We start from the raw sequence: 140,228 nt of genomic DNA, 5'->3' as shown, positions 1-140,228 counted from the left end.
CCTGGACCTGCTTCGGATTCTGTGTCTCCCTCTTTCTCTGCCCTTCCCCTGCTCACACTCTCTCTCTCTCTGTGTCTCTCAAAAATAAATAAATATTTTTAAAAGTTAAATAAAAAAAAAAGGAGAAGCTTTTCTCCATCCTTGTTGGTGCAGGCTTGGGATGCAGCGAAGGGACCCCGTGTCCCGGAACCAGATCGTCAGTGGTCCAAATCCCCACTCTGCCACATACTTACTGTGTGATATTGGAAAGGATGTTTTCTCGTCTTAAAAATGTGGGTGTCTGTCCCACCAGGTTGCTTCGAGGGTTGACAGAGGCCAGGACACGAGGAGTCGACAAGGGGTTGGAACACACAACTTAGAAAGGTCAGACGAGGAATGTCAACTGGCGAGGCAGCTTGGCTGTGGGCGATAGGGGCTGGTAGGGAGTGGGGCAAAGTGAACATAAGTGCACCCGCCCTGTTTAAAGGCCAGTTCCCATGGGGCGCCTGGATGGCGCAGTCGGTTAAGCGTCCGACTTCAGCCAGGTCACGATCTCACGGTCCGTGAGTTCGAGCCCCGCGTCAGGCTCTGGGCTGATGGCTCGGAGCCTGGAGCCTGTTTCCGATTCTGTGTCTCCCTCTCTCTCTGCCCCTCCCCCCGTTCATGCTCTGTCTCTCTCTGTCCCCCCCAAAAAATAAATAAACGTTAAAGGCCAGTTCCCGCCAACTGTCCTCATGAAGGGACGTAGGCCCTAAGGTTACCAAATCTGTTCTTTTTCTTTTGTTTTAATGGAGGCCAAAAATCCAGATTTTCATGTGAAATCTAACTTTAGTTTTTTTTAATGTTTATATATTTTTGAGAGAGAGAAAGAGAGAAAGAGACAGAGCATGAGCAGGGAGGGGCAGAGAGAGAGGGAGACCCAGAATCCGAAGCAGGTTCCAGGCTCTGAGCCGTCAGCACAGAGCCTGGCGCGGGGCTCGAACCCACGAACCGCGAGGTCGTGACCTGAGCCGAAGTCAGAGGCTTAACCGACTGAGCCCCCCGCGTGCCCCCAAACCTCCTAACTTTAAAATGGTGCCAATCAATTTGTTAAAAGTGCTAAAACTCTGTGTAAGGGCAGCTGAACACGTTTGTGGAGCAGAGGGCAGCTCTGGGTGACAAACGTGGGCTTCCTCCTCCTCTGGTCAACCTCGCAGGCAGCCGGGCGGGGGGCCAGGAGGAGCTGGGTGTGACGAGATAATGTCGCAATTCGGAATTCCCGTCTGTGGTTGAGTCGACCAAAGGGAAGAACCCCGAGCCGGGAGAGCAGACTCCAGGGAGAAGGGGAGGTTCCCTGAGGAGGAAGAGAGTCGGCCCCTGGGCTCCTGGCACAAAGGGGGAGCGGGCAGGAGGCAGCGAAAGGGCGGGCCCAGCGGACAAAGGCTTGGCAGTGAGACTTTGCTCTGTCCATCTGGGGATCTGAAAGGCATCCGGAGCGGCACAGAGACTCTGCCCACACAGTTGTTACATCGCTCACCCAAGTGGAGGAAAGGGGCAGCCGCCCTTCTAGAAAAGTCCGCCAGGCACAGAAACCACCCACCAGAATGCCAGCGGGTGGAGGAATAGGGCGTGCTGGAGAACCCCCCCTCCCCACAGACTGGCTGGACACTGGACGTGGGGGGACCCTCCTATGGGGGCCGCTCCGTGCCTCCCAGGCCCAACCCGCTCTTGCCTGAAGGAGAGAACCCAGAAGCACGCTTCAGATTCCTCCCGGATTCCGTGCTATTTGGGTGAGGCCTGGCACATTCCAGAACAAATGGATTAGCAGGTGGGCGGGACAGCCTCAGCAGGGAGCGTGGGGAGGGGGTACAGATGGAACCCACCTGCCCGGCTGTCACTCCTCTCTGTGGGGCTGGGTCCGGCTTTGACCTTCCCCTCCCTTCCTCTCTTGCCCCCGACCTGCTTCAGTTTGCTACAAGGTCCTGGAGAGGTGTGATTTGTCCGCAGGAAATTCTTCAGGGTCAAGCTCAAGGTCGAACTGAGTTGCTCGTGAGCACTTACTTCGGTAGCCCTGGGGTTACAATTGGAGGTGGGGCCACAGGAGGCAAAGTTAAGGGGACCCTCAGGGTCCCTACATCCTTCACAGCAACTATTCCAGAGACGCCCAGAAGCTTTTCTTCTTTCAGCCCTCCACTGGGAACGTTAACATCTGGGGCTGTGCATACAGCCAGCGCTCCATAAATGCACACCCAAAGCAGGGTTATCTGCTAAGGGACAGGACGCGTCTGTCTGCCTTCTGAGAACACAGTCCACAGCACGTGGGAACGCGCACACTCTCAGCCGATCTCTCTCCAAAGACGACCGGGAAGGAAAAATATTAATATGTCCAACCCTAATCAAATCTGGATAATTTCACTAGAAACCTTTCCATAATTTCATCAGCGTTAAAGGATTACAATAGCAACAAATTAAACCAACAGGCATGAATTTAGTTGCTCAAGAGGAAAATGTAGCTTGATTTAGAAACGGATGTTACAGTTTATTAACCAATCTAAATTAATTTGATTTTGAGCCACTGTTAAATATACATTAGGATGTATCGCCCAATAGCATGGCTGGCAGGGGAAGAGAGGGAGAGGGGAGAGGAAGGGAAGCAAGGGAGGCTGACGTGAATTTGGCGCGTTCGTTCTGCAGTCTCGAGCTGGGTGTTCAAGATCGGAGAAGGGAGGACCGGTCAGGGCTCCCAGTCACGAGAACTAGAAACTCAGTGTGAGTTGGCTCAAGCCAGAAGGGGGATTTATGATCTCAGCGTCTGAAAACGTCAGGACCTATTCGCTAGCTTCAGGTACAGCTGGATCCAGGTCTCAAGGTCGATAGCGATCGGCCTTTCTCTGGTTCTTAGTCTGTTCTCTTCTGCGTGGACTTTACTCTCAAGCAAGGTCTTCGTCCTTGGCGGAAGGAGGCCCGCCAGCCGCTCCGGAGTTTCATTCCATTGGTGTCGCCACCTTGCAGGAAAAGAGCCCTCCCCAAATCCCAGGCCAAGCTCTTCTCGTTGGCCTGGCCAAGGTCACGAGCCACTCTGATGAGCCAGGCTTGAGCGCCTCCAACTCATCCTCGAGGGGGAGAGGACAGGAGACTGGTCAGATCCGCAAGAAGTGCGTGGACGAAGACAGGAGAGGGGCGGCTCCCCCCAAACACGGACGAGCCAGTCCTAAAGGCGGAGGAAGAGCAGTGGTCCAAGGAACGCAGGCCTCCTCTAGAAGCTAGAAGACACAAGGAACGGCGGCTTCCAGAAGGAGCCAGCCCTGTGGACCCCATGATGTTAGACCCGTAAGGCTCCCTTCGGACTTCTGACCTCCAGAAGTACACGGGGAGCCCCCGGGTGCTCCCGCCCACGACCCAGCATGGAAGCGAAACGACGCAGGCCCCTTCTGCTAGGATGAGGGTCACCCTTGATGGCGCCTCTCGGCTCCGGCTGAACATCCGCCTGAACAACACTCCCTCGTGGCCGTGCAGAGCCCCTGCTACCCAACCTTTCTTCCGCGTCTTGATCCTCCAACAGAGGTGAGGCCGGCATCTCAGCCTGAGGCCCTCCTGCCTCCTCCCCCCCCTTCTCCCCTCAGAGCTATTGCCCTCAAACTCTCACACATCTGATCTCCCCTTGGAGCACCCAACCTGGTCCGGCACCACCGCGAGAGTTAGAAAATGGAGCTCCTCTGGGTGGGTGCGTTACGACAGGTGGTGGGAACTCCTTGCAGGACCAGCAGCCGAGCAAGCCAAGCGTGGCCTGAAATCACCCCTGATGACCTCTTCCTGGGTGCCCTCGTGCAGTGCGCAACATATACACTGTGCATGGCCGGGCTGCTACAGACCCGTTGGCCGTAAGGAGATCTTAGAGGGAACACTAATGTAGGCAGTCCAGGAAGATCCCACCTCACTACTCAGGGGACGACGAGGAGAAGCCAGTGCCTACCCTGCTGGGCCCTACACTCGCTCCTCCGCATCCGGCCTCTGGGCCGTCCGCCCCGGGCGCTGCGATATCCGATATCCGACTGCAGACATAGTTCCCGGCAAGGACCTCTTTGTTTGGCCTATACTGGGCTCTCTAGAACTTGGACTTATTATGTGGCGTTCCTTACAAATGTGGATTTCAGCTTCTCTTGGAAACTCAGCTGACTTGGTCACACAGGCCCCCTGTCCCCCGTGTGGGTATGGTCCAGTGGGGCCTCACGGTGACCACACTCCCTGGCCAGGCCTTGGGTATCCCAGCATGCCACCATCCCCCACCTCGCTCATCCCCCCCCCCCCCCCGCCGGGGTCCTGGGGCCCTGGGGTGTGCCGGCTCTGGCGGTCCCACCAACTCGCTGTGTGACCTTGGCCCAGCCACTGGCCCTCTCTGAATCCTCTCCTCCTGTTCTTGAAACTGGGGCGGGGGAGGGGGGAGGCAGGCTCCTCTCTCTCTCTCTCTCTCTCTCTCTCTCTCTCTCTCTCTCGGAGGGCCCTCCAGGCTCAGGAAGATGGAAAGGGAGATCAAGAGAAAATAGTTCTGCTTAATTGCCTCATTAAGCCCTCCTTGTTGGAAAGCCAGAATGAGAGCAGCTTCCTCTGTTTTACGGCAGCCTGCGCCCTCCCCAGCTGAATTAAGCAGCTGAATGCTGGGAGGGGGTGCGGAGGGGGTTGGGGGGGGAGGGGGGCTGGAGATAGAGGACGATCCTTGGAAGGGGCAGGCTTCCGGCCGGCCTCAGGCACAAAGCCATGCATATCCTCGGGCCTCACAGAACAGACCCGCTCCCCAGAAGCGACTTGAGAGGAGGACTTCTGTTTCTCCCGTGGAATAACAACAGTGACAACTGGTGAGCGAGGTGTCCGCGGTGCGCAGGCGCACAGACCGACACCCGCGAACCCTATGACCCGGGGCGGAGAGTGCCCCCCCCCCCCCGAATTTATGTCTGCCTAGAACCTGCGGATATGACCTTACAGGAGCGTGACCCCTCGGGGAGCCCCGTGTCAGTGCGATCACACGGCACGTGTCCTGTTGTCACCCGCTTCTCTCACTCAGCGTCACGTCCCCCAGGCTCATCCGTGCTGGAGCAGGTGTCAGGCCCTCCTTCCTTTTCAGGGCTGAGTAATACTCCGCCGCACGGATGGACCACGTTTTACTTATCCATCTCTCCGTTGGCGGCCGGCTTCCTCGTTTCACTCTCGGGAGTAACGCTGTGATGAAAACATTCTAGCCGTGATGTCATTCATTAGCAGCCTCGGCGCTGGGTGTTCTCCGTTTGCCCCGGACACCCACACGCCCCTGGGCTCTAGGCACCGGGAGGCTGACCCGGGCTCCCTCTGGCTTCCAGCGGGGCTTCCCAGCGGGCGGAGGAGAGAGCGACTTGAGCCCAGGCGGTCTGCTTCTAGAGTCCACCCTCTACGACCAGGGGGTCCGCAAACTACAGCCCTCGGGCCAGATCTGGCCGGCTGCTTGTTTTTGTCAATAAAGGTTTATCGGCACACGGCCGGCCAGGCGCGATCGTTTACATATCGTCTGCAGCTCCTTTCATGCTAGGCGGGTAAAAGTTGAGAAGTTGCAACCCGAGCCAGTAGTGGCCCACAAATCCAAAAATATTTACATCTGTCCCTTTACAGGAAAAGTTTGTCAGCCTCTGCTCTTAACTCGCTAAGTTACGCTGCCTCCTGGCGGGAGGGGGGGGGGTTTGGAGCCTTCAAAGCCTCGCTCAGGAATCATTATTATTCTTTTCTGCTTTGACGACCCGAAGAGCTACGCTCTAATGTGGGGCTGCAAAATCACGTGCCTAACCTGGACCCAGCAGGTGCCAGATCGGTCACTCAACAAAGATTACTGAGCGCTCGACTCTGTGTCAGGCACGGATCCAGGCTCCCCTCCTGGAGCGGACAGTCTCACGAGAGACAGTGAGTGTCCAGGGGGCTCCGGAGCGCTGGAGGGCTCAGGCTCTGGCTCCAGACTCCCGGGCCACGGAAAGTTCTTGCCGTCCGAGGATGCCGGGAGGAGGGGGAAGGAGGGGGGCGGCTGCTGGAGAAGCAACCCCCAGCCGGCTTCTGCTTACCTCTCACGAGCCGGAAGTGAGCCCCACGGCCACGGTTGCTGCCCGGAGGTCTGGCAAGGGGAACTTTTAGCTTTCCAGCTCTTGATAACGGAAAGCAAGAGAGAGAGGATTGGAATAGGTTGTGCAAACGGGTAACAGCGGGCCAGTGTTGGAGATCTGCCCGGGATAATCTCCCGAGTCCCCAGTGCATCCTCCTGGCCACCCCCCGGGCACACCCCACTTTGGTAACCGGGGCTGTAAGGGCTCCCAAAGCTCCAGAAAGTGACTCGGAGGCTATCCCCGCCATATGCCTTCCCTGAGGCAAAAGGCTTAAATGAGAGTCTGATAGACTAAGGAAGGGGGAAAAAACCAAAGGACTGTCCCCGGGACCCCACCAAACCAAGAGACAGCCGCCAGCTGGGACAGACGGCAGTCATTTCAAACAGAGCTGCGGGGGGGGGGGGGGGGTGGCCTGGGTGGCTCAGTCAGTTGAGCGTCCGACCTGGGCTCGGGCCACGATCTCTCGGTTTGTGAATCCGGGCCCCGTATCGTGGGGCTCGCCGCTGAGCCGGCTTCCGATTCCCTGTCCCCCTCTCGCTGTCCCTCCCCGGCTCACGCGTGCACGCGCGCTCTCCGTCTCTCAAAAATACATATCGTTTTAAAAAGATAAATCAACAAATACACTTCATTAAATAAAAAACGAGGTTTCAAGGAGGCAGCAAAGCTCTTATGTGACACCGCTAAACGAAGAAACCAAATAAAACGCATAATACACCGTATGATCATAACCAGGCTAAAAAGAAACGTAGCAATTAGAGAGAGAGAGAAGTCTAGAAGGAAAAATCCCCACGGGTTACCACATGTTAAGGGTACTGATTGCCTTTGGATGGTGAAACTTGGGGTAAAGCTTTTACATTTCCACGTTTCAATTTTCTCCTTTCTGTTTAATACAATGAATACCTACTATTGTGACGCAGGTGTAAAAAAAAAAAAAATTTTCTTTTGTTTCTATTGGAAAATCCCTGGATCAGCTCCATCCGCCCGGGGTCACCGAGCAAAACCCAACCGAAGGACTCAGCAAAGAACCGTGTGGCGGGCAAGGCAGGGTCGCCACGATGGCACTCTGTGGCTACGGCCCCCAGGTCCTCACCTGAGCTCCAGGGGTGGGGGAAGCAGTGACACGGCCTCGGGCCCGGACCTTTCCTCCACCCCCCACAGCCCCGTGGCAAAGACTTCTTGAGTTGTTCCCCCGTACCTAATGGCCCCTCTTCCTCAGTAACAGAAACCCTGATTTTTAGCTGGGCACACAGCTGGCGAGAATGGGTGACATTTTCCAGGCTCCCTTGCAGACAGGTGTGACCAAACCACGCGGCACGGGCCACTGTAAATGGAAGTCGTTTATTCCTCCTTTCTGCTGGTTGGAATGCAGATGAGATGGCCGGAGCCCCGGCAGCCTCTTAGACCACAAGATGAAAGCCAGGAGTCCCTCCTCACTTTGTTTACCTCTGAGAAGTCAACCTTTGGTTTTTTTAAGCCCCATTACTGGGGTTCTCTGTCAAATATTTTCCTAACTCCTAACGGCAGTAAAGGGCCTGAGTAGTCACAGGTTTCCAAGGGAGGTTGGGAGAGCCTCCAGGTGGCCTTGTTTTGGTTGAGAGGAGGTGATCTTTTTTGAGGGTGCTCCCGAGGCCTTAGCGCTGATCACAGAGGTGACAGACAGAGCCCGCTACGCTTGTACGGTATATTTTGAACTCACGCGTACAGACGATGTGATTCAGACCCTTCTAACATGCCCAGCATGCCCCGCGTGGGGAAACATATTTCAAATAACAAACCAGACTCCCACAGTTATTACACCATCCCCGTTCCAAACTCACTTTCTCAATATCTTGAAAACCGCAAACTATTTCAAACAATCAAAGGGTAAAGTTAATAATGTAACAGACTGTGTATCCAACCGGCTCGGGTGACACACGTATTCACATTTTGCCAAATGTGCGTCAGATCTCTCTTTTTACAGAAATAAAAGGTTGCAGATCCAGCTAAAATCCTCCTTCTCCCACTGGTCCTCCCTCCCCTCTCAGCCTCTGAACCTTGGGGGAGGGGGGGGTCATGGTGAGTGTCTTAACACTTCTCTTACACAGAAGGTCTCCGTAAACAAGAGGCAGTCATAAAAACCACGTTGTATTCTAACTAAATTCATTCCTCTGAATATTTGCTCGCACGGAGCTGAAGCCATCACTTGACAAGAATTCATGGATGACTGCTGGACCCACGGGGAGTATGCAGGTCTCTGGGGACACTTTTTTCCCACCACGATTGCCCAAAGACATACGTGCTATTTTATTTTTCTCGAGTACACGTTACGATACACGTGTAACTATTCAAAAAAAAAAAAAAATCTTTTTTTTCAAAAAGCTGAACTGTGTCCCAGCCAAAATCGTGCTGTGTTTGCCTAAATGTGTGCTACCAGTTGGGAACCCGCTCTAACACAGTCCCACGAGGACCGGGCTCTGTGACCCCCGCTCTCCTCGAAGGCCCACCAAACCAGAGTGTTCCAGACACTTCTGATCATACCCCGTGACAACGAAAATAAGTTTTGAGCACCAGACCCCATGATATGAATAGTTCCTAGCTTGTAAATTCTGCACATGCCCTTCTGTATTACTCAGCTGTCTTCTCGCGGCTCCCCCACACTCATGTTACTAGAATTATCTTCCGCCTGCCACTTCTCTGCAGGAAGACTGTTAAGCCACTTGTCCGTTTCGTGAGGGTTCCTTCGGTTGGTACCAAATATCCTCATCCTTAAAACTGCAGGCCTGGGCTCATGCAGAATGCGCTCGTGAGACTGGGAGCACCAACCCCAGGTGCTCCTGAAAGAAATGCAAACAAGCATTTATTGAGCGTTTACTGAGCGCCCGGCAACGCCCGAGTCAGGGGCTCCGCGGGCGCCTGCTCCTTCCAGCCCTGGTGTGTAAACCGTATTCGCTGGGCTGTCCAATCAGCGGGCTTCCACCCAGGGCCAGCCAATGGGAGGTGCCGGTTGGAATCCGAGGGTGGGAGGAAGGGAGCGCCCGGGGTATTTCCCCAGCTCTTTCTCCTGAGGTCTTTTCTCTGTGTCTCTGACTCTCCTGCACCTGCGGCTTCCGCTGAAACACTCTGCTGAGGCTCGGGGACCCCTCACCTCTCGTTCTGGTACCACGGCCTCCTCCATTTGTCCCTCCAGCCTAGCGACGGCAGTGACTTCCTGCCTTTGCAGGTCACTGGGCTGACTCCTGGCTTCTCAGCTCCTCCGTCTCCTGTGCAACCAATTCCCTGCATTAAGTCCCTTTTGTTGGAACACCTACAGTGGCTTCTGTTTTCCTGATTGGAGCCGGATGGATACACATTTTAACCGTGTTTCGGTACCATGTTACATCAAAAATATGTAATGGGGCGCCTGGGTGGCTCAGTCGGTTAAGCATCTGACCCCCGATCTCAGCTCAGGTTTTGATCTCAGGCTCGTGAGTTCAAGCCCCGTATCAGGCTCTGCGCTGGGCATGAAGCCTACTTAAAAATAAATAAAATGAAGTATAAAATAAAATATAAAATAAAATAAAATAAAAATACATAGATGGGCACAAGGGAAATCAGCACCAACTACGGAAACCGCAGAAGTAGGTCTGCCCCTCAGCCCCGCTCGTTACGCGAGATGGCCTGGCCGTTGAAATTTCTCTCTCCAGCTGCACAGCGGAATTAGCAGGAACAAGCACGCGTTGACGAGTCCGCTCCATAACGTAAAGGGACCAAGTGTCTCAGCAAGCACTGGGGAGTGTGGCAGCCCTGGACTCATGTCCCCCCTCTGCCCCTTCATAAGCCCTGTGACCGTGGGGCATTCACTGCACATCCCCGGCCTCAGTGTGCCCTTCTGTGAAATAGGTATAATCGCCGAGCCGCCGTCGCAGACTTAGGGCAAGAATTCTGGGAGATCGCGTGCAGAACGTGCACACTCCTGGGCTCCTGACACTCACTTTCTAGGGGGAGAGCCAGACAACAAGGTAGTGAGTGCGTTACTGCCGATATCAGGGTGGTGAGTCCTCGAGAGGCCAAAGAGGCAGGTGAGGGGTGGGAGGTGCAGGGGACACCCTTGGCGCCCCATCCCCGGGTCCCTTTCCCGGCCGGGGCTCCCTTTCCCCGGCTGCCGTGAGCATTGTCTGTGAGGGGCTCAGCCGCGGCCTTTTCCGGGGACTGGCCTCCACCCTGGCTGCTCACTCGGGTGTCCCCCGCCCTTCAGGGGGCCCATAACTGACCGATGTGGTGGATGGGGGGGGGACAAAAGCCTGGGCCCCCTAACCCGGGACACGCACAGATACCTGCACGCCTCTGTTCATGGCACCACCATCCACAGCAGCCAAAAGGCTAGAGCAACCCGTGTCCATCAGGGGAACAACAGATGAACGAGACATGCCTTATATATACGGTAGACTACTGTTTGGCCATAAAAAGGAGTGAAGGTGCTGGGAACCTAAAACCAAAAATTCAAGTCTATTTAAAATATATAGGAAGGGGGGGCGCCTGGGAGGCTCAGTGGGTGAAGCACCCAACTCTCGGTTTCGGCTCAGGTCACGATCTCGCGGTCCGTGAGTTCGAGCCCCGCGTCGGGCTCTGTGCTGACCGCTCGGAGCCTGGAGCCTGCTTCGGATCCTGTGTCTCCCCTCTCTCTGCCCCTCCCCTGCTCATGCTCTGTCTCTCTCTCTCTCTCAAGAAAAAACATTTAAAAAATACTAAACAAAAGATTTAAAAAAAAATATGGCAGAGTAAGCCAGACGCAAAAGGACAAATACGGTGTAATTCCAACATATGGGTTTTGCAGGGGAAACAGTCTACGGCATGTATATTTTACTACAATAAAAAATAAAGCAAAAAGCCCACTATCGCACACACACACACACACACACACACACACACACACGCACACTGACCCATTGGTTGAAGACGGTGGGCCCCTGGTGTAGCCTCTCCCTCCCGAGTCCAGGGCCCGTGTGTCCCCGGGCTGAGGCTGATCATCAGCTGAGAGCACTTGCTTGACTTTTCCTGGGCTCAATCCTGCCTCTTCTTCCCCAACAAATCATCCCTCTCAGGATCCCTGTCTCAGCCGCTGCTTCTGGGAAAGTTGATCTAAGTCAGGAGGGCTGCAATTAAAAAAAAAAAAAAAAATGTTTTTTAACGCTTATTTATTTTTGAGAGAGAGAGAGAGAATGGGGGAGGGGGAGACACAGAGTCGGAGGCAGGTTCCAGGCTCCCAGCCGCCAGCACAGGGCCCCACGCGGGGCTCGAACCCGCGACCCGTGAGATCACGACCTGAGCCGAAGTCGGACGCCCAACCGACTGGGCCACCCAGGCATCACTGCGACTTGAAAATAAAGTGATCGGAAGGCCTCGCTGCGAGGTGAGCCCTGGACGGGAGCCCGTGGGCACCAGCAGCTTTGACGAGCAGTCGCCAGATCTCTTCTTTCAGAGGAGCGGGAACTCGGTGAGCAAGGGCCGAGGTTACCCCCGAGGGAGGAGGGCACAGGGGGCCCCCACGGGGGGCCCAGACCCACAGCCCGTGGCATCCTGCCTGGCCTAGCCCGCTAGGTGAGAGGTGAGGCTGCCAGCAGTGCTTCAGAAGCTTCTGGAAAATCTGGTTTGACAGCAACGGCCAGGGAACAGGAGGCGGCCCCTCACCTCCGGCCCAGCTCGCAGGAAGCCCGAGTCTCGAGTCTCGCTGAATCCATCGTTATGCGTGCCTGACCCAGACTCTGACCTGCGAGCCCTGGAAGCCAGCAGGCTCGGAGCGCTCGGCCTGAAGCGGGACAGGAGCAAAGGGCCCGGCTTCGTGGGACCACTTCTCCGTGGCAAAGGCTGAGCAGACGCGGCCCAGAGACACGCGCAGCCCAGGGTTCTTCTCCGCCCTCTGCTGAAACAGTCACTGTGCACAAACGTGAACTACTGGGTCCCCAGACAGCATTAATTGTGTCTTCAGGTGACAGGGAATTGCACGCAGATAATTATGGTTTTTGCACGTGAAAGGGAAGGGGGGAGGGGGCAGATCTCATTTGACTATTCACAGGAAATAGCAGGAGCCAAGTCAGACGGGGAGAACATTCCAGATTTTCACATATGGAGCCTCGTCGGGCTGTGGAGTGGCTTCTGCCGGAGCCACGCTTCTTCACCCCGGGGACAGGAGTCTCTGCCATAGCAGGTTGTGAGAAGCGACAGGCCCCGTTTGGCCAAAGGCAGCCGTGGGGTGGCTGCTGGGTCCGGGGTGACCCGTCGTGATAGTCCACCGTGGCCCGTGTGAAGGTTGCCGAGCCGTCCCGATATGGGCCTCCGTGACCCAACACTGTTGCGAGGAAGAAGCAGGGAGAAGGGAACAGCATGCATGGAACGCCCACGGGGAGGAGGGAACAGCATGCACGGAACGCCCATGGGGAGAAGGGAACAGCATGCACGGAACGCCCGCAGAGAGAAGGGAACGGCATGCATGGAACGCCCATGGGGAGAAGGGAACAGCATGCACGGAACGCCCGCAGAGAGAAGGGAACGGCATGACCGAACACCTGTGTGACGGACACGGCGCTGAGTGCTTTATTCCGATGCCTGTCATCGCTCTCTGACTGTGTGTTCAAACACTCAACCAATATTCATTCGTTGAGCACCTACTATAAGCTTCATAACAAACAGCCACAGCAGCCCCGGGCGTCAAGGACAAGCGCCGCGTTAGCCCGTGTGTCTGCAAGGTGGCGGGACCAGCTGCGCGGGCTGGCTCTGTGGACATCACCTGGCCGGGCCTGGGGAGCCGCAGCTTGGCTGGCGGTGGGGCTGGCGGTGGGGGTGGGGGGGCCGCGGCTCGGCCTCACGCCTCCGTCTTCCTCCCTCTGGGACCAGCCGCAGCTCGGCGGCCCTCCTCGTGGCCGCGGGCGAGCACCGAACCTCGAACCTCGAGCAGGGTCTCCGGGGACCCCGGCAGGCCTGGCACCGGGTCAAAGCCCAAGTCGGAGGGCGGGGAAGCAGCCCCGCCCCCGCGAGTGGGGGGAGCCGGGAAGGCGTGAAGACGGGGAGGGTGAAGGACGGAGCTGATCTGGCGCAGCCTGCGCCAGACGGTGCTAGTTGCTTCAAGAAGCCATTGTTTACTAGACAGCGAGTGTGGGCTGCTTGGTCGTACATTCCGCAAATATTTACTGAGTGCCTGCCAGCCGGCGCTGTGCAACCGCACAGGGCGCGCTGCAGAAACAATCGGGAACAAAGGCAGAGAAGTCGCCGCCCCCGTAGACGGCGCGGGGCGTGGAGGGGGAGGGCGCGAAACGAGGCACTGCGCGCGAACGTCAGCTGTGATTAGTGTTGCAAGGGAGAGGCGCTTTGCTGCGGGGGTTCCCCCCCCCCCCCCCCCGTCATAAGGGAGCTGATCTAGCCTGGGGGGGGGGGGGTGAGGAAGGCTCCCCGCGGGCAAAGAATGTTGGAGCTGAAATGTGACGGATGGCAGTAATCGCGTCCTGGCGAAGAGGGAAGGGAAAAGCATCTTGGGAGGAGGGCTCAGCAGGTGCAAAGCCCTTACAACGAAGGCGAAGGCGGGGACTGCTTGCCGAAGGGGAGAGGCCTGGGGAGGCTGGCGGGGGAGGCACGGGGTCGGGGAGAGGCAGGGGGAGACAGAGGGGGGCCGGGCAGGCGGCTCGCGGGACCCCAGCCTCGGGGTCCGGGCCGCCGCGGGCCCCGCGGGCCTGGCCTTCAGCGCCTGCCGGCTGCAGGGGCCGGTGACGACGTCTGAGGCCCTCAAAACGGCATGTGCTGCCTCTGAGGTAGAGAAGCCGGTGGTAAAAACCCGAAGCGAGTAGCTGTCGACTTGGATCCCGACAGCAGCCAAAAACGTACGGCCTGGTTAACCAGTCAACCGCCGCTCGGAGCGACTCTTAGGGGTTCCTGCTTTCACGCGGGACAACGGCGGGGACCGCTGCCTCCGGGAAGGTGGAGGGGACTCACCTTGCCTTCTTCCTCGCACCAGTTCAGCGGAAGAGGTGACGCTGAACGCCCACCTACCCTCGACCGGGAGCAGGTGCCGCGCCAAGGCCGTTGTGCTCATCGCAGAGCAAGGCGGTGGGCGGGGGACGATCCATGGGCGGCGCCGCTCCGCAGGTGAGGAAACAGAGGCCCTGGTCACGTGGGTTGGAACACTGGGGACCCATCTGCCCTTCCTGACTCCGTCACTGGCGGTGCGCACCAGGCTGCCTTTCTGCTGTGATCCCAGAGAGCCCACAGTAAATGCTGAACTGCCCTTTGGATGCACACACGCGGTAAAAGTTTAGTGAGCACCTACTATGTACCGGGAGCTCTTCTAGGTAGAAGGGATACAGCTGTGAGCAGGATGGAAGGAATCCCCTTCCTATAGATGCCCGCATTCGAGTAACAGGGGGAGACGGGCAATTTCAACAATACATCTATAAACCTATATATGATGGATGATCTATATCAGACACCGGTAAGTGCTGAGGACAGAAAATAAACCAGGGCAGGGACAGGGAATGCCAGGGGGTACAAGTTTCCAAAAGAGGCGAGAGTGGGGCACCTGGGTGGCCCCGTCGGTTGAGTGTCCGACTTCGGCTCAGGTCACGATCTCACGGTTGGTGAGTTCGAGCCCCGCGTCGGGCTCTGGGCTGACAGCTCAGAGCCCGGAGCCTGCTTCGGACTCTGTGACCCCCTCTCTCTGCCCCTCCCCCACTCGTGCTCTGTCTCTCAAAAATAAATAAATGTAAAAAAAAAATTTTTTTTTTTAATCAAGAGGTGAGAGAGTGAGCCACAAGAATCCGAGGGAGGAGGGCACAGCCCGTGCCAAGGCCAGGAGGCTGGCATATATCCGACACATGTCAGGAACAGTAAGGAGGCCGGTGTGTCTGATGCTGAGTGAGCAGACAGGGCGACACTGGGAGGTGAGGGCAGAAAGGGAAGGGGGGGTAGGGCACGCGGGCCTCTGGGGCCACAGTGAGGACTTTCGTTCTTATCCTGAGGGAGGTGGGAGCCATGAGAGGCTTTTGAGCACAGGAGTGGCCAGCCGTGACTAGGGTTTTCATAGGACCCCTCTGGCTGCCACGTGGGCATTAGACTCGGCGGGGCCAAGGTGTCCGCCCGGATTCTGGGAAGGAGACTACTGCACCAGTCCGAGCAAGAGATGACGGTGGGCAGGGGCGGGGGGGGGGGGGCGAGCGGTGGAGGCGATGAAAGTGATCAGACTCTGGATCTGTTTTGAAGGTAGAAACAACACGGTGTCCCAGTGAAATGGCCATAGCGGCCGTGAGTACAAGACGGGTCAGGGACGACTCCGAGGTTGCCGGGCTGGCGGCTAGCGTTCCCGGAGATGGGGAGATGGCTGGAGGGACAGGTCTGGGGTCCATTGTAAACGCAGTCGGCTCGGGATGTGCCCGTGAACCGTCTGCGGCCCCGCCGGGTTTTTCTCTAAGGACACAGCCGCAGGAAAATGTAACGCACTGTCTGGGTTGAGCTTCTGAAAATCTTCCCTTCTCAGGTTTGTTCCCCTCTGGGGATAAAACAAAGCGACCAGATCCTTCTCTGCCGCCTCCCCTGAGCGCGGCGAGCCTCCAACTGGGTCGGCCTCAACTGGCGGGGAAGCTGGTGCCATAAATCACCGAGCGATGATACCGGGGCCCTCAGAGGATGTCTCCCCATATGAGGCTCAGACAATAGACGGGGATTCAGATGAGCTCATACAGCGGCGGGCACATTAGATTTGCCATAAATTATTACAAAGTAACAGGAAATCGCAGTGATCTCAGCTGAGCTGCGGAGGGGAACAGGGGGACCCTGGAAGGGCCCTCACGCAGCCCAGCGTGCTCCAAACCACCGCCCACAGCGCAGCCTGTGTGTGTGTGTGTGTGTGTGTGTGTGTGTGTCCCCGAGTAGCCCCTGAGCAGACCTGGAATGAGTGAGAAACGTGGCAGTTTTTGTTTTTTTTTTTTTTCAACGTTTATTTATTTATTTTTGGGACAGAGAGAGACAGAGCATGAACGGGGGAGGGGCAGAGAGAGAGGGAGACACAGAATCGGAAACAGGCTCCAGGCTCTGAGCCATCAGCCCAGAGCCCGGCGCGGGGCTCGAACTCACGGACCGCGAGATCGTGACCTGGCTGAAGTCGGACGCTTAACCGACTGCGCCACCCAGGCGCCCCACGTGGCAGTTTTATCAAGGCCACGGGATGATGTCCTTGCTCAGCTGCTTAAAAGCTGTGTGTCCTTGAGCGAGTTGCCTCATGTCTCTGAGCCTCGATCTTCCCATCTGAGAAAGGTGGCTACAAATAACAGCTGTGGAGGGTGCAGGACAGTGATTAGCTGGCTCCCTAAGCCAGCGGCCAGCTTTCCGGTTCTGGCCCCGGGCGCACAGTGGGGTTGCAGGTCCCCACCCCCGTGGCACTCAGCGGAAGTGACGTGTGTCCCTTGAAGAGCCTGTGCCTCACGATTCACTACATTCGCTTCCCTTCAAATACTGACTGTCTCCCCAGGGTGTAGCTCTCTGCTCTGACCTACGGGGCGGGGTCATGGTGAAGCTGGGACTTAGGGGTCATTTGTTACTGCCAGGACTCAAGCAGTCGTCAGAACACTGCCTGGGACGCAGCGGGCAGCACAGAACGTTAACTGTTGTTATTACTTGAACAATCTCTAAGGGGAATAAGCAAATCTGGACAGCAAGGGTAGCTGGCCGCTCTCAGGTGGCCCCTGTGGCCCTCCCCTCCCCCCAACACAGACACCCCCCTCCCAGAGTGGGCACCGGGACCTGCGGCTTGTTGCTGGCCTTGACAAAGCACGTGACCCTGTGTGTCTGGGGGGGGCCCCCGATGGTAGAGCGAAGGGCAGACTCCAGCCAACGCCCGGCCAAGACCTCACAGCAGGCTCTGGAGGGCGGTCAGCAAGAGCCAGGAGCCCTCAGCCCAGCAGCTGGGGTGGCCAACTCTTTCCGATTTGCCCCACACCCTTGGAAACCCCTCGCTTGCCCAGGACTATCCTGGTTTTAAAACTGGAGGTCCTGGGGCGCCTGGGTGGCTCGGTCAGTTGAGCGTCCGACTTCGGCTCAGGTCACGATCTCGCGGTCCGTGGGTTCGAGCCCCACGTCGGGCTCTGGGCTGACAGCTCGGAGCCTGGAGGCTGCTTCAGATTCTGTGTCTCCCTCTCTCTCTGCCCCTCCCCCGTTCATGCTCTGTCTCTCTGTCTCAAAAATAAATAAATGTTAAAAAAAAAAATTTTTTTTAAATAAAATAAAATAAAATAAAACTGGAGGTCCGGTCTTCTTGCAAACTGGGACGGTCAGCACCAGTCAGCGCGGGCTATCGATGGTGACAAGTACCACAGACTAGAGAGGCTTAAGTAAACCAGTAAACATTATTTCTCCGTTCTGGAGGCTGAAGGTCCACGATCGAGGTGATGGCAGGGTTAGTTTCTCCCGGGGCCTCTCTCCTTGGTGTGGAGACGGCCGTCTTCTCCCTCTGTCCTCAGGGGCCTTTCCTCTGTGCGTGTCTGTGTCCTGATCTCCTCTTCTTGTAGGGACACCCGCCCTATGGGCTTAGCGCCCACCCTAGTGGCCTCATTTTAACCGAATCCCCTCTTCAAAGACCCCGTGTCCGATTCCAGTCCCCTTCCATGGTATCGAGGGTTACGACTCGAACGTATGAATTTGGGGGGGGACGCAATTCTGCCCGTAACTATTGGTTACGCTCTTCGGCAGTTTACAACGACCTGAATCGTGCCAAGGACCACGTGAGTGCGCAAGCAGACCCGTCCCCAGTCGGGCATCCAGATGAGCCAGCGCTTCACGGCAGCCTCGCCGAGGCACCAGCTGAGCCACATCCACACTCCTGAGCCGCTGAAACCTGGTGTGTCAGTGTAGGCTGCTCATTTGGTGGTACTTTGTTACACAATAACGACTAACAGATACATCGAGTCCTATCGGCAGGCTTGTCCGACTCTCCAGCACAGAACCCTCTGTTTCCAAATTCTCTGGATGTTCTTCTAGAAGAGCTTCAAGGACCCGTGTTACTCTCCAAGCTCCCCTTCTGCTTCACCTGATAACTCATTCTGCCCTAGGCGGTAGAGTCTCGTCTGGCAAAGTGTTTTCACATGCTCTGTTAGCCGAGCCACTCGCTTGCTTGCTGAGTTTTTACCTTCTTTCCAGCCACACCAGACGGCTGTTCTCTCCTCACTGCAGCTTGAGGGTGAGGGTCAGAGAGGTGACGTAATCAGTGCAGTAGACCCCACCCTGCAAATGCCTTCACGGCCCTCATCTTGAACCCAGAGGGAAGCAGACTCACTGAAGCACAGAGACGCCTCTGAGAAAGGGATTTCATGGAAAACTGCATGTTCTCATCCCTGCTTAGAGAAGCACACTGGGCATATTAAAAGCACTGATAAGTCCTGCATTGGGCGGGGGGGGGGGGGGATGCAGAAACCACCTTGATGTCTCTTGAGGAACATTGTTCTGATGCATACCCTAATGCTACAGGGTAACCAAAATTATCTCCATTTTCCAGATGAGGATGTCAAGGCTTGTTCTAACGCCTTGCCCAAGGACACCCACTCTGACCCAGCCAGCCTGGGATTCAGACCAGGCTGGGGGACACCAAGGCCTGGAATGTCACTGACCCATATGACCTCTCAAACCAAGCGAGGAAGTGAGTGAGATTTTGTTGGGTCTCAAGGGGCCGGTTAATGTCGAGAAGTCGCTAGAACGAGGGCAGGGGCCCACACGGGGGGGCCTCGTTGATGTCGTTCAGCACCTCCTTTCTCCTTTGAGAACCACAGGTACAGATACATTTTAAGGTGCCGTTTTCTTTAAAATTATGGCACGAGGTGAAGGAACCGGCTGCCTGGGCCCCGGTGCCTCCTGGAACAGCATGAGCCCCGGCGTTTCTTCCCCTGAGACCTCGCTGGGGTTGGTGACACTGTTATTGAAAATGGCTCACGCGCCTTGCGTCCCACGGATGCGTGGGGTGCGCGCTGTGCTGAGCACGGGAGAATCCTGGCGGGGGCCCTGCTCACGCTCCACTCTGCCAGTGAGGAACCCGGGACAGTCACAGCTTGACCAGGTAATGCTGGGCCAGAAGCAGGAGCCAAAGGGTCTTCAGATACGTCGGGAGGGATTTCGGGAGATGCTGTAGAGACTTGCCAAGCGTGTGACAGAGGGATCACCGACAGTGCCAGCAGGAACACGGTCCGCCAGGTTTTTGTGCGCCCGGCGCTCTCCGAACGGCTCCGCTAGTCCCCGTGACAACTCTGAGATGCTGTCACCATCCCCGTTTTCTAGGCGAGAAAACTGAGGCACGGGAAGGTGCAGTGACGTGCCCAGGGCCCCGCGGCCAAGCGGTGGCGGAGCCGGGACTCGAGCCCGGAGCCCCGTTCTCCTACCCCCTGCCCTCCGCGGCCTCTCCAGGCCTCGCCGAGAGCCGGGCCTGGCATCGGCCCCCCTCCTTCCCGCGTCAGCCCGTGGTGCCGAGGCAGCCACAGCCTCCGCGGGCCGCGCACAAGAGCCACACGGCTGACCCGCAGCCCGTGTTCTAACCACCAGGCTGCCCGCCCTGCCCCTGGGGCACCTGGCGCCAGGCGGCGGACGAACGGGTCTTGCCTTCCGAGGGCCGCGCCCAGCTCGGCAGGGCAGGCCCCGACGGACGCCAGCCGCCACCCCCCGGGCCCGTGGCCGCCCCTACGCCGACGTAACGTTGGCCCGAGAGGCCGGGGGCAGAAGACGGCTTGGTGCTCTCCTCGTCGGCCGCTCGCTCCGCATTCTTGCTGAACTTTAACAAAATAAATAAAAATCCCAGAGAATGCCAGAACCAGAGCTTAGCTTGCTTAAAACGAAGAGAAGGAGGAGGGGGAGGGAGGAGGGGAGGAGGGAGGAAGAGGGAGAGGGAGGAAGGGGGAGGAGGGAAGAGGAGGAGGGGGAGGAGGGAGGAGGAAAGAGGAGGAGGGAGGAGGAGGGAAGAGGGGGGAGGAGGAGGGAGGAAGAGGAGGAGGGAGGAGGAGGGAGGAGGGAAGAGGAGGAGAGAGGAGGGAGGAGGAGGGGGAAGAGGAGGAGGGAGGAAGAGGAGGAGGGGGAAGAGGAGGAGGGAGGAAGAGGGAGGAGGGAGGGAGGAGGGAGGAGGAGGAGGGAGGAGGAGGGAGGAGGAAAGAGGAGGAGGGAGGAGGGAGGAGGAGGGAAGAGGAGGAGGGAGGAGGAGGGAAGAGGAGGAGGAAGGAGGAGGGAAGAGGGGGGAGGAGGAGGGAGGAGGAGGGGGGAGGAAAGAGGAGGAGGGAGGAGGAAAGAGGAGGAGGGAGGAGGGAGGAGGAGGGAAGAGGAGGAGGGAGGAGGAGGGGGAGGAAGAAAGAGTGGGAGGAAGAGGGAGGAGGGAGGGAGGGAGAAGGGAGGAGGGAGGGGGAGGAGGGGGAGGAGGAGGGGAGGAGGAGGGAGGAGGGGGGAGGAGGGGGGAGGAGGGGGGAGGAGGGGGAGGAGGGGGGAGGAGGGGGGAGGAGGGGGGAGGAGGGGGGAGGGGGAGGAGGGGGGAGGAGGGGGGAGGGGGAGGAGGGGGGAGGAGGGGGGGGAGGAGGGGGAGGAGGGGGGAGGAGGGAGGGGGAGGAGGGGGAGGAGGGAGGGGGAGGAGGGGGAGGAGGGAGGGGGAGGAGGAGAAAAGAAAAAAGTGGGGAACAAAAGAAAAAAAAACTGATAACGTCAGGAATCTTTCTTGCAAGCCAGTGCGAATCAAACTGGCTTAAGCAAAAAGGGGATTTTTTTAGCTCAAGTAACTAACATTCTAATAATAGTTCAGCTTCAGGCAAAGCTGGATCCAGGGGCTTAGGTAATATCATCAGGCCTGAGTCTGTCCGTCCCCCTCTCTCTCCGGTCTGTTCTCTCCTCCACGTTGGATTTATTCACAGAGGCCGCACGTTGGCAAGATGGCTGCCAGGGGTTTTCTGCCACATCCCGTCATTGTCCCTGGAGGTGACGGTGTGGCTACACTACACCGAGAAATGGAACAGCCCTGTGTCCCAGCTCTTTCTGTCTGCCCACCTCTCTCCTTCCGCCCCGGCCCTCTGCCCTGAGGCTGACCCACGCCATCCGCAGCCTGCCACCGTCCACCTTCTGGATGGACTCCCCCCAAGGGGAGCCCCTGCAGGGCCCTGGAGGAGAGTGCGGTCCAGGGGTCCCTGGGGCTGACTGTTTCCCTCCACCCCGAGGGCACCCCTCCTCCTGCATCCTCTCTCCTGCTGGGTTTCTGGAACTCTCCCTCCTCTCCCCCTCTTCCAGCCCAGGGTGGGAACGTTTCCATTTCTAGCCCAGGATTTCCCCACACGCCTGCCCACATCTTTGCAAATAGCCTCTTTATAAGGCCTCCTGGAATTACCCTTACGTGACCGATGTGACATTTCCCGAGGTCTTGCCCCCAGAGAGATGCGGAGAGGAAATCCAGTCCGGGCTGAGACACTCGCCTTCTCCCATGACCCTCCGGCACCCGCCTTGCCCTTCCCCGAGTCTGAGAGCCCATGAGTGGGGGAAGGATGGTCGCACCGTAATGTGAATGTGCTTACTACCACTGGCCTGTGCATTTGAAAATGATGTAAAGGGGGAGCCTGGGGGGCTCAGTGGGCTAAGCGTCCGACTTCGGCTCAGCTCATGATCTCGCGGTGCGTGGGTTCGAGCCCCGCGTGGGGCTCCGTGCTGACAGTTCAGAGCCTGGAACCTGCTTCGGATTCTGTGTCTCCCTCTCTCTCTGCACCCCCCCCCACCCCCACCTTGTGCTCTGTCTCTCAAAAATAAATAAACATTAAAAAAGGTTTTTAAAAAATACAAATGATGAAAAGGGTAAATTTTACGTTACGGTTTCTTTCTCGCCATGATATTTTTTAATGTTGAAAAAAAAACCAAACCCGACAAGAGCCACTGTGCCCCAAACCTCCTCCAAGCAGCGGCCCATCTCTGACCCCGCTCCCCCCACCCCGGGGTCTGGACCCTGCGGCTCAGAGGCACTTGGTAAGGAAGGCGGGCTTCTCTGGATCAATGCCGTATTGATTCGTGTTTCGCGGGGAGAACAAGGCACAGGCTGATCTCCTTCCAGCACATCTGAACTTCAGATGCCCTCGGGCCTCGGATACATAATGATGCAAACCATTCCCAGGCCGGCCGGGGGGCGGGCGGGGGAGAAAGGCGCTTGGCACACTCATGACCTGGGCAAGAGCAGACGCCCAAGGTCCCCCTCCCGGGGCAGGAACTGAGTCATCCTGCCCGGGCCCTCCCGGCAACTGGCATACCTCCTGTGGGTGGGAATGCCCCGGTTCCGTGCACAGAAGCCCACGTTCAGCAGATCGAGGATGATCCCTTCGACCGGCGGGCCCGGCGGGCCAGCTTCTAGAAGCCGTCGATGAAGTGCGCCCGGAGCGGGGCTGTGTGCGGTCTACCCGGGCTTGGCCGAGCCGGCGGTCCCCATCAGCATTCCGGGTCAGCGCTGCTCCGGGGAGACACGAGTGAGCCGCGTGTGGAATTTGAAAATCTCCTCGGGACGCCCGGGGGGCTCGGTTGGGCGAACATTCAACTCTCATTTTCGGCTCAGGTCCTGATCTCACGGTTTTGTGAGTTCGAGCCCCGCTCTGTGCTGGCAGCACGGAGCCTGCTTGGGATTCTCCGTCTCTCTCTCTCTCTCTGCCCTCCCCCACTCGCACTGTCTCTGTTTCTCTCAAAATAAATACATAAGCTTATTTTTTTTTTTTAAGTAAGTAAATAGAATCTAGTAGCCACATTTAAAAAAAAAATGAAGGAAAAAGAAACAGATGAAATTAAGTGTCGTATTTTATTTAACCTACTCGGCCCAAAGCGTCATCGTTTCTAGCATCGTATCCACACGAAAAACCATCAGTGAGATATTTGCATTCTTTTTTTTTTTTTTTTTTTTTTTGCACACGCACACCTCGAAATCCACTATGTCTCTTACGCCTGCAACCCGTCCCACGGTGGCTGCTAAATTCCCATCGGAAACACTTGATCTGTGCTTAGATTTCATAAAGCCGACAGCTGGAAAGGTAGGCTGGCCTGCCTGAGTTAGTCCACAGAGACCCAGTCTTCCGGGCGCTGAACATCAAAAAAGCGTTTCCCTTTCATATTTGCATCCACACCTTCAAAGCCGCTTTGGTGTTTCGTTTTAAATTGAAATTAATTGAAATAAAGTAAAAATTGAAAATTCAGTTCCTCCGTCTCGCCGGCCACATTCCACACGTGGCTACTGGCTATCGTTCGGGACGATGCAGGTCGGAACGCAGGCGAGAGGTGATCAAAATCTGTACGAATGAAATCGTCTCACGTAAATGGGATCACGCGGGACGTCTCTTTCCTCTGACTTCTCTCATTTGAGCATAATTATTCTGAGAGCCATCCACGTTGCTGTTTGTGTGTGTGCGCGTGCCATTTCACCAGATGGAGGTAAGCGCCGACGAGGAAGTCAAGCATAAGGCAAGACTAACGAGGGGGTCTGAGCCATGTTTAGGTCTGGGGGACAGGGTCCCAGGCAGAGGGAGCAGCCAGGGCAAAGGCCTGCCTGGGAACCTGCCTGGTAGGTTTGGGAAGCAGGGCAGAGGCCGGGGGGGGGGGGGGGGGGGGGGGCGGCTGGAGTGGATGGGGGAGAGTCCTGTGGAGTGTGACGTGCTCCGGTTCCCGCAGGAGCCGGACATTTGTCAACTGCGAACTCCGGCGGCTTTACAGGCAAGGAGGCCGGATGGGAGTGTGAACCAGGAAAGTGGGATCTACTCTTGGTGGGCAGGAAATCAGGGCAGGCTCCTCTGAGGAAGCGGCATGTGAGCGAGGCTCTGCAGAATGACTGAGGACTACCTAGCTGAGTGGGGAGGACGCAGGGAAAAGAAGTCCACACACACATGCCGACGAATGAGTGAAGACTCTGTGGGCCGCAGGTAACAGCCGTGCGGAAATTTATCTCATAAAATAAGAAGCCAGGAGAGCACCGATCTCCAGATGATCCGGGCTCCACAAACCTCGGAGCTCATTGACTTCCCGCTCCACCATCCTCTATGGGTCAGCTGTGTTTTGCCTCATAGTCATAAAATGGTTGCTGTGGCTCCAGGCGACACTCCCTCACACAACAGTGAACCATGCAGAAAGGAAGGTGAGGCAGTAAGAGGGACTTTTCTTCTCACTCTCTCTTACTAAAAGGGGGAAATCGGCCCCCAGCACCTTCCCTGAGCATCTCATTGGCTAGAGCTGTATCTCAGGCAGGCTCACCTTGGGTCGACCCAAAATAGGATCTCCTTAGACCTATCTGATTAATCCCCCAGAACAAGGCAGCTCACCCTCCGAATAAAACCCAGGCTTTGCTGGAAAGAAAAGGGAGGGAACAGTGTCTGGCAAGGTGACCCCCAGGGCCTGCCCGGCGCACGGATTACTGTTTAACTGCATCGGCCACCATCTTGGGACTATCTAGCTGTGTCACCTGAGGTGACAGGGCAAAAGCCGAGCAGCAGTCTAGGGGGCCTCATCTCAAACTCCAAACCTTAGTTCTCAAATGTCCCTCTCCCTGCGAGAGGGCCCAGTGGAAGCCACAGCTGGGAACAAGGCACGAGCTTGGGGAGGCCCACCCCTGAGGTTTTCTGAGTGAGGGTCCCGGGCCCCCTCTCCCTACCCCTACTGAGACATCCGGACCAGAGCTGGGGGCTGGTGACAGCCCCGATCCTCCCTGGCACCAGCCCCAGCCCAGCCGGCTGGCGTTCAACCAGCACCCCGCCCCCCAACCCCTTCAAAGCCCTTTGTTTTTTCCCTCCCCTGTGGGAAACATCTCAGCAATCCCAGAAGCAGCCCTGAAGAGGAAAGCCAGCCTGGAACAGGATTAATCCAATGCCGGCTCCACCCTGCCCGAGGCGGGAGCGTGGGCACAGCTGGGTTGGGGGTGGGGTCAGTCTGCACCTGCAGCTACGCCATTTAAGGGGTGTGCGAGTGGGTCTGTGTCCGGGGGCACGGACACCTGTGACAGGTGTGTGCCGTGTGCCTGCCCCCATTCACTGGGCCGGGATCCGAGAAGGACCCACCCACGCCTGGTGCCCCCTGAGGTCCCCAGCAGCTCCCCCATCTCAGGGCCTGCGCTCTGCAAGGGAGAGAGACAAGAAACAGGAACAAACACAGGGGCCGATTTTAGATAACGCCCCAGGCTGGGACGAAAGCAAAGCCGGTGATGCGTGGATTCCTCTGCCCGAGCGAGCGGCGAGGGAAGGCCGTCCACACGGCCTCCATCGGAGCTGAAATCTGGGTAGGAAGGAGGCAGCTGGGCAGAGAGCTCGGGGAAGCTGGTTCCAGATAGAAAGCGTGCAAAAGCCCGGAAGTGCGAGCCCACCAACCAGCGCAAGGGAAAAAGGGGAGGCTGCAGCCGAGGCCAGCCGTACTCGGCTGTGTCTCAGTCTGGATATTAAGTCTAGGCCCGGAAGGTTCTGTGGGCTTTGGTAGGGAAGTTTCACTTTTTTTCTCCAAGTCGTGGAGCCAGATAGAGCAGTTAAGAATCCGTCTAAATGTCTAAACAGCAAAATGAATCTGAGATTCACCCACGTGGTCGTATGCAGCAGTAAGCTCGTTCTTATTTAATGCTGAATAATAGTTCACTGCATGGATATGGATATATTGTGGTGTATTTATCCAGTCACCCATGGAATCTGCCCTTGCCCCTTCCCCTTCCCCCCCACTTCCTGCCTACATGTGAACACGATGACTGGAGCTACAGCAGCCATGTTGTAACCAAGAGACAAAGTTAGAAGCCGCGGTAAAAATGGTATTGGAAAAGAAAAGGAATCGCCAGCACCCTCGGGACGTGGGGATCCGCAGGGATTCCTAGTGGCTGCGGCCTGTGAATAGAAAGCAAATCCAGCTGCCCGCAAAAGGGTACCTCCATTTTACAGATGAAGAAACTGGCATTCGGAGAGGTTAAGTGACTTGCCCAGGGTCACACAGCTAGTAAGAGGTGGGGCTGAGATTTGAACCCATTTGATTTGACTTTTGTCATTTGCCGCCAGTAAGGCCTGATTAAGATGCCATGGGACCGTGTGCACCCACTCTGAGTCATCCAGGGGATAAACCGGCCCCGTCCTTCTCAAAAAATGGGCTAAATCCCAGCCTTCCCCTGCCAGGAAGCCCTGCCCCTTGCTGTCACGGCTGCCACCGTGTCGGCAAGAGATACATGCACCCAGGTCGGGAGCCCCAAGACCACCACAGGAAGGAGCCACATTTCTTTCTCACACCCCACCCACAGAGCAGAGGGAGGATCTGCCCGGAAGTTCAATCTCCTTTGAAGTGTGAGTCACCAGCCGAAGATTCCATTTAATGTCCTAATAAAGCAAAACCAGTGGGAAAAACTCAAGGACCCCTCCACCCCCCACCCACCCTGGCGCGCGCACACACACACATACACACACGCCCACCATCCATGATCCCGGGGTTAGCTTGACCCTAACTCAGGAGTGACTCAAAGCTGGCCTGTCACTCAAGGAAGATCCCGGCCCCCCGGAAGTTGCAAGGCCATGGCCATTAGCCCCATTTTACAGGTGAGGAAACAGAGGGCCGGAGAGGTAGCACCACGTGCCTGAAGTTCATGAGGCAGGAAATTGGGAATAACACCCAATCTCCCGATGCCCTTCAGCGCTCTTCCCTCCTTCCTTGGAGCTGAGTGAGGCTCCTCCTTCCTCTGCGGTACAGAACCGTGGCTATTTTTAGCTACATTGCATTCATTCCCCTCTGTAACCAGCTTAATCCTGGGATTTCCTCCACCTACCAAGACTCTCCACTCAGGAAGGTCAGGTGGGGCTCCACCCCCTCGAGGGGCGGAGCCCAGGTCTGGCCAATCATAGTGTTATCAGGACTTACGTAAGAGTTACCAGGGAGAAAACAGCCCGTCTTTTCCACTAGTCTGAAACGGGCCTCTACTGCGCTAAAATCGGAGAGGTCAGCAGGGTCGTGTTCCTCCCAGCGGGTCAAGGGAGAATCCGCGCCTTGCCTTTCCCAGCCCCTTCTGGAGGCTGTCCCCATTCTGTGGCTCGTGTCCCCTTCCCCCTGTGGAGCCCTTCGGTCTCTACTTCTGTACTCACATCGCTCTCTGACCTGGATTCTCCTGCCTGTCTCACTGCTGGGGACCGCTGTGTTACATTACCCTTACAACGACCCAAGATACGCGCGCCATTTCAAGATCCTTAACTGAATCACAACTGCCAAGTCCCTTTGCCATGGAAGGTCACAGATTCACGGGTCTGCTGGGATTGGGACATAGGTATCTTTGGGACCATTATTCAGACATCCAGACCATGGAAAGCAGGTGCTGAGGCGGAGAAAAAGTAAATCCTGGTCAATGTTTTGAGCCCCTGAGTCAAACCGTACCTGAAGCGATCTACTTAGCTTTTCGATTGCGTGACGACAATTGCATTACCTTTTCTTGCCCCAGCTACTTTGAGGCTTTTGTTTTGTTTTATTTCTCGCAGAAAGAGGGCCTGATACAAGTCTCAACGAGTAAGGATGTCACAATGAATAATTACCAGCCTGCATGTCTCTGTCTCATGTGAAACCCTCTGAGAGCAGAGACAAGCCCTTATTTAACTCTGTGTCACCAGACCTAGCACAGCGCCTGGCCCATCAGAGGTGCCGAGCCAATGTGTGTTGATGGGATAACAATTGGCTGGGGGAACAATCCAGCAGACGCCCTCGCACACGCCCTCCCTCAGCGGCCATCGCTGGAACAAGAGGGCGGGGAGGAGCCTCAGCAGAATTTTCCAAGGGTGAAGTGCAGGCCAGTCGTTTCCTCTCCGGAGCTGGCCACTTCCTCAGAGAGAGGCCCCGAGAGTGACCCAGACAGGAGGCTCAGAGAAGGCCTGACCTCCATGGGCAGCCAGCAGCCCCGCCGTCCTGAGCCAGCACTCTCCCAAATTAACCCCAGGATGGCAACAGCAGGCTTCCGCCAACAAATCTCTCTGAGTCATTTCTGGTCAGGAAGCACCTCGCTCTTACATGAGAGTCACGGCAGGCCCCTCTGCACACCGGAAGAGACAGACTCCTCATTTTCTGCCGCTGCAAGGAGGGTTTCCGTGGAGGGAGGAGAGGCACTGAAGACAAATCTCCCAGGGACACCTGCGCCTCTTGGTCCCCAGAACTGAGCTACCATTTTAATCAACAGGCTCCCCCGTGACCGTTGTCCGCACGCACCCGAGAAACGAGGCCCGAGGGAGGCTTCCTTCCCTCCCCTCTGCACCCACCCCAGACACGGCTACCTGTTCCTTTCCCGCCTCCCACGAAAGGGCCTGATTTGCGGGCGCCTGGGGGGCTCCGTCGGTTAAGCGTCCTACTTACGGTCCGTGGGTTCGAGCCCCGCGTCGGGCTCTGTGCTGACAGCTCAGAGCCTGGAGCCTGCTTCTGATCTGTGTCCCTCTCTCTCTCTCTGCCCCGTATGTACCAGGTTCTGTTCCGTCTGCTCTAGATACGCATAAATTACTTAATCTTCACCCAAAGCCTAAAAAACTCGCACAACTGGCAAATGGCAGCCGGAGCTGTCCACAAGGGTGGTTGCTTAACCCCCGAGCGGTGCCGACTTGGGACTTAGGGTCCTCGGGGCAGGCTTCCTGGACCCCCGGATTTTAACCAAGTTCCTGCTGTGCCCCCCACCCCGGCCCCTGGAAGCCCCTGTGCTCTGTGAGGATAGGGGTCGGGTGGGGTGGGGGCACCTCATTCACCTCCGACCCCCAGCACCATCGTGGAATGGATGCGTCAACGCCGCTGGGGGGCTGGGGGCGGATCTTCCAGGCATAAACCAGGTGCCCAGGGTGAGGGAGTTACTAGAACTGCTTGCAGATCTTGGAAGGTGGCTGCCAAGCCCAGAGAATACAGAAGGGAGCACCCTTGACTTCCCCACTCGGGGGGGGGGGACATTCTGAGGCCTCATCTCTGCTGGGCTCTGGCTTCTCCCCGACCCGGACTCAGGCAGTGGCCCTGTGAGCGGCAAGGGGATGGCTCAGGATTTTAGAAGCCTGGCTGCTGGAATTTCCCGAGCCCAGGCTCCCTCCCCCAGAGATCTGGGCTCAGAGAGGACTTCCGAACCCACGCGTCTCTCCGGTTCTGCTTGACAAGCGTGAGATCCCGGGCTGACTCCTGGCCACCACGTCATCCTAAGAAACAAGTCTGGATCTCGGGAAATCAGAGCCAAGAGTTCTCCAGGAGGCCGAGGCGTCGTGGGCGTCTTCTGACAGAGGAGAGGCCTGCCTTTGGAGACAGGCATCCCATCTGCAAGCAGGCCCTGGCGGGCAGCTGGCTTCTTACCTCCAGGGACGGGGAGCTCACTCCTCCCCGAGTTCATGATACAGGATGCTGGATTGAGTGTGTGCAGAGAGGACCCTCCAGCAGCCACCTGCTTACTCAGCTCCACTCACACAGCAGAAAGCCAGCATCTCCGCTCTTGTCGGGTTCCCCACACCTTCTGGCCTGGCCCCGGTCACTGAAATCAGTCCCAAATTGCCAGGAACCCAGACCCTGAGCCTCCCAGGGCTTTCCTTCTTCGTGGAGCCTATGTTCCATCCAGAACAAGGAGGCGGGGACCCCAAAATAATCAAAGAAATAAACTGTATAGTTACAAATTGTGATAAGTGCCAGGGAGACAGGGGGCAGACCAAGGAGACAGGGGCTACTCGTAAATCTGAGTTTTTACACCAAAGTGTTAGAATTTCCAGAATATTTCCTGGGTTTGGGGGGAATGAGGTTTTGTTGGGAGAAAAGAGAAGAAAAGAAAAGAGAGAAAAGGAAAGGAAAGGAAAAGAGAAAAGGAAAGAAAAGAAAAGAAAAGAAAAGAAAAGAAAAGAAAAGAAAAAAAAAGAGAAAAGAAAAGAAGGTAGGTCTCCATAACTATAATCTAATCCAGGAGTCGGCAAACTATCACCATGGGCCATATCCACCCCGTGGCCTGTTTTTGTGCAGCCTACGTATGATTTCTTGCATTTTTTTTTTAAACTTCTTACATTTTTAAAGGGCTGTAAGAAAAGAAAACAAACAAACAGAACAAAGAAGAATGTGTAACAGGGACCTTTATGGCCCACGACGCCTGACGCATTCACTATCTGGCCCTTCACGGAAAAAGTCGACGGCCTCGGAATCTCACCAGGTTTCGCTCACCGACAGCTTGCCTGGCCTGGGCCGGCTGGGAAATGCAGCATGAAGGGACAGACCAGACAGCCGAGAATTTTCCATTTCTGCCCACGAGGCTGAGCGCCATCCATCACAAACCTTTCAAAGCCAAGGCCCAGGAGGTTAAGCGATTTCTGCTCTGGCTCAGCGAGGCGAGGTCGGGGGCCACGGGAGGATGGATGTCCTCACACACCAAAAAGAAAGGAGTGCTCGTGCGGCCTCTCTCGCTGTCCATTTCTCATCAACTTTTTAGGAAGCAAGGGAATTAATTTTCCCTGTTCCGGTATGCCAGGATTAGTGGGATTTCTGTGCTATGAAATAAGTGGGGGAGGAAAGGCCTACTTATGAGTCGGGGCTCTCGGTTTCGAGTGACAGAATCCCAATTCAAGGCGACTAAAGCAACAAAGAGTTTTGAGTGGCTCGTGTTACTGAAAAGTCCAGAATTTGCACAGCCTTCAGGCATAGCTGGATCCAGGGGCTCAAAACGGCACCATCAGGGCTCATTGCCTCTGTTTCTTCTGGGTTGGTTTCGTTCTCAGGGAGGCTGTCCCCTCATGAGGCAAGTGGCACCAGGGGCCCGCGTCTCCCCCGCGTGCCAGCCTCAGCGGAAAGATGTGGTGTCCTCGATAGTTCCCAAACTGAATCGCATTGCACCCTTCCTGGATCACTGACCGCCCCTCTACCCAGCGATTGGGGCCAGGGGATGAAAGGATCTCATTGGCCAGGCTTAGTCACGTGCTCTCCCAGGAGTGGGGTGGGAGGAGTCAGCCCCACCTGGTCTGCAGGTGCTGAGAGGAAGGAAGAGAACTTTTCTCCCCCAACGAGATCAGGAGGCCACTGCCAGAAGGAGGAACAGACACTGAGCCATCAAAGGCAGCCGCTGCCCCCACAGAAAACGGATGACATTTCTCAGGCCCCTTTGCTAAGTCTCCTTACCGCCCATTTCACGGGCGAGTAAACTGAGACCCTGGAGGTAAAATCAGTCTCTCAAAGTTACAAACTTAGTTCATGATGGAGGCAGGGATCCCGTCCTAAGTCGACTCATCCTCCTGCTACCCGTACTGACCGTCATGCATTTACTTCCGGTCCCGTCCTCCAAGAGCCTAGCAACACCGCATGCAGTCGGTGGGCAATAAACGCCCCTCGAGTCAAACTGTTGTTGAGTGTCCGCCCCCCAGCGGACTGTAAGATGCCCGAGACCACGTCTGTCTTGTTCACCGCGGCATCCCGAACGCCTGACACGTGGTAGGTGTTCCACAGACACTTGGCAGATGAATGCCCATGGCCTTAGCATTTAGCACATAGTAGGCGCTCCGCAAATAGTTGGTAAATGAGCATGGCCTTAGTGTCCACACATAGTAGGTGCTTAACAAATAGCTGGTGAAGAAATGAATGACTCTCAAGCGGGAGCCAAAGCTGCCTGATGGATGACATTTCCAGATCATTAACAAGATAGATGGAGAAGGGCGGGGGGGGGGTGGGGGGGAAGGGGAGGGGGGGCGATGAAGGAGCCTTGGTTCCTACGGAAGGTCCTAGAGAGGACCTACAGCGTCAGGGTTACTTGGAGGGGAGCACTCAGCTTTGGAAAGAGACGCTGGGTCTTTGTGAGCCAGGAGAGGGGGGAGGTGGGGCTGGCGGGAGGAAGCCAGGTCAGCCAGGGCGCAGCCAACTGGCTGTGCCAGGGACACTGAGCCCCGGGCAGGGCCCTGCCCCGCCCCGCCTGCCCCTGACCTTGCCTCATCCGACAATAGAGCATCCATTGTAAGGGGGTAATTGGGTTCCGGCACATCCCCTCCCTGGAAGCAAAGGGAAACACAATCTGCTTTCTATTTGTTACTGCGGCCAAGACTCCACTCCCTCCTCTGCCCAGCCCCCCTCCCCATCCTGGCCCTGCTGAGCCGCTGTGACCTTCCTTGGCCGGATTAGAGCTGCGGGCCCAGGCTGCATAACCTGGGAGAATCTGCATGACCGAAACCTAAAAACAGCGTAAAGGGCCTTGTGGCCCGGGGTTCACATCCTCTCCTATGGGAGCCATAAATATGGCCCTAACTGGAGTCTCTCCGCCCACATCCGGGCTCCTCTGCAGCTGTGTGGCCTTGGACCAGTCTGTCACCCTCTCTGGGCCTCAGTTTCCTCACCTTTAAAACAGGGATGACAACAGATGAGAAAGGCTGTAGGCGGCTCAGGATTGTTCATCCAGGCAGGGTTCTGGGCACGGACGCCATTCGAGTCATTGTTTGGGGAGTTGGAGCCTCCTGGTCTCAGCTGACTCTGCAGAGTTGGGTGTCTCGGCCCCAGACCACTTTGAAGTGGGGAAGAAAAGGGGCATATACTCAGGGGGGCCTTCTCATGAGCCCCAGGGCTGTGCCTACTCTGCCCACTCACATCCAGCGGACCCACTGAAGGTCTGGTGTGTGCCCATCTTGTGTTGATGGGGGAGAAGCAGGGAGGTAAGGGAAGAGACATACAAAGCAGTGGAAGGTTTGGGCTCTGCCTGTGAGGGGCTGACAACCACCTGAGTTGTGTTAGAAGACAAACGGGCTCTGGGGATGTGTCCCTGAGCCCCCAAGTGGTGGAGGAGTTGAGGCAATGCAGCAGGCATGGAGGGCTTCCTGGAGGAGGTGAGGTAGGTGTGCCTCCTTCCTCTGCTGGGGATCTTGGGTGAGGTATTCACCTCACCCTTGTGACCTCATCTTTTGTGACCTCATCTTTTGGAGACTTCAAGAAAACAACAGCCCCAGCCAGCCAGGCTTGTAATGGAGAGGATTAGGGCCATTCACAGAGAAACCAAAACATCTTGAACTTGGCTTTTGTTGGAGTGAGACCTTGGCCTGGGTGTTCAGAGTGACCCTGCCCAAGGCCCTGAAGATCCAGGGAAAAGACAGACCTGCACCGAGGCTCCAGTTCCAAAAGCCGTTGGACACCCAGGCAAGTCAATTAATCTCTGAGACTTGGTTTCCCCATCTATAAAACGGGACACCATGAACTCCAGCGTGACTGTGTGTGCTTAAGCCAACAGCGACGTGGCACGCAGTAGCTGCTCAATAAACCGTAGCAACTACTCCTGATTTCTAGAGCCGAGATGGTCTGAAAAGCTCACGGGGACCGGCCAGGCAGCAGAACCCAGGACTTACCCGTGGGGGCTGTTTGAGACCCCCAACCCCCCCTTTCAGCAAACGAACTTGGACGCAGCGGTAGGGCCCAGCATTGGTTCTTCCAGGGCGTCAGGGGCACACGATCAGGTCCATTCTAATCTCATGACTCACTCCCACCATGGATGGGTTCCTGGTCTTATTTCACAGCTTTGTGTCTGTCTTTCTCTTTGTACCTTTTTTTTTTTTTTTTTGGTACTTTTAAATTTCCTGTTCCATAATATAACGGACCCTCCTGACTCTCCTCCCCCCATTCCGGAACACGAATACGACTCATGGAGGTACACGTGCGTCCCCCCACCCCCCAGAAGGGAGAACGATTCCTTGATTTACTGCATATTTATACTGTCCTCACTCTGGGCCGGGAACACGAACCTGAATGGGTATTCATCATTCCCCTGCGTTTCTACATGCAGGTGTGTGTGTGTGTGTGTGTGCCTAACGTGGTTCTCACACGTGTGTGCTCAGAAACACTGGGAAGCCTGTGGGAACAGATTCCAGGCCCCACCCCCCGGAGGGCCCGGGAATCTGCATTTCTGACACGCTCCCCCAGAGGATGCTGCTGCTTTGGGACCACACTTTGCGAACCATTGCCCTAAATACCGCAGCACCCGAGCTGTGATTGTTTTCAAATTCCTACCAAGGGTGTGGTGTCCCTTGTAGCCTTCCGTGACCAGATCTTCTCATCCTGCCCCAGTGATTCTCAAGCAGGGGCGATTTCACCTCCCGGGGGGAACACTGGGCAATGTCTGGAGACGGTTTTGATGGTCACCAGTCGCGGGGGGGCGATGTGCTCCTGGCACCTGGTGGGTGAGAGCCTGGGGTGCTGATGAACATCCTGCAGGACAGCCCCCCCGCACCAGGGAACAAGTGTGAACCTGTCCCAGGAGAAACGGAAGCATATGTCCGCGCAAAACTCCGTACGCAAATATTCACAGTATAGCGCTATTCGCAAAAGCCAAAAAATGGAAACAACCCCAGGGGCGCCTGGGTGGCTCACTTGGTTGAGCATCCAGCTTTGGCTCAGGTCGCGATCTCGCGGTCCGTGGGTTCGAGCCCCGCGTCGGGCTCTGTGCTGACGGCTCGGAGCCTGGAGCCTGCTTCTGATTCTGTGTCTCCCTCTCTCTCTCTGCCCCTCCCCGACTCCCCTCCTCTGTCTCCCTCTCTCTCTTGAAAAACATGAAAAAAGAAAAAAAAAAAGCGGGAACAACCCAAACGCCCATCGACCGACGAGCACCTAAACAGACTGTGGTCTCTCCGTGCGGGTGGAAAACGGTGCGAGAGGGCTCGGCGCTCTGGGGGTTTCCTTTCAGGGTTTTGAAAATGTTCCACAAGTGATGGCAGGGCTCTGTGAAGAGAGTAAAACTCATCGAACTGTACGCTCTAGAAGGGTGAATTGTATCACATGCGAATTACGTCTCACTAAAGCTATTATTGGAAAAGGACAACGGGGAAAAAATAATAGCGTCAAAGTTTGGAAACTCTGCCCTACGCTCTGCCCTCGAGCGAGACGACGCGTGTTCATTTCCACTGCTGTGTAATATTCCTCTGTGTGAACGAGCCACGATTTGCTTACCCGTTTTCTTTCCAGTGAGCGGAACGGTTGGCTCCAGATGTTGCTACGGTGAACAGGGCTGCGACGCACCTCCCTGTACGCGTGGCCTGGGGCACGCGCGCGAGTGTCACTTTGGCGTGTCCCTGAGAGAAGAGCCGCTGAGTCGCGCGGAACAGGAAGATTCGCCGTTGCGAGAAGATGCCAGCGTTACATCGAGCTTTTTCTGTTTGCTCCAGGGCCCGGGGCTGAGTCCCCACCGGTCTTCTGGCCGAACTGTACCTGCAACCGTGTCGTGGGGTCCATTTCAGAGACGAGGACACTGAGGCTCAGAGAGGTGAATTAACCGGCCTGGCCTAAAAGCGTTGGGTAATTCACGGCCTCTTCCCGCCCAGCCTGGGGTGGGGAGATGACAGGGGATGACAACTTGTTCAGAAAACAGCCGTTGCTTGTGGAGCCTCCGAGAGGCTTCCCGGGGGGCAGCCTGCTGAACTTTCTAGAACTCCCGGCAAACCTACATCACACGTCACAGCCACCAGGCGCCCGGAATCCTCCCCCGCCCCGGTTTCTCCCTGCTGCCCTACACCCAAGCCCCAAGCGGTACTTGCACCCCGAGCGGGGCCGGAAGGTGCGCGAATGGTGTGCGGGGGAGGGGTGCAAACCTCAGGCTCCGTTCCAAATCCCACCGTTATCATGGACGTGCTGTGCGACCAGGGGCCGGTGACTTGGCATCTCGGAGCAGATCTCCTCACTCAGTGAAACAGGGACATCCGATTTTTATTTCCTTCCAATCAACATACAGCCCATTCCAAGCCCTCATTCTTCCAAGATGATAGAAAATTCCGTCTCCGCTGCAAGACTCGGGCTCCTCCACGCTGGGTGACATCAGACACCGAACGGCTGAGAGGTCCCTCTGGCCGCCGCACCCCACCGAGGACCCTGAGACGCTTGGGATCCAGGACCATGCGGCCCCATCCGGTGTGGAACTCTTCAGCATCCACGTTGCACGGGAGGAAGGGGCTTGTCTACACTGGGCCCGCTTTGCTTAGGGCACCCCCTCCCTGGTGCATGATGCAGCTTCTAGATCCTGTCGCCTTCCTGGGGCAGCCCCGCGGAATGAGGTCGCAAGGACTGCCTCCCTCCTGCCGACCCCAGCCCCCCGCGTGTGGAAATCTCTCTCCCGCTCTCGCTCCCCCCTCCAGAACCAGCTCAGGACGCCGCCTGTCCCGCTGTGAGAAAACTCGAGGCCACGTGACTGGCCCGGACCAAGGAGACAGGAGCGGAAGTGAGTTCAGTTGCTCCCGAGAAGACACTGTAAGAACCGGGGCACAGTTCGCCCCGTGCCCAGGAACAATGCACGTCGCAGACGGGATGCTTGCTCCGTCAGCCTGGGCCCCCCCGGGTGAGGAAACGCGGAGCCCAGAGCCGACCCCCGGAACACACGCAGCAGCAGGGGAGAACTGAGTTGTGGCTGTGTCAAAAGCCACGAGAGTTGAAGGGGTGGGGGTGGGGGGGGCGCTTGTTACTACAACCTAACTGAGCTGGTGCCGACCAGCACGTGCCCATTTCACAGATGTGGAAACCGAGAGCCTGCCCAGAGTCAAACGTGGAGGCACGGCCAGGACTCACAGCCTGGTCTGCCCATCGCTTGCGACCTTTCTGGAGACGAGGTGGCTCCAGCCTGAACAAAGCCAGCCACACCCCTCTCTGCTAACCCCTTCAATTAAAGCCAATTTCAAGGTCTCCCGGTTTCTAAATGAACAGCCCTGATCGTGTTCGTTAAAGGCCCTGCCTGCTCGGGCTGTGCATTTTATCAGAAGCCGCCAACAAGATAAATGGCCCTGTAACTTATTGTTCCACTGCAAAGCACCTCACAGCGAGTGGCGGTACAGATGCCAGGAATAAATCACATCTGATCTTCCGAGAGCCGGGCAGAGCTCCCGCGAGGACGTCAGAGGCAGGGGGAGGCCTGGAGCAGCTGTGGACCCGGGGGTGGAGGGGGCGGTCTTCACTGAGGACCACAGACCTGCTGGGGGGGGGGGGGTCTTGGTCGGGACCCCAGATGTCTGGGGTGAGCGTCGCTTTCTTCTCTGCCCAGCATCTCCTTCCTCTCCTTAAGGGTGAACAGCACCCATTTTTTCTTTGGGAAAAAAAAACCCCCTCCTGGGCTCTCAGGCCATATGGTTCAGGTCAGGCCATCCCTTCCCCCAGCAACAGAGGGTGAACACATGATCCGGCCTGGCCAGTTGGAGCCCCGCACCCCGGCCCAGCCATGAGCGGTTCCGGGTGGGTATACGTACCACGTGATGGGGCTTATCAAGTCTCTACTTCTGTTGAAACCCTAAGACAAGAGTAGTCGTTTTTTTCAAAATGTTTATCTATTTTGAGAGAGGGAGAGAGAGAGAGAGAAACAGCGCAAGCAGGGGAGGGGCAGAGAGCGAGAGGGAGAGAGAGAATCCCAAGCAGGCTCCACACTGTCAGCGCAGAGCCCAGTGCGGGGCTCGAACTCATGACCCGTGAGATCATGACCTGAGCCAAAATCAAGAGTCGGACGCTTACCCGACTGGCCACCCAGGCGCCCCAGGAGAAGTTCTTCTAAACCAATGTTGCTTGCAGAAGGGATGTCCTTTTCATTGTGGTATCTCCAGCTCCCAATAAAATTATACACTCATAGTAGGTGCTCAATAAAAACGTGCTGAAGGAATGAATAAGCCAGCTGGAGTCAAGGCAGCCGGGTTCTTGTCCGGGCTTAGACACGTGAACTGTAATGTTGAGAAGCTCTTCTCCCCACTCTGGGCCTCAGCGTCCTTGTCTACAGAATGAGGTTAATAACAGCACTTAGCAATAGCAGGTTTCGTCAGCCAGCCATCGTCACCAGTATGCTGCGTAACAAGCGGCCCCTCAACTCGGTGGCTTCAAACAACAATCACGCGGGGCACCTGGGTGGCTCAGTTGGTAGAGCGTGTGGCTCTTGTCTTGGGGTTCGAGCCCCACGTGGGGGGTAGAGATTACTTTAAAATACAATTGTAAAATAAACCATCACGCATTATCAGTTACACCCCTGCCCGGGGCTGATCCAGGCCCGGCTTGGCTGGCCCACCTGTCTCTCAACCCCCGTGGATCAGTGTTTGTCCCGCACGATGGCAAAGGTGCAGAAAAGGACAAGGTCCCTTGAGGACCAGGCACAGCATCAGGGACACTTCATTCGTTCGGCCAAAGCAGGTCAGAGCAGGGGACTTACGCTCTTGTGGGGAAGGGAGAAGAGCGGAGGCCAGCCGTGCACCCTCCACGCTGGCGCGACGTGTTTCCTTGCTGCGCACCTGCCTTTTCCCCTAGAACGGAACCTCCCGGGGTGCACGGCCCTTTATCTGCTCTGCTCACTGCGGAAGCTCCAGCACCTGGAACAGGCCTGGGACAGAGTAGATGCTCAGCAAATACTTGTGCAAAGACTGAGCTCCCCGCACCGTCGTGAGGACAAACCCAGGTCAGGGACGCGAACGACGTGTCGAGAATTACAAGATCCCTCCGAGAGTCCGTCCCGATCCTGTACCCCATACCCTGGCCCGGAATCCGCTCCCCCTACTCGGGGATTGTCCCAGCTCAGGCCCCTGATAAACAACAGAGCCAACTGCGGGTGGGGGTGTCACATCTGGGGACCTGCCTCCTGACCTCGGCCAGTCTGTGCTCAGTTGTGTCTCTCGTTCTCGTCCGGCCTGGGGATCCTGGGGAGGCCCCACCGTGGCGGCTCAAACCCATCCCCCTGGATCAGGAAGTTCAGGTTCGGCTGAGACCTGCTGAGGTCACAGGTCTCTCTGGGCTGAGGAGGAAGTGTCCCGAAGGGCCCCAGGACAGAGGGACAGCCTACCACGGCTGCGTGCCCGTCCGAGGGTCCCCGAGGCCACAGTGCTGCCCCGTGTGGTTTCCCCGGAGCGCTCTCTCCTATCTCTTGAAAACAGCAAAGTCGCAGAGCCCCCGGCCCCCTCCCTGTCTGCTCTTCCCCGAGGAAGCCTCCCCACACCCCCCCACGTCCATCTGGCCCTCAGCACAGCCCTCCCTCCTGGTGGCCCGGCCTCCCCCACGGCCGCCCAGCACGCAGGAAACCTCTCCCGTCTGCCCCCGCGCTCAGCACAAAAACCTTCCCCCTCTCCAGGACCAGCCGAAAGCACCAAATGTTCCTCTGTTATGCAAGCTCATTTCTCTCTTCCTGCCGGGCCGAAATTGCAATCTGCACAGGGGAGGAGGAGGCCTGGCTGGGGAGGCCTCTGAATCAGGAAGCTGAACATCTGTGAAGGCAGGAAACCTCCCTCCTGCCCTGCCCACGGCCACACTGTCACCGGCCCTCACCCTTCCCGCAGCCCGGCCGGGCTGGCCACCAAACTCCAACCCAGCCCGTCCCTCGGGCTTCCCCGGGGCAGAAAAACTCAGGGTGTGTTCCGATAGAGCTTAAAGGCAGGTCAGCTACAACACATCCCCCCTCCCCACCCCCCACCCCGCCCCGGGGTCAGGGGAGAGGGGGGAGAGGTGTCACAGGCATGATCATCAGACAAGAACTTGGCCTAAAACAACACGTGGGTTTTATCTGCTGAGCGCGGGCTCTGTGCCAGGCACTGCTCTCGTTCTCTCCCTTCTCCCTTCATGGATCCATACTATTCTTATCCCCATTTCACAGAGGAGAACCCTGAGGCTCAGCGCAGGCAACTCACGTGCAAAAACACAACTAGGAATCAGCAGAGCTGGGATCCAAACCAGGCCCCGGGACCCTGGAGCTTGCCCAGTTGACGCCTGTCAAGCGTGTGATCACGGTTCTTGCCTCAGAGGCTTTCCCCGCCAGGCGACAACATACTACCTCTTGTCCGGCAGTCCTGCTTCTGGGCGTATACCCAGAAGGGTCGGGGCAGGATCTTGAAGAGGTATCTGTACGCTCTATGTTCGTGGCAGCGCGATTCGCGGTAGCTAAAACACGGGAGCCGTCCAAGTGCCCAGCTGCGGACGGATGGATAAGCAAAATGTGGTCTAGCCACACAATGGAGTATTATTCAGCCTTGAAAAAGGAGACCTGTTGAAAAAAAAAGGAAAGAAAAGAAAAGAAAATAAAGGAAAGGAAAGGAAAGGAAAAGAACGGAAAAGAAAAGAAAAGAAAGGAATAGAAAAGAAAAGAAAAGAAAAGAAAGGAAAGGAAAGGAAAGGAAAGAAAAGAAAAGAAAAAAGAAAGGAAAGGAAAGGAAAAGAAAAGAAAAGAAAAGAAAAGAAAAGAAAAGAAAAGGAGACCTGTTTCTGACCCCTGCTCCCCCATGGACGAGCCTGGAGGACACGATGCTGAGTGAACGAAGCCAGCCGCCGAAGGACAGATACGGCCTGACCGCACTTACACGAGGCGCCCAGAGGAGCCACGTTAGAGACAGAAAGTAGGATGGTGGGCGCCAGGGGCCGGGGAGGGGACCGGGGAGTCAGTGCTTCTCGGGGACAGAAGGTGGGTTTGACAGCTGAGAGTTCCGGAGACTCGTGTGACAATGATGCGAACGTACCGAACGCCGCGAGACCGTTCGCACACCGTGAGAGGTGTGCAGCCGGCTGGATGTCGTAAGAACTTGACTCAGTCTGTGCCAGATTGCCCTGAAGGTCCCAATTCCACACCCCGACCCGTCTCTGTGCCCTTCCCGGGCCCCGAGGCTGGTTCCAGCCAATGAGAGTAGGGGTGTGTTCCTGCCTGCCCTCCCACCCCTCTGCTGTCACCGAGGCTCTCGCCCCGGGCAAGCTGGCTGGAGGAGAGACCAGGGGACACAGAGCCCCTCCAGCAGCCACCGGCCGGCCACCCCAGGCACGTGCATATGCCCAGTTGAGACAGGAGACCTCCACCCTCGCCCAGCCTCAACTGCCGGCCCGCAGACTCACGGCTCGAATACAGCTTCCTGGTTGAGGTCACTGATATTTGGGGCCACTTGTTACGCGGCGTTATTCTGCCAGTAGGTAACTCATACGGACTCACATGAAAGGCCTCCGACCATCCAACTGTTCCAGCACATACCTATCGTTAAACACCTACTCTCTGTATCCAGGAACAGAGCTGCCTTCGCGGCACCCGCAGTTGAGAAGGCGGGGGAGACAGACTCAGACCCAAGTACTCATGTTGGTATGATCGGGGGAAGGGCTGAAGCCTAGAGACCGCAGGGAAAGCACATGTCCCAGGTTGGGAAGTCAGGGAAGGCTTCCTGGAGGAGGAGGCGATGAAACGGAGGCCTGGAGAAGTGAGAGACAGCCAGGCTAGGGGTTGTGTGTAGGCAGGAGCGGGGAGGGGAGCCCCAGGCGGAAGGAAAGGGTGAAGGCCTGGGCTGGCGGGGGGACAGAGCCGGGCTGCTCAGACGGTAGGCAAGGACGTTGGGAAGGCTGTGTTGAAATCCTCAGGGGGGCGAGACTGTCCCGAGGGCCCACGGGGAGTTCAGCCTCATGCTGCAGGACCGGCCGTGCACTTGGGAAAGATCCCTCGGGGCAGCCGTGGAGGCCGACTGCAGTTAGAGGTCCCCGTGGCAAAGTGTGGCGGGGCGGGTCCCCGATCGCCAGCGGCGGCGGCCGGTGGCCGGCTGCCTTGGCTGCCCCTTGCCGCCCCGGGCCCCCTCGTGGGCAGCGATGGGGAGACGGAGGCTGCCCCGGGGTAGGCCTCTGCGTCATCGAGCCCACTCCCCAGGGACCGGAGTGGTGGCAGGAAGGAGGATCCCCGCCAAATGTCCGTCCTCTGCCTACCCAATGAGCAGGCAGCCGCCAGCAGCAGGAGACGCCCCTGCCCAATCGGGAGCCAGGTCCGCGCCCCGTGAGTTTGCGGATTCGGGGCAGCGGCTGGGGACAGCCAGCCAGCACCCTCCCGCCAGCCGCACCCGGCCAGGCAGCCGGCACCTCTGTCCCCAGCCAGCCTCCCCCCCCCCCACCGGCAAGACCCTACATCCATCAGCCGGGACCGTCCCCTGGCATCCATCACTCCGGAAAAGAGAAATCAAGACATTGCCATATCGTTGTCCCGGGATTAATGTCCCTGCTGTGAAAACAAACGTCGCGTCTTCCCGCCAACATTTATTTTTGATAAATGCTGTGACTTTGCCTTGACATTTCGGAAGCAGCGGGAGACCATTACCCGGTGACAATGTTCTATTCCACTGACATTATCTCTTAATTATAATATGCAAGTAATGCTGAAAAAAATGGCCCATAAATAGCTCGTTGGGAGTTGCCGCATTCTGCCCTGTCGGGAAATGCTGAAGGATTTCATTCAGGGCTTGCAAATGAGGGAGACAGATGGATATCTTGGGGCCCCGTATGTGTCCTGCCTCTTCAATGACAAAGCTCAAAGCTCGCAGGGTGGCAGGACGTGGCAGGGAGGCGAGGACTCCAGGACAGGCAGCCGGGCTTCCTGCCGACCCCGAGCCGCCTCCCCCCGCCCCCTCCCCCAAATCAGGGGGCTTCCACCCCCCCCACACACCCAGTGACACCCACTAACTCCAGTCTTGCAAAAACGGTGTGTGGTTAGCACAGAGGAGACAGGCAGTGATCCCCTCCCCCCCCCCCCCGAAATTAATTCCCTTCGGGGCAGGGAGGTCGAGGGAAGGGCGTCTGGAGGAAATCCCCCCTTGCAGCTCCTCTGGGGCCTCAAGAACAGAGGAAACATTTGCCAGAGTTCCCGGGGAACGGGGTTCCGGGAGGGGTTCCGGGGGCTCTGGAACGGGCGGAGAAAGAGACAGCAGACACCGACGGAAAGGGCTTTCGGAGACTCGAGGGGCAACCACAAGTGCGGCTCATGCGATGGGCATTTCTGGGGACACTTTGGGGCGAGACGGGCCACGTTGAGTCACATCTTGAAAAGCCTCCTCGCTCCAAACACAGTCAAAACTCAGTCAAACAGTCGAAACTCAAAAACAGTCAAAGCTCAGACTCAAACCGATGGTTCCCAAGCAGGGGTGATTTTGCCCCCAGGGGACGCCCGGCTCGGTGTGGTAGTGGCACACAACCCATAGTTTCTAGATGGGTGGAGGAAAGGGGGGGCGGGTAAGTACAAAACCAGACCCTGTATCTACAGCTGAGAAGGAGAAAAATCTTCCCATCCATCCTTTGGGGTTACTAGAATTCTCTTTATTTTACAGGGGAGGAAACCCAGGGCTGGCGGGGAGGGGACATGCCCAGTCACAGCCGCGGTTAGGGAGACGGGGTGCAGGGCACAGGGCGGCCTGGGCTCAGATCCTGGCCGTATCACTAGCCAGCTGGTCAGCTTGGGGGAGCAACTCAACCTCTCTGGGCCTTTTTCTGCCTCTGCTGTAAAATGGGCTCTTAAACCCACTCCGCGGGGCGGCATGTGGACCGGCCGCGGGGGCCCCCGAACATGGAGCGAGACGTGGAATCCGGGACCAGTGGTTGGAGAGGTTTGAATGAAGGGAACTCTTGGCAGAGAGGCGGGCAGGGCCGGGCAGGGGCAGTGGGAGCCGGGAGGGCCCTGGAGGCCGCAGGGCCCTCCTCCTCCCACCGCCACCAGTGCCGCCCATGGGCTGAACCCGGCCGGTAGCCCAAGGAGGGGCCGCCACCCGGTCGCCCTCCAGGACAAGGGCAAAGTGGAGAGGGACGGGGTGGGACCGGAGGACGACTGAACAATGCCCAGCACAGCAGGAAAGGCAGACCTGAAGCCCCACGGGCTCCAAGTGCACACTGAGCCCTCACGGGCTGCGTGACCCGGGGCCAGTGGCTCGCCCTCTCTGAGCCTCACTTTCTCATCGCGTTGCCGGGACCGAATGACTTCGCGGAGAGAGGCACCTACACTAGGCCAGGGCGGGGACCTGTTGGAGCCACACGGCCCCACGTCACCGTGTTCGTTTCCCGTCGCTGCCGCAGCCAGCGAGCACACGGTCAGCGGCTTCGAGCGGCCGCCCTTTGCTCTCTTACGGTTCCGGAGGCCAGACGTCAAAATCAGGACGTCGGCAGGACTGCGCTCCTTCGGGAGGCTCTGGGGGGGGGGGGGGGGGAGTCTGGTCCTCGTTGCAGTTTCTCGAGATGCCCACACCCCTTGGCTCCCGTGCGTCCCGGCATCCTCTGCTTCCGTCCTCTCAGGCCTCCGTCTCAGACTCAGACCCTCCGGCCTCCCTCTTGGAAGGACCCTCGTGACCACAGAGGGCCACCCGCATGACCTGGGTTGAGCTACTTGCTTCACGATGCTTCCCTGAGCCGTGTCTTCGAAGCCGCTTTGCCACGTGAGGTCACACGTTCTCAGGGTCTGCGGGTCAGGTCCTCGCCCCCCCCCACCAGGCTCCAGCGGGGGGAGGGGAATGCAGTCGTCACCGTCACGATTTCCGTCTCCCCCTCTCCGTGCGGTTTGCACCCTGCCGCTCCTCCAGATACAGCGCTGGGACTCGAGGGGTAACGTTCGAGCGGCAGCAGGGAGGAAACAAGGGGCTGCTGGGCCGTGGGACAGTCCGGGGTGGTCCACACACTGCTGATGTGTTTGCCGTGGCCAGGACAGCCCTCTGCCAGCTTCTGGAAGTCTGTTCCCAAGAGGTCAGGCTCGGCGCAGGGTCGCGGGCTCCAATGCCACCAGGGCGTGGCAGCATTTCGGCAGCGAGGGCGGCCCGGCGGTGACACAGAATATTCGTCCTTTCTCAAAGCAGCAGTCACCCAGGGCACCGCGGACAGGCAGGCGCGAGGCCCCTGGGTGCCCGGATCTTCTGATTTTGCAAAGGTAGCCGAAGCGCAGGTTCTGTACGAACTCCCTCGAGTTTGAAATTTTGGCCGCTAGTTTAGTTTTTGTTTCCCCCCTGCACACGGTGTAAGCCAAAGTCAACATGTCTGTGGGCCACTGGCTTGCACCCCCTGGTCTGGTCCAAGGCCATCCCTTCCCCCGGGGACACGACCTGGAGTTACCCTAGAACTTGCACTGCCCTGGGGTCACGGCCAGAGACAACAAGCCACGGCAGGTCCCTGCCAATGGGCCCCCAGGGGACACGCACCTGAAGCTCGATGACCCTCCGCCTCCCGCTGACCCCGCTCTTTGCCTCCAGAGCCCTGTGTCGCATCAGTGCCACAGAACTGCCCTAGACCAGCTGGCCACTGGCTAGATAGGTCACATCCACGAGCCTCGAGGGCTTCTCCTGTACCATGGGGATAAGGATAGTTTCCGTCACGGGCCATGGTGAGCGTGGGACGAGGGGACGCAGGTAGGGTTAGTTTAGCGGCGCCGGGCACACAGTAGGTTCTCAGCCAACAGGGTGAAGATAATCAAACCCAGAAAGCACAAAGCTTGCCTTGGCCGGAAGTCACCTTGAGAAGGGAAGGAAGCCCGGGACGGCACTGTGTGTTTCTTCCTCTGGTTCCCAAGCGCGTCACGAGAGATCAGCACAGGGGACGCACACAGGATTTGGGGGAGAAGAGCTGCGTTGGAATCCCGGCTCCCGCGCTACCTGGCCGTGCAGCTTGGAGCGGCTCACTCAACCTCTCTGAGCCTCAACTTCCTCATCTGTAAAATGCAGGGAATTCTTCCTCCTAGGAGGAATGTGTAGGGACTCGCAGACATAAGGGACTCGCAAAAAGGCATGTGAAAAACGTTGGTGGCCTTTCAGAAATGCCCGAGACCCCCCCCTTTTTCAGCGCAGTCTCTGATTTAGGTGCACATGTGCTCCCCAGGCAAAGTCAATACTGGCCTCTGCCCAAGGCCTGGCGCCGTTACTGACGTCACCGCGGGCCGCCCGGGGTGACCTGGCCTGAAACGGTCACAATCTGCCTGCTGCCTCCTTCGGAGGGAGGGGCTCCCCCAGTCCCTGTCTGCCTGCCACCAATGGTATCTCCAGACCTGCTTTCCATCCCCCCGTGGGCCCAGAACAAAGCGAATGGCCCCATTTTCCTCGCGCACCCAGCCGAGGGAGGAGACAACGCCACGTCAGTAGCACGGGAGCCCAGGGGGGTCAGGAATCTGGGTCTGCTTTGCTCGCTACTCTGTCCCCCATGCCTCGAACAGGACCCGGCAAGACGTGAGCACTCGACAAATATTTGTTGACTTAAGAGAGAAAACTCTACCAGTTCCCGCCTGGTCACTGTGTGCCAGGTGCCGTGTTAAGTCCCTCCGATCCGTGCTTTCGTTGAACCCCCCCACGACATTCCCGGAGGCGGGTCGTGACAGTCGAGATGGTCTAGGTTACGGATGCCGCGGTAACAGTCCCCCGGATCTTCGCAGCTTCCGACAACCGAGGTTTATTTTGTGTTCATTCTACACAAGTCAGCTCGGGGCTGTGTCCTGGGGAAGTCCTCATCCTGGGACCCACGCTGATGGAAGCGTCCGCATCTCGGACGCCGCCCGCCATCGGGGCAGAGGGAAGAGGAGTTCTGAAGGTTGTCACAGCAGCAGTTAAATGCCACAGTCCACAGCGTGTTACCGTCCGCTCTCGTGAGAATCTCACGACCCCATCCAACCACGAGGCTGCCACCAAAGCAGCCTTCTCCGTGTGCCCGGAAGGTGACAGTTAGAAATCTGTGGTGGACACGCGACTCGGGGCTACGACACTGGGATTTTTATGGCCCCCGTTTTTTCAGATGAGGATGTTGAGGTTCAGAGAGGTCAAGTGACTTGCCCAAGGTCACACAGCTAGCAACTCGCAGATCCGGGATTCGTACCCGGTTCTGACTCCAAAAACCAGGGTCTCAGCTGTTACCACTTACAAACGCCAGAGTATGATCTATTTTCCCCGGTTTGTGCAGAAGATAAACGCATCCCATGACTTCAGCTGATGGAAGGCACCCACCTACACGCCTCCAGAAAGGGGTTTATAGCCACAGACACGCATGCCTAAATTATACAACTAACACACAAAGGCAAGTCCTGCTCAGAAACCGACAGACTGAGTCTTGTCCAAGTTGTGTTTCGTTTGGCCCACGTAGTACTTTATTTAATTGGGATTCGTTGCCAATAATTAAAAATCGGGAAATTTCACCTTCTTCAAAGCCGTCTCCTTTTGAAAATTAAACCAAAAATTAGACGACTTGGCCACAATAGCCTGCGTCCAGCCTAACAAGGCGGCCGCGGGCCTGACTGAAGGCAAAGCCAGGTTCTCAGGTGACACGAAGGCAGCCTGGGCCCGCGGGTGGAGGGAGGGGCCGTCACTCGCCCAGAGCGCAGCCCGCAAAATACCGCTCTCTTCGAGCTCGGATCTGACATCCCAGCCGTCTTGCTTTCGTGAAACGTCATCAGTCTTCCATAATGGTGTCGCCTGTATCACTTCAGAAGTGTTAGGGGAGCCTGGCGACTCAGTTGGTTAAGCGTCCAGCTCTCGGTCTTGGCTGCGGTCATGATCTCTCATGGTTCAGGAGTCCGAGCCCCGCATTGGGCTCTGGGCAGATGGTGCAGAGCCAGCTTGGGATTCTCTCTCTCCCCTCTCTCTCTGCCCCTCCCCTGCTTGCTCCCTCTCTTGAAAATAAATAAGTAAATAAACTTAAAAAAAAATTGGGGGGGCGCCTGGGTGACTCTGTTGGTTGAACGTCCGATTTAAAAAAAAAAAAATTTTTTTAAGTGTTGTCAAAATGTTGCTCTGAGGGAGGCCAAGCATCCACTGCTGCGTGGTTCTGTGGGCATTTGAACTCACCCGCACTGACCTCCATCATCTAAAGAAGTCGGATTTACACACAAAGCCCCCCAAAGACACAGCGGTGTGAGGATGCCCAGGGCGTGTTTGACAGTGACACCTCCTGGTGGCGCCCGGTATTACAGCTCAGCCCCGCGAGACCTGGCGCTCGTGAAGGTGAACTGCATTCTGGGTGCTAGGGTCGGTTCCCAGACTGCTTCGCGAACAGATGTCAAAGTCTTACGCTATTTCCAGCCCCAAGTGCGTAAAAGCTCCTTCTTTACAGCCCTCGTGAGGAGCTGCGACATGAACGGGGCCAGGAGTTCTAATTCCTGTTGGCAGGGACACAGAGGGGTCCCAGCGACTTGCCCGAGGGACACGGTGAATCAGGCCTGTGCCGCAAACAGCTCCAAACCCTGCCGCCTGCCTGATCCCCAAGGCTGAGCTCATGGAAGAAATCATGTCCCTCCATCAGACGGCTGCCGTGGCCACCGCCTGAGACCACAGAGCTGAACGTACCACGAAGCAGGCCCAGACACGTGAGTGTCTCCTCAGAGAGCCTCCGTCCCCCAAAACGGGAGACATCCTGCAGCCCGGGGACAAGCAGACGGTGCGGGTCATGGAAACAGACAGAAGATCCCAGGGACCAGAAGAATGTTCCAGAGCTCTGGAAAACTGCCGCGGGCCCGGCCGCCACTTTTGTGCCTTCCACAGCAACGTGATTCGAACCCATCTGCCGGAATGTTTTCCCAGGGGAGAGGAAGTCCTACTCCGTTTGAATCCGGCTCTGAGGAACAGATGTCCGAACAACGCTGGCCGGGAGGCACATTTCTGCAAACTAGGTCAGCCGTGCCTAAGGCTTTGTGGCCTTGTGGCCAAGGTGCCGTGAAATCTGGACGCGTCCGTGACTCCAGACTCCAAGATATGGCCACTTGGCCTTCACCCTCTGGGAGAAACACCGGGCCCGGAACCTTCTGGAGCTAGCTCCTGAACCACAGGGAGGGAGGTCCGCGACGCGGGACCCCAGCCGAAAACCAAACGGTGGACCTTATTCAAAAGCCCCGGGGCGCCTGGGTGGCTCAGTCGGTCGAGCGTCCGACTTCGGCTCAGGTCATGATCTCGCGGTCTGTGAGTTCGAGCCCCGTGTCGGGCTCTGTGCTGACAGCTCGGAGCCTGGAGCCTGCTTCAGATTCTGGTCTCCCTCTCTCTCTCTCTCTCTCTCTCTCTGACCTCTCCCGCTCATGCTGTCTCTCTCTGTCAAAAATAAATAAACACTAAAAAAAAAAATTTTTTTTTCAATAGTCCCGGCTGCTTCCCCACCCCCCATCTGCTGCCCTCTCGTTCAAGTTTTGTTGTGGGGGTTGGAGACCACGCACTGTTTCTAGAAATGTTAACTCTTACTCCCCACCTTTCCCTTCCATCCTCAACCTCTTTTGGAAGGAGCCTGGATGCTCCCCCCCTGGGAGCCCTTCCACGGAGGCTCGGGCACGTCCGCGGCATACAGAGCCTCCTTCTAGACGGACTTGGGGTTGTCTCTGTGGGGAGTGCGCCTTGCCATCCGCCCCGCCCCCCGGCTTCTCAGAGTCTCCAGAACCAGGACCTGTGTGTCCCTTGGGTTGGAAACGAAGCCGGTTCCCCAGTGGGATTCCAGGAGGGATACGAAAAAAGCGGTCTCTGGCTACAGGCACCGATATGAGTCCTGGTCAACCGGACGACAAGGAGGCGTGTAGGGCAGCGGCCGAGCACGTAGGCCTTGGATCCAGCTGCCCGGGGTTCCAATCTGGGCTCTGAGGATTCCCAGCCGTAAGACCTTGGACATTGCCTTCACCTCTCTGGGCTCAGTTTCCTCGTCGGTAAAAGCAGAGTGATGATGAGCGGGGCACCTGCCTGGATCGTGAGGAAAATGAAGGGAGCTCACGCTGAGGGTTTAAGGTAACACACGGCACCCTCTGAACGCTCACCCACCGTTAGCAACAGGCAGAGCCCAGCTCTGGTCTGACATTTTATTTCAGTTATTTTATTTATTTATTTTTTTAAATTTTTTTTTCAACGTTTATTTATTTTTGGGACAGAGAGAGACAGAGCATGAACGGGGGAGGGGCAGAGACAGAGGGAGACCCAGAATCCAAAGCAGGCTCCAGGCTCCGAGCGGTCCGCACAGAGCCCGACGCGGGGCTCGAACCCACGGACTGTGAGATCGTGACCCGAGCCGGAGTCAGACGCTTAACCCAAGAGCCCCCAGTTTTTAATTTTTTTAAGTTTATTTGTTTTGAGAGAGAGACAGAGAGAGAGCATGTGTGCAGAACAGGGGCAGAGAGAGGGAGAGAGAAAGAATCCCAAGCACGTTCTGCCTGTCAGCCCAGAGCCCCATGCGGGGCTGGATCCCACAAACCCTGAGATCATGACCTGAGCTGAAACCAAGAGCCAGACGCTTAACCAGCTCAGCCACCCAGGCGCCCCTCTGGTCTGACACTTTGTATCTGCCGGGCATCCAAAGTTTTGATCTTGCTGGCGAACGTCCCTGGGGGACCAAGGGCGGCCGGGCGGGGCTGGGCCCTGAGTTCGCCAGAGGTCCACAGTCAGACTCAGGGGCCGCTGTGGAAGCCAGGTCCCGACACCCAGAGCCAAAGACTCATACCCATTTCCCGTTACCCAAACCTGCCTTCTGCCGACAGTACTGATTCCTATTTTCAGCCTCCCCCACTAAGTTCACACAGGTAGATTGCAGGGCATGTTTAGGTGTGGAAACGGTTGGCTTGTTCAACGTGAACGTACAGAGGGACACGGATTGTGGAGCCCCGGCCCGTCAACTTTTCATTTTTTACGTGTGATTTATGCGGAACCTCACAATACAGACGTGGAGGGGTGCCGCGGGCGGCCGGAGAGGCCCGGGTGCGGGAACCGGGGCCGCCAGGCGCACGGCGGTCCCGCAGCGCCCCCTGGTGGCCGCGGCCGGCACTCGCTCGCTCTCTCCGGCCACTAAGCCTCAGGTCATTCCTTCTTGACTCAGCCGAGACTCATTTGCACACACGCCTGACCAGGGGCTGCGGACGCAGCGGGGACCCCCACAGACCCGGTGCCCACCCTCCCCTCGGGAGCGCGGAGTCTAAGGAAGGAGGTCCAGCGCTCTTCGTGAGAGTGAGGGCATGCACCCTCCCCTAGAGGAGTCACTTAGGAAGCTAGAGGGCAGGAGAGGCGTGGAATATGCCTCAGTTTCCTCTCCTGTAAAACCGGCCGAGACATCGTAGGGGTGCTTTGAGGGCCCCCGGGCACGAGCAGGGGGCAGGGGAGGTGTTACTGTATAGAGTGCCTCCTGCTGGATCCCTCTGCACCCACATCTGTCCCCACTGCAACTCCCACGCAGCAGAAACAGCAATCCTGTCGCTTCCCAACTTAAACCCCGCCAGTGGTTCCCATTGTGCTTAAAATCCGAACTACAGGGCCCCGCCTGGTTGAGTCCCTGCCTAGCTCGCCATCTCATCTCCCTCCCCATCCCCCACCCCGCAGAGCTGACCAAGCTGCAGCCACAGCCCACTGGTCTCTGGTCTGCAGGTCGCTGCCTCAGGGCCTTTGCGCATGCGGTCCCCAGTTCCTAAAGTGCTCTTTTCGCGAGTCCTTCAAATCCCTCGGGAATTAGCATCAGTGGCACTTCTCAGGGGACACTTCTAAAACACTTCTCATCATGCCACCTTGTTTTTATGTCTTTCCTGGCGTTCGTCACTCTCTGGAGGTATCTTGCTTTTTCCTTTACTTGTTTGCTGCCCCCCACCCCCACCCCCACCAGAACGCGAGCCTGGGAGGGCAGAGACCGCTCCCGCTTTATTTGCCCCCACACTTCTGAGGCAGAGCACATCGGTGCTCTGACAGATCCAAATAGGTCCCTCTTGACTGCTTTTGTGCACCGCTGGAGTCCGTGTACTTCCACGCCCAAACCCTTGGGCTGCGAGAGCCCCCTTTGTCCTCCTGGGACGCCCCGTGGCTCGGGACACCCCTTTGTCTCAGCCGCTCCAACTGAGGGACCCAACCAAAGACAACTCCCAGGAGACACATGAGTGCGCTCCCAGGAATGGATGAACGAATGAACACGGTCCTCTCAGAGCCCGACTCCCGCTTGGTACCCAGCAAGCGCCCGACGCCGTCGGTATCTAATAAACGCTTGCTGGAGACCCCACAAAGTTCCCGCGTCACTTCTATTCCACCCTCGCGGGGGTTCCCAGACAGTCACGGAGCGGGAAGCTGTACCTCCCTTTTCACGGGTGGGAAACCCAAGGCTCAGAGAGGCCACAGGTTTTTCTCTAAGGCCGCCCCGCCGCTGGAGCACGACAGAGGTTGGCACACGGTTGGGCTGCCTCCAAGGCCAGTGCCCCCTGCAGTACGTACAAAGGAAAAGCAAACGTCACGTGACTCCGGTTTTCGTTTTAGGGGTGACGCTGGCCTCCAACACCCCTGGAAAGGGTCAAGGCCCCGCTGAAAATGTGAAGAATATTAAGGAAAAGCTTCCTAGGAAAAAAAAGAAAAAAGAAAAAGGCCCTTATTAATTAATTAATTAGTGTATTTATTTATTTATTTATTTTTAAGTAATCTCCACACCCAATGTGGGGCTCAAACTCACAACCCCAAGGTCAGGAGTCGCATGCTCCATCAACTGAGCCAGCCAGGTGCCCCCAAATGCCCATTTTCATAAAATGCAACTTCTTGAGGTTACAAGTTTCTTTTCTTTGTTTTTTAATTTTTCTTATGTTTATTTATTTTTAAGAGAAAGAGAGAGAGAGCGTAAGCGAGGGAGGGGCAGAGAGCGAGAGGGAGACACAGAATCCGAAGCAGGCACAGAGCCCGACGCAGGGCTCGAACCCACGAACCACGAGACGATAACCTGAGCTGAAGTCAGAGGTTTAACCGACCGAACCACCCAGGCGCCCCGAGGTTACAAGCTTCGGAAGCCAGGCTGTGGCCCCAGGTAACACTCCCCCAATTTAAGGAACACCCTGAGAACCGATCCGCAGCACCTCTTAGAGCCCTGGCCTCCGAACCACCTGTGTGCACAGCTCGCCCCCCAGTGGCAGATCCTGGAATTGCCCAGAAGCCGGCGCCACTGCAGGAGGAGAGAAGGGATTTTCCCAGCAGCCCCCAGGAGGGGGGACTTGATCCTCAGTGTGGAGAACAGTCCAGGCTTAAGCAAGGGATGAACCTTCTGATAGTTCACACTTCAGAAAGACCTCTCGAGCCACTGCATGGAGAAAGGACCTCACAGGACCTGCATGGGAGCCTGGACCCGGCCAGCCGAGCCTCCCGGTGAGGGACCCCGATGGCATCCGTCAGGTTGGCCCCAAAACAGTGGGCTTGAGTGCAGCGTCCCCAGCCCTGAGCCTTTCACGTGACGCCACCAACTCTTTTGAGATCCACACTTGACCCCGCAGGGCAAGTATTAAATTATCCCCATTTTTTTTTTCAGATGAGGGAAGCCCCCCTTGGGATTTTATTCACAAGAACATTGCGAGCACTCAATAAATTGTGGTTTAAAGAAGGACCGTCTGAGCAAACAAAGGAATTGCAGAGGAGTGCAACCATCTCAGTTAAGAATATTCCAGTTCCTGCACGATTGTAGGGACCGGGGGTTACACCACAGCCCGTTGGGGTTTGGGACTACAGCAAGTAGAATCAGGACTTCTACTGTTCTAGAACATTCTAGCATCATCTAGGGTACAGACACAGTGTCCCCGGAATTCAAGGCGGGGGTGGGGGGGGATAGCTGAGTGAGCAGAAGTGATCGGGGAGGCTTCCTGGAGGAGAGGGCCTGGCTGGAATGGAGCCTTGGGTGATGCCAGGAGTGAGCGAGACAGGAGGGAAAGCTTCCATAGAAACCATACAAGGGTAACGTTTATTCCACGAGCAGAGTGGGCAGATGGGGGAATGCAGGACACAGTAAGGAACAGTAAGGAACAGTGCAGAGTTCCCACGTATGGCAGGTCTCGTGGTACCTGGAGGAACATCTTTCTTTTCTTTAAAATTTTTTAATGTTTATTTATTTTTGAGACAGAGAGACAGAGCATGAATGGGGGAGGGGCAGAGAGAGAGGGAAACACAGAATTGGAAGCAGGCTCCAGGCTCTGAGCCATCAGCCCAGAGCCCGACGCAGGGCTCGAACTCACGGACTGCGAGATCATGACCTGAGCCGAAGTCGGCCGCTTAACCGACTGAGCCACCCAGGCGCCCCTGGAGGGACATCTTTAAACTTCAGTAGTTGTGTGATTTGTTTTCCTGGATTCTGGAAAACAGGTAACTTGCCCATTGGACGCACAAGTTGAGAACAACCGCTTTTTTTTTTCAAAAGAGAATTCGTTTTTAAAAGATGAGTCAAATTTTAGAAAAGCATGACGTTAACAGGGTCACATGGTAGGTGGGGGTTAGGGTGTCGAGTGCGCGCGTGAGGGAAAAGTCTGAGCCAGGGACGCTTTTGGGGATTCCTTAGACCAAGGCCACCCTGAAGGCTGGCAAAGGGTCAGGGGCATTTCCCTCGCGGAGTCCTGGATGAAGTCATCGGATGTGTTTGGGCTCCACGGCTGCACCCAAAAAACGAATCGGCCGAAACGTGACAAAGACATTCAGAAGGAAGTTGTTCACATGATGAGCCACGTGGAGGGCAGATCTGCTTCTTCATCCCGTGTTCCCTTGGGACACACACACACACACACACACACACACACACACACACACACCGGAATGCCCTCTAGATGTTGCCTTTTTGTTTTTCTTTTTATAAGCATGTAGAGCTCCGTGCACACGTGTAAAAAAAAGTGTCTGTGTTGAGGCTCAGGCCCAAGTGTCCGGTCCTCAAAGGTCATCGCACTCCGCTTGGGGAGTCCTTGAGCTCCGCTTCCCAAGGAGAATAAATGGGGGCTTGAAGGGAACCATCTCGAAGCCTGGACTCCCCGCGAGCTTTCGGCCTGCAGGTCTACCCGAGAGCAGGCCCAGGCCGTGTAGAACATTCTCTCCGCCCCTTTGTGAGCTCCCCGCCCCCCACCGCCCACTCTGCGGCGGGCAGACAGAGTCCCCCGCTGCCCTCGGGTCCCCACCGGAGGGACACCCGAATACTGGTTTACAGAACTAATCTAAAGGTTGAGCAATCCTGCTGCAAATGGGTGACCTCCTTTGTTGCCTTCTACACATGCGCAGGAAGGTCGAAGGGACCGGTCAGCTGACACATCAGCAAAAATACTTTTTGATGACAGACGGCTCTCTGACTTTTGCTCATTACTCAAGAGCAGAAGAATTGAGTGACACCACCATCAGGACATTCCTTCTGCCCCCCGGCTGCTTATTCATGTAAACAGGGCTTCTCCGTCTTCCATCTCTGAAGATAAGAATGGAAATGATGATAAATGTGGTCCCTTTCTGGCAAAAAGTTTTTGTCAGTCAAGGACACATGAATTCATGGGGGAGGACGCAGAAGCCTCATTCGCCTCCTCAGGAGGTGTATTTCCGGGCAAAGAAGAACCACAAGGAGATTCCACTCCGAATGACTAAAAGGTTTTAAAATACCGAGGGGCTGGCCATTACGCAGAACAGGTGACGCTCTCATGCCTTGCCACTCCGAAAATTATCTGGCGGAAAGTCAAGAGGCTAACCCCAGAATTGCCGTATGGCCCCTACCAACCCCACTGCTAGGTGTTGTTCCTAACCGCCAAAAACTGGAAACACTTTTTTTTTTAATGTTTCTTTATTTTTGAGAGAGACAGAGACAGAGTGCGAGCGGGTTGGGGCAGCGAGAGAGGGGGACAGAGGACCCGAAGCGGGCTCCGCGCTGACAGCAGAGAGCCCGACGCGGGGTTCGAACCCACAAACCGCAAGATCACGACCCGAGCCCAAGTCGGGCGCTCAACTGACTGAGTCATCCAAGCCGCCCCAAAACTGGAAACACGTCTAAATGCCCTGCGAGTCCTGACTCGCCCAAATCCCCGCGGCATATGCAAACAGCGGGATTCTGCTCCGCAGTAAACAGAAACAGACCGCTGATCGGTGCAAGGCTTTGCGTGAATCCCACGACGTTGTGCCAAGAGAAAGCAGAGGTCTTAAAAGACCATATACTGTGCGATTCCATTTATAGGACATTCGCAAAAAGGCAAAACTACCTGGTTGCCAGAGGTTAGGCCTCAGGGGAAGGCTTTACCGCAGAGGAGAAGCAGGAGGGAATCGGGAGGGAAAATGAAGTTGTTCGTTAAGCTGGTTGGTGGTAGTCACTCACGTGTGTGTAGGCGTTACAATTCCTAGAGCTGCACACACACGTCAACTCCACTCTGCACACTGAAAACGTCGTAAAATACGTATAAAAAAGGAGATGCGTTCCAATAAAGGTTTATGGCTTTGTGATAGATAACAAATGTGACCCATCGATGTTGCTGGTCAGTTGTGTACCTACAATGGAATGGCGGACCAGCCCCCCAAAATGTGAACCTTTGTGGTCACAAGAAGAAGTTAGAACACCTGTTTGCATTTCCACAGACACTTGGGTTGCAGAGAAGTACAAGAGACTGATTAAAGGCGTGTATTATATAATGTTTCGCTGAACTTCTGGGGGAGGAGGAGATACACATTAAAAAGGCATCTGACAAGGAGACCTCGTTTGTGAATGTTTTTCAGGGGGAGTATCGTCTACAGATCCCATCCGGGGATACCTGGGTGGCTCAGTGGGTTCGGCAACTGATCCTTGGTTTCGGCTTAGGTCACGATCTCACAGTTCATGAGATCGAGCCCGAGTCGGGCTCTGCGTTAAGCGTGGAGCCTGCATAAGAGTCTTTCTCTGCCCCTCTCCCCTGCTTGCGGTCACTCTCTCTCTCTCTCTCTCTCTGTCTCTCAGATGAAAAAGTAAAAAGAGCAGCGCCTGGGTGGCTCAGGGGGTTAAGCGTCCGAGTCTTGATTTTGGCTCAGGTCATGAGGTCACAGTTAGTGGGGCCCGAGCCCCACATTGGGCTCTGGGCTGGCAGTGCAGAGCCTGCTTGGAGTTCTCTCTCTCCACTCCCCCCACCAAACATAAATAAACATTGAAAGAAAAGGAAGAAAGAAAGGAAGAGAGAGAAAGAGAGGAAAAGAGAAAATGAAAGGAAAGGAAAGAAAAAAGGAAAGAAAGAAAAAAAGAAAGAAAAAAAGAAGAAAAGAGAAAAGGAAAGAAAGGAAGGAAGAAAAAGAAGAAAAGAAAAGAAAAGAAAAGAAAAGAAAAGAAAAGAAAAGAAAAGAAAAGAAAAGAAAAGAAAAGAAAGAAGGAGGGAAGGAAGGAAGGAAGGGAAAAAGGGAGAGAGAGAAAGAGAGGAAAAGAGAAAATGAAAGGAAAGAAAAGAAAAAAGGAGAGAAAGAAATAAAGAAGAAAAAAGAAAAGGAAAGAAAGGAAGGAAGAAAAAGAAGAAAAGAAAGAAAAGAAAAGAGAAAAGAAAAGGAGGAGGGAAGGAAGGAAGGAAGGAAGGAAGGAAGGAAGGAAGGAAGGAAGGAAGGAAGGAAGGAAGAGAGAGGCAGGCAGGTAGCAGCCCAGCCCCCAGAGAACAGCTACCAGGAAGGGGCTATTGACTACGAAGAGCCCAGAATTTTCCAGAAGCCCCTCACTCCCCCACAAACAGGCTGTCACCGACGCCCACTTTAACTTTTAAAAAAGGTTTATTACTTCAATAGTGAATTACTTTTAAAAGATGATAAAACTCATTTCTCTGGCGGTAGAAAAGAGGCAGAGGCCTGCCCCGGACCAGACGGGACACCCACACTGACGGGGCGGAGGGCCCTCGTGGGGGGCGACTCGGGGCAGAGCCCCCCGCCACCCCCACCCGGGAGCGGCCGGCTCAGTACACAGGATGACGTCAGTTTAGGCGGGAGGAGGGGGCCCCAGGCATCCCGGGCGGCACCCGCGGCAACTCTGGGGAGATCGGGGTCGGCCCGCGGAACAAGGACAGGCCGGTCCCGGTCACGCCGCTTGCTGGGGCCCGCGTGACGCCGCCTGGCCCCCAGCCCGGGGGGCACGTGCGCGGCCAAAGCTCCGGGGCCCGGCCGGGCGGCCCCCCGGCCCGCACGCCTTTGGCACGAGAGGTCTGCCTTCCCGGGCTGGGTTTGGGGACAGTAGTGAAAGGCGTGTCCTGCAGGCGAGCCAGCCAGCAGGGACCGCGGCGTCCGTGTCGTGGCTGTTGGAGGGGGCCCCGGGGGGGAGGGGTGGGGGAGGCGCGAGTGGTCAGGAGCCCGGGCCCTCAGGCCGCACAGGTCGGCCGGGCTCACTCGGGGGAGGGGACCCGGTGCCCGCGGCACTGTGGGTCACCCGGACAGAAGGTTCCAGACGGCCCTGGTTGACGATGCCCTGAGTCTCCTCAGCGGCGGCTCCATCCCTGAGTGTGTCTGCGCACGCCTGCGTACTCGCGTGTGGACACGTGCCGGGGGTGTGCAGCGCGCGGACACGCATGTGGCAACTGGGGGGCTCAGGCTTTGGGACTGGTGGGCTGTCCGCCGAGGGAGTCCTGAAGAAGCGGGGTGCAGGGGCTGGGGAGCCGGTCCGGCTCAGTGGCCACGCTGGGCTGGCTGGTGACGTCTCTGGGACCCTGTGGAGAGAGGGGGGGGGGGGTGGGCTGGGTCACCAAGCCCCGCCCACACCCCCGGCCCCGCCCCCACACCCTCCCGCACGGAAACAGCCCCCACCGCAGCCCCCACCGCAGCCCCCACCGCAGCCCCCTCCGCGTCCCCCTCCGCAGCGCCCACTTATCAAGCCGGAGAGGAGAAAAGCCCGGAGTGACATACAGCGCCCCCCCGGAACGCGGTTATGAGGGCCCCCCTCTCTCACTGAACACTGCCCTCGCCCCATTTCAGAGGTGGGACAACAGAGGTCCAAAGGGACTTGCCTAACACAGTGAGAAGGCCAAGGCCGGGAATCCAGGGCTTATATGCGATACTGTTAACCCCAAACTGGAAACCACCTAAATGTCCACCGATAGAAGAAACGCACTTTTATTTTTTTTTATTTTATTTTATTTTTTTTTTAAGTTTTTTTTTTTAACGTTTATTTACTTTTGAGACAGAGAGAGACAGAGCATGAATGGGGGAGGGTCAGAGAGAGAGAGAGGGAGACACAGAATCCGAAACAGGCTCCAGGCTCCGAGCTGTCAGCCCAGAGCCCGACGCGGGGCTCGAACTCACGAACCGCGAGATCATGACCTGAGCCAAAGTCGGCCGCTTAACCGACTGAGCCACCCAGGCGCCCCAAGAAACGCACTTTTAAAATACAGTCACAGGACGGCATTGAGCCTGGACAGCTTTCACAAACAGAAACCCGAGGAAAGCAAAGCCAGCGGCAGAGTGACCCATGTGCCATGACGGCAGGGGGGCAACTTTGTTAACCATCTCTTGTTCGTGGATATATGTATACAGACTTAGAGGGGAGAAGCCCACACACCAATTTCCCGGCAACGGCTGCCTCTGGGGGGAAAGGTGAACAACCAGGACGAGATGGTAACAATTAATGCTGTTGGGGCGCCTGCGTGGCGGGTAAGCGTCCGACTCTTGAGTTCGGCTCAGGTCACGGTCCCACGGTCGTGAGTTCGAGCCCCGAATCAGGTGCTGCGTTGACAGCATGGGGCCTACTTGGGATTCTCTCTCTCAGTCTCTCTCTCTCTCTCTCTCTGCCCCTCCCCTGCTCATGCTCGCCCTCTCTTTCAAAATAAATAAACTTAAAAAAAAAAAAAAGGAACTGTTTTCAAAAAGTTAATATTGTTGAGTCCGGGTGAGAGGGAACATCACATACTATAATTTATTTACTTTTACGTTTTTAAAAGATTTCTCAACACATCTGTTAAAGACAGCGATGTTGAGGGGCGCCGGGGTGGCTCAGTCGGTTAAGCGTCCGACTTCAGCTCAGCTCAAAGCTCGCGGTTTGGGAGTTCGAGCCCCACGTCAGTGTCTCTGTGTCTCCCTCTCCCTCTGCCCCTCCCCTGCTCATGCTCTGTCTCTCAATAATAAATGGTAAAAAAAAAAAAAAAATTAATAATATAAAATTAAAAAAAAAAAAAAAAAAGACAGCAATGCTGAGGAGCGCTTGGGTGGCCCAGTCGCTTAAGCGTCCGACTCCACAGGTCATGATCTCATGGTTCGTGGGTTCGAGCCCGGCATCGGGCTCTGTGCTGACAGCTCGGAGCCTGGGGCCTGCTTCGGATTCTGTGTCTCCCTCTCTCTCTGCCCCTCCCCTGCTGGTGCTCTGTCTCTTTCTCTCTCTCTCAAAAATAAATAAACATTAAAGAGAAAAGACAGCAACGTTGATAAGAGGCTTATTGTCCCTCTGAGCCCTGAAGAAGGGAGAGGCCTGGGGCCCAGCAGTGTGGCCAGGACACCCTGAGGGCCTGTGGCCACTTGTGCCTCATTCCCAAACACCAAGGGCTTGCTTCTCCGGGCAGTGAAGAAAATCAACCCGTTCCCGCCCTCCCGTGTTTACCACCCCCAGGTGGGCAGGACACAGGGAAGGCTTGGACCCCTGTCCCTCTGGGACAGATCTAAGGCTTCCAGGGTTGAGCCACATTCAAGCCAGGGGCAGGAATAGGGGGAGGGGCGGGGAGGCCAGGCCAGAGTGAGACCAGCCTTGCACCCCTCCCCTCCACCACAGAGAGACCGCATGGGGACACCCAGGGGTGCCCAGAACCTCAGCAACGTGGCCCAAAGAGTCACAACTTAAGAAAGCCTTGCTCAGAAGTACAAAGGGAAACTAATCCCAGGCTGTGACAGGGGCCCTGGTCCATCCCAAGGAAGACACACGTAACAGATCCGCAAGGAACCAGAAGGTGAACCACATTCCTCCTCTTCCTATTTCCTTCCACTTTCATTTGGCTGAGGAATGAAGACTTAGAACGGGAGAGAAATCGCTGAGAAGGTAAGACAGGTCCAGGAATATTTCCCTGAAGGGTTTCCATGTACGGTTGTCTAAGATGTTCACTGCACAAAGGCACGGCAAATGGGTTATCATGTTCCGTTTGCCAAGCCCTCTGCCCTAGAGCTGGCCAAGTCTGCCCAAGAGTGGCCATCTTCCTTCTCGATATGAGAACACCCTTCCGGGCTAGTGGAGGCCCCGTGTCCTGCTCTCTCCCAGGCAAGGCCACCCCTCGAGACCACTCCCATGCCCAGGTACGAGGCAAGGTGGGGGGCCTCCTCCAGGGACCCAGGCTGAGGCTCCGTGCAGGCTGGGACCACCATGCCGGGGTTCCAGGTCTCCAGGACCATGGTCACCTCCCAGGTGCCTGGCCCCCAAACCAGAGCCTACAGGGCACTGCTTTCCCCAAGTACCCCACCGGGGGCAGAGGCAGCATCATCCGGCCTGGAGGCCGAGCTGCCTTCCGCGAGGCAGGGCACTAGAATCTCTCTAAGTCAGAAACTTCCCTAACAACTTGGAAACTGGATTCTAGGGGCAAAATGCAGAGGAGACCCCAGTTTTCTTTCTGTGTTATTGAGAAGAGGGTGGGGGGACACTGGAAGGAAAGGGGGACTAGTCTCCAAGCCCGGGGGCCGTGTTCTCAGGAGGACACCCCGTGTCCTGGGTGTCCAGCCCTGGGACACCCTGACGTGCTCAGGCCCCGGCCTCCTATTCCCCAGTTGTCAGGAGGAGCCCCCCAGGGCCTGGCTGGGGACACAGCTGCCCCTCCCTCCGCCTCCTCGCACCTGTCAACACAAACAGGCCTGCGCTCACGACTTCGCATTTTCTATTTTCTTTCCGCCTCCGGCCCTGGCAAACGACACCGACTGGAGGCAGCCAACTGGCCCCAAAGAGCAGGGTGGCGGCCTCCCCCTCATTCCGTGGCTCCCAAGAAGCCTACTTCAACCCGAGCCCACGCAGCCCCAGAAGCTCGAGGGGGCGGTGCAGTTTTGAGAAGCCAAAGTGACAGCTGTTATCAGAGGTCCAAAACCCACGCGCGTCCCAGTAACTGCATGGGACACACCTACCCTAAACCCTTGTCACCGTTTACTGAACGTCCACCTCTCACCGGGACCCCTTCGTCGTTCTTGTTTCCTGTGGGGGTGGGGGGCGTGTTTGTGCGTCTGTTTTTGCTGCGTCTGGCCAAGCTACCCTCTCGGGCTGAATCCGGGGTACCCGGTCGGTGCCCACTTGGTGCTTAGGTTCTTTCTCGGTCAGTCCTCCCAGATGTATTGAGACTCGTGTTTCTCAAACGTTGGATCGTCCACGTCAGAATCCCCTTGTTGTGGGGGTGGGGGGGGCAGGGGGGGTCCATGAAAATACAGATCCCCGGGCTCTATCCGTGTGACTCTATTCCAGGGCAGGGGGGCGGGGGGGGGGTTCTAGAAGGATGTGCAGGGGTCTCAATGTCTCAATTTTGAGCCAACTGCTTACATTCCCAGAGGAGTCCACTGCACCAGAGGTCTGAGAAGCACCTGTGGCCTGAACCTGGACCCTACGTTTCTAAGACAACCTGGGCAATGAACACGTCAGCCCGCGGAACGCGATCGCCCTGCACCGTCCCCTACCACGCCGGGGGCCAAAGAAACTGCCATGCACTGCTCTTCACGTCAGAAGGGCGGGTTCCCCACCAGCAAAATCTACAAGTACGAATTTACGGTCTGCAGACACCCCAGGAGAAGTTTAGGCTGAAGAAACGGGTGAGGTCCAAAGTGGGTCAAGCCGCCAGAGTTCTATTTGCTACGGGAGGGGAGGGGAGGGGAGGGGAAGGGAGGGGGCGTTACCTGGTACCCACCTACAATCTTGCTTCTTGCAGCACAGAGCCCTTGGGTGCTGATGTCATCAGGGATTCAGAATAGGCCTGAATGGCCTCCTTATCCTTTGAGCCCTTTTTACTACTATTCCAAAATAAATAGCATTTCTCCTAGAAGATAACCAAGCTAATTTATAGTTGACTCTGCAGCCAAACGCAAAAGGTTCTTCAATCTCCGAAAAGCAAAGAGCGGGGTGTTAAGTCCAACAACCGTTACCGACCAGAGAGGCTGAGATTGGGGGTGGGGGGCGGGGAGTGGGTGCCCTTCACCAGAGACGGAAATGTGGGTATCTTCGGGAAACACGCCTGGTCGGACAGACTAGCCACGCAGGAACGGCGGCTGTCGGCCCGAACATTCAGGCTTTGGACGAGAGCCAGGGTGGGGAGATGGGCCACGGTGGACAGGGCGTATTGGCCAAGAACCCGCGGGCTGAGCAGGTGGCGTTTTAAAGGCATCAGAAACAGCTTGGCTATTTGAAAAGAACAACTTGAGAAGAAAAATTTCTCGGCAATTAAAATGTGCTGAGTTCACCAGCATGTGATGATGATTATTTTCTTAAAATCAGGACAAATCACATAAAACCACGGAAGGCCTAGGGGCGCCTGGGTGGCTCAGTCGGTTAAGCATCCGACTTCAGCTCAGGTCATGATCTCAGAGTCTGTGAGTTCGATCCCCGCATCAGGCTCTGTGCGGACGGCTCAGAGCCCGGAGCCTGCTTCGGATTCCGTGTCTCCCTCTCTCTCTGCCCCTCCCCCGCTCATACTCTGTCTCTCTCTCCTTCAAAAATAAACATTAAAAAAATAAAAAAACACGTAAGGCCTAACGCCTGCGAAGTTCCCCCGCAAAAAAAATACATAATGGGATAAATTTCCATTATTTGGCCTCCAGTGACACCTGTAGGGACTGCGTCCTCAGTGAAAACAGACGTCCTTACTGGGTCCGAGGGTGGTGAGGCCTGGAGGCCTGGAGGGAAGGGGCCTTAGCCAGCGATTTCCCACGAGCTTCCTCACTCTCCTTCCCCCTCTGGCTTTCGACGGACACTTAGGAGACAGAGAGGACACATCCAGCCAGTCCACTGGGTCCCCTGGCTGTGACAGTACACCTTCACTGCTGGAAGCACCCAAGGAGGGATCCACAGGCTGGGAGCCTTGGCTTCTGGTCCCCTCCACCCTCCTAGCGTAAATCAGGCAAAAAACTATAGGGAGTTTCCTTGCGCTCCCTAGAGCGCGAGGTCTGCTCAGCCCGGTCTCCCTGGGCCCTCAACAGGCTGTTTACACCCCTCGATCACCAGGGACTCAAACACCAGAGCACTGGCATGATGAGAGCTCCGGGGCCTTGGCACCCTGGCACCAGGGCCAACCTTTCCCCCTAAAGGATGGGGAATTTGGAAGGCACATTGGGTTAAGGGTCCGAAACCTATGTTAGGAGTCTGGGAAGGTTTATCGTTGCCCCCAGCGAGCAAGCAAGCGTGCAAGCCGCCCCCCAAAAAGAGGAGAAAGCAGAAGAGTTGTTTGCCAAAGCTGAAGCAAGAAAGCAGGTGCTGCGGGGGCCCAAGGCCCCTCCCACACGGCTTGCCCATCCCCGCCTCAGGGCCTTTGCACTGGCTATTCGTGTGCTTGAAGCACTCCTTCTGTGACTTTGTGCTGACTGCCTCATTAGCATTCACATCTAAGCCTAAATTCTGCCTCTTCAGGGAAGGCTTTCCGGATGCTCTCTATAGCTGTCCCAGCCCTCTTGAATACAATGCTCCCTGGTCCAGTAGCCACATAGGGCTGTTAGGTCTTTTAAGTGGGGTGAGTCTAGGGGCGCCTGAGTGGCACAGCCAGTTAAGTGTCCAAATCTTGATATCAGCTCAGTTCACGGTCTCACTGTCAAGAGATCGAGCCCCGTGTCAGGCTCCATGCGTTGGGCACAGAGCCTACTTGGGATTCTCTCTCTCGCTCTCTCTCGCTCTCGCTCTCTCCTATCCCTCCCCTGCTCTCTCTCTCTCTCTCAAAATAAAAAAAACATTTAAAAATAAATAAATGGGGTGAGTCCGATTCAAGACCTGCCGTGTTAAAACACACAGATTTTAAAGACTTAACGTAAAAAAAAATAATGTAAAATACAGTTAAATTCGTATTTTTTATATTGATTGCATGTTCATACGGCTGTATTTCGGGCCTATCCGGATTAAACAAAATCTAGGATTAAAATCGATTTCTTTTTACTGGATGTGGCGACTAAAAAAACTAAGTTTCCAATCCCGGATGCGGCTCACGGATTTCTACCGGACAGCACTAACCTGTCACGTGTCCCGCCACCTTTATCATCAGCGGAGTGATCTTTTCTATTTACTTGGTCTTCTGTCTCCCCAACAGGGAAGCCACGTGCCCCCAGAGCGGGACCGTGTCTGCCTCGTTCACGGCCGTGAACCTGGCACCCAGCAGGTGCTGACTTGACGAGCAAACCATTCAAGGACCAGGTCTCATTATCAGAGCCCACCCAAAGCCCCTCCAAGGGAGGGTCCCCAGGCCTCCCGGGACAGGCAGAAAAAAGTGGTAAATGCGGGACGCGAGTGAGGCAGAGACGCAGGGCAGCTCCCCTGCCCCGGGCAGAGACATGGCACCGCTGCCCAAGGCGGGCTCCAAGCTGAGGGCGTCTGCGGGAGCGACTGGAGGAACGGCCGGGCGAGCCCATCCGAATCCCGCTTACCCCGACAGGCGAGCAGGGGGCCGTTCGGCCCGGGCCTCCCTCCAGCCGCCACCTACCTGGCTCCGGATCTGATGGATGATGGGGATGAACAGCAGGACGCAGCCCAGCCCGACGAGGACGTACTGGGCATAGTGTAGCACACTGGGCACCAACACCAGCTGGGTGTAGAAGGTCTGCAGGGGCTCACCTTCCATTGCCCCGCTCTGGGGATGGAGAACAACAGACTAACAGGCTGGGCCGCACTCGGCAGGCCCCGGGACACGGAGGCCGCGCCACGCCACCTCCAGGTCCCCCGCCCCTTACCCGTCTCACGACTGCCCCCCTCCCAGAGCTTGTGATGGAGCCTGTGGGGGCCTCCCTTCCCGCGGGGCCCCAAGCGGGACTACATTTCCCAGACTCCCTTGCAGCCGGACAGGGCCACGTGATCGTGTTCCGGCCAACAGGAGGCGGGCCCGGTATGCTGCGACTTCCGGCCCGGCCCATAGACACCTGCCCGCGGATTCTCTAGGTCTCTGTCCTAATTCCCTGAAGGTGACGGGCTCTGAGGCTCCCCGGGAGGGCGGGGCCATGAGGCAGAGCTCCGCCTCCCACAACCGGCCCAGCCTGAGAGGTGAGCTCTGCCTGATTGAAAACAAGCTGGCCATGGAAACCAATTTGACAATAAATTTCATATATTGAAAAAAAAAAAGAAAAGAAAACAAGCTGGCCAGAAGGAACCCTGAAAAGCTGGGAGGAAAGAAAGTTCGAGGGAAAAGCTGATACCCTGGGGGGCGGCTGGGAGGCTCAGTTGGTTAAGCATCCAACTTCGGCTCTCTGGGCACGATCTCAAGGTTCGTGGGTTCGAGACCCGACAAGGGCCTAAACCCTGGCGCTTGCTTCGAATTCTGTGTCCCTGTCTCTCTGCTCCTCCCCCCCCCCCCCTCGTCCTCTCTCTCTCTCTCTCAAAAATAAACATTAAAAAGTTTTTTTTAAAAAAGAAAAGCTGACACTCTGAAAAGCAACTTCCTCCCTCTCCGGAGAAGTGGTCAAGCGCATTTACAAAATTACACCCTGGGCCAGATAGAGCTTCGCATTTTCATGCAGCTTCTGTCTTTCTCACCTCAAGTGATCCTTTCAACTCCGTGGGATAATTGATATAAAGCGCTTGGACCTCAGGAAGCTTCTAACAGATGGTTTTATAGCCCCCCCCCCCCTTCCAGCTCCCAGCCCAGCCTCCCCTCCTCCACAAACAGCCCCCCTCCTGCAAAGCCCACGCCGGCCCCTCCCTGGGGTCCCAGACACCACGCCCAACGGTTCCCGCGCAGGCAACGGGAGACAGCCTCTCACCTCCTCAAACCACATCAACGGCAGGACTACTGGCTCGATCTTCCCTGTTTGTCTGGAAATAAGACCAAAACATTGTGAGTTTTGTCAGCATGTTTTTTATGTCAGGCGGGTCCAGATCAGCAGGGATTTGATTTTGCAAGGGCTGGATTGGTGCCGGCTTGAGAGAGGGGTATTTCCTGGCAGGGAGCAACTCGGCGATCTGCTCACATCTTTTTGAATTAAAAACTCACGTCACCTACACGGTGGGGGGCCGGGGGGACTGCCAGCGACCTGGCTGATGCCCACTGGTTCCTTTTAGAAACAAAAGCCCACAGTAAGTCGGGATGGCAATGCACCCAGCACTATGCTCACTTCCTGCTTTCCTTTGGAGAGTCTGGAGGCTGGGTCCACGCCAGAGGGTGTCTACGTGACCAGGCCCCAATAAATACCCTGGGCGCTGAGTCCCTAATGGACTTCCCTGGTAGAAGACACTTCACATGCGTTGTCACAACTCAATGCTGGAGGAATTAAGGGCGTCCTATGTGACTGTCCCAGGAGAGGGTTCTGGAAGCTTCTGCCTGGCTCCCGCAGACTTCACCCCGCACACCTTTTCCTTCGCTGATTTTGCTTGAACCCTTCCTCCGTAATCAATCACAGCCACGAGTACAACTATGTTCTGGGTCCTGGGCGTCTTCCCAGTGAATCATCGGACCGGACGGTGGTCTGTCTTGGGGTCCCCCCGACACAACTGACTAGCTGTGTGACCCTGGGAACGCGACCTACCCTCCCTGTGTCTCCTCCGCCAAGTGGGGACTGCTCTGGCACTGAATGCGGCCCCATGAAAAGTGCTCAGAAGAACACCCACCCTATAGAAACTACTCCAAGCTCGTTACTGTCATCGCTGTTGTTCGTTACCAGCAAACAAACGGGCCAAAATATTCTTCAGCTTCACCGTTTTGGGGTCTGCTTAAAGAAGGCACAGCCGGACAGAGGGGAAAGGGGACCCACCAGGGGGACAGAACCAGAGTCGGCACGAATGGCCAAAATCCTTCAATCACCACTCTCAGAACTCTCTCGGGCCACCTGAGACACAGAGTGTCGTGCAGGGCAACGAGTTTATACGGCACCCGCCGCGGAGGTGACACACAGAAAACATTACAGAAACACAACAGGAAGTCCACGCTGGCCCCTTCTTATTTGAGTTTGTAAGAACTGGTGTAAGTTCAGGGCAAAGAGTACGCAACCCAGCTGTCCGGATCTTGCGAGGATGGGGCGCCAGAGTCCCCCGGACGAGCCGCAGCGAAACAGCTCTCCGTGCAGGCAGCTGTGTCTCCGGCTTTTTCCCACGGCCACTGCCCACTGGCCCTCGGGGCTGGCGGGAGGCACCGCTGTTAGACCGGTTCCTTCGAGGCCAGAAGGAGTTGGGGGGGGGCGGTCAGACAGCTGTGTCGCCCTGTTGTGCCTGTCGCCCGGCACCCAGAGGCCCAGAGAGGTCAGGTCAGGGTAGAGGCCCGGGAGTCCCCACCACGCAGAATCCAGCGGCCCCCGGGGGTCCTGCTGACTTGAGCAACGTTTGTCGGGGATTCAAATTCACTTCCCACAGGTGAAAGTTAAGAGAGCGCTGGTTAAAATGCAGATTTTGAGAACCGCCTTTGAAAATGCACCCGATGGGGCCACAGCGGGCAGGTGTGAGCCCCCTGGTGCTGGGGAGGGGCGGGTCCTGGGCCCCATCCCCACCCGGCTTGCCTGGCTTCTCCTAGTCACCTGCTGGCCCCCCACGAAGTGATGCAGGCCCCAGAGCTGGAGCTCTGGGGTGGGGGGGGGGAGGGAGGGGAGGGCAGGCGCCTGGTGAACCCCCTGTGCCATTTCACCACCTAGCACACCCTCCGACAGCCCCCAAACACACAGATAAAAAGCCAGGGCGGGAGCGGAGGAGAGGAGCGTGTTCTTTCCAGCTGAAAGGCATTTTACAAAGGCGGCGAGATAGATGCTCACATTCCTGCAGCCCAGGAATCTTTGTAGGGGAAGCTTTTTTTAACGAAACTATTCCAAATATGCGTAAAGAAACAAAACAAAACACAACACAGAAGCCAGACCCCACCACCACGACTAAACCGGTGCAGCCCCTCGCCCAGCCCCCTCACGGCACCCCGTTCCAACCGCCGCTGGCGAGGATCGTGGGGGCCCGACGGCTCCCGCGCTGCTGGCGGGAAGGCCAACCGGGCAGCTGCCGTGCAAAACAGCGACTCTAACGCTGAACGCAGAGTTCCCGCGACGCCCGGCGAGGGATCCGCCCCCAGGTGTCTGCCCAAGGGAATCGAAAGCGTGCACCCACCAGAAACATATACGGGCACGTTCGCTCCTCACGACGGCCAAAAGCGACAGAGACCCAGATGCCCCTCAACTGAGCGAGAAGACACGCCGTGTGCGTCCAACGGAACAGGATTCGGCCGTAAAACGGAAGACGCTCGGACACCTGCTACGCCTCGGATGAGCCCTGACGACACGACGCCAGACGGCAAAGGCCACGTCTCCTACGCTTCCATTTATGGGACGTTTCCGGCACAGGCAAATCCAGAGACACCGAAAGTAGATAGATCAGGGCCTGCCAGGGGCTGGGGGAGGCGGGGGGCGGCTGCTAACGGACCCGGGGTATCTTTGGGGGTGACGGACTGCGACGGCCCTGCGCGACTCCACGGATCTGCCTCCAATCACCGAGCTGTACGTTTGAAAAGGGTGAGCGTAACGGTATGTGAATTGTATCTCGGTAAGGCCACGATGCGACACGGAAATGAAGCAAAACACAAAGGAATAGCTTAAAATATTCCTCCCACAAAGGGAAGAGTCACACTTTAAAATGCCTGTTGGGTGAGTTTCCATTTTCAAAGACTTGCTTTTGCCAGGATTTAATTTTTTTTTTTTTTTCCAGTTTTCTGTTGAGTGGGAAACCGCTTGGACAGAAGAGTCTGCTGAATCTGGGGGACAGATGTTAAGACAGAAGAAGCGGGGGTTCCGGGCCGGGGACCAGCCGGCACATCCGGGAGGAGCGTCTCCCTCCCCACGTGCGGGTCCCTGGGGACATCCCCCCCCCCCCAGGCCCAAACAAGCCACGCGGCCCCTCCTCCCGGACCCACTCACCCGATGCCTTTGATGGCCTTGACGTACAGGCTCAGCTGTAGTTTCACAGAGCAGTTCATGGGGATCCCGGTGACCTGTAGGAACAGCACGGTGAGGGGCCTGGGTTCGCGCCCCGGGAACGCCCCCAAACCCGCGTCCCTGGGCCCGCTCAGAGGGCAGGCGTCAGGGCTGAACTGCCGGGGCACCGGGGCCTCCCCGCTGGCTCCAGGCCCTTCCGGGGGGGGGGGGGGGGGGGGAGGGGGGACACACACGCTTCCCCGAAGGCTCTTGTGCCCACGACGCTTCTCTGAGTGCAGAGTGACATTTGCCACTCGTTGCCCGCCCCTCCCCCCCTCCTCCAGAGCAAACAAAATAGATTTGCATGTGAATAAAGTCGCTCTCCATCACACAACTTGCCCTGACTGTCTCAAACCTAATGATCTTTTACCCTCGTGTTCAGTTTTATGGCTGCCGCCTTGTTTTTTTTCGAGAAATTTGTAATTTCCGACGCGAGGCGGTGACAGGAAACTTCCTTTGTGCCGAAACCTACCCTTTTGTTCTAAGAGAGGAGTTTTTAAAGCGGTAAGCAGGGGCGCCTGGGTGGCGCAGTCGGTTAGGCGTCCGACTTCAGCCAGGTCACGATCTCGCGGTCCGTGAGTTCGAGCCCCGCGTCGGGCTCTGGGCTGATGGCTCGGAGCCTGGAGCCTGTTTCCCATTCTGTGTCTCCCTCTCTCTCTGCCCCTCCCCCGTTCATGCTCTGTCTCTCTCTGTCCCAAAAATAAATAAACGTTGAAAAAAAATTTAAAAAAATAAAAATAAAAAAAAAATAAAGCGGTAAGCAGACAGCAGGAGAAGCGACACACACGTAGGCCCCAACTCAGGGAGGTGGCTCCCGAAGAGGACAGGGACCGAGGTTGGAGGTCGGGAGGCCGGAACTGTCGCCTCTTAGCTGAGGCCTGTTTCTTCATCTGCAAAAGGGGCTCATTCCCGCCACCTCACTGCAGGGCAAAATGAGGGATGGAAAACAGCCACACTCAGGGCCATAAACGCTTGCGTGACGATCACGCACATTGGGGGAAAGGGAAATATCTTCCATGAAAAGTAGGCCTTCCGGGCCCCGATGGCACAGAGGGACAGCGCAAAGGCCGTGCTCCCGAGACCAGGGAGAGCTTGGACCCAAGAACCGACAGGCTGGGAGGGAGTCCACCCGCGGGTGGAAAAGTGATAAGGCAGCAGGCCGGAGGCTGTCCTCCTCAGAGAGGCCTGCTGGCCGGGCTGGTCGGCGGCTGGTGTCCGGGAACCTGGATTTCGGGAGCCCCCCCCCTCACTCCCTAACTGATAAGGGGGGCTCACTGTGCCTGGACTGTTTGTACAAACGTTGTGATTTATGCCGACCATCGGTCTTCCCGCGGGGAGTCTGGAAGTTTGGAAGGTACCAGGCAGAGGGTGCCGCTGGGAAAAGTCCCCGGTGAGCACCCAGGGCGCTGTCTCTAACGGGCTTCCCTGGGGGATGATTCACCGCACTGCTGGGGGAACTAAGTGTGTCCTGTGCGGCCCCCCTGGGAGACGGTACTCCGTGTCCTTTCTCTGCAACAAATCACAGCCGTGATTTCCACCATATGCTGAGTCTGGGAGTCCTGCTAGCAAATCGTCAGACTCAGGGGTGGTCTCAGAGACCCCGAAATGTTAAGACGATGTGGAAAAGCCTTAGCATTTCTTTTTTTTTTTACATTTTTTTAATGTTTATTTTCGAGACAGAGAGAGGCAGAACGTGAGCGGGGAAGGGACAGAGAGAGAGGGAGACCCAGAATCCGAAGCAGGCTCCGGGCTCCGAGCGTTCCACACGGGGCCTGACGCGGGGCTCGAACTCGAGAACAGTGGGATCCTGACCTGAGCCGAAGTCGGACGCTTAACCGACTGAGCCACCCAGACGCCCCGAGCCTTAACATTTCTAACAAGAAAGAACGAACTTCAATGGAACACATAATATATTAATATTAATTACTACCAATTTAATTAATGAATACCATTAAATTAACCTCATTAAAATTCACTAGATATTAGCACAGGACATGAGGTGGGGGCGTCAGAAGGCCTGTGTTTGAACTCAGCTTTGCCACTTCCTTTTGCCCACTTATCAAACCCATACCTACTGAGTTCCTCTATGCGAACGGCTAGAAGTCAAGCGATGAACGGAACAGAACGGATCTTTCCTCTGTGGAGCCAACGGTCCCATTTATTAGTTGTATCACGTGACCTATCTGGGCCACAGTTTCCCCATCTGTCCAATGGGAGGAGCAGTGCTCACTGCCCAGATAATTGTGCAAATTTACTGCGTTACTGCATGTGAAAGTCTCCGGCTGGTGTCTGGACCATAATGAGTGTGCAAGCACCATTTGCTGGAGCTGAAGTGCATGTAGTCACAGTTGACTTAACTAGCCTGGGTTCCTAGTGAAAAGAGAGGGGGGCGGGGCAGGGGGAGAAGGTGGAGTGCCGGGGCTGGTGAACGGAGTCAGGAGCTCCGAAAATCTGAGGGGCACACAGAGAAATGACGTGGAACGGTGTCAGGCAGAAGAGGTTTGAAAAAGGCCTGTGCGGAAGGCCACGAGTGTCCATGCAGGAGACAGAACCCCGCAGGATTTTTAATCAACAGCGAAGGCCGCCAGGTCCAAATGGGCACCTTTTACAGTGACAGCGATACTAGGAGATAAGGCAATCAGGTAAAGATAGGCCCACAGGAGGGCCACCTCTGTGGGCCTGCTACCCTCTTCTCTTGGTCCCCGCCTGCAGACAGAATGTGACAGAGGACAAATTCCCCAGAACCCAATTTATCTACAAGATATTCCAGGCTCTTGTCGGGACCTAGAGATCTTTATGATATATTGGCACGGTCAGAGGGCTCCTCTGGCTAACTGGTATGCTGATAATTCTAACTGATTTACTGTCTTATGGTCCTTTCAGAAAGACAATTCCCTTGTGACGAAATAATGAATCCCTTGAACTATGGAGTCAGGGCAAAGTAGGGACCTCTGACAGCTTGACATTCCAGAAGCTATCAATGCCAAGGAAAGCCAGGCTTCCCATCACCCCCCTACCCCACCACCAGAATAGCTCAGTGCCTGGGGGGAGGGAAGGGGGAGAAGCTGGCATCCCGCCCCCCACAGGCTGACAGGCAAGGGCTCACCGGGTGGACGTCCAGGAATAAGGAATGTTCCTCTGGGTTGGGGTGGAGGCCAAGCACCGCCTCTGCCAGCATCGGGTCGGCGTTGTAGAAGTGAGGGTGGGAGAGAAACAAGGGTGCATCTAGAAGGCAGAGGGGCGGAGAGAAGGGGGGGGGCATCAGACAAGGGAGAGCGTCAGCACGTCCAAGGCTTGCTTCGTGCCAGGCTCACGGGATGAAACAGAGCCGCTGCCTGCAGAGCCCGCGGATGATGACAAAATGCAAACGACAATAACTAGACAGAGAGAATCCCTTCATCCGGCCTGTAAATGCCTGTCAAGTGCCCAAGAGATGCCAGGCACTGGGAAGAGACGAGCCCTGTGTCCCAGGGATGGGAACGGAGGAGCTGCTGACGCGGGTGAGGAGATCACAGGAAGGAAAGGAGGATGGTTAAAATATTCCAGGCAGGGAAGGCCAGGGCACGACATTTCAGGGGGAGGGTTTGGCAGAAGCAAAGGCAGGGAGGTGGGGAAATGCACGGTGCACGTGGAGCAGACAGGGCATGGAGGAGAATTACAGGAGTTGAGGAGAGAAAGGTAAGTCGAGGCCAGAGCTGGACTTGGGTGGGGAAGGGGTATCTCGATCGCCAAGCCAAGCAGCCCAGGCTGTATTCTGCAGGCAACGCGGCGATCTTCGGAGACGCGGAGGGGTGCACGCCTGCGGCCAGGTCTCCCTAACGTAATGGGAAGGAAGGAGACACACCTGCTTCGCTTCTCCTCTCCCAGCAGCCGGTGTGGGGGACGGACGCCAGCGAGTGTGAACAGGGACTGACTCGGGCCCCTCCGTGTGAGCAATTCACACCCAGAAACATGAGGCTGAACCTCCCCATCAACTGATCGAGCAAGGCAAACACCAACGCATCCTCGTATGCTCAGGACAACGTACAAAGGGCCTGACGGACAATGAGTTGACGAGGAAAAGAATGAGTCTCTCTCAAAAACCCACGAGGATCCAGAAGAGGCAAATCCTAGAGACAGAATGCAGACTGAGCTCACCAGGGGCCGGGGGAGGGGAGATGGAGAGTGGCTGGTGACGGGTATGGGTCTCTTTTCGGAAGGATGAGAACATTCTGGAACTAGACAGAGACGGTAGGTGCACAATATTGTAAATGTGCTAAATGCCACTGAACTGCATTTTTTTTTACATTTTTAAAAATGTTCATTAATTTGACAGGGGGGTGGGGACGGGCAGAGAGAGGGAGACAGAGGATCTCCGTGCTGATAGCAGAGAGCCCGATGCGGGGCTCGAACTCACGAAACGTGAGATCATGGCCTGAACCGAAGTCGGACACTTAACCGACTCACCCAGGCAGCCCTGGACTGAACATTTTTAAATGGTTAACTTTAGGGGCTCCTGGGTGGCTGAGTTGGTGACGTGTCTGACTCTTGATTTTGGCTCTGGTCATGATCTCGTGGTTCATGAGTTTGAGCCCCAAAGTGGGCTCTGTCCGGACAGGGCAGAGGCTGCTTGGGATTCTCTCTCCCCCTCTCTCTGCCCCTCCCCTGCTGGTGCCCTCTCTCTCTCAATATAAATAAATAAACTTTTAAAAAATAAAAAAAATAAAAATCTTTTTAAAAGACAGATGGGCGAGGGGCGCCTGGGTGGCTCAGTCGGTTGAGCGTCCGACTTCGGCTCAGGTCATGATCTCACGGTTCGTGAGTTCGAGCGCCGCATCGGGCTCTGTGCGGACAGCTCAGAGCCTGGAGCCTGCTTCACATTCTGTGTCTCCTTCTCTCTCTGCCCCTCCCTGACTTGTGCTCTGTCTCTCAAAAATAAATAAATGTAAAAAAATAATAATAATTAAATTAAAAAAAAAAAAAAAAAGATGGGCGCTGGAAAGGCCTCTTAGCACCGACAGAGACTCTGCTGGGGGTACCTGGAAGGAGGGTAAGGGACTGGGAAAGCACGAAGCCTCTCTCCCAAGTCAGTCAATGTCACTTAAAGCCACCTCCTGGGACCTTCGAAGCTACCTTGAGCACCCCAGCCCCAGAGACAACATCCCACAATTCGGAAAACCTCATTTCCCATTCTCCCATCTCTGCCGTGAAAGGAGACCACCAAAGCAAACACGAGGACCCCATGTTTACAGACGGCAGAAGCGAGACCCTCAGTAAGGGGGGCAGTCAGGCCCTTGAGGGTCGCAAATCTCAAACAAGCCCCCGCGTGCGTCCAAGCCTGGGGAAACCTAAAGTGGGTGAGACCAACGTGCCATCACTTGCTTCGGACGCTAAGCACGCTTGATTTTTCCTAGCAAGCACACATGCACGTGCCCTTTTCTATTTGATTTCCAAACGGCACGGGCAATGAGTTGGTCAGCCATTTATAGCTTTGTGGTGCCCCCAGCCAGACCGGAGCCCAGGATCGCCACAGATTATGACTAAGAGGCTCTGCTGAGCAAGTCTGAGGACCTTACACAGCACGGAAGTCTGAGGAGCCGAGAGTCATGATCCGGGTGCCGGTTACACGGGTCCGTGCGCTTTGTGGAATTTCAAACTGCACGTGTTGCTTGGGGACCTCTCGGTACACGTGTTCATGTCAACACAAAAGGGAAAAATCTTTATACCTATGTTTTAATTCCCTTGTGCTTTTTTTTTTAAGTTTATTTATTTATTTGGTGGGGGGTGGGGCGGAGGAAGAGAGAGAATTCCAAGCAGGCTCCACATTGTCAGCACAGAGCCCCACCTGGGGCTCCGACCCACGAACTGGGAGATCATGACCTGAGCCCGTATCAAGACTGCGACACTCAACCCACTGAGCCACCCGGATGCCCCTAAAATTCCCTTGCACTTTTGAGGTCGTTTGGGCAGATGTGCTAAATTGAGACAGTGCCAACCTTGTCCCTAGCCTTCCCGAGCAGATGGACATACGGTCTGTGCCTGCCGGGCACCCACTCTTTTTTCTGCAACCTAGACCCCAACCCTGGAACCAGCCCGCCCCTCACAGGCTAGGCGAGTGCTGGCCCCACCCACGGAATCAGGGGCTGAGCATGTGACACAGCCTGGCCAATCGGCATAACCCTTGGCCATGGTGATTGGCCGTGGATCCAAGGTGGACCAATCAGGGTGAACCCTGGGAGCTTTTGCAGGATGAGGAGGTCTTATGGTGCCCCCTTTGTGCAGGACCCCCAGAGGGGAGCAGGGGAGCCTGGGGCCCGAGGGGAGAGCCTGCCTGGCAGCAAAGCCAGCCCGGAAGAAAACCGAGCTGGCACACTGGGCGGAAGGCAGCTTCCGACGACAGCTGATCTCTGGAGCCATGCCCACAGACCCCACTGAAGGAAGAATTCAACAGAGGGCAAGGCCAGGGGGGCTCACACAAGGCCACGACAGAGGGCATTTCCAGCCCCCAGCTCTAAACCCGTCACCTACTGAGCACCCCATTCTGCCTGAGCTTGGGGACGTCGTCCAACCCACAGACAGTCCTCCCCCACAAACCCTGCTGCAAACCACCCCTCTCGGATCCCCATCTCCAGCTGGAAAGGCGGCTTCGGCCCCCCACAGGCCCCCAGGAGGCAAGACCCAGTCATGTGAGGAGTGGTTTCTTGTCCCACCAACCGTGTGACCTCGGGCATGTCCCAGCCCTGAGCCCCAGTGTCCTAAGTGCAGGATACACCCACACACCCATACCTTCAAATGCTCCATACCAGCCACAGTTCTAGAAGCTGAGGACAGAGCCCTGCCGAGAACACTTACAGTCTAGTGAAGGACACCGACCATAAATAAAACAAAACACACAGTCAGGGATTTCAGGGAGTGCCGAGCACCAAGAACCAAGAACGCGATCAAGGGTGAAGTGACAGAGAGCGGCTGGCAGGGGCAACTTCAGCATGGAAATCAGGGCAGGCCACCTGGAGGAGGTGGCATCTGAACAGACCAAAAGGAAAGGAAGGAATGATCCACATAGATCCACATGGATATCTAGGGAAAGGACTCTGCAGGCAGGGGGACAGCTGATGCAAAGGGCCTGAGGTAGGACCAAGCTTGACCGACTCTAGAAACAGGGAGAAGACGATGGGGCTGAAGACTAGCTGGTGGGGGAAGCAGAGGAAGAAACGATGTCAGAGAAGCTGGCACGGGCCAGATCCCGCAGAGCACGGAGACCAGGGTCAGGGCTCCGGCATACGTCCGGGGGAGCTGTTAGACATTTGAAGCAAAGGGCTGGCTGGCAATCTGTGTTTTGGAAAGGTCCCTCGGGCTGCTGTCTAGAACAGCGTCCAACACACCTTTCCACAACGATGAACATGTGGTCCTTCTGTGCTGGCCGACCCGTACGGAGGTCACCAGGCACATGTGCGTGGTAAACATCTGAAAGGCGGCCAGTGCGACTAAGGCACCACCTTTTCAACCTGGTTGCATTCAAACCCGTTTCGATTTACGTAGCCCCGTGGGGCCACTGGTGAGTGACCGCACCGGGCAGACTGGGGAACACATGGTGCGTGGGGTGACGGCAGTGTGACGTGGCGGGGGCCAAAGGGAGGGGCCCGGACCGCGAGGAGGCGGGGTCCCGGGAGGGAGGGCGGACCCCCTTCACTGCTCCATCCACAAGCAGAGGCTTCCTCTCCTCCCAACATGGGACAAAGGGCCCTTCCCACGAGGCCGCGTCCTCAAGGCACGTCTCCTGGTGTGGCAGGCACAACGAGGCCCTCCCCAAAGACGTCCGTGGAGCCCGCGAAAACGTTAGCCTCCCCACGGCCAAGGGGACCGAAGGACGCAGGCGGAATTAAGGCTGCTAATCGGCTAGCCTTTAACTCAGGGCGTGTGGCCCGGATTACCCCCGGGGGGCCCGGGATGGTCTCCGGGGTCTTCAAACTGGAAGAGGGAAGCAGGAGAGATGTGGGGGGATCAGAGATGATCGTGGACGTGGGGCCAGAGAGACGTGGTGTCGCTGGCGGTGAGGCTGGAGACAGGGGCCAGGAACCAAGGGATTCCGGGGGCCTCCCAAGGGCACAGCGGCCCGTGGATCTGCCCTCGAGCGTCCAGCCAGGAAGGTGTCAGCCCGCGGGCATCTGAGCCCTCGCCTTGGGAGGCCTGCGTCGCACCGTCAGAGGCCATAAAGTCGCTGTCGCTCTCGGCCCCTAAGGTTGTGGGAATTCGTGAGACAGCCACTAATCTACGCGGCGTATTGCTTTTTCAGATCATCGGTCCGCTGCCCTCCTTATCTCCGGCCAATTAATGGAATTATCAAGAGTAAAGAGGCCAGAGATTAGACAGACGGCGGGGGCGCATAGGGACAGAGAGATGCCTGGTCGCGTCCGGCTACACCCTCCCGCCCACCCTCCCGGGGGACGAGAGGCACGTACTGAACCTGCAGGTGCTGATGTTCTGAATCCCAGACTCCAGGCAGGGGCAGAAGCCCTCGTTGGGCGGGTAGGTGGAGCCGTTGGCAAACAAGGTGCTGGGGGCCACGAAGCGATAGGTGGGGATGCCTTGGAACACCCCTGACTCCTTGTAGACCAGGTTCATGGACCTGTGGGGGGCAGACGGGGTACAGGATGACGTCCCGCACATGGCGGCTAGACCGGTCCCGCTGAAGGCGGCCCCGGCTGAGCCCCTCCTCACTGCACTGTCTCCACCTGCACTGCCACCCACCCCCCACCCCCCACCGCCCCCAGGTCTCAGCAGCTGCCTCCGTCTCTCAGCCGGGGGATTGCCAATCGCTCTCCCTGCCTCCCCGCCCACATCCATCTGGTCTCCACAAGCAGATGGCAGTTTAAAATAAGAACACAGTATGTCGTGTCCCCACGTGAAGTCGCAATTGCTTCCCGGGGCGCCCGGGTGGCTCAGTCGGTTGAGCGTCCGACTTTCGGCTCAGGTCAGGATCTCGCGGTTCGTGGGTTCGAGCCCCGCGTCGGGCCGTGTGCGGACAGCTAGGAGCCTGGAGCCTGCTTCGGATTCTGTGTCTCCCCCTCTCTCTGCCCCTCCCCCTCTCACACTCTCTCTCAAAAATAAATAATAAACATTTAAAAAATGCAGTATTCCAGTACTTTTTTTCTAATTTTTTTTTTAACGTTTATTTATTTTTGAGACAGAGAGAGACAGAGCATGAACGGGGGAGGGTCAGAGAGAGGGAGACACACAGAATCTGAAACAGGCTCCAGGCTCCGAGCTGTCAGCACAGAGCCCGACACGGGGCTCGAACTCACGGACCGCAAGATCATGACCTGAGCCGAAGTCGGCCGCCCAACCGACTGAGCCACCCAGGCGCCCCTCTAATTTTTTTTAACATTTATTTATTTTTGAGAGACAGAGAGAGAGCATGAGCAGGGGAAGGGCAGGGAGAGAGGGAGACACAGAATCCCAAGCAGGCTCCAGGCTCCGAGCTGTCAGCACAGAGCCCCCCGTGGGGCTCGAACTCACGGACCGCGAGACCATGACCTGAGCCGAAATCGAACATTTAACCACCTGAGCCGCCCAGGCGCCCCATCAATTGCTTCCAGTCTTATCTAGAATAAGATCCATTGTCCTCACCACGGCCCAAAAGCCTCTTTGGGGTCCAGCCCCTTTACAGCATCCCACGGGCCCCCTGGCTGTGGCTCAGATGTGCTCCCTCCTGCCCCTGGTCCTTTTTCTCCGTCCGGCCTCCCCGGGCTGATCACACATCCAGCTTCAGTTCTGCACACACGTGGTGACTGAGCCGCCACCGCCTCAGCCAGCAGCACTGTGTCCCCCACCCTGTTCACCCTGCTGTGTTTCTCAAAGGCACTTCTGAACTTGAATATGGACTCTGGATTACAACCGTGCTGTCCACGGAGGCCACCTGTCACACACGCCCCTCGGATGGGGCGAGTCTGGGTGTGGCCCGCCATAAGCTAAAACACATCCCACATTTCTACAGCTTGATACAAAAAAAATTTTTTTTAAAAAGTGACACATCTCAGGGCGCCTGAGTGGCGCAGTCGGTTAAGCGTCCGACTTCAGCCAGGTCACAATCTCGCGGTCCGTGAGTTCGAGCCCCACATCAGGCTCTGGGCTGATGGCTCAGAGCCTGGAGCCTGTTTCCGATTCTGTGTCTCCCTCTCTCTGCCCCTCCCCTGTTCATGCTCTGTCTCTCTCTGTCCCAAAAATAAATAAACGTTGAAAAAAAAAATTTTTTTTTTTTTAAATTTTAAAAAGTGACACATCTCAACAACATTTGACGTTGCTTACAGGCCAATGTGGTAATGTTTTGGATACAGTTGGGTCAAATAAAACCTATCGTTAAAATTAACTTCGTGTACGTCTTGTTACTTTTTTTAACGCAGCCACTAGAAATCTAAAATTGCAGACAGGACTCGCGTTCTTAGGGGACAGCAGCGGCCCAGACAACAGTGTTAAGGCGGATGCTAGATTTCTTCATTTTCATGACGGTAATGTGCTCGCGCAAGAAAACGTCCTTGTTTTTAGAAAACGCTCCCTGAGGTATCGAGGCGTCCAACTTACTCTCGGACGGTCCAGGGGGCTGAGCAGTGACGAGAGAGTGGACGGGGCAGGAGAGAAATGACCTCCAAAACTGAGGGAAATGGCACCTGCTTGCGGCTTTTCTCTGGGTTGAAATTTCTCATTTTAGAAAGTAAACAGAGGCACAGCAAAGGCGGCTCCAGCAGAGGGGTCTCTCAGAGGAGAGCTCTGTCTATTCTCACCCTCACTGGGGCCCTCAGAATCCACCGGGCCTCCAAGGCCACACTCTGGAGCCCAAAGAGGCTGTCGGACACGCGTCTAGAGATCTCAGCATCCAAATGGACAATTGGGCAGCTGGACGGATGCCGCAGGGAGCCGGTGCTCACCCCATTCCCAGCCCTCGGGACCCGATGGCTTCCTGCACCCGGCTAATGCCACTTACCAGCATGCCGACCCCTGCCCGCAGCCTCTCTGGGTGCAGGAGGGGTGTGGCCCTTCACGGTGTAACCAAAGAGTGTTCCGGACCGTGCCAAGGGCCCACGAACACACAAAGAGCCAAACGTGCTTCCCAAGCACACGCGAAAAGCCACTCGGTTAGGCCGTGAGCGTCCACAAAGCCAACTTCCGCTGCCCGGGGAAGGCCCAGGATGACCCAGGATGTCCCAGCAATTACCGGCAGGCCTCGGGGCTGTAGAATTCCAGTGAGGTCTCGGGAGTCATGAACGGCGCCCACATCTGTCCAGACGTCCCATTGATCATGTTGCACTGGTCAGAATGCCAGTATTTGACCTGCGGGGAAGCGTTCGGACGCGCCCATTGAGCTCCGCGATGGCTCTCGGCGATGACCACACCCGACCTGGGGCGGCGACCGCACGGGGCCTCGGGGGGAAGGGCACCCACCACTCCATTCCAGAAGCCGGTCCCCTCGGGGAGGCGAGCGGGCGGCCGCATAGCCAGAGAGCGTCGGTTGTGGCTCCCCGCTCGCTAACACGGACCCTCGAACGGGCACCTTTGCCCCGGGGACTCGGTGACTTTATCTGTAAAATCACCCCCATCTCCAAGGGGCACAGTGAGCAGGAGAGGAGGGAGGTGAGAGGTGAGACTCCGGCATCCTCACCATTCAGAGAGGACGTCACCAGAACACAGGTAAGGGAGGGGGTGAGTGAAACATTTGCCGTATTTACTGTAAAACATCTACGGTAAGCAAAATATTTAAAATCATCATGGTGCCCCCGTCCCCCAGGGGGCGATCTCAACCCAGCAGCTGCCTCTGGGAAGTGAGGCCTGGAAAGAACAAAACAGACCCCTCCCCTTCTGGCCCTCTGCTGTGTGCACGCGCGTATCTGTGCATTGAAAACACAAGCCAGGGGCGCCTGGGTGGCGCAGTCGGTTAAGCGTCCGACTTCAGCCAGGTCACGATCTCGCGGTCCGTGAGTTCGAGCCCCGCGTCAGGCTCTGGGCTGATGGCTCGGAGCCTGGAGCCTGTTTCCGATTCTGTGTCTCCCTCTCTCTCTGCCCCTCCCCCGTTCATGCTCTGTCTCTCTCTGTCCCAAAAAAAAATAAATAAACATTGAAAAAAAAAAAAAAAAAAAAAAGAAAACACAAGCCAGAGAAGGCGGAGAGCCTCCGCTGGGAAGGGTTGTTACCGGCTGCAAAGGGTGATCTGGCCGCTCCCGGCACGGATGGGGGGGGGGGGGCGGGGGAGGGACAGAGGAGGACAGGAAGGCCCCACACTGCACACCGCGGACTCCCCGCTGTGCCCCAGTGCAGGGGGCCGGCGTGTGGAGCGGTGCAAGGGGCCCTTAATCTGTCTCTACTGGTTTTTCGTTTCTTTGTTTTAATTTTTATAGCCGGCTCCCAGCTGTCAGCCCAGAGCCCGACGCCGGGCTCGAACTCACAAACCGTGAGATCCTGACCGGAGCCGAAGTCGGACGCTTCACCGACCGAGCCACCCAGGCGCCCCTGTTGTCTTATCCTTTTAATGTGAGCGCCTTCCTGTGTTCCTAGTGTAATTACATCTTTCAATGCGATGGGTGGTTACAGGATCAGCGTAGTCTTTTTGAAGTGGTTTTGTAAATTCGACAAAAGGAAAGAAAGAACTCACTTCCTGGTATACACTAGGTGCTCCGTAAGTAGAGCTTCTATTCCCCACCCGCCCGTTCAGAACCAAGAGCTAGTTGAAACCCGACCACAGGCAAAATGCCCGACTTCGAGAACGGTCTCCACTCCAGAGGGGAACACCCTCCGGAGTTCCAAGAGAAACAAGGAGCCCAGCACAGGTGGCCTCTGTGGCTCCCGCCCGGCCCCCGAGCAGGAGGGCACCGCCCCTTGCCCTCACCTTGCTAAGCCCGTTCCACTTGTCCACGAGATGGATCCTGCTGAAGTCTTTGACCCCCGTGAACACGGTGAAGAGCCCGGAATTGGAGTTGTTCAGCTGCGGACGACAGAGAACGGCGTCTTTAAGCCTCGCGACAGGGGCAGAGGCCCCGGGGCCCGGCCCTCGAGCACACCCGTTTATTTAGAGGCCGTTCCCCGCTTCACCCAGAGGACAGGGGCCTCGATATCTTGTTCACCGCTGCATCCTGGTGCCTGGGGACCAAGAGGAGGGAGCATTTCCAGAAGAGGGCTTTCTAGAAGAGGCACTCGATTCCAGCGTCCCTCCTAGAAAGCGTCCCACCTTCCTTTCCTGACTCAAGGAGAGTCTGCTCTTCCTCCCCGGGGGGGGAATAGCAGAATGCCCCCCTCCCCCCAGACTTAAAATAAAGCAAGGTCATGGGACGTCTCCAATCAACGGAAACGCCACTTCCGGGTGGAAGTTTTAGGAGCTAGCACATGCACATGTCACCGTGCTTTCTGCCGCTGCTGCAGGGGTCATGGAAGCGTGTGTCAAGCTGCTGCCTCCCTCAGCCTGGGTCCCTGAAGTGGCCAAAAAGAGCAGACAGCCCCCTGGTCACCCACACTGGACACAGCATACAAGCCAGGAGTGAACTTACTGTTTCGAGCCTCTGAGGTTCTGGGGCTGCTTATTACACAGCATAACCTGGTCTATCCTAACGGATACAGGACCTAATGTTTGTTATTGAGCAGGTTCTGGACAGAAAGCCCCAGGCTCTGGCACTCTGAGGAGATTTCCTAGAAACAGATTTCTAATTCACAGCAAAGACACGCAAAGCACACAAAGAAATGAGTGACCGTGGGGTGAAATCTAGAAGCCTCCCCTTCCTCCTTCGTAACAAAACCCAAACCTTACTCAGGGCATCAGCACAGCAGCTGCGGCCTTTAGCCTTCTCGGCTGCATTTCCCCACTTCCCTTGCAGTTAGGCGCGGCCACTTGACTAAGCTCTGGCCAAGGGAAAGCAAGTGGAAATTGGTTTCCTCCCTCCCAAAGAAGGAGACAGCTGGGTCATGTTGCTTCGTCCTCCACTCCCTTGCCTGCCTCTCCATCCCCAACAGCTCCTTCCTTCCCATTCTGCTTCCCGGAAGGTGGGTGCGGCCGCAGGCGCTCCGGCAGCCACACGGGACCATGTGGTAATCTGGAGTACGAAAACCACACCGTAAGGATAGCAGAGCAGAGTAGTAGCAAAACACTCCGGATCCCTGAAGGATATGAAGACACCACACCAACACTGAACAGTCACTGCTGGGATGTTATTTCGGGGTTTCCGTTATACGCAAACATAGGTTACGCGGCTGCTACTCGCTTTGCAAGAATTCTCACTTGTTTACGAGTCTGTAAGACGCTTTGAAAGGAATCATGTCACTTAACCCCAAACTTGCCAGCTTACCCACCCACTCAGAACCTGCCAAAACGTAGTGAGTGTCTATCACGTGCCAGGGGCGGAATCCCAGCCTGCCTCCCCCGCGCCCCCCAACACAGAGCAGCAGCGCCCAAAGGGGAGGCCGAGGCTGGAGCCACTCGGAGGGCTCGCTGAAACCTGCGGTTGAGGGAGCCAAGGTCAGGCTGTCCGTCGGCCCAGGGCTCAGGAGCCCAATCCCTACCGGACTATCAGGGGTTGAGATCAAGAGGAAAGCAGGCAGCCCGGGGCAACGTCGGGGTCAACACTCGTGACCCGCCTGCCCGGCCGCCGGTCTCCGTTCGTCCACCGGCAGCCGCACCTGAGCACAGGCCTGGAGTTTCCAGTCTGATGAGCCAGCAAACTCTCTACTTGTCCTAAGCCACTTTGAGTTAGGTTTTCTGCCCTTGACAACCCAATGCCCCCAGGGCCCCGGCCATCCGGGCCGTGGCAACGAGGACACGACCCCAGGCCCCCGAACTGCTCGCCGAGCCGCACTTACCTCCGCAAAGAGCCCAAACTTGCCCTTGAAGGGAAACATGTTTGGCAGGTACTTGTTGACGAGGTGCACCAGAGGGTCCTCGTAGCCCCACATGATCTCGCCCACGGTGCGGTTCATGAAGGCACGCTCTCCGAGGGTGCTGAACGCCAAGGTCATGATCAGCTTCAGGCTCATGGGCTTGTTCTCCATCATCATCGCCGCGCCCTGCAGAGCCCGGGGACACGGCAGGCTAGATGCCATGTGTCCGTCCACCCTGGACGTCACGCCGGGCCCAGGCCAGCACACTACCTGTTCCCGTACGGTCTGAGAGCCAAGAACATTTTTGTATATTTTTCACGTTTACTCATTTTTGAGAGAAAGACCGCAGGGCAGGGGCAGAGAGAGAGAGAGAGGGAGAGGGAGACAGAGACTCCGAAGCAGGCTCTGTGCTGACCGCAGGGAGCCCGGCGCGGGGCTCGAACTCACAAACCGCGAGACCACGGCCCGAGCTGGAGTCGGGAGACTCGACCGGCCGAGCCACCCGGGCGCCCCACAATTTTATGTTTCCAAACGGTTGAAGAAAAGGGCATTCAAAACAATGAACATGATACGAAACGCACGTTCAGTGTCCATATGAAACAAAGTTTCATTGGCACGTAGCCACGTCTACCCATTTGTGTTGTGTTTGGCTGTTTGTGGATTGGCAGGCAGAGCTGGACGGTTGCAACACAGACTACGTGGCCCTCGGAGCCTAAAATATTTACTATCTGGCCCCTTACAGAAGTTTGCTCCCCCGTTCAAAACACGTAAAAGCACACGTGTGTACGTGGGGCGTGCACGCAAGGACCGCTGCTTTATAAATGGTGATAGCCTTCTGCTTGTGTTCTGTACCTGCCTTTCTCCCCCTTGGATGTACCTTAGGGACTGCTCTGAGCCACCTATTACGGCCCCGCCCCCCGCCCCCCGGGTCCCCGTCCCCGCCCACCGCGCGCATCCACGCCCCCTACTGCCTGGCCAGGTCCTAGCACCGCCTGGCTGCAATAAACCACCGCAACGAAACTGCACACGGTAGAACAATATTTAGGTTGTTTCTGGAATCTGCTCTGACGCGGTTGCCAAAATGAATACCCGCGGGTACAAACATCTTCTGTGTGTGTTATGCTATCAGGAGGACACATTCCTACCCGTGGAGTTTCTGAGGTGGGAAGCAAGGTGCAATTTCTATTTAAAGTCACTACCCTCCGACGGCCCCTCCCAGTTCCTCCCGGCAGGACGTGAGCGTGTCCGTTTCCACGAATGCTCACGAACCCTGGGAGTTCTCGGGAGGGCTGTGCCCGCCTGATCGGTGGGGCAAAGCGTCTTCGCTGCCAAGCTTAAGGATCGAACTCTGGGGGAGGCAGCTGTGAAGCTTCGGGATGCATTCGTTCCCCTGTCCCGTCCGTCCAACGGACTCAGCAGGTGAGTTCGCCTCGGATCCAGGGCCCAGCCGAGGGCCGGCCCCCGGATCACCGACAAGTAGACAAGGTAACGTGTGTAAGGCCCATCAACACTAAGCGTGTTAGCAGAGCATTAACACGACAGGCGTGAGCCCCCTGTCTCTAGAAAGGCCTGCTGGCAAGACTGGCCCTTGGCCGCCATCTGGGAACTTGGGTTTCCAGGGGTTCCCACCCCTCTCTGACTGATAAGGGGTGGGGGTGGGGGGCTCTCTGTGCCTGGACTCCTTGTAAAAACAGTATGATTTACGCCAACCACTGCTTTCCTTCCGCGGATCTGGATTTCGGTGGGTGCCAGGCAGAAGGTGCCTCCGTGACCAGCCCCCGATTAAAGCCCTGGGGACGGAGTGTCTAGAGGTCCCCCGGGGGATAAGCCTTCACTCACGTGCGCTGTCACAGCCTGTTGCCGGGGGACGTGGGGGAGTCCTGGCCTCCACCCCACACGCCTTTTTCCCTTTGCTGATTTTGTGCCGCACCCTTCCTCCATAACAGATCACAGTGGGGTCCTGCGAGCCCTCCCAGGGAGTCGGCGAGCCTGGAGGTGGGCTCGGGGACCCCAGCCCACGGGCACACAGTCTGCAAGCCCAGCGACGACTGTGGCCCAGCTGCAGAGGACGGAGGCCCCGCCTGCAAACGCTGCAGACAGTGACACGACCTGGGGGCGCCCGAGGAAGTCCCCCACCAGCACCTCCGTTTGGAGATGTTAGATTTGCAGACGAAGAAAGGACACACAAGGACTTGGGCCGGGCCCCCCAAGCCAGTAAGAAAGGACGCACCTGGGAAACTCAATGGGCTGAGAGCCGGGCCCCACGCAGGACGGCCCTGCTCGGGGGGCAGGTGAGAAGAGAGACGGAGACCCGCAGGGACCGGGATGAGGGCCGGCGGGTGTGGGGGGGGGGGGGCGCGGCCCGGGGCAGCCTTACCAAGACCAGGATGTTGGGCATGACGATGTAGTCACTCTCCAGGCCGTGGGACCTGTCAGGCTGGAACTGGAAACTGCGGTACTCGAGGAATGACACAGTGTCATTGTCATTGAAGGTGATGTTACTCTTGTGCCTGAACTCCCTGTGGGCGGGGAAGTCGGGGTCAGCGGGTCCCGGCTGCACAGGGACGCAGCACCCGCCGGGAGCCAAGGGCCCCCAGCCGCCTTCCCTGAGCCCACCGTGAGAACGGGTGCCCAAGCCTCCGCGGGGCTCCTCGGGGCCACCCCGAAGAGCACCCGGATCCCAACACACACACCCCCCCCGCCTGGCCGAGTGCCACCTCCTTCACAGCCTCCCCCCACCGCCCCCCGCAGGCGGCTGCTTTTCCGAGGGACGCAGTGTGGCACGGTGGTTAGGAATGTGCACTCTGGGGACACGGGGTCCAGGCTCGAACCCTGCCTCCGTCACTTACTACCGGGGCCTCGGTTTTCCCATCTATAAAATGGGAGCGATGACAAGACCCGCTTCGTAGGGCTGTGTGAAGGCTGAGTGGGTCGGTGCCCGTCAACCCACCCGACAGCGGCCCAAAGCACAGGAGACGCTACGTAAGTCTCAGCTGCTTCGATCCGTTATTGTCCCGTTTAACCCATTCTCTACAAGGTACCTGGGCAAAGTCTGAAAAGTGGAAACTCTCTCCCCAACAAGCCTTCTTTGCGGACAAGATAAAATCAAGCCCCTAGTGTGGCCCCCGAGGTCCCCGACACCCAACCCCATCCAATGCTCTGGCCTTGTCTCTGCCACTCTCCCCCCCTCACTCACACCAGGCCAGCCACACAGGCCTTCTCCTTCCCGGACTACCAGACTCTGCCTGCCTCAGGGCCTTTGCACCTGCCGCCGCCTCTGCTTGGGGCCCTCCTCTCCCCGGATCTTCAGATAGCGGCACCCCCTTCTCACCACCCAGGCCTCGGGAAGCGCTCCACTGGTAGAGGTCCCCCCCCCCCCGTGACCCTCCAGTTAGACCAACCCTGTCCACACCCATCCCTCCAGCACTTCTCCAGGCTTCCCCTGTGTGCCTCTCACCACACTTACGGCCACCTGATTGGCCCGCATGTTTACTCTCGTTGGACGTCAGCTCTGCGAGGCAGGGGCTTGGGTCTGCCTCTCATAGCGACTGGCACGGTGCCCAGCACGCAGGGGCTGCTCAATAAATGCTTCCGGAAGGAAGAAATCAGTAGGAACTTTGGCAAAGCGGGCTCAGCCCCGAAGCCTTTCACGGACCAGCCCGGTCGGCAGTTCTGCGACGTGACTCGTCCCAGAAGGCAGAACGGGCAGGAGCCGGGAACTGGGTCTCACGCTGGAACAGCCCTCCCTCCTCTCTCAGAAAACCGCTCCAGCCGATTCAACGAGCCGCCCTCTCCCAAAGACCATGACCCATGGAAGAGGGTCACGCAGCAACCGTAATAATACGCCAGCAACTAACGTTTACTGGGCAGACGCCGTCCGAAGGGCCCCCCGCGATCTCATCCGGTCCTCATAACCTCACAGCCACCCCAGGGTGGATACGGTTACCGTCCATTTACAGACGGCAAAACTAAGGCACGAGGAAAGACCGCCCCGTCCTGCAATCAGAAAGCCAGTTTTTAAAGCCGGGAGGTCTCTCCCCAGAGTCCACGGTCTCAACCACGAGGGCACGGACTGGAGAAAGCCAGACTGACCTTAAGCAAGCCTCTCCGCTCCCGGGGGCCTCGGTTTCCTCAACTGTAAAATGGGGTGACGACCCGGACCCCCCCCCCCCAGTCCCCTCCGTCCTCACCTGTACACGTAGGGCCCGCGCTCCCGCACCTGAGGCTTCTCGCCCAGGAGGACGGCGCTGGGGTTGACCACGTCGAAGAAGTAGACGGACAGGTAGAAGGGGACGGGGATCTCCTTCCACATGTTGAAGGACAGGCTGCTGGGGTCGATGCGCACATTCTGTGGGGGCAAAACGAACACGTCCGTGAGGAGCGTGACCCGGGTCCCCACAGGTGCCCACCCCACCGGGCGGCTAGAACCGCGGCCCGGAGCCAGGCTGCACCGCCGGGCCGCACCCGGGCACCCGGAGGGCGCTCTCCGCACACGCACTGCTCCGGAGTGTCCGTTCATCGGCGAGACACTGCTACTTGTTTTTTCCTTTTTTAAAGATTTTTTTTTTTTAATGTTTACTTATTTGTTTTTGAGAGAGAGGAAGAGCAAACACAAGCGGGGGAAGGGCAGAGCGAGCGAGCGAGAGAGAGAGAGACACACACACACACACACACACACACACACACACACAGAATCCGAAGCAGGCTCAGGCTCCGAGCTGTCAGCCCAGAGCCCGACGCAGGGCTCGAACTCACGGACCGCGAGATCGTGACCTGGCTGAAGTCGGACGCTTAACCGACTGCGCCACCCAGGCGCCCCTCAACAAACTTTTCCTGAGCACCTGCTACATACCAGCCACTCTTCTAAGAGCTGGGGATACCAGAGAGAACAAGACAGACCCCAATGCCCAGCGTCGTGGCCTCTGTAACCTAGCCGGGGAAAGGCAGGTATTGCACACGAAGGTAAAAGGTGGGCCGTGTGAGAGGCGGCGATAGGGAAGGGGATTGCAACTTTAAACGGAGTAGACAGGTGAAACGCCAGCAAAAATAGAACAAAAACAAACACAGAATAAAAACAAAGGGCAGCGAGGGGAACGCGTGGATTTGGTGGGAGGAGGACATTGGCACACAGATGCAATGTCCAGTGCAAAGGCCCTGAGGCAGCGAGGTGCTGAGACAGAGCCGAAGAAAACAGGTCTGCAGTCTGTCTGTCAGATACAGTGGCCTCTAATCCCTGCCTCCCTCCTCAGCTCTGCAAGCCCTGCTCTAGTGTCACAGGGAGGTCCCCCCAGGACCACCCAACCCACCCCCCAACGTGGCCCGGCCACATCACGGGCCCCTGAAGGCTCAGAGCCTGGGTCTGTCACAGGGAGCCAGCCCATGAGACAGATGCCCAATATCACAAAGTTAGGTACAACACAGCATGGGTCACCTTCCAGGTTCCTTTGAACGTGGCCTTCCAGAACAAGGACAGCCACCCCCCGATTGTGCCCAAACAGCCAGAACCAACAGGCAGAGGCTACAGCCGCAGGTTCGGGTCCAGGAGGCAGAAGGCAGGAGTTGGCCAGCCAGGCCCCGCCCTCTGTCCCCAACAGGCAGACTCGGGAGAGGAGCGGATCTGAAGGCAGCCGGATCCCAGGACCACGCGGGCAAGACGGTCATCTCTGAGCCTCGGTTTTCCCATCTGTACAATGGGCGCCAGTGACTCGGCTGTGTCGCGTTTGACCGACATGGCAATGAAATGAAGACGGGTTGAACTCATTGCCAGGAAGAAAAAACTGGAAGACTGACCACAAAATCTGGATTTCAGGGTGTCGTAATCACTTGTTGACAAACACATCTTCCCTACCAGCCACGGAAGCCACAGGGACCATGTTTATAACGCGACATCTGATACACGCAAATAGAGCTGACTCACAAACGTGATCTGAGCGAAGGATTCTGTGGAATCTCCGAACTGCTTCAATAGCGACAATTTCTTTTTCAAAATCAAACGCTCCTGGGAGCCAAATCACACACCTCGGGCCACCGCTGGCTCACGGGCCACCCCTGTGCCACGCCCGCCAGGGCACCATCTGGAGGAGGGCGGCCCCACAGCTCCTGTGGGCGCGGGCTGGGCGAGAGGCTGCTGTAGGGGGGGGGAGCAGGGGGTCGCCCAGCGTGGAAATCGTCAAATCTACAACAGGCCCACAGGGAGGGAGTCCCGACGCGGCCGTCTCAGCCATCGCCTCCCCCACACGGAAAAGACACACACGGGGCTAGTGACCAGGGGTCCCTGCCTGTCCTGGCTTCCGCCAGGAGAGAACGCAACGTCGGTCCCAGCTCCTTCCTCCTGTGCGTGTGTGTGTGATAAAAACACCTAACACCAGAGCTACCCTCTTAGCAAATATTTAAGGAGACGACGCAGTCCTGTCAACTGCAAACGCTGTGGCCTATGGGAGATCGCCGGGCTTGCTGGGCTTGCAAAACGAAAACAGGAAGAGCAGCCACGCGCAAAGTTGTGGGGGGGGGGGGGGGGTCTTTCCACACACACCGCGGCGATGGGCTGGAGGGCGATCACTTACCGCAACTCCTCGAGTTGTACACACTGAATATGTACAGCTCTTTAGAACGTCAATCATACCTCAAGCGAGGGGTTTTACAAAACAAAGAGTGTTTCCGGTTCCTGCCTCCCCTCCCTCCCCAGCCCTGTTTCTCAGCCGGACCCGGAGAAGCCCTCGGAACTCCAGCATCCCAGAAGCCCACCCCACGTTCCTCGTCCGCTGTCCAGCTCACCCTGCCCTGGGGACAAGTCACGACCCAAGAAATGAACCTCCAGGCAAAGCCACGTGTCCCTCCCTCTCTCTCTCCAGCAGAAGGGGCTTCTAGTTCTGGGGTTCCACCCCATTCACCCGCTCACTCACAGGGAACGTTCGATGACCCAGCTCTGCCTTCTGGCTGGGTGACGGTGGGTAAGTCATTGCTCCTCTGTGAACCCTCAACGTCCACATCCATACAATGGGCACGAGCGTAGGGTCCACCTCGCAGAGCTGGGGCGAGGTTTACGTGCGTCTGTAGAGGTAGGGTGCTCAGAACAGGGTATGGCAGAGCCCGGGGCATCCGGAAGGTCAGGCAAGTAGTCACCCGGCATGAAGCGACCGACCCTTCTTCCTCCCCGGCACTGTCGCTGCCCCACCCCCCACCCTCAGGAGGGGGCAGACTTTGCACTGGTTTTGATCGGCATCGGGACAGAGGCATCTGGACCCAGCAGCTGATTAGACAGCAGCGCTAGCCAAGCTCACGGCCTTTTGCCTGATATGACAGAGTCTAGCCCCCTCCCCCTCCCCCCAAGGTCAAAGATCACAGCCCGGAACACAAAGACTTGGGAGAGAGGGCCAAGGTGAGCCCTTGCCGGGCACCACCGCCTCTCACCGAACCAGACCCGCCAGGAGCCCATTCCTGGACGGTCAGAGAGGCCGCCCGGAACAGGGGACAGACACGTGAGCCCAGTACCGAAAGAGTGAGCTGGGCTTTGCCGGGAAAGGAAGACAGGAGAGGGCATTCCTAGCAGAGGACGCAGCCCGTGTACAGGCGGGACGCCTTGAGGACCACGGCTTACCTGAACGTCCATCGACAGCGAATATGTTTTTAAAACATACTTTTCTTTAATTTTTTTAATGTTTGCTTATCTTTGAGAGACAGAGCACGAACAGATCGACTTGGGAAAAAAAGACGAGCCTCAGAAAGATACAGTCGGTTGGGACCTTTTCACAGCGATTTGTCAAACGTACAACATACTGTGTAAGCTTTTATTTCTTGAAAATAAAATGAACCTAAAAGCTGTCGTCTTCACCCCAGCCGGCAAGTCCCTCCACCTGGTCTGGCCCCTGTGGCCTCTCCAGGACTCACGTCCTGTCCTGTCCCTGTCATTTACTCAACCCTGTCATGCTGGCCGACTGGCAGACACTTCTGCCCCAGGGCCTTTGCACAGGCTATTCTGCCTCTAATGTTCTTCCTAAGGTGACCACATAGATCTCTCGCCTGATCTCCCTGAAACTGTGTTTCCCATGGCCCTTGTCGCCTTCCAGCATACTCTATGTCCACTGTTCTTTCTCTGTCTCCCCTGCTAGGTCATGAACTCACAAGGACAGGATCCTCGTCTGCTTTGTTCATGGATTCACTGACGTATCCCCAGGGCCTAGGACAGTGCTTGGCACCCAGCGGACACTCAGCAAATTTTTGCTGAGTCAACAAGCAACATGAGCCCTGGAACATGGAAATGTCTACCAGAGAGCGGCTATCTGCTTCCTCCTTTGTATGTACACGTATTTTTTAAGTTTATTTATTTATTTTGAAGGAGGGGGGGCATAGAGAGAGGGAGAGAGAAAATCCCAAGCAGGCTCTGAGCTGTCAGCGCACAGCCCGAGGCGCGGCTCGATCCCACGAAGCGTGAGATCACGACCAGAGCCGAAATCAAGAGTCAGATCCTTAACGGACTGAGCCAGCCAGGCGCCCCTCCTTTGTATACATTTCAAATAGCTCCTACTTAAGGAGATTTTTTTTTTTTTAAGTACACAGCACGGCCTCCTTGGGGCCCAGCTTGGGCCGGGACAGCGGCCCAGGGGACGCGGGATGGCAAAAATGAACGTTTCGTTCACGCTGACTTTCGGCTATCGGTCTCTGTTTCGGTGAAGTCAATCTGTAAAATCAGAGTCGTGATCGCATTCTGAGGCTTAGCCAGCCGCCACCTCACGGGCCAGGCCGCAGCGCCGGGACCGAGGCCGATGGAGGTCACACATGGATGTCACAGACCGCGAGGATGGTCTCCACGGGCTCCTCCATTGGCCCCCATCGCCTCCCCAGGCCAGGAGGGGAGGTGCTCCAGACGCTGCCCAGGGAGGGACAGCCGGGCGGGGGATGGGCTGGGGGGTCCTGGGCCAGCCCCGCGCTTCACCGGAGGCCTGGGAGGTGGGGGGTCCTGGGCCAGCCCCGCGCGTCACCGGAGGCCCAAGGAAGGCAGGAAGAGGCCAGGGGCCGCATGGGTGTTGTTCCAGGGCCTCAGACCTCCAGCCTGGCCTCGAGCGCGCGGCCGGGATGAGCTCTGAGCTGAGGAGTGGGCAGAGGCCGAGAGGGCCCCACGGCTCCCGGGGACCTTACCGTCACCCTTGGCCGGCGGTGGTGAAAGCTCGGGACCTCAGTCCAGAGGCCGGAAAAACATCGCTCGCCAGATCCCAAGAGCCAGGGAATCCAAGACCCCCGGCGAAACCACACTCCAGAAGCCTCAGCTGGCCCCCCTCCCCCCGACACGGCTGCTCAGACGAAGTCACTCCGGGGGCGGGAGGGGGGACTTGAAGCAACACACATTTGTTCTCTCACAGGTTGGGGGGGGGGGGTGGCCAAAGTCTGACCCCAAGGTGTGGGCAGGGCCACGCTGCCCCTGAGCGCTCTGGAATCTGGAAGGGGGGTCCCGACTTGCTCCCCAGCCTCGGGCAGCCGCGATCCTCCAACCTCTGCCTCCGTTGTAGCCTCGCCTTCCTGTGTGTCCTCTCCTCTTAAAAAAAACTCGCGTTGGATTTAGGGCCCATCTGGTCCTTACCTTAATTTCATCGGCAAAAATCCTATTTTCAAATAAGGTCACATTCACAGGTAACTGGGGTTAGAACTCACACGTCTTTGGTGGGGGGGTGGGGAGGGACACTTACGGAGCCCAATACAGGGGCCAAGGCCAAGCTAAGTGACCAGAGTGTCACCGGAACCCACACCCAGCCAGGATGGCATCCTGGCCCAAAGCTCACATCCTCGGTCCCCTGGCACTGGGGAGAATGGGGACAGCATCCGGCAGGGAGGCTGTGGGCCACCTCCGCGCCCCTCGGCACACCCACCGGACCCCACGGCGCTCCTCAGGCTCGACGTCGGGGCTCCCGGACGATCGTGGAAAGATGCACCACGCGCCCCAACCATTCACCAGCACCCCCCAAAACTCCCGGGGCACCTGCGGGGGCCCCTCGGCATCCTGAGCGCAGAGAATAAGCCAGCAAGGTCCCCGCACTGGCGGAGGTGATGGCCCCGGGGCAGAGGGCACTGGTGAGCACCAGATAAACAAATCCTTGCAGGAAATACTTCAGGCCCTGACGCTTACTGGGGGAAAATAAAGCCAGGTGGAGAGTGACAGGGCCGTCACGTCAAACAGGGCAGTCCAGGAAGGCCTCTCGGAGGAGGCCATATTTTCCTTCCTCTGAAGGAGAAATTACAGTCTCCAGAAGCACCTGGCGTGTTAAGAAAAAAAATTTTTTTTAATGTTTATTTATTTTTGAAAGAGAGAGAGAGATCGAGCACGAGCAGGGGAGGGGCAGAGAGAGAGAGGGAGACACAGAATCCGAAGCAGGCTCCAGGTTCTAAACTGTCAGCACAGAGCCCGACGCAGGGCTCGAACTCACGGACCGTGAGATCATGACCTGGGCCGAAGTCGGACGCTTCACCGACTGAGCCACCCAGGCGCCCCATGTGGCTCTTTTTTAACGTGGCTCCTAGAAAATTTCAAATCACACAAGGCGTTCACATTCATGATTTGCGCTTTTTACAGGCAGCGCTGGTGTGGACGGACCTCACTGGACCCCACGTCCGTCGCTTCCTACCTGTGCGGCCTCCAGCGACATCTCGGTGCCTCGGCTTGCTCAGCTGTCCAATGGGAATAGTTAACAGCCCCTCCTGGGCAGAGCCGCGGATGAGATTTAGACCCGGTGCAGGGCAAGCGCGTACAGGAGGCGCTCAGTGTGAGCGAGATCATCGCTGGGTACCCGACCACCTTCAGATACGAATTCCTGCCCTTGGCATTCAAGGCCTGGCCGTGTTCTCCCACACGCGAGTGCACTCCGGGAAGGCAGATCGGCTCACCTCCTCCCACGGCCCTTGCGCCGGTGCCCAGGGTGCCCTTGCCACCCAAATCCAAAACCCCGCTCCCTAGGTGCCACCTCCTCCAGGAAGTCTTTGGAACTGCCGAAAACAAGCCCACTCTGACCTGCCCAGGACCCCATTCGCCCGGTGCACGACCACCCACCCCGCGCTGCCCCCGAGGAGGCGGGGGACAGGCGGAGAGCAGGCGAATCGTATCAACCCTCCCCGCACGGCCCCATTCGGGTAACAACAGCCTTCCGCCTGCTTCACCCCGTTACGTTCTCGAAGGCTCACTTAACAGACACAGACATCGAGGCGGGGAGGCCGAGCGCGTCCCCGAAGTCCCGGGGGCGGGGGGAGAGCCATCCGCCGCGGGGCCCGTCTCACATCCCCGCGGCATCCTTACACCTTCTCACCCACTGGGCTCCGGGCAGCCCTGCAGAATAACCATTAACTTGACCTGGCCCCCGAATTGCAAAATCGAATCCCTCCCCTGGCCAGAAAAGAGGAAACAGGCTCCAGAGGAAACACACCTCCGAGCCCAGTCCTGCCGCGGGACCGGCCCCTGCACGCTCCGGATCGGCCTCGGCGAGCCTCTTGCCACCTCTGCACCCCGGGCTCGCGGGCGCGCCCTGCCCCAGGCGGCCCGGGGGCGCGGGGAGGACCCCGGCGCAGGGTGAGTCAGCGCGGAACCTGGGAACGCCGCACCCTTGGCTCGGGTTCCGACCTCCTCTGATTCTCAAGGTGCTTTTCGGAGGAAAGCCGAGCGGTTTGCCGAGACCACGGCCAGGTTTCTTCCGCCGGGAAGTTGAGCCATCTCTGCCGCCTCCGCTTCCCTCCCACCCAGCGCCCTTGCGCCAGCGTATCTCGCGACGCGCCCCCCCACCGACCGTCGGGGCCGCCGCACTCACTTCGTCACCGGCTCTCCTGCCTCAGCTCTTGCCGCTGCTCCGCTCTCCCCACGGGCTCAGGGTTCCGCTCCTAAAAGGCAGGTGGGCTCGCGGCACTGCCCTGCTCAAACGCCTCCAAGTGGCTCCCGGTTTACCCCGGAACAAGAATCCAAATCCCCGGCGGCGACCTACGAGATCTCGAGCAACCGGGCTCCCCACAGCTATCCCTTTATCAACTCCCTCCAGCCACACTGGCCTCGCTGCTCCTCCGCCGACCGGGCAAGCTTCTGCCACAGGGCCTTTGCACTGACTGCTTGCTCCTTCCCTTCCACGGCTTCCCTGGTGACCCCCTGGCTTCTTAAGTCTAAACTCACGCTCTCCGTGCAACCTTCCCTGAGGGCTCTACATCCCTCAACAATATTTACTGAGCTCCCCCAGCACATGTCAGGCTCTGTTCTAAGTCTAGGGACTATATAGCAGTGAATGAAAAGAAGAAGAAGGCCATCCTTTCTAACATAGTCACATTCTATCCATCACCCTGTTTTGCCTTCCTGGCATTATCGACGTCAGAAATTCCCCTGTATTTGGTGACAAGTCCCCCTGCTGCCTGGACTGCAGTCGTGAGGGATGGAGCCAGAGCAGCCACCTTGGATCGTGAGGCTGCCCTGAGGATGGAAGCCGCAAAGAAAGCACGGCGGAGCGGAAAGATGGGAGACTAGATCCCCACGACTTCATGGAGGCACCCCACCAGTCCCGGGCAGCCTGGTCATCAGAGAAGGTATCCATTAGCCTCACGGTGGGGTCCGACAGCCTCCCCCAGAACGGCTAACACAAAAAAGACGAACGATAACGACGCTGATGAGGACCGGAGCACCCAGAACGCTCACACACCGCTGGGGGAAGTCTAATAGGCACGGCCGACCGTCGCTGGGACATGGGTGGCATTATCTGGTAACGCGGAACAGACTCTTACCCCCCCGATACAGAGACCCACTTTAGAGCTTTCCCCAGAGAAACGAAAACCTACGTCCGTCCGCACACGAGTGAGCATCGGCAAGCGCTCACAGCAGCGTCTCTCAGAAAAGCCCCAAACTGGAAACACAGACGTCCGCAAACGAGGGCAAGGATGACAAGAGGGGGCAGGTTCACACAGTGGGAGCCACCCGCCGGGGAGAAGGAGCGGACGCTGGATGCCCGCGATGACACAGATGAACCACAAACACAGCGCCGACCGGCAGAAGCTCAACACGCAGGCGGAGTGCCCTGGGAGCCCGCGTCGGCGACGTTCTGGCAGACGTGCAAAGCTGAGCTCCGGTGACAGAGGCGGGGGCACCGCGGGGAGGGGGGGTGCGGACACTGAGGGTGCAGGAGAACCTCCCGCGGGTGCTGGGCGAGCTCGGCAAGCGTGCAGACCCGAGTAAAAATTCACCCACAGCGGCTCCGTCGGTGGAGCGTGCGACTCTTGATTTCCGCTCAGGTCACGATCTCACGGTTCGTGGGTTCGAGCCCCGCGTCGGGCTCTGTGCTGAGAGCGGAGAACCTGGAACCCGCTTCGGATTGTGTCTCCCTCTCTCTCTCTCTGCCCCCCCCTTGCTCACACTCTGCGTCTCTCAAAACTAAACATGAGTTTAGTCTCTGCGTCTCTCAAAAACTAAACATTAAAAAACTTCGTTAATAAATACAATAAGTAAAAAAATTAAAATCGCCCCAAATGTCTTAGCTGCCCTCTCCTACCCGCCTCCCCACCCCCAAAACACCCCACAGCCTGGCCCCACAGCTGTCTTCCCGAAGCAGCCAGCTGTCCACCCACGGGCCAGCTTCGGCCAGAGGCTGCCTTTTGGATCATCACGCGGGATTTCAAAACGTGTGAATGGGTCAACAGTGTTTTTTAAATGGCAAAGATAAGTTCTGGACTTCCGGCAACTTCTGACAACCTGGGAGATGGGCCAGCACGGCGCCTGTATCCCTACGAGGCAGCGGCCCGTCGGGACGGAACTCCTCAGACGGGTTTGCGCTCCCGCCCGCGGCTCCCAAATCAGTTTGCACCAGGCTGTCCCCCCCCCCCCACCGCCCCAACCCCACCTCTGGTACCTGCAGGGCTCCCGTGGGGATCTGAATCTACCCACAATCCCCGTCCTATCCACAGCAGCAGCGGATGACAAAACAGCCTTCGTTCGTTCGTTCATTCATTCACTCACTCCGACCCCGTCTGAGCGTCTCATATGCTCAAAGCTGGTGCTTAGTTATGGGGGGGAACGTTCATCAATCAGGAGCCGAGCACAAAGTGAGAGGGAAGGTCTGTCGATCAGAAAGGGCTCAGACAGCCAGTCCGAGGAGCTCAGGGTCCTCGAACGTCGTTCCCTACGCGTCGGGCTCCACGTTGCCAGCTCAGAGCCTGGCGCCTGCTTCCGATTGTGTCTCGCCCTCTGTCTACCCCTCCCCAGCTCGTGCTCTGTCTCTCTCTCAAAAATAAACATTAAAACATTAAAATGAAAAAAAAAAAGGGGAAGAAAAGAAGCCAGCGGGCAGGATTATCTGCTGGGTGATTTCATTTTGATAAAGTACAAAACCAGAGAAAACCAATCAACGCGCTAAGAAATCAGGGTGGTGGTCACGCTTGGGGTGGGTGGCGACTAGAGGGGAAACACAGGGGGATTCCGGGTGCTGCTGTTTCTTGATCTGGGTGCTGGGCCATGTGCTAAATAAGAGCGTGTTACTGCTCACCCAAAGCCCACCTCTCTCCCCTCCCTCAACTAAGAGAACTCTGACTTGCTTCCAGTTTGGGGTACACGGCCCTGAATTTCAGGAAGGTGGGTCCAGCTCTGGTCCGGGCCCATGACCTTATGCTAGTCAATGAGAAAGAAAGGGGGCCTTCTGGGGAAAAAATCCCACTCCCAATAAAAGAACAGAACCCTGCCATTGCCCCATCCCTCCTTCTGGCTCTGAGTGACGTAGGTACCTGCGTGATGTATGGTGCTGTGGCAGCCATCATGAGACCATGAAGTCAAGGCTTAAGAAATCACACAGACACTGACCTAGTGCCCTGACATCACTGAACTGCCAAACACATCTAGAAACACCTACCATCTCTAGTCTCTTATGAAGCACAATAACAAACATCTGTATTACACCAGCCACTAGGAAGCAGGTTCGAGGTTGCTACAGGCCAGGGCATCCCATCTGAATCAACACTCTTTCATTTAAACCCGACAACTGGTCTGTGAGGTAGATACCATTACATGTTCTGTCTTATGGATGAGGAAACTGAGGCACAGTGAGATTTTTTTTTTTTTAAGCTATTTAGTTGCCCAAGGGCACAAACCCAGCAGCGGCAAGGGGTCTTGAACTCCAGTCCGCCTGAAAGCCTGTGGTCTGACCACTACACCCACTGCCCTCAGGGCAGGCTCCCCCACTCCAGATGTGAGGGAGTAAGGATCACAGCTGAGTGGGGACAGTGCTGGGAGGCACGCAGCGTCCCGACCCCCGTCCCCGGGGTGGTGGTGGGGGGATCGAGCCCAATCCCACTTCCCAGGACCTCATCCGGGCCCCCTAATTCCGCCGCCATGATGGAATCTGGCAGTCCCATCCACACTCTTTCTGGCAGGCACAGACCAGCCCAGGGCCCCGCTCTTCCACCGAGTCAGGCAGAGGACAACAATTCCTTCCATTCCTTAACTTCACTCCCATAACAAAGCAGGGTGTTTCAAGTAAACTGCGGCCCAAGAGCCAAATCTGTCCTGATGCCTCCTTCCATGCATCCCGGGAGCTAACGATGCTTTTACATTTCCTAATAATGTTTGGGTGTTTGGAGGACGAAAGAAAGAAAGAAAGAAAGAAGAAGAAGAAGAAGAAGGAAGGAAGGAAGGAAGGAGAAAGAACCCTGTTTCAGGACGCATGAAATTTACACCAAATCCCCATCTGAGGCCCGCAAATAAAGCTTCACCCGCTCAGGGGCGGGCCATCCCTGGTGACGGCTCAGAACCTGTTTGGCCTGCCGAGCCCCGTCCTCCCCACCCCGGCCCCCTCCCCGGCCACAGGCCCTCCCCGGCCACAGGGATCCCTCCCCCCGCTTCCTTGGAGCTGGCAGTGTGCAGAGAGAATAAAGTGACCCAGGACGTGCTCTGGAGAAGGCAGCCGGTGTCCACGCGTCCCAAGGACTATTACTAAATGAGCCTTCCTTCAGCCCGCCTTGGCCGCGATTCAAGCACACATGGTGAGACTTGCCAAGGCCTCATAAAATGGGGTAACAGTGGTTTGAATCAGGAGCTCAGGACCGTCTCCTTCAAAGGCTCCAGCTGTTGCAAGAGGCTCAGCATGTTGTAACCTGACCACGGCCGGTGGGCTGGGCCATCTGGCCACAGCTACAAACCCGCTCCCCCTCGGGTTAAACCCCACCACGATTTTTTGCGTGAATAGCATAAAATTTACCATCTCAGCCATGTTGAAGGGTACGAGTCTCGGTGACGTGAAGCGCATTCACGTCGTTGCGTAACCAGGCCCACCGTCGACCTCCAGGGCTTTCTCACCCTCCTGATCGGAGACTCCGTGCCCCTGAAACACTGACCCCCCGGTCCCCTCCCCCAGCCCCCGGGGCCCACCACCCCCCTTGCCGTCTCTGTGGACGCGACTCCTCCGGGCGCCTCACATACGTGGGATCATCCCGTTATCTGTCCTTGGGCGGCCGGCGCCTTTCATCACGCAGCACAAATGTCCTCAAGTTGCGTCCCGGGCGTAGCGGGGGTCAGCACTGCCCTTGTTTTGAAGGCTGAATCATCTTCCACTGCACGTTTGTCCTTCCTCTGTCGATGGACGCTCGGAGCGTTCCCACCCCTTGGCTCTCGATGCCGTGGACACGGGTGGGCGAGTGTCTCTCCAAGCCCCAGCTCTCAGCTCCTCGGGGGATAGGCCCACAGGCAGAGGTGCTGGGTCACAGGGCAGTGCTGTCTTCGGTCGTCTCAGGAGCCTCCGCACTGTTTTCCATGGCGGCTGTACCATTTCACGTCCCCACCAACAGCGCACAGGGTTCTGATTTCTCCGCATCCTCATCTACACTGGCTATTCTCTGCTTCTTTGGTAGCACGTCCCGATGGGCGGGAGGTGGGATCTCTGTGGTTTTGATGTGCATTCCCCTAGGGATCAGTGATGCCGAGCTTTTGGTCATTTGTACGTTTTTTCCGGAGAAATCTCTATTAAGTCCTTGGCCCATTTTATTTGATTTTTGTCGCACCAGGAACCTGAGGCCGGATTGAAGGCCGACGCTCTCCATCTGGTCTTGGTTGCCCCTACCCCCCCCCCCCCAAACCCAGTCTTTCTGTTTTGGAAGACAGCCCCGCACTCACAGTCCCTCCCACAGAAAAGTCTGAGAGCTATCCTGGACTCCTCCCCTCACACGCCTAGAACAGCCCGTCGGCACAACCCAGTGGCTCTCCCTGCAGAAGAAATCTCAAATCTGTTTCTGTCTTCCAAAGGCATCCCAATGAACTGAGAACCAAATCTAAACCCCTCACCATGTCCTACAAAGCCCCAGCCTGCCTCATCACCGCCCCTCCCCCCCCCCGCCCCCGCACCCCAGCCCCACTGGCCTGTTTGCTGTCCCACCACTAAGGAAGCAACTTCCCATCTCTGGGCCTTTGCACGTGCTGTGCCCTCTGCCTGGGAAGCCACTCCCGCACCCGACTCCTTCCTCCTCGGAAAGGCCCGCCCGACCACCCGGGCAGTCTCCGATGTCAACTCCCCCACCTTGCTCCCTTCGGACGCCTTTCGTGAGCGTCTCTATTTGCTTACTCACGGGCCACCCCTCCCGCCACGATGCCAGACGTTGAGATGGGGCCTGGTCAGCTCCGTCCAGAACCGCAGCCCCCACACCGCACAGCACCCCGCACACGGTGCACGCTGAAGGCACGAGCAAGCTTCCTGGCCACCCGGGAGCCCGGCCGCCTCCCGTCGGTACCGCTCCCTCGGGCCGGGCTGCCCGGAGCCGATTCTCCACGCGCCTGTCCCACGTGCCCACGGGGCCTGCAACCACCCGAATCCTTCGGGGTGTCTAAGCGAGCAGCCGGTGATGAATTGCAAAGCATCCCCCGCCCCCGGCTGGAGGAGGGGGCCCTCTGTCGCTCCTGACCACGTGGCAGAGACACCCGGAACTTTCCCAGCCTGCCCCGCGGCGGGTCAACCAGACCAGAGGTGTGGGAGCTCCCCGGAAAGTCAGAGAAGCTGCAGAAACGCAAAGCTGCTTGGCGTCACGTCCAAAACCATCGAGAGGGTTCAAGAAGCCCCTCCCGGCACTGACCCCCAGGGTTGAAGGACGCCTCGGGCCTCAGCTGGACTCTGTCCCAGACCCCGGCCTTCCTTCCTTTCCGACCAGGACACGAGTGGCCGTGACGGCCGACAGCCCCACCACACTTATCTCCGCTCCCCGGCCACAAGGGAGCGTGGGGGTCAGCAATGTCAGTCCTTGCGTCTTGCGGGAGAGGCTGCTGAGGGCCAGGCTGCCCCCCAAGGACAGCCTCCCGGCCCCCCGCCCCCGCCCCTCCGCTCCCACCTCCCGGAGCCGTGTGGACATGCCCTGCATCACCCGCCTCTCCCATCACCACCCTCGGGCTCCCGCCGGGAGCACTTTGCTCCCCGCCTCTCCGTCCTCACGGCAGCTCACATCCCCATCCCGCCTCACAGCTGGGGAAACTGAGGCTCGAGGAGGATCTGAGGTCACTGCCCACATACGGCCAGGAATTGGGGCCACTTTCTGAATCCCCCCATACTTGCCCAGGGAGACAGAAAGGTGCTGTCCCAGATGAGGAAACTGAGGCAGGGGGCTCACGCCTAAGACCTTAGGCAGCATCAGAACCCCCAGCGGCTGCCGATGGCCCGGATGTCCTCTGGGAACTCTTGCATCACCCGGGACCCCGGTGGCCTCTGAATTTATTCCAGAAAGAGCCTGGGAATTGATCACAACGACGCCAACCTGATGCAGCCACTGCTCAGTTGCACACGCACGGGGCAGGGCAAACCCGCGCCCTATTTACCAACCTGTTTATCCCTCGAAGCAACACCTGCGTGGCCGGGCCTACTGCTAGCCCCATTTTGCGGATGAGGAAACCGAGGCCCGGAGAAGCCAAGTCACTCGCCCGCGGCCACACAGCTGGAAAGCATCGTCCTGGCAAGGTGAGGCTGCTTATAGAACAGACGTCAACTAACTACCACGAGCGTCCAGAAACCTGGATTTCCGTATAAACCCGCCCGTCTTTAAATGCTGGCGACCAATTTATTTAAATAATTGTTTTTTGACTGCCGTGTGGGCCCCATAAAACACCTCTCCAGCCGGGTCCGGGTCCGTGAAGCGGCTGGGCTACAACCTGGGACAAAAGTAGACGGCCCATTCCCATCACCAGCTGTGTGACCTCAGGCAGGTCCGGCAACCTCTCTGAGCCCCTGTGCCTCCACTTGGAAAACACGCATAACCGCACCCCTGAGGGGTGGTGAGGATGTGACAAGCTGTTGTGCGGCTTTGGAGCCTGGCTCACAGGGGGCACCCCATCGACGCCGCTGCCCTTAACATCGGGCTCCCTGCAGCCACTTGAACGGGGGCCCCTCCGAAGACCTGTCCACCTGGAACCTTAACGTGACCCTATTTGGAAGAAAAGGTCTTTGCAGAGGCAATCACGGATCTTAAAATGAGATTACCCTGGGTCACGCGGGTGGGTCCTAAATCCAATGGCGAGCGTCCTCGTCACAGAAGAGAAGTTACAAAAAAGGGCCGTGTGGAAAGGTAGGCAAAGACTGGAGTGATGTGGCCACCAGCCAAGGGCCACCCGGAGCCACCAGGAGAACGAGGCAGGCTCCTCCCCGAGAGCCTCGGGATGGAAGGCGGTCCAGCCAACACCTTGGTTTCAGGCTTCCGGCCTCCAGAGCTGTGAGAGAATGTATTTCTGTTGCTTTATTTTTTTTAATGTTTATTTACTTTTGAGAGAGAGACAGAGACAGAGCATGAGCAGGGGAGGGGCAGAGAGAGAGGAGGGAGGATGTGCCGGTCCCTGGGAACACAAACATTGTTTTTCAGGAAGCAACTACTGACCCGAGTCAGCAAGGACCCGCGGCAGCGAGGACCCACCGTCGGCCCTGGGAGTGGTGGCTTGCACGTCGTGCCTTCGTTTTGAGGCTGTGCCGGTGTTTTGTACGCTTTCGCTTCGTTTTTAATCGTCCCCTTCTTTTTAAATTCGCTTCTTTCTCTATCTTCTTTCCGATGCCAGCAGGGGCTTTCTGGGCAAGCGTGGGCCCTGCAGGGCACGGCCAGTCCAGCTGTCGCGAGGAACATGACCGTCGGGGGCCACGCGAGCTGACAAAATCACCCCCACCGCACGGGTGGAAAGTGGCTTTCAGGGGAACATCGAGTTCCCAGAGAACCCGAGACCCAGGGGCCTCCTGTGAACTGGGCATCTGCAGGTCTGGGGCATCGGGCACACCCACACTGCGGTGGGGTAAATAAATGGTGTTCCCCCCGCCCCCCGCATTCACGTCCGGCCGGAACCTCAGAACGTGACCTTCTTTGGAAATAGCGTCTTTGCAGGTGGAATCAAGTTGAGGGTCTGGAGATGAGGTCGTCCTGGATTGGGGGGGGCCCTAAATCCAATGACAGGTGCCCTTGAAAGAAGAGGAAAGGACACAGAGACACGGAGGGGACGGCCGCGTGGGAACAAAGGCGCTAGAAAATAAATACACCCATACACAGGTGCACAGCATTATCAGCAGGCAAGGAACGCCCAAGCTTGTTTGGGGAGGCGGGGTGGGGGGGGGGGATGGGGGGGTAAGGGGGGGGTCACCCACATTCTCTCCCCGTCCTGGATACACGCCAACCTCGCGCTCAGAGCTCCCACCAGAGAAGAACCTCACGTTCTCTGCCACTCCAGGGTTAGCTGCCCTTAGTCATCAGGGGCCCGAGACTTTTTTGTGGTTGTTGTTGATTTATTTTGACAGGAACAGAGAGAGCGCAAGCAGGGGAGGGGCAGAGAGAGAGGGAGAATCGCCAGCAGGCTCCTCGCTGTCAGCGCAGAGCCCGACGCGGGGCTCGAACTCACGAAAACACGAGGTCACGACCCGAGCCGAAACCCAGGGTCAGGCGCTTAACCCGGCGAGCCACCCGGGCGCCCCCAGGGGCCCCAGACTTCTGATTAAACCGAGCCCGAGCCCCAGTTTGCTGCGTGACCCCCCTCCCCAACAGGCCCCTCAAGCTCTGAGCCTCGGACTCTGCAAGCCCACTGACGCACAAAAGCAAGGCAAGTCAAGCTTGCAAGTCACAGATGCGAATCAAAACAGCAGCCGTTGCAACCACAGCCACCGGAGAAGGCCTGAAGGGATGGGGCGCTGGCGTGGCCGTGAGAGGGACCGCGAAGCACAGCTAAGGAAGCTGGCTCCTGTCGCCCCACGACCCCGCACGTCCCGGCAGAGGCCCCGAGAACCGGGGACAGAGCCAGGATTTGAACCCGCACCTCCTGCCTGGCTCCTGACCCCTGCCGTGCGTGCGGACGCCCAGCGCCACACGTGACTATGTACGAGTGCACACGCTCTCCCGCGGATGCACGGTCACGCGCACATCCCCAGACAGGCACGTGGGCAAGTCCGTGGACACAGAAAGCGGACTGGTGGCTCCAGGGGGAGCAGGCTTCCCTTTGGAGGGACAGAAAGGTTCTAGAAGCCGACAGAGGTCACGGCCGCACAACTCCGTGAAGGTACTAAATGCCACCGAATGGATCACTTTAAAGCGACTAATCGGGGGCGTCTGGGTGGCTCAGTCGCTTGAACGTCCGACTCTTGATTGCTGCGCACGATCCCAAGGTCATGGGATCCCAGGGTCATGATCCCAGGGTCGTGGGATTCGGCCCCGTGTCCGGCCCTGCACCAAGCACATAGCCTGCTTGGAAGGCTCTCTCTCTCCCTCTGCACCTCTCTTCCTGTGCACATGCTCGCTCTCTCGCTCTCTCTCTCAAATTAAAAAAAAATTTTTTAATAAATGAAGTGACTAATTATACGTTATGTGAATTTCGCCTCCATAAATTATTAAGTAAAAAATTAACAAGGGCGTGAGAGCTGGTGCAATCGCTCCGGAAATGAACGCGGCACGTCCGGGCAAAACTGAGGCTGCACACACCTGGACCCTCAGCGACCTCGGTGTGTACACCCTGGGGGCGGGGGCCGCGAGCGTGCACGACCCAGCACCGCAGGGACTCACGGCCGCCATGAGCAGACCGACACCCCAGGATGGCCTCGTGGAATATTACACGGCCGCGAAAAAGGGAGTGTGGCTTCCTGCAACCACAAGGGCATATCCCGGGGCGCCCGGGGGGCTCAGCCCGTTGAGCGTCCGACTTGGGCCCAGGTCACGCTCTCACAGCTCGTGAGTTCGAGCCCCGCGTCGGGCTCTGTGCTGACGGCTCAGAGCCTGGGGCCTGCTTTGGACTCTGTGTCTCCCTCTCTCTCACTGCTCCTCCCCCGCTCATGCTCTGTCTCTCTGTCTCGAGAATAAATAAAAAATTTTTTAAAAAAAAAGAAAAAAAAAGGCCAGATCTCACAAACATAATGAGAAGAAAAACCGACCAAAAAAAAAAAAAAACACAAAAAACCTATGTGTGTCTCGGTCCGCCTGGGCGAGGCTGCTGTCACAAAACGCCACAGCCAGGGTGGCTTCTAAACAACAGACACTCGCTTCTCAGAGTAGGGAGCCTGGAAGTCTGAGGGCGTCACTGTGGTCGGGGAAGAGCCCCCCTCTGAAGCGGCAGGGAACTCCCTGGGGTCTCTTTTTTTTTTTTTTTTTTTTTAACGTTTATTTATTTTTGGGACAGAGAGAGACAGAGCACGAACGGGGGAGGGTCAGAGAGAGAGGGAGACACAGAATCGGAAGCAGGCTCCAGGCTCCGAGCCATCAGCCCAGAGTCCGACGCGGGGCTCGAACTCACGGACCGCGAGATCGTGACCTGAGCTGAAGTCGGACGCTTAACCGACTGAGCCACCCAGGCGCCCCTGGGGTCTCTTTTTTAAAGGCACCAATCCCATCCGTGGCACCTCATGGCTCTGCCCTCGTGATCAAATCACCTCCAGCACCATCACCCTGGGCATCATGTTTTCGATGTACGAATTTGGCAGGGGATGGGGGAGGGGGGGGCGACGAACATGCCGACCACAGCATTGCGACCCTGGCCCCCCAAATCTACACCCTTCTCACGTGGCATCCACCCACCAGTCTGAGCCCAAAGCCCCATCTAAGTATCTAAACCAGGGGGGCGCCTGGGTGGTTCGGTCGGTTGAGCGTCCGACTCTTGATTTCGACCCAGGTCACGATCTCACGGTTGTGGGATCGAGCCCCACGTCCGTCTCTGTGCTGAGTGTGGAGCCTGCTTGGGGTTCTCTCTCTCCCTCTCTCTCTCTCTCTCTCTGCTTCTCTCTCTCTCTCAAAAAAATAATTAAAAATTTAAAAACAATTACATATCGAAATCAGGCATGAGTGAGACTCCAGCTGTGCGCCTGTGAAATCACAACCGTCAAGGGCTTGTGACATCCCACCTGACACTCCCGGTCCGAAAGGGGGAAAAGGGGGAACAGGTCGAAGGGGAACCCAAAACCCAACGCGGCAAAGAACCCTGGGCCCCGAGCCTCAAGAAGAGGCCCCCTCGGCCGCCGTCCTGCCTCCCCGACCCACCGTGGCTGGGGTCGGGGTCCCCCCACGCTCGCTGGGCACGGCCCACTCGGCGGTTCTCCCGGGTCGAGACGCGCGCCCCTGGCTCCACCCGCCTGGGGTCCGGGGCTGCCCCGTCCCCACGGCTCTGCCGGGCGTCACCCCAACAGGGCGTGGGCGGCCGCCTCACCTGGCGGCCGCCCTCTGCCCGGGGTGCGCGCCCACAGCTCCTGGGGCAGAAGCCAGCCGGGCCTGCTGAAACCCAGGTGGCGCCCCGCCCCGAGGAGGGAGCCCTGAGGACCTCCGGTCCTTTCTGGGGTCCTTCCCTTGTCCGAAGGATCGACGCGCGTGCCCCTGCAGGGCCCTAAAACCTAAGGGTGCCAGCCGCCTTCCCCCACTGCCCCGTCCTTCCCTTTCAGGTCAGGCTGGCTACCTTCCCACGGGGCGAACGAAGTGGGGTTCACACCCACACGTATCTCCTTATCAAACGGTCACTGGCCACACCCGTGGCCTTCTCCTTGGCTCCCTCGTTTCCAGTACGGGGAGGCTGAGACGTTTCCAAATGTTTACCTTCTACTTCCCTTTGAGGAACGGTCCCTGTGTCATTTCTCTGCGCTCGCTCTCCTGTAAGGGCTCACACAAGCCACGCCTTCCACGCTGCGCTTACAGACCCCCCCCCCCCCCCCCCCCGCCCTCTCAGGTACCGTTTCCTCACCCGCCAGCTCCGCCTTCCACACGACACGAGGACGCAAACACAATGCAGCTGCTTTAGACCAAGGATCGCCCTTCCTCCAGCTTCCAACCAGGCCCCGGGGGGGGGAGAGCTGGGCAAAAAGATGGGGGCTCCCTCCCCTCTTCTCCTTCTGAGCCCTCACCAGCACTGACCGGAACCGTCCGTTCGTGGCAGTGGGGGCTCCCTCCGGCGTGCACCCCAAACTCTCCCAGACTCTGCTCGGTACCCAGTTCCAAAGCCGCTTCCCCGGTTGTAGGCGTGTTTAAACAGCAGCAACCCACTCCGGGTACCGTTTCTGCCGCAGTCCATCCGGGCTGCGAGGACACAACGCCCCAGCTTACGAACGACAGACACGTGTCTCTCACCGTCTGGGGGCTCCAAGTCTGAGATCCGGGTGCCGGCGTGGGCAGGCGAGAGCCCTCTCCTGGGTCGTAGGCTTTCTGCTGTGTCCTCGCGTGGCCGAAGTGGCAAGTGAGCTCTCTGGGGACTCTTTGACAAGGGCACTAACACTTTCCTAAAGGCCCCACCCTCACCTCCGGTCACCTCCCAGAGGCCCCCGCTCCCACCAGCATTCTGGGCGCGAGGTTTGCGACACAGGAGTTTGGGGAAAACAGACATGCAGACCACGGCAGTATGACTGATTTCAAGCAGAGTTCGGAATCAGAGGAAACCGAGCGTCGTGCTTAGGGGAGCAGAATAAAAAGCCGGGGGCTTCTGGAGGGCGTCCGAGGTCCCGCTTTTCCGTCTGGGGGCGATCACGCACGTGTTCGTTTTCGGTGTCTGTCTAACCGCGTGTGTCTCCGGCACTTTCCTTGAAGTGCACGCTATTTCACAGCAGAAAGAAATCAAAGTCTCTGGGGCTGACACGAGGAAGCAGGAGGCTTTGATGGGTGGAATCCACGAAGCCTGGGAACGCGCAGTCGAAGGAAGTCCCGGGGACCGGAGAGGCTCTCGAAGCTGCCAAGGGATTCCGGCTGCGGTCGGCTCTCTGCCCAGTAACGCCCGTGACCTCCACCGCCGGCCAACAGGCCAGATGGGGCCGGGCTGATGGGGCACGAGATTCCTGCCGGACTCAGAGGGCTGGGGGAGGGGGGGCTCCAGAACAGAGGGGACCCCCATCCGCCACCCCAGCGTCCCGCCCTCCAGCCCAGATCAGGAGGAGGCGACCATCCGGCCGTCCCGCGGGCAGTCACCCGTCCGCAGTTCTGGGGTTAATCCGGAGGCGGGGAGGGGAGGGGGCGGGGGTCGAGACACCCGTCCCGGCTCGGCCAGAGGAGCCCTACTCCCATCTGATTCACACAAGGCCGCTTTTGTGTTGCTACACGACAAAATCTGTCGGAAGAGAATGCGCGCTCACGAGGAAACGATCAGACAAATCCAAACCGAGGGGCAAGCTGCCAAAAAGGCTGGCCTGGTCCCCTCGCGGACAAACTGTGAGCCTTCAGGGGAGCCGGGGACAGGGCTCAGGCCCGTCCCCCGCACGGTCCTGGCAGTTTCTCCAAGCAAAACCTCGGCCGGGAACAGGGCGCACGGACCGCGGTGTGGTCGTTTCACGAGGCCGAACGGCCCCTTTGTGGGGCCCGCTGGGGCGTCCACGCTCCGGAACCTTCCCAGTCCTCCAGACAGACCGGCGAGAGCGACCCAGGTGAGCCGGGGAGCTTTAGAAAAGAGAGCGACGACGGAGTGAGAACAGCAAGACGCAGCAAAACGGCACGGCCCCACTCAGGAGAAACGAAGGCAGCCTGATCCTCTAGGCACGTGTCTATAAGGTTTAGAGGGAGGCAAGAGCAAACACTCATGTAACACTTGCTAAGCTGTTATCCTAAGTGCTCCTCCAGTGTTGAAGAGCCCCAGAGAGAAGATACTTTAGACTCCACTTCGCAGAGGAGGAAGCAGGCACAGAGCGGTTGAGTCGCTTGCCCAAAGGCACACCGCTGGGGGAAAGGCAGGATCTGAACCCGGACCGTCTGGCTCCAGAGTCCACGCCCTTGGGCCCACCTAAGCTCCTGGACGCCAAAACCCTGGCCAAGGGCTGGGGATTTGAGAACTGACCTTGACCGACCTTGGAGGCCCGGGTACCACCTCCCAGCCCCCACACCGCACTCGGCCTCTCACCCAGATGGAAGGTGACCGTGTGGGCACGCAGGGCACTCCGTCAGAGATGCTCCCGGAGGTCCCCCCGGGCCTGGCCGCCCAGGCAGGCCCCTCCCACGCACACCCCCACACTGCCGTGGCTCAAGAAGGGTGTGCCCCAGGGCTCGGGGCAAGGGCCAGCAGGCTGCTAGTCACTCCTCTGGATGTTGCCGCTGACAGATGTGCCCGGCCACACTGCGGAATATACCTGCTGGCTACACGGATTTCACACCAACCACCCCTCTGACGGACGCGGGCAGACGGCGATACAGGCCACAGGGTCCCGGGCTCATCCCTTGCTCGCCACCCTCCACCTGCCGCACGCCCGGGGAGACGCCCACCTGTGGGGCAGGCCGTCTGAACTTCGGCACATTCCAGCTCTGACGTCTCTCCCAGTTTATAAGGCCTCGCTCCTGCAACCGTCTGGCCTCCCCCTGGCCCTGCTCCCCTGGCCCAGCTGGCCTCCACCCAGCACCCCCCTCCTCTGCTCACCGGGGGCCATCGGCCCCGCCGGCAGCCCTCGCTGCCAATTTGCTCCGTGGCTCTACGTAAATCCATGCTCCCTCTGGATTTGGTTTTCCCCAAAGGAGAAATAAAAAACGTGCAATTGAGTAAAACCCAAGTTCCAGATCTAACGATCCGGCAGATTATGAAACCTTCCCCGATACAAACAATTAGCTGATAAGCTACCGCCTCCTCAAGAGGTCTTAGGTGGAGCCAAACAAAATAATCTCTAACACTGTAACAGCCAATGTCACTGAGGCAACGAGATGAAGTGGGGGCAGGGGGGCTATTCTGGGGCAAAGGGCCCTTCAATCACTGTTTGCTGCCTGTCTCCTTTTCCTCCTTCTGCTAACGCGTCCCCATCTTCCATGTCCCCTACTCCCTACCCAGCCTCCTTTTCATTTAGGGCACCACCTGCCCACCCCACTCCCTGCGGTTTGGGGAAAAAGGAAACTCCTTCCCCAGCTCCAGGGATGCGCATGTGATCCAAGCCACCGGGAAAATTCTCTGGTTACCCTTAAAGGTCCCTCCACAAGGTTCCCTTGGGAGACCTCTGCAAAGCAGCCGCTCTCCCCCACTCCAGCAACCCCCCCCCCCCCATAGTGCAGAAGACCAATCCCGAGCCCCCGACAAAGCTGCTGGTGAGTGAGAGGGATGCACACGGCAAAGACATCCACCTTGAACTCTGGGACTGCATGCAGCCTACCAGGTGCCCCGTTGTGGGACCCGCAGGAAGAAGGGTAGGGCCAGCAAAGCTTCCCTCCCTCCCTGCCCTCTCCCTGCGCCCTCAGGTGGCTCACCGGGTGCAGGCACGTGACTTTGCACGACAGTGACAGTGCCCGTGAGCCGCGCCTCCCGTCCCTTCAAAGTAAAATCAGCAGCAGAACGGGCCTGGCGCTTCCCCTCCCGCCTCACACAGTTTCTGCGGGTGAGGACCAGAGACGACACACAAATGGTTCCACTTTAACGCTCAACTTCTGCTTAAATGCAGCAGGAAGAGAGCCCCCTCCCCCCATGCGAGCCGCCCGCTGGGGCCACGATGCCGGGACAGGTGCCGCGTGGTTACCCGCCGCTCACAGACAGCCCTGATGACCTCTTTGTAAATCTGTGTCCCTCCTGGCCACTCCGTCGTCGTGTTGGGACGGAGAAGGGGTCAACCAGAAGACATCGGCCAAGGGAAACACCCAGTCACTGGAATGAGAGAGAAGTCCCAGGGCCCCCGCCTGAATCCACGAACGCATCTCAGAGACCAGGCTCCCGGTGGCTCCTCCGGGCTCCCCTGTGCCAGGCACTGTGCTAATATGGGCTTTTCCACAGCACTGTCTGTGGCACAGCCCTCAGAGGCGGGCCTGGGGAAAGTGAGGGACCGCAAGGTTAAGTCACTCGCCACGGTCGCACAGAAAGGAGTGGAGGAGAAGGTACCGGAATCTAAGGAGTCAGGCTCCAAAGCCCAGGCTTTTGAGGATCCCCAGTAGGATCCCTTCCCTGACTCAGCCCAAAGTCCCGTGCCAGCCAGGTCCCCGCCCTGGACCAGGGTCCCCAACCGTGGGATACGGTCAAGAACAAGACAGACAAGGTCCCTGCCTCACGGAACCTCAGGCAAATGAACACTGTAACTTGGGAGAATGGCAGAGGCCCGGAAGGGAATGACACGGGTGGCTCGAACGCAGACGGGGGACGCGGTGGGAGTGGGGCTCACGGGGGGGGCTGGTGGTCAGGGGGTATCTTCTTCGAGAGGTCACATTCGAGCTGAAACACAAAAGCACATGCAAAGGCCCAGGGGCAGGAAAGAACACAGTACCCTGCAGGAAAAGCAAAGCCTGTGGGGCTGGAGCAAGGGCAAGAAATCTGAGAGTCGGAGCAGGCAGGGGCCCCGAAGAAGCGCCACCGTGGAGACAGACAGGCTTCCTACCACCCCCGAGAAGTTTTGTTTTTAATCAGGGCGGTGAAATGATCCAACTTGCATTTTCCGAAGAGCATTCTGGCCGCAGCAGAAAGAGTTGCCCGCAGGGTGGACAGACAGGCAGGGGCGGGCGGCGCGGTGAGGAGGCAGGGGCAGCTCGGGCTACAGCAGGGGCCGTGCAGGGGGGAAGGGCAGCCGACCCCACGTCCCCGCACGGGAGCAACACCCGCCACTGGTCGCAAACCTCCCTGTGAACCACCCTTGTCTTCTAAACCCCCATTCAGTAAATACTTGAGAACCTGTGATTACGTGCTAGGCATCATTCCAGGTGCTGGGGACACAGCAAAAAACAAAACCAAGGTCCCTGCCCTCACGGGCCCCACGGTTTCCTGGGGAGACACAGACAATAAACAACACACAGGACGCACAGGTGAGTGATGCGGCATCTCACGGGGTGACAGGGCTCCAGAAGTGACCGCAGGGGAAGGAGGGACTGGAGCACAGGGGATGGGGAAGGGGCTGGCAAATTCAAACAAGGGAGGTGGGGGGGAGGGGGATTAGCCAGGCCCCCTGCGGAGGGGGGGGGGGGGGTTGGAACAGAGAACGGTGGTCCGACTGCAGATTTCAGAGGCTCCGCGTGGCCGCTGCGTGGAGCAAACCTGGCCGGGGAGCAAAGGCAGAGACAGGGAGACGCGACGGAGCCTTGGACCGCGGCGGTGGCCACAGGCACGGCGAGAAGCGGTGGGATCCCGGACGTATCGTGAAGATGAAACTATAACCGTCCCGCTGGTTCAATGTAGGAAGTAAGAGAGAGAAGGGGGAAGCCAGGCTGGGGCTCAGGCTCTCGGCCCGGACAGCCGTGGGAGAGAAAAACCACCGACAGAGACGGGGGTATGGCCGGAGGCCTGAGGCCGGGGGGTGGGGGCAGCGATGAGGGGTCGGGCACCCCCCCACCCCGGGGTAGTGCAAGCAGCCTCTGGCCACCCAAACTGAGATCCGCGGTTGGCCCCTGGCTGCCGGAGGCTGGAATCCGGGAGAAAGGTCTGGGCGTGGGGTATCAGCAGCCAGGACAAAGACGCCCCTCACTGCTTGAGACTGGCCGAGGCCCCAACACATAAGACAAAGGAGCAGCTGGCCAGGAGGTAAGGGAACAGACATTTCAAGTGTCTTAAGAGTCCTTCTGGGAGCTTCCAGAAAAGGTGGAAGGAACTTCGCCCAAAATGCCAGGAAGCAAACAAGGGTCGGGCCACTCCTGTTCCTTCCCCCTCCCAGCAGGGACAGGAAGACATGGGGCGGGGGAGGGGAAGGGGCAAGAGACTGACAGCCAGGCCTCGGACCACCAGGGTCCCGGACCTCTGGGTTCAGGGAGGTTCTGGGCAGGCCAAGCAGCTTCACGTCAGGACCAGAAGCATCCCGGACGCCCCGTGATCGCCAGCTGCTGAGCCCTGTAAAGCTCCAAAGCCAAGAACGGACTGTTTTGTTCCTCTTTGCGTTTCTGCCCCTGCCAGCCATTCCCAGGGCCAGTGGAGGCCAAGGTCACATTTGACAAGGGAAAACGAGGTACGGGAAAGAACTTCTTTTGTTTCTCGGGTGTTTTTTTTTTTTTTTTTTTTTTGGCCCTAACCGTACGACTGAATTCTCTGCACCATAAACATGTTTACGGGGCCAAAGCGACTAGATCTTTGTGGCAAAGGGCAGGGGGACCAACTCCTCCACGACTGGGAACCCGAAGCCTGTCCGCAGCAGCCTCGTGCCGGAAACCAGCCCTGGGGGTGGCCGAAGAGCCAGGGGCCTCTGTGCCGCTGACCCGGGACAGCAGGTCGACCCACAGACTTTGATGGAGCAGACGCGCTCCTGCGGGGTCTCCAGGGCGACCAGGACATGCCCCAGAGAGACGTGACGGAGCACGCCTTCGACACCCACTCGGGACTGGCCTCTGCCTCGTTTGCTGTGCCCGACGAAGGCCGGCACAAGGCGGTTCCAGGTAACTGCACGTAACCACGTTCTGGCTAATCACACTGACTCACTGGGTGCAGGTATTGGCAGGTGTTAGTCATTCCAAGAAGGGACGGGGAACATTTCACGGAACGGGAAGAGCAAGGCCCGCGGAACACGCCCCTGGTGCCAGGCCGAGGGGGGGCCGGACTGCGGCGGGACGCGCGGCCACACGCGTATGCGTGCACCCAGCACGCGCGGACACGCGTTAACATGCGTGCGCGAGTGTGCCCGCATGCGTCGCGATACGGACGACGCGACCGCGACGATGTGCGCACGTGCGGATGCGTGAGGGCCGCGCGTGCCACGCCTCCCCATGCGCGCACACGTCAACACACGCGTGCACACACGCCCGCACGCGCGCACATCTATGCCAACACGGCGACACCGCGATCCCTGTTGACCCACGTGCTCCGGGACGGGCTGCACATGCCAACGCGTGTTCGCGCATCACCAGTCACGCGTGTGCCATCAGCGCACGCACGCACACGCCAGCATTTGCGCGTGCGCGTGCGCGCACACACACACACACACACACACACACACACACACACACACTCGTGAAGCCAGAGCGGAAAACAAAAATAAACCAGACTCCGCGAGACTCAAAATAGCCCCCGGTTTCCAGCTGTCACCATGGAGTAAGAAGGTCTCTCGTGCGCAGGGAGAGAAACCGAGTTCCGCTGTGGGAAAGAGGAAGCAAAACAGGACAGACCCGGCGAGCACCTGCGATCCCAGCCACCCCGGGCGCCCGCCATCGGCCGCCACAGATCAATTCCACCGCTTTGCCGCACGCGGCCAGGTGCACGGGGGGCGGGGGCCTGCAGGAAACAGCCCAGGAGCGATCAGCCTGTGACACCACGATGCCCTCCAAGACTGACCTGCGGCCTCCCGGAGCTCCGGAGGGGGAGCTGGCCGGCGGGCGGGGCTGGCCCAGCGGACCCCGGGGCAGAGGCACGAGCCCACCCTGAGGGTTGCTGGGACGATGGGCACCAGACGGGCCGCCCTCCCCAGCTGGCCTGGGCATCTGTGATTCTAGAACACAGCCCGCTCCATCAGACCGGCCTGCAAAGATAGCCACGAGGCGCCCTGTACCGACAGTTCGGGGGAGGTGCCGATAAGGAGGAAGGCGGAGCGGACCCCGCTGCCCACCGGCCGCGCAGGCAAAGGCGAGGTCGACCCAAGCAGGGAATCCGGGAGGGGCCTGCCCTACCGCGAAATATTGACAGCAGTCAATACAGACAGCAGGGAGGCCGGGCCTCGGAGCCGGAGGCCCTCTGGACTGAAATCCTGGTTCTGCCATTTCAGCCGTGTGACCTGGGGCAAGGGACCTCACGCCTCTGTGCTTCTCTTTCTCTCAGGAACCAGAGGCAACAGTCGCTGTTCGGACGCGAAACGAAATGATTTAATACGTGCACACTTCAAATGGCGTGTGCCAAATACACTCACTGCCTGTCATCACCCCCCCACCTTTTAACTGATGGCCAGAGGACATTTGCCAAAGGGCACAAGGCCACCCAGGGGCAGGGCACGGCGTTCCTGAGGCTCTCCGGGTGGCTCTCGCTGAGGGCAGAAGGAGCAAACTAGAGTCTGGGTCCAAGTCCCGGGCGAGGGGAGAGCGCGAGGAAACACCCCAACCTCACGGCCCTGACCACCTCTCCGTCACCCACCGTACCACGAACCCACCGCTGCCCTGGCCCCCGGGGACACTGCCGTGGGAGCGACAACGCGGCCCCTGCCCCAGCAGACGTCCACGCTCATGAGGGCGAAAGAGGACACACAAATAAACACACAGCATAACGGAGGCTACCTTCGGGGACGTGCGGGGCGAGCTACACAGATATCTCAGAGTGAGCCTTCCGGACAGAGAGGAGCGCGAGCCAGAGACTCTGTGGTGGCACCAGCCTCGGCAGGCTCGAGGACATCCAGGAGATGTGCAAGGCAGGGGAGCTGCGGGGCCAAGAGCGGGTGAGGTGAGAGAGGGAAGGAGGGCCAGACTGCAGGGGCCTCTGGGCCACCGAGAGGACCTCGGTCTTCACTCAGAGTAACACAGGGAACCTTGCAGGGTTGTCAGCGAGGGGACGTATGGTCTGCTGACTGTTTCATCAGGATCCCTCTGGCTGTCTACGGAGACCAGAGAGGAGACTACTGCACCAGTCCAAGCAGCGGATGGAGAAGGTTTTCGTGGTGATGTTGAGGAGTTAAAACACAGCTAGGTTTTGAAGATAAAGCCAATAGCATCTGCTGATAGACCATATCAGGCATGACCCAATATTCTCAGCTCCGCGCTCGGGGAAATGGAGGCGTCATTTACCGAGATGGAAATACACACGGGGGAAGCCTTCAGCCTCAGCTGGAAAAACTCGTGCATAAAGCACCTGAGACTGATCCCAACCAGAAAACCAACTTAAAGACAGCAGAGGGGACTCAGCTCCCCTCTGGGATGTGAAGAAGGCTAAGGGGCCCAGCAACACACACGGTGGCCCGGCAGACGAGCCCTTCCCACCGCTGGGCCTTCCCCGTTGGACCAGAGACACCCGGAAATGTACCCTTAGGGACCTTGACCGTGCATTCCTCACCCATGCAAACTTGGGACGACCGCGCATGCCAGGGTCAGTTCTAGGCAGTGGATCCAAGTGTCCCCATTCTCCTGGAGTTTTCTTCCAGGATATTTTCACACGTGTGCATGCACACACACACACACACACACACACACACACACACACGCATCAGGCAAGGTCAGCTGGGGCAAATTACTCCCCGAAGCTTCTGTTTCCCTAACTGTTGGTGATGAGAATGAGAAGTGTCACAGAATTCCCCAGGACCAAACAAGAGGACATTTACAAAGATGGCCTGAATACTGCCCGGCACTCGGTAATTCACGATCACGCCGTCCGGCCGAACACCTCTTGTCCACTCCTGCCTGCCGCGGGGACGAAGAGACGAGTCTCACTTCCTTCCCTGGACCTCTCCCAGCGACCTCAATCCACAGGGCTCCTCTGCCATTTGCGTCTCTAATTCATTGAGCCATTCTCTGGGGAAAGTTGTGGGTTCGTTACTAATGTTTAATAAAACACACAATACACGAATATTCTCTTTGTTTAAAAAAAAGAAAAAGTTGGGGCGCCTGGGCGGCTCAGTCGGCCGAGTGTCCGACTTCGGCTCAGGTCACGATCTCACGGTTCGTGAGTTCGAGCCCCGCATCGGATGGGATGGAGGGCTCCCACTCGATGTCCTATGCCCCTCCAGAAGTGGATACCCCAACTCGGGGCTGGGGTGTCGGCCCACCACGGCCACAAGCTGTGTAAACCCCGGCAAGTTGCCAATCTTTGCTGTGCCTCCGTTTCCTTATCTGTGGGAACAAAAGCACGGTCTCAGCCTGTTTCTCAAGGCAGTGGTCAGATTCAAGTAAGAAACCAGGCACATCCAGGGTATTTCCACACACATGTAATCACCTTTGCGCTTTGTGATCATGCCAGGAGGCAAACTACATCTGACCCCTGACTCAGAGGTGAAGTAACGCGCGAGGTCCCCAGCCAGCAAATGGCAGAGCCCAGGTCTGCAACCCCCCGGGCTCCGGAAACCGTCACAGGTTTCAAAATGCATCAACCCTATCGGCAGCCTGAGACACGTAAATCAAACCCATCAGATTAACAACAACATAATACGACACTCAATTGGTGTGGATGTGGGGGGAGTGGTCACTGTCATGCTGTTGGTGGCCGTATGAATGCTAGAGCTTTTCAGAAAGGCAATTCGGCGGTAACTCTCAAAACTCAAGCTGAACAGACTTCGCGGTCTAGAGGCTTCTATCCTGAAAATCCACCCGGCGGAGGCGGTGGTGCCTGGACGCCGAGAGGCACGTGCCAGGACATTCACCGCTCGGTTACTCCGCGACAGAGAAAATCAGCCGCCAAGAGAGAAACAGGGAAATAAGCCACTGGAAGGAAAGCCATGCAGCAGTGAAACCAACGACAAAGACCGGATAGATCTACCTGTTCTGATAGGGAAACTTTTTCCAAGAGGTACGCAGGAAGTGAAAAGCAAACTGCGGAATATTTACACATAGCTTAGCTCAGTATACGTAACAAGTATGTACCAACGTGTACAAATACGTGCTCATGATGCGTGCACTGATGAAAGTCTAGAAAGACACAGGCCAATGACGGTGGTATTATCTGAGGAAGGGAATAAAGTGGAGGGAACTTTTTTTCCTCCATTTGAATGGGTTTTTTTTTTTTTTTTTTTTTTTTTTTTTTTTTTTTTTTTTGCAAGCAAGGGCTCATGCCTCTGCCATGTGGACTTCTTCAGGGAACCAAAAGGCATAAAAACATGGAAATCAAAAGCACAAGGCCCGCCATTCAAGCTGTCCAGGGGCCTGTGCAGCCAAAGAAAACACCGGCGGGCAGGAAGTTCCTCCCTCTCCCGGGGTCCCACCCGCCAGGTCCCCTGAACACAGACAGTCTTCTTCCACGGGAGGCACTTGGCCAGGGCTCAGCCGGGGCTGCCCAAGAAGTGGCTCTCACGGGCTAGGCGTTGCCTTCCTGCCCTCACGCCACTCAGTCCCAAACCAATCGCCTTTGGGAGAGTCACATAGGATGCTGGGTGGCTCTCGCTCAACTTTGAGCCCGGAAATTCTAGCTGCAGGACAAGGGAGGACAATGTCACTCTCCGCTTCGGAAGCCTAGAGTTCGAGTCGGGAAGTAGGAGGCACACGCGTGTGAGCGGATACACGTGGAACCGACATCCCGAACCTGACCAACGTCCACAGACGGAAATCACCCCGAAGTTCGGTCCGAGAAGGACGGGGCCGGTGAGGTTCTTCGTCAGCTCTAAACCCCACCCGCCCTCACACTCCCCCCTCCACCACCGGGGTGACAGCGTCTCCAGGATGCACACCGTACAGCAACCGTAACATCGGCGGGCGTCTACGGAAGGCTCGCGCTGAGATAAAGCTCTCACGGCTACTCTGGAAAGCGTAGCCCCTTGGCCACTGCGGGAGAGAACAAAGCAATTTTAATGCTTCGAGGGGAGCTTCCCCTGCCATCCCCAGAGGCCAAAAAACACGAAGAGGAACTCGGCGTTCAGTGCCGCCGCCAGCCAGGATCGCCTTGGAATCAGGCTACGGGGCTTAATGGGAAAAGATCTGAAAACTAAAGAAAACAAAAACAAAAAACACAGTGTGGCCAGTATAACTCAGACAACTACTTCCCCAGAGACCGTGGTAAAAGCCAAACGTTGCAGCATGTTTGAAGATGGCCAGGTCCCAAGAAGGGACAGGCAGGTGTAGGCGGATTGCAGCCTTCATTCATCCACAGATTCATTCATTCCCAGGCATCCTGTGCTGGGCATGAGGCACACACACACGAAATGTGGACAAGTCTCATTCTTTTTTTTTTTTTTTTTTTTGAGAGAGACAGACAGAGTGCAAGCGGAGGAGGGCCAGAGAGAAAGGGAGACACAGACTCTGAAGCAGGCTCCAGGCTCTGAGCTGTCAGCACAGAGCCCGACTCGGGGCTTGAACTCGTGGACCACGAGGCCATGACCTGAGCCCAAGTGGGACACTTAACCCACTGAGCCACCCAGCTGCCCTAAGGACAAGTCTCATTCTTAAGAAACCCACTTAAAGTAGCTGGCTAAGGGGGAAAAGAGAAATCAACGAGCCAGTGACATTATCCACATCTGTATCCCCGCTCAGTGTCTGGGCAAAGCAAGCCTCAGTTTCCCCTCCCCACACTGCAGGTGCTGTCTCTGGCTTCGAAGCCCTGAAACACTTTTAGCTCAGCTGCGATCCTCTCTGCAGTGTCCCTGGCCTTCCTTAACTCCAGCTCATTCAAACAGGCTGTCCAGACACCCAGGGCAGAGTCTAGTCCCAGGCCAGCTCATTTGTCTCCACGGTTGAAAGGGCAATCGTACCTAAGGTTATGAACAGAGGAAAACCCTCTGCGTCTGCAGCCTTGGGCTTTGGCTGCCTCTGTGTCAATCTGGGGAGAAAGCGGCTTATCGCTTCCAATCTGCATCGGGAAGGCAATGCTGGCGGAGGACAGAGCATTCGGCCCCTGAGAAGGCCTTTCCGTGTGGATTCTCGACAGCAGAGAATGCTCTACTGAGCACGGTAATGGGAGACCGGGGCGCCCATGTGAGTGTCACAGAAGCACATGAATGGAGGGTTCCTGTCCTCTTGGGCGCACAGGAAACAGGCAAAGTGCGGCCCTAATTTTAGTAGACGCGGCCTCAGGCTGCTGTAGTAAAGAGGCAGGAGGGCAGCACCATAATGTGGCCAGACTCCAGGCCCGTCCTGCGCCCCCGACCCCCTTAGGGTGAGGTCAGGCTCCGGGTGGTCTCTCATTCTGGCCTTCCGGACCCTGGCCCGCGCCTCCAGGAAAGTCCCTGGAAGCCTCCTTTGCCCCCCACCTCGGCCTGGGTCGCGGAGGGTACTGGGGAGGCGGCCAGCTGCCCCTGGCGATGTGCTCTGGGCTCCGCCGTGCTCGGGGGCCCGGAACCAGGGCGCCGATCCCGGCCGCAGCTCGCCGGGCCTCCGGCTGCGCGCCCTCCAGCCCCCGACCCGGCGCGGGCCCCGGCCGGCGCCCCTCACCCACCTTGAGCACCTGCTGCTTGATGAGCGTGGGCACCATCACGATCATGACGGCGCCCAGCACCGCGCACAGCAGCCCGAGGAAGCCCAGCATCGCGGCCGCCCGGCGCGCTCTGGCGCGGCTGCCCATGTCTGCGCGCCCTGGCGCCCGCCCGGAGCCCGCGCTGCTCCGCGCCTGGGTGGGGACGGGGACCGAGGCGACAGAGGCGCCGACTCCGGGGACGCGGCCCGCAGCGGCACGGAGGGGCCCGGAGCGCGGCGCGCGGAGGAGCGGCCCGGCAGGTGGCCCGCGGTCTTATGAGCCATCGCCGGCGCCGCTGGACCGCCCCCCGGGCCGCCCGGGGCACCGGGATTCGGGCGCGCGCCCACTGGCGGAGGCGGAGGGGCGGGGCCCGCGCGGCCAGGGGGCGGGGCCGGGGCGGGGCGCGGATCGGACGGTCCGGAGGACACGCCCCGCCGTGGGGTGGGGGGAGTCTCGCGCCCCACGCCCTCGCTTCCGTTTCCGCGGGTGGCGGCGGGGGAGTTCCGCCGTCCGCGTGCAGGGGCCTCGCGGTGCCCGCCTCCCCCGCTCGCTTCCCTTCCCCTCTCCGCCCCGCACCTCCCTTTGCCGGCGCCTCCTCCCCCCTTGACCTGCTCCTTCTCCCCTTCTGTCTCCCCCAGCTCCCCCTGCTCCCCTCCCCCTGCTGCTCCTTCCCCCATCCTGCGTCCCTGCCCGTCCTCCTCTCCCACTTCCTCTGTCACGGCCCACGTCTTTGGTCACATTGGGTAGGAGTTTCCCAACGCACCAGAAACACCAGAACCCTCCGCCACCCCCACCTCTGTCCCCGATTCCCCCCCCCCCCCCAGTCCCATCCCCCAAGTCCCCGCCACGCACACCTTCTATTTCAGCCTCGCTCTTCCCGGAGCCAGCCTCGCAGACTCCCGCCTCAGTGCCCGGTACACACACCCCCTCCCCCCCCCCCGCTTGGCATTTCTGTCCCCCCGGATATCTGCCGGGCTCCTTCCTTCACGACTGCTCCGCCACCTTATCAGAAAGGCCTTCCCCCGCCACCTTGTGCGAAATAAAATAGCGCCGGCTCTCCCGGGCCGCGCTTCCCCTTATCGCGGAGCACCACCTGGCCTGTAACACGTTCATTTGTTCTTTGCGTTCTGAGCCCCCCCACACACACACACACCCCACCCCCCTGCGCCCCAACTGGGATGCTGTGGGGTGGACGCTTTGTCTCTCTGCCCCGTCCTGCCCGGTCCGGAGCAGCTAGAACACTGCCTGGCAGGTTATGGTTGCTCTCGGCAAGCACTTTAGAATGAACGGAGGCTGGGTGCTGTGCTAAGTGCCTGACACACGGGGCTCCGTTTCCCAGATACGGAAAGGCGCCCGGAGAGGTGAAGTCAACCGATCCACGTTTGTGCTTTCTAACGAAGACGGAGACAGATGACGAGCCAGTGAACGATGGATAATCGCAGGTAACGAGTTGGAGGAAATGAAACAGGTGGCCATGGGCTCCCCGGCAGTCCTCCGCAGCCCCCCACCCCGCCTGGCCTGCCTCCGGGTGCCTGCGACCCCCAACCCCCACCTCACGCTGGGTTCCGGAGCCCTGACGTAGGCCGAGCCCCTCATTCCCCGACTGGGCTGCTCAGAGGGCAAGGGCCGGGCAGGGGTTACACGGGATGGGAGGCAGTGTCCTCAGCACCCGGCTAAGGCAAGCCAGCCCCTGATGGCTCAGAAAGGGGCCTTCTGAAACCCCCACTTGACCCTGGAGGGAAGCAGCCTTATCCCGGGCCCATCCTTAAGCAGCGTGGCCTGGCCTGAGCCCGTATTTATTGGGCACCCACTGCATACCGGCCAGAGAGCCTTGCCCGGAGACCTGCCCTTGTCCAGGGTGCGTGCAGGAGGGGTGCCAGGGCAAGGCTGTGTTGTCCCATGGGAACAGGTCCAGGGAAACCCGTGCTCCGGGGTTCCCCCACGGCAGAGTCCGGGGGGCAAGTGGCTTGGCCCTCTCTGGGCCTCAGTTTGCCCATTTGTCACATGGGGTAAGAGCCTCTGTCCAAGGGCTGCTGTGAGGATTCAGTGATTTGGAAAACTGATGGCAGTTCATGCCAGCTCCCAGGAGGCGTGAACACAGCTACAAGCCCTGTGCCGTCCCTCGGTCTGCCCCACCTGGCTCCCGTCCGCGTTTCTGTCCCCATCTCCCAGCCTCCTGGGCTTGCTCTCTGTTCCTTGACCGGCCCCAGCTTTCTTCTGCCACAGGGCCTTTGCACCTGCTGTACCTCAGGCCTACAACACTCTTCCCTCACATCCTTCTGGGGCTCACTCCTCCTCCAGGCTTCAGCTCAAAGTCCACTCCTCAGAGGGGCCTTTACTGTTAAATCTCCAAAATGGGAACACCAACCCACCGGTCGCTCTCCCAAGTCACCCCATTTTATCTGAAATTGTTGTCTTCGTTTCTCTATTTGCTTTGTCTCCCCCAGCTCTAGAGCAGAAGCCCTTCTGTTCTTGCTGACGGATGCACCCCCAGCACTGGGACGGTGTCCCGCATGTACTTCATAGGCACTAAAGACAAAGTAATCAACTCGCTCGCTACAGCATTAAGTAATTAATCAAGTCTCTCGTGGAGGAACGAATGTACTTCGTCGAATTCCCAAAGGTCTTCAACAGCCATCAGCTTTGGGGACTGTCTTAGTCCTATTGACTTTGTGGTTCTTGGCAACTGACCAGTTAACTAAAACCTGGGGTCTGCCCTGGCCGGATGCCCCCACCCACTTCCTTGACACCCCTCCTCCCTCAAAGAGGCTCATTCACCTTGACCATCTCACCCGATCTAACTTGCATTTATTACGAACTCCTCAAGGTCCAAATGTGCGTGATGCTTACCCAAGACAGGCCCAAGGACATGGCGGGAGTGACCTTGCGTCACGGCTGGCTGTCACCTGACCAGAGGCAGAGGAGATGAAAGGCTATCTGAGACCCGTGACCCGCGATCTCACCCGAGGGGAGTCACTTCCGGTGGGGGGGGGTGTGGCTGGGGGCAGGTTTGTGGGGATGACCTAAGGGGACCTGAGAAGCAGGAGAAAAAGCTTCAGCGCACTGGAGAGAAAGACCTTGCCAGGATGAAGAAAGGCAGCAAAAACGCAGAAGAGAAAGAAAGATGAAAAGGAGTAAAGTGTTTTCACCGTGGATGCCGGAGGGATCCCGTAAAAACCAAGTCAGGGGGCGCCTGGGTGGCGCAGTCGGTTAAGCGTCCGACTTCAGCCAGGTCACGATCTCGCGGTCCGTGAGTTCGAGCCCCGCGTCAGGCTCTGGGCTGATGGCTCAGAGCCTGGAGCCTGTTTCCGATTCTGTGTCTCCCTCTCTCTCTGCCCCTCCCCCGTTCATGCTCTGTCTCTCTCTGTCCCCAAAATAAATAAACGTTGAAAAAAAATTAAAAAAAAAAAAAAAAACCAAGTCAGATGACGTTCGTGCTCTGCTCCACGGTCTCCCGTGACCGAAAGACGGAGAGTGAGTGTTGGCAAAGAGGCGGGGACACTGGTGGCCTCAGACACTGTTGGGGGAGGGGGGTGTAACATGGTGCGGCCCCCCGAGGAAGCCATCCCTCAAAAGGCTGGACACAGACTCACCTTAAGACCCGGCTGTTCCAGTCTGGGGCACACACAAGAGAAATGAGATCCGCGTCCACACAAACACTCGTGCCCCAGTGGCCCCTACAGTGCTGCCCGCGACAGCCCCAAGGTGGAGGTGGCCCTCGCGTCCCTCAGCGGACGAATAGGTAAATGAAAGCGGCGGTCTCACCCCACGGAACGTTATTTGGCATGAAAAGGAAAACAGTGCTTCGACGAGCCGCAAGACCACATAGTGTTGGGTTCGGTTCGCAGGAAATTGCCAGACGGGGCAACTCCACCAGACAGAAAGCAGATTCGTGGTGGTCTAGGATCGGGGGGTGGGGGGAGGAGGAGGTGTGGGGGGGGGGATGATGATATCTTTGGGATGATGACAATGTCCTAAGATTGACTGTGGTGGTGTTTGCACGACCCCGTGCAATAGACTAAAATCTGGTGAGTTGTGCCCATCAAATGAGTGCATTGTATGCTTTATGAGCTACCTGTCAATAAAGCTGTCATTAAAAAAAATCAAACATTTCCTGTGGCCCCCACCTCAGTCAGATTAAAAGCCGAAGTCCTGGGGCGCCTGGGTGGCGCAGTGGGTTAAGCATCCGACTTCGGCTCAGGTCATGCTCTCGCGGTTCGTGAGTTCAAGCCCCGCGTCCAGCTCTGTGCTGACAGCTCAGAGCCTGGAGCCTGCTTCAGATTCTGTGTCTCCCTCTCTCTCTGCCCCTCCCCTGCTCATGCTCTGTCTCTCTCTGTCTCAAAAATAAATAAACATTAAGAAAAATAAAAATAAAAGCCGAAGTTCACGTGACAGCCCACAAGGTCACCATCATCTCCCTGACCTCGTGTTCCTCAAACCTGCCACCTTGCTTCTGCCTTAGGGCCTTTGCACTTACCGGTCCCTTTCCTGGATTGCTCTTCTCTCAAACCCCCACAGAGCTCACCCTGCCTCCCTTCGAGTTCTTGCTCAAATGTCATCGCTGCAAGAACTTTCTTCCCATCCCCTCTTTTTAAATTACAAACCACACCCCACAATGCTCCCTATCTCCCTTCCCTGCTTTACTTCTGCACTTATCATCTCCAACACACTACATAATGCAGACTTCACAGGGGCAGGAATCTGTCTGTTCTGCCCATGACCGTGTCTCCAACTCCTACAACAGCGCCTGGCCCACAGTCGCTCCTTAATCAATATGTATTGGGGCGCCTCGGTGGCTCAGTTGGTGAAGTGTCCGACTTCGGCTCACGTCATGATCTCGCGGTTCATGAGTTCAAGCCCCATGTCGGGTTCTGTGCTGACAGCTCGGAGCCTGGAGCCAGCTTCAGATTCTGCGTCTCCCTCTCTCTCCGCCCCTCCCCTGCTCACGCTCTGTCTCTCTCGGTCTCTCGATAATAAATAAACGTTAAAAAAATTTTTTTTTCAATCAATACGTGTTGATGAACACTAGCTACCAGAGCCCGGTGGTTCAAAATGCACGTCTGCAGCCAGGCTGCGTAGCTGGGTGGCCTCGGGCAAGCCGTCGATCCTCGCTGCACCCTGGCCCCCTTACCTGTGCAATAGTGATGAGCTCAACTGCGCCCACCTCCGGGGGGTGGTCATGAGCTTGAAATGAGTTCATCCCGATTACACACTCAGCAAGGTGCCAGCGCCAGATGGAATCATCGCTCTGTGCAAGCGGCCACATGCCGTCTGCCCCACCCCAGCCCAGGAAGTCTCGGCATTATCCTCAAGAGCGCTAACCGGATCGCGTGGAAAGAAAGGCCTTGACTTCAAAGAGTCCTGGTTTCCAGTGGAGCAGGGGCTGAACCAAAGGCACTCGCCTCCCGAGCCCCCTAACGGACGAGGCTCTTAGCTGAGGGAGAGGAACTCGTGGAGGAAGGGAAAAGAGAGGCAGTCGGCCGGAGACAAGACAGGGGTGAGGGCAAAGACGGGAGAAAAAGAAAAATCTCTTGAGGAAGGGGAAGCAGTCGTGTTTGGCCACAGCTGCCAGGCGAGGGCGAGGGCGGAACCAGAGATCACATCTGCTTTCTGCCTGCAGCCACTGCTGACTGGGCACCTGCTCTGTGCTGGGCGCTCTGCTGGGCGCCGGGGACCCAGCAGTGTACGTGACAAAGCTTGCTGGCCTTGCACAACTCCTGTTCCAGCAGACAAGCAAGACCGATAAACGATAAACGTAATCATCGGTAAATTGTATAACGCGTCAGACAAGTGCGGTCCCCTACGGTAGCCGCAGGCCACATGGGCTCCCGGGCGCCCGAGACGGGCTCAGCCCAAGCGAGATGTGTCCTAAACATGCCAGGTTGCAAAGATTCGGTATGAAGGAGAGAACATAAACTATCTCAATGTCTTTATATTGATGACACGTTGCGATGAAAACATTCAGATACGTTGGGTTAAATAAAATACACGATTAAAACGAATGTCACCTGTTTCTTTTCGCTCTTTATTGTATTTCTGACAGAGAGAAAGAGGCAGAGCGTGAGCAGGGGAGGGGGAGACACAGAATCCGAAGCAGGCTCCGAGCTGTCCGCACAGAGCCCGACGCGGGGCTCGAACCCACAAACCGTGAGGTCATGACCGCAGCCGAAGTCAGACGCTTAACCGACTGAACCACCCGGGTGGGCCTCTTTTCACCTTTTAAAATATAGGCAGGGACGCCTGGCCGGCTCAGTCAGAGGAGTGTGCAACTCTTGATCTCAGGGTTGGGAGTTCGAGCCCCACACTGACTGTAGAGACTATTTAAAAATAAAATCTTTAAAAAAAACAAAAGCAGCTACTAAAAACTTTGAAATTGCAGATTTGTCTCCCTTTGCATTTCTGTTGAACAGCACTGTGTTAAAGAACGATCTGTGCTTGGGGGTGGGGGGGGGTAAGAGAGCAGTGTAAGTGCCCCCAGTAAGGAGGGGGCAATGCATTTAAATGGGGTGGTTGGGAGGGCCTCTGTGAGAAGGTGGCATTTGAGCGAAGACTTAAAGGAGGTACAGGAAGGAGCCATGCGGATTTCTAAGAAAGGGCTTCCCAGAGGGAAGAGCCAGTGCAAAGGCCCTGAGGCAGAAGGGTCCCTGGATAGATTTTGATGAAAATGCCAATTTCTCCTACTGATGCAAATGACTTCTGAAGAGCTGTTTCTCGTCAATGGGCAAAAATGCCCCTACAATCTTGTAAGTATTCGTGGAGGTGCCCAGAACGCCCAGTCCTCCCCTTGGAGACTTAGCCCAGCCCCAAGCAATCCCAGCTTCCTGCAGAATCACTCACCACTTCGCCAGTCTCCAGCCACCTTCCTTCTCTAAAAGCTGGCAGCTGAAAAGTACCTTTGCCCCTGGTTCTCAGGACTTGAGATAGTGCCTCTCGGACAGGGGCTAATTCTCCAACACAAAACCACTTTCCAGGACAAAGGTGGAAGGAAGCGCGTGGGAAGAACCGGGCCAGCAGCCGTGAGCTAAGAACTCTGCTCCATTTCTGCCACCGCACGAGGGGACAGAAGCCTCCCGTAGGTTGCTGCCTCCTGCAGACGAGAGGATGGCTCCTGACCAGGACAAGGCTCTAAAAGGGTGAGGCATGGGGCACCTGCCTGGCTCAGTCCGTAGAGCATTGGAGTCTCGATCTCGGGGGTGTGGGTTCAAGCCCCACATCGGGCGTGGAGCCTACGTGGAAAATGTAAGTAAATAAACAAACAAACAAATAAGGCAAAACAGGAAATAACAAGTATTAAAGAAGATACGGAGAAAATGGGACCACTGTGCACGCTGCAGCCGCTATGGGGAAGAAAACGTAGTGGCGCCTCCAGAAAATTAAACCTGACCCAGCAACTCCCCTTCCCAGCCTATCCCCCAAGGGGCTGAGAGCTGGGGCTTGGAGAGAAGAGACACTGGCCCACCCGTGTCCACGGCATCGAGAGCCAAGGGGTGGGAACGCTCCGAGCGTCCATCGACAGAGGAAGGACAAACGTGCAGTGCAAGATGATTCAGCCTTCAAAACAAGGGCAGTGCTGACCCCCGCTACGCCCGGGACGCAACTTGAGGACATTTGTGCTGCGTGATGAAAGGCGCCGGCCGCCCAAGGACAGATAACGGGATGATCCCACGTATGTGAGGCGCCCGGAGGAGTCGCGTCCACAGAGACGGCAAGGGGGGTGGTGGGCCCCGGGGGCTGGGGGAGGGGACCGGGGGGTCAGTGTTTCAGGGGCACGGAGTCTCCGATCAGGAGGGTGAGAAAGCCCTGGAGGTCGACGGAGGTGGCGCTGCACAGACACGTGAGCTCACCGCTCACCGCCGAGGACCCCGCTTCGTATCTACACGGTGATCTCTACGTATCTACACGATGGTAAACGTCTGAGCCGCACAGGGCTGGTGGCCTCGAGCTTTGCCGAGCGTCCTAGGAGGCCGGCAGGAAACTGAGCTGTAAAGAGGGACCCGAGAGTCATCTTTGATCAAGAACTGGGGAGGGAGGCGGCAGATAAGATATGGTGGGAAGGGCTTGGAGCAGGGGGAGGCAGGGAGGGGGGCGGGGGTTCTCCGCAGCCTCCAGACGAGGGGAGTGAGGGGCCGTGGGCCTCCCAACTGTCACCAAGCCCACCCTGGAGGGACCGCCTCCCTCCTGGGCCCGTCCTGGGCCAGAGAGGGAAGTCCCGCAAAGTGTGAGGGGGCAGCCCGCTAGCTCCCCTGAGCGACCGTCCCAGAAAGAGGACCCCGCCACGCAGGGGGGCAGGAAGGGGACACGTGCCGGCGATGGGGGCTCGCTGCTTTCCAGGCATCCCCCCCCAAGCCCGGGACGCCCCTCTAAGACCCGAGTGCCCCCTCTGTAAGACGAGGCTGAGACCATGGATGCAGTCCCCCACAATGCATTGCTTCTAGATAATTTAAAAACAATAATAAAACCCGCTCGGTCTGCTTCTTTTCTTTTTTTAAGTTTATTTATTAATTTGAGAGAGAGAGGATCCCAAGTAAGCTCTGCCCTGTCAACGCAGAGCCTGATGCGGGGCTCGACCCCTGAGATCGTGAGCTGAGCCCAAATCAAGAGTTGGATGCTTAACCAACTGAGCCACCCAGGAGCCCCAAGCTTTTTCTTTTCTTTTCTTTTTTTTAGAGAGACAGAGAGCATGTGCAAGCAGGGGAGGAGCAGGAAGAGAGAGAGAGAGAGAGAGAGAGAGAGAGAATCTTAAGTAGGTTCCATGCTCAACACAAAGCCAACACAGGGCTCGATCCCACGACCCCGGGATCATGACCTGAACTGAAATCAAGAGTCGGACGCTCAAGCAACTGAGCCGCCCAGGCGTCCCTTCAGTCTGCTTATTATCACGGCGCAACAGTAACTCTAAGAAAGTCAGTGATATAATATTGCCCCTGAAAAAAAAAACCCTTTAAGTTTTCTAAACCAGGAATTGTCAAACGACAAGCCAAATCTGACCCCCAGCCTGTTTTTGTAAATGAAGTTTTATTGGAACACAGCCAAGCCCATTCACTACATGTCATTGACCGCTGCTGTCTTGCCTCAATGGCAGAGTTGAGTTGTGACAGAAACCCTATGGCCCAAAAAGCCTGCAATATTTACCTTCTGGCCCTTTGCAGAAAAAGCTTACCAATTCCCATGCTGAACAATTGCTACCTTGCTGCTGAGTTTTAGTAATATCTGCGGAAGCTTCAAATTAGCATCCTTGTGTTACTTGCCCTTTACTTCTTTGTTTAAATTTATTTTGGGGAGAGAGAGAGAGAGAGACAGAGCACACGCAGAGAGAGAGGGAGACACAGAATCCGCAGCAGGCTCCAGGCTCCGAGCTGTCAGCACAGAGCCCGACGCGGGGCTCGAACTCGTGAACCGTGCGATCATGACCAGAGCCAAAGTCGGACACTTAACTGACTGAGCCACCCAGGAGCCCCAATTTGCCCTTTAATAAGTACGGTATTCTATACAGAATTTAGTCCAGAGAACTTCAGATGCCACACACACACACACACACACAATATTTTAATAAACATCTTTAAAATAGAAATGTATTCTTCTTTCTGTTTGTCTAAAACTAAAAAAGGAAGGTACCTGGCTGGCTCAGTCTGTGGAGCATGGAACTCTTTTTTTCTTTTCCAAATTTTTCTTTAAGTTCTACTTAGTTGGGGCACCTAGGTTTTGGCTCAGGCCATGATCTCATGGTTTGCGAGTTTAATCCCCGCGTCGGGCTCTGTGCTGACGGCTCGGAGCCTGGAGCCTGTTTCGGATTCTGTGTCTCCTTCTCTCTCTGCCCCTCCCCTGCTTGCGTTCTCTCTCTCTCTGTCTCTAAAATAAACATTAAAATTTTTTCAATTAAATCTTTAAAAAAAGAAAGAAACTAAAGAAGGAATCTGGAAAATAATTATTCTTACTGAAAATAATTGTCGTTTAAAGGGTGGGGTGTTAAAAAATGGTGCACTCGGGGCAATTGCTGACACGATCTTTGTGACAATGAAATGGAACGTTAAACTTGCGTGTGACAGGCACCATTGGCCGCCTTCCCCAAACTCCTCTCCACCCCCCTCTCTGCTGAATGCAGAGTGCCCACCTTCTTCCGGGTGGCCGCGAGGCCCAAAGAGGGGGACCCCACGCCCCCCTAGGAGGGGATCCCGATTGTGCCGAGCCAGTCTGGAGAATACTATTCGCCTCGCTACGACTGGCTTAGAGACAAGACGGACACATGACCAAATTCTGGCCAATGAGACAAGAGGGTGGCGGGTGTTATCCCGTCTGGGTGGGACAGACGTCTGGGTGGGTGACCGTCATCTTGCCGTGTAGCAAATGCCGGAGCAGGGAGATGGCAAGAGCCTGGGTCCTCAGCGATACCCGTTCTTGGCCACTGAGACTGAGAACCCCAAAGCGGCCCCGTCACAGGACTCTCCCCCTCCGGAAATAATAAATGCCTTGATTGTCCAACTGTTTGGGTTGGTGCTTTCTAGTAGCAAAAAGCCAAAAGCATCTCAATGGATACAGATATGAAACCCTCCGGCAAGCAGCCAGCAGCCACAATCAACAGCGTCATTGATTGATTCGTTCGGGGAATGTTTACTGAGTGCCATCTATGTGGCAGAACGGTCCCGGGCACCGGAGAGCTCATGGGAGAGGTCCTTCCTCTCCTCGAGACGCATTCCAGCGGGTGGGGGCAGACACAAAAGCAAGCCCACGAATGAGCAGACAGCATCATTTCGGACAACGCTAAAGGCTGAGAAAGAGACAGCATCAAGCAGTTTGATAGAGAGAGTGAGGGTGGGGCTTCTCCGGGAAGGTAAGATAGGAGGAAAGAACGGCATAGAGAAGAGCCAACCGCGTGAAGACCCAGGGAAAGGGTTCCAGGCAAGCGAGCACAGCAGGTGCAAAGGCCCTGAGGTGAGAGTGAACTTCGTGTGTCCAAGGACCTGAAATGCGCAACGTGAGGGTGGCGTGGTTGTGGTAGCAGCTTTCGGGGAAGTATCTGGAAGTGCACAAAAGGCCCGCAGTCCAAGTCTCCCTCTGTCCCCTCCTTCTCTCTCTCTCTCTCTCCCTCTCCCTCTCTCTCTCCCTGTCCCTCCTTCTTAGGGCTTTTGTTCCCAGGTCCAAAGCGTATGAGCGCCGGTTTGTTACACTCTGGGCTGAGTTTTCGGGCTTCTCTTTTTAACTCAAGAGAACCACTTAACCTCTCACCGTCGGGGGCGGGGCCTGACCCCACACCGGCTTGTTAAACGATCGCCAAGTTTTCGTGCTTCGGCCTGACTGAACAGCTCATTTGCACCCAGCCCCCATCTGTTTGTCTGTCTCGCTGTCTGTCCTGCCGGAGCAACATTTTCTGCCCCGCCCAGAAAAGGGCAGCAGCCTGCCCTCCTCTGCCCGGGGCCCGCTGAGGCTCGGGGACACGTCCCGCGGCATCAGGGCAAGACGACGGTCACTGGGCAGCCAGGCACAGCAGGCCAGTGTCGGGACAGAGAATCCTTTGGGACAGGAAAAGCCCGCCGCCTGCTTTAAAAATTCGCTCAACCGTAGAACAGCAAAGTTGCCTGTTTCTTCCCCGAGGGGGAGACTGTCCTTGGCCACCAGACCGTATGTCGGAGGCGGCTGGAACCTAGGTAGAAGCAGCTTCCAAAAATATGATCTAGCAAGCGAGGGATGGCAACACCATTCCGGACACAACTGCCAGCAGCCGAAACTGCTTTTTGCCAGGGACAGGGTGGTGCCGGCGGGGGGAGGGGGGGGCGGAGAGAGAGGCCCGGGCGGTGGGGGGGGGGGGGAAGGGAGGGGGGGAGGGGAGAGGGCCCGGGGCAGCGGGGGCGGGGGGCACCGCTGGACACTCACAGGGCCGTCGGTTGAACTGTGTCTACTGAGCATTTCTTACGGGCAAGGGGGACACGGGGCCCATGAGCCGCAGCCTCGTACGGGTTCCAGACCCGTAGGGGCAAAGATATTACTCTCACACCGGTGAGTCTATACTGGCACCTGAGAAAAACACTCTCAGGGAAAGGAGTCCGCTTCAGTGAGGGTGTATTACAGAGGTGACAGAGTGGCCCTTTGTCAAAGCAAGCAGGATCGAATTACTTCCTGCCTAAACCCCGTCCTGGCTTCCCATCGGTGCCCGTTGCCCGGGCATAAAGCCTCCAGCCCTCCCTGGGGCCCACAAGGCCCTGGGCCTGGGCCACCTCCCTCCTCCACCTCTCGCCGCCCCTCACTCCGTGAGCTGCAGCCACCCTAAGCCTCTTGTGGATCTTCTGATGTGTCCGGCTTGCACCCACCACAGGACCTTGGCACGTGCTGGGCTCACCGCTTTAAACACTCATCACTGGTCTCCACAGCAGCTCCTTCGAGGCCCAGCTCCAATGTCACCTCCTCAGAGAGGCTTCCCCTGGCCGGCGCATCTAAAGAAACCCTCCTTATCACGTCGTCCTGTTTTATTTCCATGACACCCGGATATTGTCCGGCCTGATTCTGTCTGTCTCCTTCACCAGTATGCCTGTCCTCACACCAGGGCCCACAGCATGCGAGGGGTGTGATGGTCTGTGGAATGAATGGATGAGTGAGTGAGTGAGTGAGTGAGTGAATAGGGGACCTGACCCCAGCGGGAGAGGTCAGGGAAGGCTTTCTGGGTCGCCCTCTGATAGACAAGGAGGAACCGGGCTGTTAACCTCAAATCTGGCTGAACACCAGAATCCCGGGGGCTCTCAGGCATGCCGAGCAAGGTCCAGGGATCTGTGTTTTCACACGCCTTCCAGAGGCTTCTGATGAACACTCCAGATAGGCCATGGGAGGGGGGAGAAGGATCTTCCAGAAGCCCAAATGTCAGGAGGGACTCCCACGCTGACCTATTCCTTCTCACTGAGACAAGCCCAAGGCTGTCTCCCTTTCCACCCTCTCCTTGAGGCGGCTGAGATCTAAGGCGGCCGGGCACCTGATTTTGCACTTGGTGTTGGCTCCCAAGTTCCCCCCGCCCCGAGCCGCGGTTAGTGCAATCTGGCTCCGTGGGAAAAGTGCATTTTGCTTCCAGCTCCCCTGTCCCGGCCCTGCCCCCGCACCGGAAAGGGAGAAAGTTGTCAGGTAGGAAGGTGTTTATTTCGGCAACGTGTTTACCACCAGATGGGAATCCAGCTCCTGAAACTCAATCCCCAGGAGCCCCCACGGAAAGAAACAAGACACCCGCACCCTCTGAGCTTTGCTGCGCGGGTGACAGCAGGGAGTCGAGCTCTTTTTCTCTTCCTTCTCCTTCCACGGCCCCTCCCCATCGAATCTAAGATTTCTCCTGCACGGATAGGTCTTGAATTCTTTGATTTCTCTCCATCTGCGCTGGTTTCAGAATTGGGTCTTCCCTCCCCCACCCCCCGCCCCCAGCAGCACCCGCCCTGCCCTCACCTTGATTACCCACTTCTGGCCCCCAGAGACACGGAATAACTTCTGTTGTGACACATCAGCTCTAGCTGGACAGCCAGATGCCCCCTGAAACTCAGGTGCCTCCAAAGCTCAAAGGGACAGCGGCAAACGGGAACCGGAGGCTAATTCTTAATCTCCCCGCGCTATATTCCCTTCCGCCCACCTGCCCCAATGGCTGATATCCTACCGTTTCTGATTGAAGAAGAATCTGGGGGAAGGTCAGCACTTTTGCTGTCTTCCTGTTGGCACGTTTCACGTTCCTTGGAATTTCTGAAAAACAAAGAACTGAAGTGAGAGATTTCCCCAGCCCAGCACTGACAAGAGGAACTGAGTTCGAGTAAAACAAAACACAAACTCTGATCTTCCTGCAGAACAGTAACTCAGACGCTCTTCCGAGCAAACACTCTCTCCTTTAAGAAAGCACCTTTTGGGACGCCCGGGGGGCTCGGTCAGTGAAGCATCCCACTTTGGCTCAGGTCACGATGTCACAGTTCGTGGGTTCGAGTCCCGCGTCGGGCTCTGTGCTGACAGCTCGGAGCCTGGAGCCTGCTTGGGATTCTGTGTCTCTCTCTTCTCTGCTCCTCCCCCGCTCTCACTCTGTCTCTCTGTCTCTCAAAAATAAATAAACATTAAAAACAAACAAAAGAAAAAAGAAAAAAAGAAAGCAAGCACCTTTGAAGCCAAGAACACAAGCTCTCCAAACCCTGTGAGGAAAGGTCAACTTTGCAGTTCGTCTGAATATGAGCCCTGTACAATCCCTATGGTAGTGTTACATCTCAAAGCCTCAAGGAAAGCTTCTGGAAAGCCGCAGAAGAACCTGGTACTAGACATTGCCTTCGAGGGGGGCAGCCAGGGCAGAGCAAGGCTTATCTTCTGCCCAAACCTGTTTATACTTGTGTGGCTTTAACTCATATCTCTGGAGCCTGTGACAGTTCTCCAGAAAAAGCGAAGCCCGTTTTGTATGAAAGGACATGGTCAACAGGGTGAAAAGGCAACCTCACAGAATGGAAGAAAATGTTTGCAAGTCGTGTGTCAGATAAGGGGTTAATATCTAGAATATATACAAAGCTCCTGCAACTCAACAACAACAAATCAAAGAACCCGGTCAAAAAATGAACAAAGGACTTGAGTAGGAATTTCTCCAAAAATGATGTACAAGTGGGTCGACAAGCACATAGAAGGATTCTCCGTATCGCTAGTTATCGGCGAAATGCCAATCAGTGAGATCTGACCTCACACCCATCAGGATGGCTACCACCCAAAAGACAGAAAACAACCAGCACGGGCAAGGGCGTGGAGAAATCGGGAATCCAGCAATCCCACTTCTAGGTATACAACACCCCGAAGAACTCAAAGCAGGATCTCAAAGAAATAGTCACACACGCGTGTTCACAGCAGCGTTATTCACAATAGCTGAGAGGTGGGAGCAACGCCAGCGCCCGCTGACGGACGAATGGCGCAACACGATGTGTTCCAGCCATACGGTGGAATAGCATCCTGCCTTAGAAATTTGGAATGGGGATGGGGCGCCTGGGTGGCGCAGTCGGTTAAGCGTCCGACTTCAGCCAGGTCACGATCTCGCGATATCTCGCGTGATCTCGCGTGAGTTCGAGCCCCGCGTCGGGCTCTGGGCTGATGGCTCAGAGCCTGGAGCCTGTTTCCGATTCTGTGTCTCCCTCTCTCTCTGCCCCTCCCCCGTTCATGCTCTGTCTCTCTCTGTCCCAAAAATAAATAAACGTTGAAAAAAAAAAATTTAAAAAAAAAAAAAAAAAAGAAATTTGGAATGGGGCGCCCGGGGGGGCTCAGTCGGTTAAGCGTCCGACTTCGGCCCAGGTCATGATCTCGCGGTTCATGGGTTGGAGCCCCGCTAGCGCTCTGTCTCTCTCTCTCTGTCCGAAATAAATAAAACATTTTTTAAAAGTTGGGAATAAAATTCCGTCACCTCCTACAACAGGAACGAACCTCGAGAACATTATGCTAAGTGAAATAGGGCAGTCACAAAAGTCAAATACGGATTCCCGTTACGTGAGCAGTCAGATTTACAGTCTGGGGGGCGGGGGGGGGGGGGGGCGCCAGGGTCTGGGGGAGCAGGAGCGAGAAGTTCATGTTTAATGAGCTTCTGTTTTCCAAGATGAAAAAGTTCTAGATAGCCTTAACCCTGCACCTTCTAGCTGTGCTCGCTTCTAATGAACAGGATGTGGCAGAGGCGATGAGGTCCGCCTGGCTCTCAGGGGCTGCTCGCTCTCGGACCCCAGACCAAGTGCCGATGCTCTGTGCTGTGTTCTAGCAACAACCGCCAGCGAGGACCCAGCCCAAACCAGCACCAACTGCCAGCCGTACGAGGGAGGGAGCTTCTTGATTTCCGCAGCCACTTCTGACCCAAGCACCTGACAAAGCTGCGCAGGGACCGCCCTGCTGAGCCCGGTCACCCCCAGAGCCGAGCCACACAATCGTCGGACGGCGTGATTTCCTGCCCCTAAGTCCGGAACGGTTTATTAAGCAGCGACAGATAACTAAGCAATCCTGCTGAATCATTTTCATTATGTCTGTATATTAGGTATGCTTTTAATACCTCATAAATGGAATTAAAGGGCCATCTTTTACGGGGGCACCTGGTTGGTTCCGTCGGTCAAGCATCCGACTCTTGATTTTGGCTCAGGTCACGATCTCAGTGTTTGTGAGTTCGAGCCCCGCGTTGGGCTCCAGACCTGACAGCTCAGCGCTGAGCCTGTTGGGACTCTCTCCCTCCCTCTCTGCCCCTCTCCCACAGATGCTCTCTCTCTCTCTCTCTCTTCCAAAATGAAATAAATAAACTTAAAAAAAGATCAGAAGTTAAAAATATAATTTAAAGGATAAGTAAAGCCCTACGGCTGCTGTTCAAGTCTAAAAATTTGCACAAAAGCTCAAAAAAAAATTCTAGATCAGTTTTTGCCCCTGTATCTCAAGGAAATACTTTCAGATTTTTTTTTCCTGATTGTGAAATATCTTAAAAGTACACTATATAGTATAGCATCATGCACACCGGGTACCTAGCACCCAGACCTAATAAGTCTTCCTATTGTGACGTATTTCTTTCTGCTTGTTTTTTTTTTTGAAAATGGTACCAAAAAAAAAAAAAATACATAAATTTACCATCTTAACTCTTTTTAAACGCGCAGTTCACTGGTGTTAAGTACATTCACGTGGCTAGACACAGAGGTCCAGAACTTCTGCATCTCACAAAAGTAAAGCTCTGTCCCCATAAACAACATGCCCGGCTTCCTCCCTTCCCCAGCCCCTGGCAACCGCCACCCTGCTTTCTGTTTCTTTTTTTGTAATTTTTTTTTTAATTTTTTTTTCAACGTTTATTTATTTTTGGGACAGAGAGAGACAGAGCATGAATGGGGGAGGGGCAGAGAGAGAGGGAGACACAGAATCGGAAACAGGCTCCAGGCTCCGAGCCACCAGCTCAGAGCCTGACGCGGGGCTCGAACTCACGGACCGCGAGATCATGACCTGGCTGAAGTCGGACGCTTAACCGACTGCGCCACCCAGGCGCCCCGCTGCTTTCTGTTTCAATGAGTTCGGCTACTTTAGACACTTCATATAAGTGGAATCAGGCGGTGGTTGCCTTTGGTGATTGGCTTCTTTCTTTCTTTCAATTGAGGTGAAACGACAGAAAAGTAACATTTTCCTAGGAACGGTTCGGGGGCATCCAGTCCTTCCACGACGCTGTGCAACCCCATTTCTGTCTATTTCCGAGTCTTTTCATCACCCCAGATCAAACCCCGCCTCCATTAACGTTACTGCCTGCTCCACCCCCACCCCCACCCCCACCCCACCCCAGACCCTGGCACCCACCAGGCTACTTCCTGTCCCGATGGATTTGCCGATTCTGGACATTTCATATAAATTAGATCAGGCATCATGTGGCTGTACTGTCTCTGCTTGTTTGGGAAATGCAATATCGGGGCGCCCGGCTGGCTGCGTGGTAGAGCAGGTGACTCCTGATCTGGGGGTCCTGCGAGCTCCACATCGGGTATGGAGATTATTTAAAAATAAGACCTTAAAAAAAATACATTATTACTGACTGACGCCTCTGTCCAGTACCATGCCCGTTATTCTAATAACTAATAAAGAATTTTTTGAAATAGAAGAACTGTATTTCAGGATGATAACAAGACTCAAACTTGTAGGGACGCCTGGGTGGCTCAGTCGGTTAAGTATCCAGCTCTTGATTTGGGCTCAGGTCCTGATCTTGCGGTTGGGGAGTTCGAGCCCCATGTCAGGCGCTGACGGTGCAGAGCCTGCTTGGGATTCTCTCTCCCCCTCTCTCCGCCCCTCTCCTGCTCATATGCTCTCTCTCTCTCTCTCGAATTAAATAAATAAAAACTTTAAAAAAAAAGGCTTGAAGTTGTAGTAAGAATGTCTCCCCAAGTTGGAACCAATTATTGTTATCCACTTGGTACTTTTATTTCACAGACTTTAATTGAGCGCCTACTATCACCAAGCCCTGTTTGTGGCCCCGGAGATATGGCAACGAAAAGGCAGGTGAGGCTCCTGCTTTTATTTTTATTTTTTAAGTTTATTTACCGATTTTGAGAAAGTGAGAGCACACACAGGCAGGGGAGGGGCAGAGAGAGAGAGAAAGAGAATCCGAAGCAGGCTCTGGACTCTCAGGGCAGGGCCCAGTGCGGGGCTCAAAACCGAAAACCATGAGATCGTGACCTCAGCGGAAGTCAAGGTTGGAGACTTAAGCGACCGAGCCCCCCAGGCGCCCTGAGGCCCTTGCTTTTAAAGAACGGTGGAGGGGCACCTGGTTGGCTCAGTAGGTAGAGCGTGCAATTCTTACCAAAAAAAATGTTTAATATTTATTTATTTTGGGGAGAGAAAGAGACACGGAGCTTGAGTGGGAGAGAGGCAGAGAGAGGGGGGGACACGGAATCCGAGGCAGGCTCCAGGCTCTGAGCCGTCAGCACAGAGCCCGATGTGGGGCTCGAACCTCGCGAACCGTGAGATCATGACCTGAGCCGAAGTCGGACGCTTAACAGACAGCCACCCAGGCACCCCCAGCGTGCAATTCTTGATCCCAGGGTCGGGAGTTCAAGCCTCATGTCGGATGTTAGAAATTACTTAAAAAAATAAAATCTTAGGGGCACCCGGGCGGCTTGGTTGGTTAAATGTCTGACTCTTGACTTCGGCTCAGATCGTGATCCCAGGGTCCTGAGACTGAACCCCACGTCCAGCTCTGCGCTGACCGCATGGAACCTGCTCGGGATTCTCTCTCTC

General features: G+C 57.1%; 1 protein-coding gene and 3 long non-coding RNA genes across 10 annotated transcripts; 1 reads left to right on the top strand and 3 right to left on the bottom strand.

The window, feature by feature from the left end:
* Nucleotides 1–34,475: 34,475 nt before the first annotated feature.
* On the bottom strand, nucleotides 34,476–36,029 carry LOC147575257 (uncharacterized). Its single transcript, XR_015242179.1, has 2 exons — nucleotides 34,920–36,029; nucleotides 34,476–34,691 (listed from the first exon to the last, which is right to left on the bottom strand). It is a non-coding gene; the product is annotated as an uncharacterized LOC147575257 (long non-coding RNA).
* A 1,519-nt stretch (nucleotides 36,030–37,548) lies between these two features.
* SCARB1 (scavenger receptor class B member 1) lies at nucleotides 37,549–121,834 on the bottom strand. 7 transcript variants are annotated; one of them, XM_086681450.1, is made up of 13 exons: nucleotides 121,512–121,833; nucleotides 88,411–88,568; nucleotides 86,598–86,739; nucleotides 84,203–84,406; nucleotides 82,245–82,340; nucleotides 80,580–80,695; nucleotides 77,830–77,996; nucleotides 72,498–72,616; nucleotides 69,335–69,408; nucleotides 66,218–66,269; nucleotides 64,948–65,094; nucleotides 62,179–62,307; nucleotides 57,094–58,035 (listed from the first exon to the last, which is right to left on the bottom strand). In XM_086681450.1, the coding sequence occupies exons 1-12, from the start codon at nucleotides 121,635–121,637 to the stop codon at nucleotides 62,179–62,181; spliced, it is 1,530 nt and encodes a 509-aa protein (XP_086537576.1). In that variant the 5' UTR covers nucleotides 121,638–121,833; the 3' UTR covers nucleotides 57,094–58,035. The 7 variants fall into 7 exon arrangements, with proteins under 7 accessions (XP_086537578.1, XP_086537579.1, XP_086537580.1 ...); XM_086681452.1 differs by lacking the exons at nucleotides 57,094–58,035; nucleotides 62,179–62,307 and adding an exon at nucleotides 37,549–37,707 and having other exon boundaries at nucleotides 121,512–121,834; XM_086681453.1 differs by lacking the exons at nucleotides 57,094–58,035; nucleotides 62,179–62,307 and adding an exon at nucleotides 39,913–39,951 and having other exon boundaries at nucleotides 121,512–121,832.
* Nucleotides 54,210–56,550, bottom strand: LOC147575256 (uncharacterized). The gene is made up of 2 exons (XR_015242175.1): nucleotides 54,982–56,550; nucleotides 54,210–54,921 (listed from the first exon to the last, which is right to left on the bottom strand). It is a non-coding gene; the product is annotated as an uncharacterized LOC147575256 (long non-coding RNA).
* A 139-nt stretch (nucleotides 121,835–121,973) lies between the features above and the next one.
* LOC147575255 (uncharacterized) lies at nucleotides 121,974–128,759 on the top strand. Its single transcript, XR_015242176.1, has 3 exons — nucleotides 121,974–122,971; nucleotides 123,977–127,729; nucleotides 128,501–128,759. It is a non-coding gene; the product is annotated as an uncharacterized LOC147575255 (long non-coding RNA).
* Nucleotides 128,760–140,228: the final 11,469 nt, after the last annotated feature.

Source organism: Puma concolor, chromosome D3 (genome assembly GCF_028749965.1).
Source record: "Puma concolor isolate L17-30 chromosome D3, mPumCon1.1.hap2, whole genome shotgun sequence".
In the NCBI taxonomy this organism is placed as follows: Eukaryota; Metazoa; Chordata; class Mammalia; order Carnivora; family Felidae; genus Puma; species Puma concolor.
The sequence above is the reverse complement of the archived record's forward strand: the minus strand, read 5'-3'. Positions and strand labels throughout refer to the sequence as shown.

Excerpts from the sequence above, each read along its gene's own strand:
- SCARB1 (XM_086681450.1), bottom strand. The coding sequence starts at position 121,637 with ATGGGCAGCCGCGCCAGAGCGCGCCGGGCGGCCGCGATGCTGGGCTTC. Across the intron at positions 88,569-121,511 it reads TCAAGCAGCAGGTGCTCAAG|AATGTGCGCATCGACCCCAG; the intron begins GTGGGTGAGGGG and ends TTGCCCCCACAG. Across the intron at positions 82,341-84,202 it reads AGTTTGGGCTCTTTGCGGAG|CTGAACAACTCCAATTCCGG; the intron begins GTAAGTGCGGCT and ends TGTCGTCCGCAG.